This window comes from Ascidiella aspersa, chromosome 3 (genome assembly GCF_963924565.1).
Source record: "Ascidiella aspersa chromosome 3, kaAscAspe10.2, whole genome shotgun sequence".
Lineage (NCBI taxonomy): Eukaryota > Metazoa > Chordata > Ascidiacea > Phlebobranchia > Ascidiidae > Ascidiella > Ascidiella aspersa.
This window is the reverse complement of record NC_139449.1, coordinates 24,163,104-24,305,466: the sequence shown is the minus strand read 5'-3', so window position 1 is coordinate 24,305,466 and position 142,363 is coordinate 24,163,104. Positions and strand designations below refer to the sequence as shown.

The 142,363-nt window shown below is 36.8% G+C and overlaps 13 protein-coding genes across 18 annotated transcripts; 7 read left to right on the top strand and 6 right to left on the bottom strand.

Moving 5' to 3' along the window:
* The first annotated feature begins 7,286 nt into the window (after positions 1-7,286).
* On the top strand, positions 7,287-8,327 carry LOC146161046 (cell division cycle-associated protein 7-like). Its single transcript, XM_083385509.1, has one exon. The coding sequence runs from the start codon at positions 7,304-7,306 to the stop codon at positions 8,228-8,230; it is 927 nt and encodes a 308-aa protein (XP_083241635.1). The 5' UTR covers positions 7,287-7,303; the 3' UTR covers positions 8,231-8,327.
* A 9,974-nt stretch (positions 8,328-18,301) lies between these two features.
* LOC146161045 (uncharacterized) lies at positions 18,302-21,366 on the bottom strand. The gene is made up of 6 exons (XM_083385459.1): positions 21,211-21,366; positions 20,940-21,063; positions 19,473-20,103; positions 19,230-19,346; positions 18,964-19,111; positions 18,302-18,836 (listed from the first exon to the last, which is right to left on the bottom strand). Exons 1-6 carry the CDS (start codon positions 21,353-21,355, stop codon positions 18,517-18,519), a joined length of 1,485 nt encoding a protein of 494 aa, XP_083241585.1. The 5' UTR covers positions 21,356-21,366; the 3' UTR covers positions 18,302-18,516.
* Positions 21,367-27,608: 6,242 nt separating this feature from the next.
* On the top strand, positions 27,609-36,714 carry LOC146161044 (uncharacterized). The gene is made up of 9 exons (XM_083384622.1): positions 27,609-28,139; positions 28,772-28,858; positions 29,563-29,673; positions 31,950-32,130; positions 32,732-32,858; positions 34,410-34,555; positions 34,873-35,022; positions 35,339-35,483; positions 35,755-36,714. The coding sequence occupies exons 1-9, from the start codon at positions 28,037-28,039 to the stop codon at positions 36,265-36,267; spliced, it is 1,563 nt and encodes a 520-aa protein (XP_083240748.1). The 5' UTR covers positions 27,609-28,036; the 3' UTR covers positions 36,268-36,714.
* A 3,814-nt stretch (positions 36,715-40,528) lies between these two features.
* LOC146161043 (N-acylethanolamine-hydrolyzing acid amidase-like) lies at positions 40,529-45,326 on the bottom strand. 2 transcript variants are annotated; one of them, XM_083384166.1, is made up of 8 exons: positions 45,174-45,326; positions 44,375-44,440; positions 43,931-44,119; positions 43,471-43,597; positions 43,137-43,301; positions 42,759-42,934; positions 42,119-42,248; positions 40,529-41,012 (listed from the first exon to the last, which is right to left on the bottom strand). In XM_083384166.1, exons 1-8 carry the CDS (start codon positions 45,308-45,310, stop codon positions 40,905-40,907), a joined length of 1,098 nt encoding a protein of 365 aa, XP_083240292.1. In that variant the 5' UTR covers positions 45,311-45,326; the 3' UTR covers positions 40,529-40,904. The 2 variants fall into 2 exon arrangements, with proteins under 2 accessions (XP_083240292.1, XP_083240293.1); XM_083384167.1 differs by lacking the exon at positions 45,174-45,326 and adding an exon at positions 44,970-45,071.
* Positions 45,327-58,615: 13,289 nt separating this feature from the next.
* LOC146161042 (plasmanylethanolamine desaturase 1-like) lies at positions 58,616-64,836 on the top strand. The gene is made up of 5 exons (XM_083383999.1): positions 58,616-58,797; positions 59,581-59,700; positions 60,259-60,495; positions 62,448-62,640; positions 63,634-64,836. The coding sequence occupies exons 1-5, from the start codon at positions 58,659-58,661 to the stop codon at positions 63,767-63,769; spliced, it is 825 nt and encodes a 274-aa protein (XP_083240125.1). The 5' UTR covers positions 58,616-58,658; the 3' UTR covers positions 63,770-64,836.
* Positions 64,837-69,916: 5,080 nt separating this feature from the next.
* On the top strand, positions 69,917-79,796 carry LOC146161041 (uncharacterized). Its single transcript, XM_083385446.1, has 15 exons — positions 69,917-70,310; positions 72,636-72,806; positions 72,873-72,978; positions 73,065-73,168; positions 73,437-73,531; positions 73,655-73,883; positions 74,111-74,232; positions 74,552-74,696; positions 76,013-76,217; positions 76,690-76,822; positions 77,118-77,310; positions 77,646-77,836; positions 78,400-78,466; positions 78,863-78,965; positions 79,422-79,796. The coding sequence occupies exons 1-15, from the start codon at positions 69,992-69,994 to the stop codon at positions 79,504-79,506; spliced, it is 2,268 nt and encodes a 755-aa protein (XP_083241572.1). The 5' UTR covers positions 69,917-69,991; the 3' UTR covers positions 79,507-79,796.
* A 122-nt stretch (positions 79,797-79,918) lies between these two features.
* On the bottom strand, positions 79,919-88,895 carry LOC146161040 (coiled-coil domain-containing protein 148-like). The gene is made up of 14 exons (XM_083385367.1): positions 88,572-88,895; positions 87,204-87,272; positions 87,054-87,119; positions 86,373-86,500; positions 86,055-86,144; positions 85,806-85,974; positions 85,199-85,314; positions 84,478-84,735; positions 83,376-83,556; positions 82,748-82,870; positions 82,145-82,275; positions 81,521-81,638; positions 81,176-81,316; positions 79,919-80,684 (listed from the first exon to the last, which is right to left on the bottom strand). The coding sequence occupies exons 1-14, from the start codon at positions 88,692-88,694 to the stop codon at positions 80,511-80,513; spliced, it is 1,887 nt and encodes a 628-aa protein (XP_083241493.1). The 5' UTR covers positions 88,695-88,895; the 3' UTR covers positions 79,919-80,510.
* Positions 88,896-89,270: 375 nt separating this feature from the next.
* On the top strand, positions 89,271-90,375 carry LOC146161039 (actin-related protein 2/3 complex subunit 3-like). Its single transcript, XM_083385764.1, has one exon. The coding sequence runs from the start codon at positions 89,324-89,326 to the stop codon at positions 89,864-89,866; it is 543 nt and encodes a 180-aa protein (XP_083241890.1). The 5' UTR covers positions 89,271-89,323; the 3' UTR covers positions 89,867-90,375.
* Positions 90,376-90,424: 49 nt separating this feature from the next.
* Positions 90,425-96,926, top strand: LOC146161038 (ras-related protein O-RAL-like). 2 transcript variants are annotated; one of them, XM_083385763.1, is made up of 5 exons: positions 90,425-90,593; positions 91,171-91,379; positions 91,717-91,816; positions 91,931-92,020; positions 95,687-96,926. In XM_083385763.1, the coding sequence occupies exons 1-5, from the start codon at positions 90,480-90,482 to the stop codon at positions 95,792-95,794; spliced, it is 621 nt and encodes a 206-aa protein (XP_083241889.1). In that variant the 5' UTR covers positions 90,425-90,479; the 3' UTR covers positions 95,795-96,926. The 2 variants fall into 2 exon arrangements, with proteins under 2 accessions (XP_083241889.1, XP_083241888.1); XM_083385762.1 differs by lacking the exon at positions 95,687-96,926 and adding an exon at positions 92,420-93,592.
* A 222-nt stretch (positions 96,927-97,148) lies between these two features.
* On the bottom strand, positions 97,149-101,169 carry LOC146161037 (uncharacterized). The gene is made up of 7 exons (XM_083385761.1): positions 101,057-101,169; positions 100,373-100,530; positions 99,919-100,137; positions 99,494-99,620; positions 98,861-99,051; positions 98,440-98,586; positions 97,149-97,536 (listed from the first exon to the last, which is right to left on the bottom strand). Exons 1-7 carry the CDS (start codon positions 101,153-101,155, stop codon positions 97,284-97,286), a joined length of 1,194 nt encoding a protein of 397 aa, XP_083241887.1. The 5' UTR covers positions 101,156-101,169; the 3' UTR covers positions 97,149-97,283.
* Positions 101,170-104,786: 3,617 nt separating this feature from the next.
* Positions 104,787-106,644, top strand: LOC146161036 (uncharacterized). The gene is made up of 2 exons (XM_083384267.1): positions 104,787-105,392; positions 106,117-106,644. Exons 1-2 carry the CDS (start codon positions 105,315-105,317, stop codon positions 106,330-106,332), a joined length of 294 nt encoding a protein of 97 aa, XP_083240393.1. The 5' UTR covers positions 104,787-105,314; the 3' UTR covers positions 106,333-106,644.
* A 284-nt stretch (positions 106,645-106,928) lies between these two features.
* LOC146161035 (uncharacterized) lies at positions 106,929-110,230 on the bottom strand. Its single transcript, XM_083384266.1, has 3 exons — positions 110,116-110,230; positions 109,282-109,828; positions 106,929-108,782 (listed from the first exon to the last, which is right to left on the bottom strand). The coding sequence occupies exons 1-3, from the start codon at positions 110,201-110,203 to the stop codon at positions 107,705-107,707; spliced, it is 1,713 nt and encodes a 570-aa protein (XP_083240392.1). The 5' UTR covers positions 110,204-110,230; the 3' UTR covers positions 106,929-107,704.
* A 375-nt stretch (positions 110,231-110,605) lies between these two features.
* Positions 110,606-139,696, bottom strand: LOC146161034 (hepatocyte nuclear factor 4-gamma-like). 4 transcript variants are annotated; one of them, XM_083385910.1, is made up of 11 exons: positions 139,629-139,696; positions 125,865-126,089; positions 125,095-125,212; positions 124,832-124,926; positions 122,403-122,509; positions 119,145-119,306; positions 118,437-118,546; positions 117,713-117,843; positions 115,155-115,260; positions 114,583-114,713; positions 110,606-113,746 (listed from the first exon to the last, which is right to left on the bottom strand). In XM_083385910.1, exons 1-11 carry the CDS (start codon positions 139,645-139,647, stop codon positions 113,430-113,432), a joined length of 1,521 nt encoding a protein of 506 aa, XP_083242036.1. In that variant the 5' UTR covers positions 139,648-139,696; the 3' UTR covers positions 110,606-113,429. The 4 variants fall into 4 exon arrangements, with proteins under 4 accessions (XP_083242036.1, XP_083242033.1, XP_083242034.1 ...); XM_083385907.1 differs by lacking the exon at positions 139,629-139,696 and adding an exon at positions 130,835-130,990; XM_083385908.1 differs by lacking the exon at positions 139,629-139,696 and adding an exon at positions 130,835-130,990 and having other exon boundaries at positions 125,095-125,209.
* Positions 139,697-142,363: the final 2,667 nt, after the last annotated feature.

Sequence of the window (142,363 nt, the reverse complement as noted above, 5' to 3'; positions counted from 1 at the left end):
GTGAAACAAGGATATGGCCTGTTTAAAAAAGAATATTTTTTACCGATACGACGTACATGCAAAATATATTTCACTGAAACGCCATTACGGCACCAATTCTTTTACCGGAACACAACACTGTCCTAGTGCTATGTCATTATATATAATTACGTTTTAGACAATGTTGCTTTATAGGTAGGGCTTCCATGTTTTTTTAGCACCCAAAAAGGGGATATTTTTGACCGGCAAGTAAAACGGAAGTAGAATTGTTACGCTTGAGTTTAATGACGATTAATTTTCGATAGGAAATTTGGTGTTGCTGGTCGACTTAAGCGCAAATATGGATCTATTTGTTGCGAGCGCGATGTTTTGCTGTTGGCAACTATGAACAGAGTTACAAGTGACGATTTAAAATCCTACGTTTTAAAGTGAATAATCACACACATTTTTTCTTAATTAATGGGCCTTTTTACATGTGTGGGCAATTTGTTAGAAAACCTTTTTTAAACAAGCAATTCAGCATGTTTCAAGGCTACAGTATTTTTTGGAAATTAAACAACGCCTCGCCTAGTCTTTTCGAAATTATAAGCAGCTAACTCGAAATGCAAAAAAGGGGACACTTGGGCATTTTTGAGCGTCCTCTAGGAAGACTATTTATTTTTCTTTAGAAAAGAGGAAAAATCCTCGTAAAAGAGAACATATGGTAGGCAGGGGCGGATCTAGAGGGGGGCGATATGGCAATGCCAACCCCCCCAAAAAAACTAAAAAATGAACACTTCTTTTACCCGAAAAGCAGCTTATTTTCGCGCTTCTCTGGGTAGTATGGCCTATTTTAGCCAAAATAGGACATATTTTTTTTTTTTTTTTTTTTTTATGAATAAAATAGATAGCGAAAAAAACGAACAAGAAAAACAAATCAAAATAGTGAAGCTCTCAAGCAGCTAACGACCATCTACTTTTGTGTTTTGTCATACTTCCTCTTTTTAAAGCCGAATATCGCTCGGAAGTTCGCACAGAAGATAGCAACAGTAAAAAGCGTAACATAGTCGGGACAGTGTCGGCATATTTACAATGATAAATAACATATCGCGCGCATAAAAGGACACAATTCACAACTGTTTTGCACGGTTCGTTTTTGTGCACTCCAAAGAGTAATTGCTCGCGGGAAAACACACACGATATTCGTAGTTTAGTATTTAACCACGCACTCACGTTTTCCCAGTATAGACACGTAACAGGACACAAATAAAACAAGTGGTACAGGGTTTCCGTGGCCTTTTTGCAAAAAATACATTGGTTAGATTCGGTTTTACCAAACGAATAAAGGGAGTCATTTGTAACAATTGCGCCCAAGTTAAGCTTTATCTAAAAGCTTCTTAGTTTGTTTTCGATTGTTGAATTGTAGAGGTTGCGGTAAATTTTCTCCCATGGCAGACGTGCACTCCCGCAATTTAAGGTCCAGTGTCATTTTAATTGAGCTTTTGGAGGAAAGAGAATTGTTGTTTGTATTTTTTCGTAAACCGATTTGGTGGAGTTATACTGCTGGATAAATAATTTTAATGTTTGGGTTCTATACGATCGGAACGTTGTTGCGCTACCAGAATCCCACTCTTCTGGGAGACTCGAATTAATTTTATGAATTAGACAAAATCTGTGTTGTTAGGTGTAAAGTTAAATTTATTTACTAATGTGTCATATTTTAGATACTCGCCGTTTCTATTCAATAAATCCTGGTGAAAAATTATATTGGAATCTATAAGTGATGGCGTAAAAAAAAACATTTGAGCGGAATTTCACTTTTTTGTTTAGCCAAAGCGGACGGCTGTTTGACTTTGGATTTATAATTTCCAAAAGTTGTTTGCACGCCGTTATTGCGCAACGTAACGTTCGCATAGGAAGTATACGCCTTGTGATTGCATTGTTTGTTCCTATGTTCCCATTAAGAAGCGCTTCTAATCTGTTACCTTGGATAAAGGAGCCTTCGATTCGTTTCCAATCAGCTTCCGCGTTTTCGTCAAGTAGTTTAGAGATCCATTTCGTATGTAAGGCTAACAAGTAATTATCTATATTGATATCATTCCTGCCCCCCTGCAAATGTGTATCAGAACCAGCCCGCCAACATAATTCATCCGGCCCGTCGCTTCTTTGACAAATTAGACACGAGTCCATTTGAAATACTTTTTTGACTATTTTAACGGTGCAAATGCGAAAAATTCGAATCATCTTTAAACATCCAGTGTGTTTACATTTTGATGCTCTTTTTGAACTAGATCAGCGCTTCTTTACCGTTGCGCAGTGGAATGCTGCCAAGTGCATCGCGGACAAACGAAAAACGTATTCAAAACTAATGGACAAATATTTTTTAACCATTTTTTCGAAAATGTAACAAAAACTCGAAAGTTAAAAAATTTAAAAGACGCTCGCCAGGTGTGCCCGAAATAGTTAACAAACACTGAAATAGGTTAACTATTAAACTTATCGCCTTTCCTCAAGGTAGTTTTATCACACTTTTTCAATAGTAGTATGGATGACGACGTGTGAACTCGAATTTTAAACCAAGTAAACGCTTTGTTTAGCGCTTTGTGCAATGAGTTTACTGCCTCCTTAAAAGTAATTAAAAACACGTTTTAAAGTGCAAAAAATATCCTAGGCCCACCTGATTCACAGTTGTTCTTAAGTTGAAATAACACAAAATCTCAGTTTACATATGTTGTGCGGCCCGCAAAGACCTCTCTGCGTTTGGCTGTGGCCCGCGACTACAAAAAATGTTACCCCTGTGTAGGCCTTTTTAAAATCTTCACAAGGTTACCCCTGTGAAGGATTTTAATAATATATGCAATGTTAGAATTAACTCTGCATAGAGCTTTTCTCATTTCAGCAACCTTATTTGGCAAAAACAGTTACAGTAACTTAAAAATTGAGATAAGTGCCACGAAAGAAGCACAGCCGACCGCAGCAGACAACGCTATGGTTTTATTGCGACGTGGCCTCGGCGCTTTCTTGGAGGGCATGTGAGGTTGCTTTCGCGTTTTCGGGAAAAAGCAAGATGTGTGGACAATAGACATGGTAGCGTCTTTCAGCAATATTCTTCATACAAGGTCAAACTGGGAAACCGGCCAACTGTAGAAGCTAACCTTATTCCTTTTTCGTGCTTTCAAATGGTTTGTTTTTTGCGCTACGCGGAATGATTTGTTTAAAAACCTAAATAATATTATTTTGCACGAGGTCGTCTGTTCGGACAGCCGATGTTATTTTTACCTGAATTATGACGTCACGCAACGACATACATTTGTAACGTCATATCTGAAAAAATTGTAACGTTATATCATAAAAAAATTCATGGCCATCCCCAAATAAAAATCCTAGAACTGCGCCTAATGGTAGGCCAATTTATAGGTCTTATTGTGTGTTCCCATCTGAAAAACATTTTATAACTATTTGGAAATAGGGGCTTACCCCAAATGTAATATCATTTCATCCTCTCCACGAGCAATCACTGCAAAAAGTTTTATCTTCTTTAATATACAATTATGAATGTGAGTTGATAAATTTCTCACTTAATCAAAAAATAGCTTTTAATAAATGACATCGGTATTTTATAGTTTTACTTTGCTAGTAAAGTAAAATTAGCCCGTTACATCTCGTTTGTTTAGCTCTCCAGTCTGACGTAATATCACACATCATTATAAACACGCCTTTCGCGCGTTTAAAGCCCAGACAAGGCCAAGGGTTGTTGTTGTTGTCCTTTTAACAGTTTTTTTTAGTATTAAAAACGTATCTAAAATTACAGGGCACTGGTCTGGAATCCTACCACATTTTCGTGAGGGGTTTTATATTAATAACTAATTATGTTAGGTTGTTTCAACGCTGTGGTAAGATTCTAGACCAGCACCTTATTTCTTTCTGGCAATTTTAATTTTTGACAACTCGTTTTGCTACTGTATAAACAAAATAAAACAAGTGTTAGGAATTGAGCCTAAGGTGTTGGTCTATAATTCTACAGCGTGAAAACAATTGTTAAATCAAAGTACAATATTTGGGTTCGGGAGCTCTTCTAGAATCCTACCACAGTCCACATTTTCTGGGTTAAGGTGCGGGTTAGCGTTTTGGGTTAGGGTGGGTCAAGTATTGTTATTAAATAATAATACTTGTGGCACACCCAAACGCTAACTCACACCCTAACCCAAATGTTATGCGTTGATTTAATACTTTTCTAGACCAGCGCAAGGTTAGGGTGCTGTTTGGGTGTGGGAGGGTCAGTTATTATTTTATTTATTATTTAATAATAATACTTGACCTACCCCACCTCCAACACTAACTCGCACCCTAACCCAAAAAATAATGTTCATTGTCATAGCGCCTGCAAATCTTGTGGGGTATGCTGAAGTACAGTCTGGGGGACTGGGGGTGAACATGTCTGCTTTTCTTACTCTAACACTGTTACATAGAGTAGCTGTTTTGAAGCAAACTCATGTGCACACATGCAGCTCAAAATCAAATTGAAAATTGAGAAAAAACTTCTTAAAATTGGGTGAAAAATTGTTATTTTTGAACTGGGGGAAATTTTTATAAATAAAAAGGTGTGTTATAATAAAGTTAATAGAAATTGTTTGCCGAAATTAGAGTCACACAATGAAGTGCAACATGCCATAGTACCTTATGGCTGAATAGATGTGCTTCAGAGACACAACAATGGGTAAACAAGGGCCATGTTAATTTTTGCGTTTACGTAATTAAAACAGCCAAAAATATAATTTAGGCCTTAGATGGAACAGCATGGCCTGGTTCCTCCTTAATATGCCCATGTGAATGTCATACCTGTCTATTGAACAGGAATGGCGACTATCATGATTGCTTTTCAACTCAATAAAGAAGTATTTGCCAAATCAAGTAAAACTGTAAATACACAACAGTTCTATCAAAACTTAGCACTTTTTAAACTAACAAACAATCTATATCAGTGGTTCTCAACCTGGGGGTCGCAAGAGGTTGTCTGGGGGGGTCGCCGTGTAGTGTTTGATAAAGAAAAACTTCATAAGAAACAAGCACTATGAACCAAAAGTTTAGCAGTATAGAATGCACAAAAGCAAGTCTAACATTTGTCTTTGTGTGACTTTTGCTGCAGTGAACCTGTAGCGTTTATGACGTCACAATTACAAAATTCGGGCCAAAAACGATAAATTGTCTTAATTTTAACTGCTGTGCCCGGCGGTTTTTAAATTATTAGGACAGTAAGCTTTCTGTTCTATTTGGCCGAATTTATTTGAAACTTTGTGGGATGAAGTAAATCCACAGGCTCAAGAGGCCTCCAAAATTGTTTATACCAACTTTACCAGCGAAAAATCAAAAAAATTTCGCTTCGCACGATTATGTGGCATATTTCGACAATTTTTCTGTGCAGCATAAAAGCGTCAGGTAAAGTATAGGGCACTTTAGTATCAAAATTAAATTTAGGCCAACTTACAATAAAATTTGTGCTAGGTTTACAATAGGTGACAGGCAAAGTATTTCTACTTGTCAGCGGTATCATAACTTTTACATAGCCTTTTCTAAAACATCAACAGAATTCCGGTAATAACATTTTGGTGTTGTCGTTTTAGCAAAAGGAACAAGAATTTACAAAAAGCTTTATTATTGGACTACCGTTAACGACTAACCGTTTTTTTGTAAATTTGTGAGGAATTTTGGCTGCTCACCAAGAACAGTTACCTCCATTAATTCTTTTTAGTCTCGCACTAGGTACATGCTTAGTATTATTTGACCTAAAATATCTAAATTTCACACCAACAGTGTCCTAATATTTAATCCATCATCTGACAACCCTGCTGGCTCAAACCGTAACTTTAGCTTGTTGTGCAATGTGCATAGCACATTTTAGCCAAATTTTGATGCAATCCTAGTCTAGATTTTTTTCCTATTCGAATTTTGCCAATTTTAAAATGTGTTTTTTATTTACTCAGGTTTATGTATCACACACTATAATTGGGGGATCGCGAAAGTTATTGAAAACTCAAAAGGGGTCGCGAGAACAAAAAAGTTGAGAACCACTGATCTATATGTTAAACACTGGCTTTTCCCTGCTAAACAACGTGCTTCGTACTTTTTTCAGGATGGTCCTGCCAATTTTAGTGCACAATGATCCTACATATTCATCATCTTAAAAATATATAGGATTGAATATGAGTAGAACGTGCATAAACGTTTTTTTGCAAATTAATCTTTTAAAAAAAAAATTTTTTTTTGGACCAATTTCTTCGGTTTTATGTCTGATTCTTTGGCAGACATAGTCGCCAAGTCGCCAGCTTTCTGCGATACTGGTTGTTACAGCCAAGGTTCTTTCATGTAGCTTTTCACCAAGCCAGAAGGCTATTTAAATGGATTGGAGAATAAATCATAAAAATAAATTATAATTCTTAAATTTAACTATATTACGAAAATTAATTTAATGTTACCACAACCTAAACCCAAATCAATTTATAATCATTAATGGGTGTATGTATGTTATTTAGAAACTTTCAATGTTTTCCAGACCGGGACATGTTTATGCATTCTAAAATTGTGCGACTGTTATGAAGTTAACCACTGTGGAACATAAGGCAAGTGCACCCACGAGTTTTCTCAACCTTTCAAAATGCACCCGAAAATAAATTGCCGAACTGCCAAAAAAAAAAAAAAAACGCTTGCACCCTTATTTTTTGCTCTGGCATATGTTTATAGTGCAATGTGTATACACACATAGTGCATCAGAAAATTATTAAGTGCACCCGAGGCCTCTTTTCACCTTTGTTGCACCTGGATTTTTTCGGCCGTGCACCTGTGAGATCTCATACTTTCCAGACAGGAAGTTAAATGCTAAAATTTGGGAATTGTAAATGCATTTTAATGACTATTCCATGCTGAATGCGTTGCACAGAGATTTTCCAAAAAATGCATGACTGCAGCCACAGTCAAGAGTGCAACTGCATCGGGGATTTATACAAGCCAAACTTTTAAACCTGATATGTGGGGTTAAACATGCAATCTGGCTAAAAAGCCATTTCAATGTAGCTAAGAAAAGGCTATTTACCGGCTAATAATATATTTTAAATGAATGCATAATCACTTTAAATGAATGTATAATCAAATGGTGTATGTAAACGCGACCTAAATAAGTTATATTGCAAATGACCTGACTGGGATTTTTTTTTTTTTTTTAGAATACTTCACAACAATCCTTATCACGACAGAAACAATTTGATTGTTTAATAGCAGGTAGAATTTAGAGCGGCATTACAATATTTTTTTGTCTTTCTGTTCATTTAGAAATATTGTACATAGTTTAACGATGACCAGCACTGAAGTGGATTTGTTGGATGTTTTTAATGACACTGAAGATACGTCTGATTTTTTGGGATTTGACTCTGACACGTCTAGTTCCTTGGAAATTAATTCAAGTAACCAATCTGATGTTTCGTCAAGTGTTGAATCAAGTGATGATAGTGGCAGCGATAGTGAGACTGAGTATGCAGATATTGCACGAAAGCAAAAACAGCAAATGAATAAGAAAAAACAAATTTTAAATAAGCTAATGGAGGAACTAAATGAAGATCCACTGTTTTGCAAGATGAAGACTTCAACACCAGAAAGAAGAAAAACACTAGCAAGATCAAATAGAGTATTTTCAAATTTCAACTATCGATTTGATAGGCCTGTTACCCGGTCTAGAAATTCAAGCCTTGAAGGAGGCAGCATTCCAATGCACCAGCAGTTGACTGTTAAAATGTTTGCTCAGAAGCGAAAGTTTACTAGGAATGACAACCATGATGATAATCATCCAAAACGTCATCGTTCATCACAGGCTGCACCGCACATCATCCTACCTGTGGAAGATGTCACTGCTCATATGCTTAGCAATATTGCACAACATTCAGCGGGTAAAAATTATGATCCTTGTAATGGCACAAGCTGCCACCAGTGCAGACAAAAAACTACAGACACCAAATCTTGTTGTCGCTACGAAAAATGTGTCGGCATTAGAGGTCAGTTTTGTGGACCATGCTTGTTAAACAGGTATGGAGAGTCAGTGCATGAAGCACTGTTGGATCCAGATTGGAAATGTCCAGTATGCAGAGGATTCTGCAACTGCAGTATTTGCCGAAATCGCAAAGGAAAATGTCCAACAGGAATTCTAATTGGATTAGCTAGGCAAAGTGGCCATAACAATGTGAAAGACTATCTAAAAAAGTTAGAAAATTCTGATGTTGAAGAATAAAATAAAAAAAATATACATGGAAAGACTCTTTAGTTTTTGGATTATGTACAGAATGTATTTTTTGCTGTTTATTTTTTTTCAATGAATAAAAAGTGGTTTTACCCAACTCATCTGTTTTGTAAAGCACAAACAAAGCAGTCTTAACAAATGACCAGAAATCATTTCTATCTATGAAGATTATCCTTATTTTAACATAAATTATTTTGTAGGTGTAGATTGTCACCAAATTAAGAGCAGATAAACATCTAACACCATTTTTTTATTATTATTGGCTTCCTGACTAACAAAAGCTTGTAACTTTTAAATAAATGTTAAAAAAGAAGATCTTTTATTCAGTGTTAAAATAATAGCAATAAGTAAAAGAACAAAAAAAATTACCTTTTATTTAGTGTTACAATAATAGCAATAAGAGAAAGAACAAAAAAATAAGAACAATGGAAATCTAACTAAAGCTTTAACTTTTAAATAATCAATTCTTATTGGTTGAATCTTGGTTCAAATAAATGAAGGAAAACTTTTTTCACCATCATAGAAAAGGTACAAAGAACACAAAATTTACAGCATATAAAAAGACGATAACAAATGTAACTGAAGTTTGTAACTTTAAATAATGAATTCTTATTGTTAAATTTAAAAAAAAATATTTGGTAAAAAAGCAAAACATTTATTTAGTTAAACAATAATAGAAAAGGCAGAAAGAACAAAAAAATACAAATGTTACAGAGCAGTCACAATTCAGCTTATTTTTGAAGCACTCTATGGTGGGTTTTACGATTCGACCTTCTCAAAGGAGTTTCAATTGAGTTCAGTTTCTCACCAGAAATGTTTAGTTGTTGCAATTTAATTTCAGGTTCAACTTGGGAAAACTGTTGCCTTTTTAATTTCTCTGCTGAATTTGTCTTAAGTGAGATTCGCAGACTTTGTCGTTTCGGTGACTTATCTTTATTTATTTTTGATCTTTTTTTATATACTTTTTTAGTTAAACATGAAGTTTTTGAGTTGCAGTTCTCTACATTTTTTGGTGACTTATGCTTTTGTGGCGAATATGTCAAAATGTCTTCATGCTCAAATTTTGATATAGTTTCCGATTCAAAATTTTTTTCACTGTACTCATAAAATAGTGGATCCAATGGTGCCCTTAATGTTGTGATAGGGTTGACCTCTTCTACAAACGAATCGTTATCAGAACTATATTCACCAAAGAGGGGATCCAACAAACAATCTTTTACAAATGATTGCTGTCTACTTAGCATCATTGTTTGTCGTGATTGCTTGTACCGCTTTGTTTTTGCCAAATCTTTGCTAATTGCAGCTACAGCATTAAAATGTGAAATTGAAAGAACACTTCTATTATCCCATCCATCAGCATCATAGAAACTTTCAGAGCAATCTCGACTTTTACCAAATATATCTGAATCTTCAAATGTATCCCATTCCGGTTGATAGTCAGGGTTCATTGAAGTTTCAAAATTATGAACTGTTCCTTCGAATACCACTTTTCCTGTCACACTACTGATGACAGTTTCTTTATGTTTACTTGTCATATGCTTCGCAAATATGCGATCCAAATCATCTTTAAAGTTCTGTGACTTAAAATCCATCCTAAGCTACCAATTAAATACAATTCTTTTCATGCAAACATATAAGCCAAAAAGGGATTTGAATTTGCTGCAGTAAAGTTACAATGGATGTTTAAAGTGTCACTTTTCGCGCCAACACGGGGCTTTCCCAATATTGAAACTCTATTTAATTATTTAAGTGGGTACTTTTGATTCATAGATGGAGAATTGGCCCATTGGGCTTATTAAAAGATTGGCAATATTGACTCTACAGCTAAATGACTACACCGAACCACCAAAATATATTTCGCACAAGGCACAACAATTTATATTGAATTTTTACTTTCTAAAAATATGATATTGCGCAAACAGTCACAATTAGCGTTAACTACACAATTTGTCGCTAGTCCACACAGCCGCAACGTCGTGTCTCTGTGGATGGAAACTGTAAAAATACTGCACGACACTGAAAAATTTCCTTTTATTAGGCAAACAATTACATAATAAAAGAAGGTTTGTTTAGCGCAAATAATTTCTGCACTTATTCTATAGTTAAAGCAAACATACTATATTCAGTGACGTGCTGTAGGTTCCTATAGATGGTGAGGCACACATTTTTTCGAGTCACGTTTTTCTTTTTTCTTTTTTAACAACCACAACACAAGCACGGTTTAGTACCGTACTAATAAAAAAAAGGTTGAATTTTTTTTGTTTAGCTTTTGCCATTGTATGAACTGCCTATCGAACACAAATCAAAATGCTAGCAAACCGTTTCGAGAAGCAACTGACTGAGTTTTAGCGCAATACTCCAAAACCATTCAGAGAGCAAAAACAAAATGACTTGAAAGTAGTAAAACTACAGTAATATAGAAAACGTAATAATGACAAAATCGTTTATGACGTAACAGTGCATGACAATTGAAGGTGTGGCATGCCTCTGATCAAAGAGATTATAACCATGAGGACAAACTCTCACTTTTGCCTTTTTTCTTTTGCCTTTAAGCAATGCATTCTACTTTCGACAGCCGTTACGGTCTGATTCACAATAAGAAAAACATCATCTTTCCCATTTAAGCCTGTTATAAAAATGTACGCTTATGGCGTAATTTGTTGTTTAATGACCCCTAGTCCTAATTTAAACCGTTTTCTGTTTACAAAATTGACTTGGTAGGACAGGCAAGGTTATCACAAGTTGCGTGACACTTTCTTAGGACCCTACTGTACTTTTTTGAAAGGCGTGTTACTGTTAAAATGTACGCGATTGAGCTATGTCGTTGATTTCGGGGTTCTTTCCATTTGGTACGTAAAAAGTAACGCAAAAAACGGTCTACAAATGCCGCATAACGCAACGCACATCATTATTTTATTATTAATAATTATGCTCTACCAACCCAAACTTAAACCCGCACCGTACCCGTTGCGGTATGCGGTATTTGTTGACCGTTTTTTGCGTTACTTTCTACGTTAACATTTATGTGAGGAATTGGCGTATAAATTAAATTAATATCACTTAGTTTGTTGTTAATCTCAAGGTGCCGAACTCATTAAACTACAGAGCCTATTACAGAAAAAGAAACTTTTGGTAAACCAAACCCATAAATGAATTGGCTTTAGTGTAAAATTTTAGTAAAAATTTGTAGAATTCCAAATTTGACAAGTGTGCCGCATAAATTAAAAATAAATAAATTAAAATTATTTTTTTAAATAAATTAAAATTATTTTTTAAGGGCGTCGCAAAAAAAGTTTGCGAACCACTGCCTTACATTACTATTGGAATGCAAATGTATCTATTTCTATACTACTGTTTAAGATCCCAAATTTTGCAGTGGGGCGCAGTAGTGCTATGCAGCTTGCGAACAATTTTTTGAAGTGCAAATTTTGTCTGCCCCTTGGTGGTAATTCCAGCTTTTCTTACATAAAGTAAGTTGGAGTAATATTTGGTTGTATACCAATTTAATTTAAATAAAAAAAATTGCTGTGCTTGGTAAATGGTAACAGCCATTGCTCATTTAGGAAATGTTGTTTACGCAAATATATCCTTATCTTAAAAAATACTTTCCCTACAGTAATTTTTCTTTAGTATGCCAGTGTTCAGTGCGCAAAATAAATTTATGCTGTACTGCTGCTCTAAATAGTCTTCTATATACTTGTTCCAGTGTTACAAATTAAGACACATAGAAATTGATACCATAAACTGAAAATTAATACCAAATTCTTTGAAAACATCGTTCAAACAAAAAGTTTTTGCACCTCAGTTTGCTGTGTGTAATATTTAACAAGCAAATATTATTGGTGGTGTGCTGTTTGTGCGAGTGAAGCAAGCAATTAGCATTTGTAGTTACATTTAAAAAAGGTAGTTACATTTGAAATCAGTAGTTACCAAATGTCACTGAATTCAGTTAATAATTTTGCAAATTATATTATATTTGATTGCTCAGTATTGGAGTATGTTATTATAATGTTAAACTTTTCCACTTGGTATTTTTTATAGAACTTGCTGGTATTTACTAGTTAAACTATAATAAACACATATTCGTCTATAACTGTGATTCAGCCATTCTGGGATTATGTTGGACATTGCTTAAAGGCATATCAGCAGTACACTGGGAAAATAAAAAAATAGTCCTCTATTCCTCAAAGATACAACAAATCTCTGTTAAGATTATTGTGACAATGAGATCATAGTGTAATGCAAACCATTATAGAGTATTTATTTTACTTATAAACAAAACTTTAAACTGCCATTTGTCCATGGGTAAAGTTTAGGGCTACCCAAACTTTTCAGTCTGTGACTGCTTTTATTGTATTAAACTTTTTGACCCACTAGGTTTAACATTTTAAAACATAACATTTCTCGATGTCTGCTTTGGCATGTATTTATTGAAGTAATGTGCATTACATAATTTGCCATTAACATACCAAACAAAAAAATTAACAATTTTATAAATTTAGCACTTTGTATAAAATTTAACTCCATGAGCAACCCCCAGTTTGGAAAGCCCTGGTCTAGTTATACAAAACATCCGAGTACTTTTACCAATGTTTTGTTTGTGACTTACTGGCATATTTTAAGTATTTTTAAAATATTTTTTATTTTAGTATGTTACACTATTTTTCTATTATACAGGTTGGAAAACTGATTGGGAATCTCCATTTAAAAAGTTCTGGTCACAGAATGAGCAGATTATTTAAAGAGTAAAATTCCTTCAAATTTTCCACCATTTTACCATTTGTTGTGCTGCAAGAAGCCTATTAATTAATGTGAAACTTTATTCTCTTGTGGATAACATATGACACTGCTTTACACAAATTCCTACTGGCAATTGTTTTGGGCTTGTGATTTTGATTTCTTAAGTCAGGGTGGTCCAAGGTTGCACAATATTTCTTACATATTCTTTACGGGCCACAAAGCAGGCTACATGCATGCCAGGAGCGGATAAACGATTTTCGTTAGGTCAGAGCATGAAGGGGTTTACAGATGACGGCACAAAGCATTGTCAAAAAGTAACTGTCGAAAGATATATAAACTGCACAAACTTTCTGCTATCACCAAATTGTGCACAAATAAAATCGAGCGATAATAATCAGACTGGCAGAATGGTGCGCTCCAAACACGCAAAATTGCATATTTGACAACACTTAATTTCGAAAAAGACTGCATTGATAAGTGAACACAAATATAACTTGCATTGCAAAACAGCCATTTTAGAAAGTTCCATATAGGACGCAGTGCGACTTTCAATCCTGTCTGACACATACAAAAAATTAGGCTTTTTTTGCCAAGTTATAGTAAACTGGTTTATTTAATAGTGTAATCGGAAAAATGTAACCCTAACCAAACCATTGCAGTATGCTCACTGATTGTTGGTCACTTATATTTCTTTAAAATAAACCCTGGACGCATTACAATAGTTCAACAGTGCTTCGCGGGCCACAAACAATGATGTCGGGCCTGGGTTTTGGACCACCCTGTCTTAAGTAATCAATTCTTGTTAAAAGTGTCATTATTTTCCTACTTCCTGGTATACCTAATATGCAAACTCAGGCAAGCAAAACAAAATAATGTTTATTTAAAATTTATTTGGTTAAACATGGCAGGAATCAATCAATTTAAGGAATGAATAAAGTTCTTTATTGACACCAGATTCCAGAGGCCATTTCAGTATTGTACTCTTTTGTGTAGTACCTGGTCAACACCATCTGTAAGAACACAATTTATCGATCAATATATTACAAATGTTTTTTTATAATTTTATTAAATTATCTCTCTTTGCACTGATTTATTAAATTTATATTTCCAAGTGTGTATTACATAGTAAACGTTTTGTTTTATATGAATAAAATATTTATAAATTTTTACTTTGTCGTCAAAAGAGTTGTTGAGTTATTACTTATTCTGAATAAATTTCAGGAAATAAATTATAGACTGTAAAAGTATAGTGGCTTAATTTAGAGTAAATAAAAAAAACACACAGAACTAGGTAGCATATTGTACAGGTTTGAAATCAGGACTGCGGGTCTGCCTCGAGGAGTCGGTTTGTTTTGCTGGAGTCAGGCTCGGGACTCGAGTAAGACCATGTAAAACTACCCGACTCCCAAGTCTGACAAGCGCAGCAAACTAATATGATCGCCAACTGAAAATTGTAAAGGTGGAATATTTTTCAACCATGTATTTAGAGTGAATGAATTATATGACACCCCTATTAGTGTATAGCTGAATATCCATTGTTAAACAGGCTGTTTAGTCAGGGCCAGACTGGGGACTCAATGAAATGCCACATTTAACTGGATTCGGACTCGGGTTATTTTTAACCGACTCCGCAGCCCTGTTTGAAATAGATATTTTTTGTCATTTTCAATGTAAGTTTGCGAAAAGTATTTTTTACCTTGAGTGCTTCTCATCTCTTTTCTCCCAAATAGCTGATAACAAAAGTTTGGAGCTTAACTGCTGGAGAATGTAGTTGAATGAATATCAAAGCCCATGTATAGAAGTAGGTGACATCTTGTAAACAGCTTAAATATATATATCTTTATTCAGTTTAAACTTGATTGGATAAATGGTAGTAAAAGAATAAAGGTTATTATTACATTTAATTTCAACACATTACAAAGCTGCATAATCTGGTGCTTTCCTTTTTCAAATGAACAATATTACACACTAAGTTTGTGTTCACCGAACCCTATCCAGTACCAAAATGTGTAATGTTAATATTCCTTAACACCAAAAATTAATTTTCTTTCAAGTTTTTTACTGCAATGCTAAAATAAACGAAACTGGGGCAATAAAAATAACTTTAAACAATATTGTAATATTTTGTTTATTGTACTATATAAGCAAACACAAAAAGTTGTACCAAAAGGCTTACTAGTAATAATAAAAAATGTAAATTCCTCTCCAGCACCCCGGTTTTCGAACCACTGGTCTACTCTACAGCAACGCGTTGTACGCTTCCGCAGTCATTAATTGGACGACGTTGGCGCGCCAACGAGTGTGTTAACCATATTATATAGTACTTATGGTTAACTGATATTGTATGCCCTACGGACATTTTTAAGTGTGTTTACACGAAACTCGGCAATGAAAGTTTGACACCTAATTAAAACATAACTTTTAACCTGTCAGAAATGTCGAACCTTAATATATATAAGCCGGTTGCTCCAAAATTTTAGCTCACCAACATACAAGTCAAGCCCAGTTGTTTACGTTTTACTATTATGCACTAGAGCGGAACGCTGTCGAAAGTAGAACAATGGGCTACGTCACAGTTTGTCCTCATGGTTATAATCTCTTTGCTCTGATCGACTGTTGTGGTAGGCTGCTCATAAAAGCTACAAAACAAATTAATTTTATTTTAGCTTTTTAAAATTAGATTAGAATTGAAATTAGAGCATTTTAGTTTTTCTAAATTAGATTAGAATTAGAATTACCGAATTCATAAAAAAACAAATTTCAACTGGAATCACATTGAATTATTTATAACCAATTTAATTTAATCGCAAGTATTCTTATAAGAATGCGAATGGTAAATATGTGTGTGCTAATTTTTAAGCCTTTTTATGCTTTTTAGACTGTAAAAATTACATACAAGTCGTTCGAACCAAAGAGTTTTAATTAAAATTCTGTGTTTTAACTGAGTCACTAAAAATGCTGTTGGACAAAGTAGCATTTTTGGAAAAATCCGAATTAGATTCGAACTAGAATTAGAGCACACAGGCAATTCATAAATTAGATTAGAATTAAAATTAGCCACATTTTGCTCTAATTCAATGAATTGGAAAGCTAGAATTATCTAGTTGTCCAAGTCTGGTGGACGAAAAGAGGTTTCATGGCTGGAACGGAACCTCACAATTGAGGCATGCCCTCAAATCATATAAAATTTTATCATGTTTTCCGAGAGAATTCGCAAAAGAAAAAGGCACACATAATGCAGTGTATGGAAGTTTTGCGAGAGACACGGCTTGGCGCTGCCTCACTTTGCGTATTTCAACGATTTTGACCGCGTAAACCAGTGATTCTCAACCGCGGCTCTCTGAGCCGCATGCGGCTCTCAACTGTACATTTTGCGGCTCTCACTAACGGAGTGAAAAATTAGTTAGTAGTAGCAGAATTGCAACAAAGGAAGTAAAAGAAATTAAAAGTGAATGAATTTGATCAGCAAGGATCCCGAGTACGAAGTACTAATGTTCCCGGGCTTTTTCCGTCCGGCTCTTTAAAATAATTTTGTGGTTTGTGACGTCATAATATATTTAGTCTTGATCGACAAGCTATGGCAATAAAAAATAGCTGTTTCAACAGTGCTAATTAGTTAGCCTAGGCTAGCGTAATGTATATTTGTTGTTTTCTTGTTGCTTTCTTAATGTTTTTTAATTACACGCCTACTGTTGTTTTTTATGCGGCTCCTCGCGAACTTAAGTTTTGAAATGCGGCTCTGGCTCTAAAAAAGGTTGAGAATCACTGGCGTAAACGCTTGATATGAATAACGCAACTAGAAGAAAAAATTAAGCACGCTTTAGGTATAAAAACATAGAATTTGCGGTAGAGATATAACTGATATATCTTTTGCTTTGCCAGATGTTGCCAGTTGAGGCACCTCACCTACCTCCCCTGACTATATTATATATATAGTTATTGCTTAAGTTAACAAGATATATACTTAGGATGACATGGTCCCGTTGTTGTGGATTACGACATACTTACCACACACCGCAAGTATCTTTCGAGACAACCGTGTTTTAGAGATATGATATAACTATATATATATAGCGTCTGTAAACGTAACTTAATAAGTAAAACTCATAGTTAAAAACATGAGTAAAAACAGTATCAGACGTTTTGTTTGGAAGGAAAATATATTTTGCCGCAGCCATCAACAAACCAATAAAATATTAAAACATGACAATATACCTGGGGTTCTTAAACTGGGGCCCTTGGACCCCTTGGGGCCCGTGAACTAGTTTTAGGGGGTCCATGAAGGCCAAATTGAAATATTAGTGTAAATATATTTAGGAAGTAATCATTTTTTTAAAGAAAACAGTTTGAAAAAAAAACGGTTTTGCACTGAATTTTCTCCAGGGGGTAAATTTTCTCGTTTTAAGGGGTAAATGAGCTATCAATCAAAATATCAGCTGACAGGACAGAAAAAGTGTGCCAGCCATAGGTATTGGTGGCCTACTTTCCTAGTTCAGATTAACTGCTAATTCGAAGTTAGCCTATATATATAGCCTATTAAGTCTTTATCATCTAGTGTCGGTAACATTCTTTTTCACGATGATAGCTATTTTAGTTGATTGGCAACAACCTTATCTTTTAGTAACTTCATTGTTACATCATAACTGATATAATTTGCTACTCGTTTTTAAAAAAAATAGAACCATTTTATATATTGGGGGTAAATCTGATATTTATCTTTGTTAAAAGGGTAAAATATACAAAAAAGGTTAAGAAACCCTGATTTAGACTTTATTCCACGTTCACATTTTTGGACCGAAATTAGCAGATTAAGAAGTTTATTTGTACTATGGTTTACACAATGCAAGCTTGTTTTGCACAGCTATGTGTATTGTGCACATTCTGATGACATGTGCAAAAACACCGCGTTCAATTGCTAGGGCTGCCATATTTGCAGAGCGTCCGACCAGGACCAAGCAGCTCTGGGATTTTAGGAGTTTGTGAGACCTGACGAAATATGCGCTTGTATTTGTTTGTGTAACTTGCTAAATTAATATCAAAGTAAGGTAGGGCAATTTTTGCGGCGCATTTTTTTACGTATTTTCAACCCTTTTAAGCTATCAAAACTAATGACCTATATAAAAAAGTGTGTTTATAGATTTTGGAAATTTAATTGATTAAAAATTGTTCGACAAGTTCAGGTTGTAAAAAACAATTTTAATGACGGTATTATGCTCCTGATCTTCTTATACGAAAGCTTGTCGAGAATCAAATACAATTTGTCTTTATACAGTGCCACCTGATTTCTCTATTTAGAATTAGGACAAATACGGCCATATACAAAGATTAAGGTAAATACGTATGCCTTGGCTGGCTAAAACATGAAAAACAACCTGCAGTAGCAAGCATATGAATTCAGTATATTGACAATATACTAAAGTGCAGCGTGATAAAACCATTCGTATTATGGATTACAAAACGAAATATTGTTTAACGTATAAAAACGTATACGATTGAGACGGATCGACCGTTTTGGGAAAAAAACTGCAGGAATGCTATCATCTCAATATAAGCTTCTTTAATTTGTGAGCTATTCTACTTGCCCCGCCTCTAGCACCAGCTACATTGAGGGCATCAGGTCCTAACTGAAGTGCAGCATAAGCACCCATGATAAAAATTCCACTGTTTCCACCACACTCCAAGTCTTCAGTCAAAGCAGGAAGTCCATTTACTATTGGTACAGAGGTCAGATTACCAACTCTTTGCAGAAGAGGTTCACTTTCCATATCTATCAAACTTCCAGTTGCCAGAATAATTTGATCTGTTGATATCGTTAAACCATCGCTCAACTCTAAGACGTGTCCTAAGACATTACCGTCTGAAAAAACACTGTAGTTTTAGACCAATCAAAATGAAATGCAGTTAGTAGTATTTTAGTGCTATCAAGTATATGTCATCAACATAATTATGCCCATGTAAACGTGTAACTGTAGAATAGATCATACCAGAATCCTTTTTAATTTTTTGTGACCACACTTCTGCAGATTCATGTATTTGTAGTATGCCGGCGGATTTAAGTTCAAGTAGTTTTTTGTAAACCAATGGAGTGATGCTGCCACCATTTCTAGCAGCACGTAAAACTCTGTGACGATCCTAATCATGTTTAATTGGTATCAAATACCACAAAACATCATTAGTTTGAAGTCTGTAAATGGAACTTTACTTACTACAAATCTTACTAAAGGAAATAAAAAACAAAATATTAGATCACCTCATGACAATCCATTGAAAAAAACTCTGCCAACTTTTTAAATCTACTTCTGCCAATCCATTCAAGATCCAGGTCAAATTGACGGACTTTAATCATTGAGCGACAAATCAGATGAACCTTAAGGTAAAGTGTAAAACATTAGCATACAGCAAAATTTTACTTTTCCACATCACAAAAAACAAGTGGTAAGTTAATGTATTTATACTTGTTACAATAATTTTCAAACTTTTTAATGAATCTTACCGTTCGGTAGTCTTGAGCAGCTCTTATCGCTAAGTGTCCAGATGTTAACCCACCCCCAATAATAACAGTTGTCTTGCCTTTTTCACAAGGCAGGTAATCAGAAAGACAAGGACTATGTAATGTGTCTCCAATGCCCGTGGCTGCACTGTACTCAATAATATCACTGGAGTGAAAAACATTTATATAATTTTCATTATACAATTCTTCAGCCCATTGTGGTATGCGCTTTACTGATGTGTTTCCTGTGCAAAATACAACATTTTTGCAATATACAGATTTGTCAGTACTGAGTGTTAGTTTGTAAAGATTTGATTCATCAATATTGGAACACTTTTCAATGTCTTGAACATTGGCCTTTTGGACTTTATTAGCCAGACCATACTTATTGATAATATGTTCACAGAAATCAAAAAAGAGGGATGCAGATGGGATTACAAATGGTCCATTAAATTTGGAACCTCGAATTTCTCTTGAAATATCAATGAGTTCATTTTCCCGTTTTTTCATGGTTGCAAATGCATTCAGGCTGTTAAGATCAAAAGCTTCAGGGTGAACAGAGAGTGTTGACCGCAGTGAAGAAATTTCCAAAATATCAAATTGTTTCGCCCATTGTTTTAACCAACAGCCATGTCTAAAAAAAGATACTTTAGAAGCATACACACTTATGTAATGTTAACATGACTATTATTCACGTTTAAAATATACTTCCTTATTTAAAAAATTTTAAATAAAAAACATATCTTTATCATTTTATAACTGTTGATGTGCTCATCACATCAACCATTACGCAGGCCAGCAAATTAATATTGGTCCTTTTTCAAAACTTTATTAGGCATGTATAATTAAACTATTTTGAGTTAGTAAATATTTGACATGAAAAGACACCATGTCTTTAAAAAACACTTTTGAAATTGATCATTGAAAAACCTATTACCCCAATAAAAGGAAAAGGCATGTAACCTTAATAGTAAATATTAGACTTCTAAATTTCTCAAGTTATTTTAGTAATTTAAATACATTCTTTGATGCCAGATTGAAAAGTTTGGTCTGCCACACATAGTGAAAAATTGCTGTGAAAAGCAGTCAGCACTAAAACTAATCAAACTTGCAAAACTTCAGTCGCATTTATTGTTTTCTGTAGAAATTCATTCATTAGCATGTACTGAAAGTTTTTTGTAAAGAAATGCATTATGACCGCACAAATTCGACCATTAGCTTCATTACAGCTGCATGAAAACCATGCTAGATGCAATATCCAAAGTTTTCAATCTGGATTTCATGTTTATGCTCAGAACAACCAAGTACACAGTGGTAATTTCATGAAGTACTACCACTTTTTTCAACACAGTGTGGCCAAACAAAATCTCCTAACAATTGCAAGTACAGTCCTCATAGACAGCAATTTTGTTAAGCCTAATACTGTAATACAGGACTATTTTCATTTATTTCGATTATAATTACTCTTACCTATCAATAACACAGATCTTGTTTAAAGTGATACTATGGTTTGATTTAGAATTAAGATAAGAATAAATTTGGCGATGTGTTCTTTGAATTCGGGGGTTATCCTTGATTTTCGCATGCAACTTTCCTGAAAATATATAAAAAGACAACACATGTAATTCAATAAAACACTTGATGTGAGCACCAGCAGAACATATCATGTAACATCTGGATGGTTCTAACAGCTAGTTTAACTTTGTGAATGACAAATATAATATAATGATGTTTCACCCACCAGGGCTTTTGAATGAAAAAAGAGCTTCATTGCTTGGCCTTTCCTCGTACTTGTCTGGTACTGTATTAAAGAGTCGACTTAACAATGACAAAGCATGTGGCCCAGCACCAATAACAACGACTTCGAATGGATTACCATCATCCATTTAAAATACAATACCCTTTAAACAATATGAAAACAGTAAATATTAAAATTAGTGGCGTGTGTAGTGGGGGGTGGGGGTTCGGACTCCCCGCCTTTTTGTAAGTGATATTAGATTTTTGTACGTTTTTTTTAAGGTTAAACTCACTGTCTGACGCCGCAATGTTTTAACGTAATTAGGTCACGCGTTCTACTTTTAAGCTGATACGAAACAAAATTAAAGGCAAATCCACGTTTTTCGTATCTTGTTTGCGCAAGGGTGCCGTAAACGCAGGATATGTTTTCTCTTTTCCTTTCGTTATTCGTTCAGGATATACTGATAAGCATGAGCAAGTGTGTTGGACAAATGGCCATTTTTATGTAATGATTGTTACAGCAAAATTATTCTCTATAACTGTATATATTACAAGCTAAGACCACGTGTTTAGTGTGCAACTTATTTTCCCTCGACATTTACACACGATCCGTTAAAAATTAGTGCATTTCTAAGCAAAAAGGTTTGCGACAATTAGGGCATCTAATGGCAGAAAAGTCGGCACTGGTCTAGAATCCTACCACATTATTAAAACAACGCACAATATTTGGGTTAGGGTGTCGGTTAGTGTTTGGGTGAGGGTTGGTCAAGTATTGTTATATTCATTATTTTATAATAACACTTGACCCATCCTAACCCAAACGCTAACCCCACATCCTAATCCAAATAATGTGCATTGTGGTGGATTCTAGACCAGTCCAGAAAAGTCTATCTAGACCCCAGCGTCTATCTAGACTTTTAGACCTTGAGGTCGTGGCAATGCACTAATTTGGACCTTTAGGTAAACTCCCGGAGTAGATAAATTGAAAACATTCGCTGAAAATTTACAAAAGATTACAAATAGTATGAGATAACATTAATAACACTTGGCGCGTAGCGTGACCGTTTCAAAGGGGGGGTGTCCCGAATTTTCAACTTAGGGAATTCCCCTCTTTTCCGTCTGACGTTAATGAATAATGACGTCATTAAAAAATAGATGTTGGAAGAATCATAATTCGACTATCAGCAGCGCATCTGCAAATTAAACGAAGATCGTTTTTTCCGGGTGTTATTATGCGGCGATTAACGCAGCATCTGCGCTATCTGTGTGTCAAGTCAGCTAAAATACAAGCTGCGGTTGAGGTAAAATATGTTGTGTCCATTCAACACTAAACACGTGGTCTTAGAATATGCTTATAGAGAATAATTTTGCGTTCACTCTCATTACATAAAAATGGCGACTTTAAAACGCGCACGATAGTCATCATTATACAACCTTTTGAGAATCTGCTTCAGTTAAAAAAAAATCCGTTATTGGCCAATATCGAATAATAGAGCAGACAGCGAACGGCGAGAAACATTAGCTGCGCTCAACTTTGACTTTTTTAGCATGAAAAAAGGAAAGACGGTTTGACTTTTTAATTGTCGAATTCACACTTGATTTAATCAACCAACCTCAACAAATAACGAAAGAAAAAAATATACTGCGTTTTTCGGTCGACAAAAAAAAAGACAAAAAAGGAGTTTTCCGTTAGATTTTGGCTACAATAGTTTTTTTTTAAACCCTATCCCCCCTGGATACGCCACTGTGTCACATGATCAGTAACCCAACTCACCTAGGGGGTCTGGGGTATGGTGTGAATAACCCCCAGCGAGTACCGGCGAAGACCGAAAAAATTTACGTTTCGTGTATTCTAAACACTAAAATAGTCGATTATTGGGAGCTTACGGCTGTTTAAAGTCGTCTATTTGACGTTAGAAAAATTGCAACACATTGTTGACTTATTCACGTCCGATTGTCCAGTGATTTCAATTGCGCGCGAAACGCTATAAAATTGCGGTGTCAGAACAGCCTATGTGACGTAACAATCACAAACTGTTGCACTTCGTTATCTGCAAACTAAACGATGCTTATCAACAAATTTGGTGATATTTGGAGTTTAATTTCGCCGATGGTATGAAGCGTGACTTCAAACTAGCCCATTTAAAACTCTGTATAAGCAGTAAATTATTTAGTTGAAACTGTGCAAGAAAACCTCAAAAACATGGCTTATTACTAAAGTTACGGTAAGACGGCCATTTAGGATCAGTTTAGCGGAAAACTATAGTTCGCTGATGTTTTAATCTATGTTTCAAAATGCGTTGTTTTTCTACGTTGTTGAGAATGTTTCGTTTAACAATTAAAATATATTTTCGTTATCAGGCTTGTTTAAGACTACAATACTTCAGTTGGTGACAGACGAAATGCTAAATGAAACAACGATAACAAGCGGTGATTAGGCGTTGGCGTCGATAAGCACCGACGTGTTTTCAACGCCAGGTGCAATATTGCCGATGTAACATCGCACACATTTTAATTCACGGCCCCCGTCCAACCTTATTTCCCTTTTTCTCGCTAAATACGCAGTATGTTCCTCGCTGTTCGGTCTCTGCGCTAATATCCGATGTTGGTGTAACATCGACATTTTTTTAACTAAAGCAGATTCTTAAAAGGAGGTATAATGGTGACTGTCGTGCGCGTTAGTCTCCATTTTTAAGTAATGACAGTTAACGCAAAATTATGCTCTTTGAGCATACTCTATTAGCACGTGACGTGCTAAGTGTGCAATGCACACAACTTATCGCAGCTTGTAATTTAGCTGAGTTGGCACATAGCTCGTCGCAGATATTGCGCTAATCCTGGTATAATAACACCTGGTAAAAACGATCTTCGCTTAGTATTGCACGTGGTGAAGGGCGTGCTTGTAATGTAGCGCTAGTTCCGTTCATGGAACTTGAAAACTGCGCTGCTGATAGTCGAATTATGTATGATTCTACCACAATTAATCACACATACTCGCCGAATCTGTCGATCTATGATACAAGCAGAGCAAGCCAGAAAAACAACTGGCCTGCAGTGAGGTTCGAACTCACGACCTCCGGTCAAGCCGGGACCGTCGCTCTACCAACTGAGCTATGATCACAGATGTTATTAAACACATATGTTTGTGTGTCTTTCATTGATTGATAGGGACTGATGACCCCCTAGTGTGAAGTTGCTTGTACTAACAAAATGTGCAAGTATTGGCGCATGGTTGTTTCTCGACTCGCTCCTCTCTGAGCCTGCATAGCTCAGTTGGTAGAGCGACGGCCCCGACTTGACCGGAGGTCGTGAGTTCAAACCTCACTGCAGGCCAGTTGTTTTTCTGGCTTGCTCTGCTTGTATCATAGATCGACAGATTCGGCGAGTCTGCGATGGCTTTTCGGTATCCCTGTTTTATGACGTCATTATTCATTAACGTCCGACGAAAACCAGGGGAATTCCCTAAGTTGAAAATTCAGCCCCGCCCCCCCTTTTTTGATTTTCTGGTTACGCCCCTGTATGCCCCTTCCCCCCCCTGAAAAATTTTCTGTGGGCGCCCCTGTCACGAGGCCATTTGATCATATATATTATTGGCCAAATACGAAAACTTTTCGCGCTTTCCGCAAATCATGTTCTTGTATGCAATATTTTTGCTTTTAGGAAATGTAGTTACGGTACGCTATTTGCATTTTCTAACCCCTGATTAGATAACGGAATTTTTTACCTTTTCTGTAAAAAGCGTCGAGCAAATCAATCATTGAGTGTAGGTTTTCACTTATTTCGGAAATTGCGGCTGTTTTTTTATTTTTATTTAGTTAACGAATTTTAGACAAAATCAGCTAAAAACAAGCGTACGGCCCTCTTTGCTTTTTTGTCACGCATTCCGATAACCGCGAAATGCAAAAAACACATCGTCGTGTTTTCATATTGTTTCAATCTATACCTAACGTGTAGCGTCACGTAGCCTAATGCAAAGTTTAGAAATAAGTAAAAATGGCATTATTTATGAAAATATTTTTTTGCTTATTGTGCCTGAAATGGGTTGACTAAATGCTTCCCTACAAATGGAGTCACATTTTTACCTGTGTGGAAGCAGCATTTAATCGGATGGCGCGTTATAAATTAACGCATTTATCTGCGTGACTGTGAAACATACAATTATTCGTCTTCGCAAACTAACATTATACATTTTGTTGAAACAAAATTGCAAATAATGTGTGCCTATTTGAAATGAAACGACCCAACGGTTAAGCACGTCAAACATCTCACTAACGTAAAACCTTACGTTGTATAGTAGCCATGGTTCGCATTACGTGGTATTTAAGCAAATACGTAATCCTGGTGTCATACTGCCTCCAACGTAAGTAAAATCTCGTTTGAAACTGAAAATTGGTGACGATTAAAATCGCAGTATTAAAAGCGAAATTTTGCGAACTCTACCTAAATTTTGCGCGGTAACATACTTCAAGAAGTCTTAAACCTAAAAGTATTTAATTTTAATTAAGGCAACATACGTAATTTAATTTAATTTCCACGCAGTATAATTGCTATTAAAGTTTTTTATACGAAGCAACAAAGTATGTAGCCAAAAGCAAGTTTAAGTTAAACCACTTGCAAACATAAAACCTTCAAGCAGATACGTAATCCCTGTACCATATTGCGTCAAACGTAAGTAAAATCTCGTTTGAAACTAAAAATTGGTTACTATTAAAACCGCCGCATTAAATGCGAAATTTTGCGCGGTAACAAACATCAAAAAGTTTTTAAACATATGTCTTAAGTTGGAAACATAAAACCTATTTCTATTAAGGCAATCAGTATGATATGACTTTAATTTGATTTGTAATGCTGAAAACCCACGATCTTAACGATCCAGAATTACTAACGTTAAACTTTAAGTCGTAACAGCAATTGTTTAGACTTGCGTAATATTCAAGCAAATAATGGGAACCAAACTGCGGCATACGTGCAAACAATCCTTGAAATAAAAATTTGCTTATCCGGTTTGCGACGGCGCTCGCTCACCTTCCTCAAAAAGATATCTGCCAGCACCCGCCGGATAATATCCATTTAATTTTTTTTACTCACCACACACAAAAAAGAAACTAGCCCCAGCAACCTCACCCCCAGAAAAATATTTCTTGACACCCGCTGCAAAATTAATTAAGTTATGTTAAAAAAAAAAGTTTTCTTGACAGCCTTACCAACCAAAATGAAAAGTAAAAAGTATTACTTAGTTTTGAGAAAGAGTTGCTAATTGGCAAACTTAAGAGTTTTTAAATTTTATTTAATTTTTTTTTTGTTGATCTTAAACTGAAAAATCCGGGACAAATTGGTTAACCAGGCGGGACACCGGGACAAGGCCTTAAAACCGGGACTGTCCCGGCTAAACCGGGACGTATGGCAAGCCTACCTATAACTCAAACCACCTCACTAGCGTCAATTTGTACAGGCCGCCTCAAACAGGTTATTTTAGTAAGTGCCAAGTTAGTTGGGAGTTCTATAAAATAATTAATTATCTGCTGTTGTGAATCAATAGTTTCATTATATTCTCCATCAAAATGCGCCGAAAGTAATATTTGAACAGTGTTTTACTTTAACTGCACTAACCAGGTCTTTGTTATGCTATATATAGTTTCTGTTTGCTGAATATCTGAGTTTATTAGAATATGTGACATTTTGTTGAATTCGGAACCAATTGTTTTATAAAAACAGTTGTGGTGTGTGTTTGTATAATTTGAAATCAACAAGGTAAATGCTTTAGTTTTTGTAATTACTATCAGGACTATCAATGGTCCGGATAGTAATGGCTTTACGAAGGGAACTTTTTCTTCGATCACAAAATTTCAAGCAATTTGTTTAACATTAATTGACGTCAAGGGCTTGCTGTAATGTACGTAGTTAGTCTAAAAGTTGGACTTTTGTATTTGTTTAGACAGTTGTGAGCCCAAGGCGAATAAAGACATGAAAATGTATAAATTAAAGTAATCGCAAAATCAGATCACACTAACCTAAATGAAAAAAACGGTTCTTATCTGTAAACAACAGCTTGTCAAACATTTCAGCAGTTTGTTGTTGGTTTATCGTTCTAGCGTTGCAACAGAGTTTTGTCACTTTTAATTGGTATTGACATATTTTAGCCTTGAGGGCGTAACCATATATATTATATCCCTAATTGTTCTTTATTGGGAAATGCTTTTTTTCGTTTAGGTTGAAACTTGATCCTATGCGAAAGATGCCAAACGCTTAAGTATTGTATTACAAACAGCAGCCAGATGTTATTGTCAACATGTGCTTTTATTCTGTCAAATTACAACAAATATCCCTTTTGTGAGTTGTACAAGTACAAACTTAACTCGGGTTTGCCCTGTTATAGTTATATCGCGCTGTTGTCCTGGCGTATGTTGTCGTAGAGTGTTTGAAATGCTTTATCACATCTAGTTAAATTGCTACAATTTAGGGATGAAAGAAAAAGCAAAACTTACAAGTCAAGATTTGCGAACTGCGGACTTTAGAACAAGCGAGTTGCATTTTCGGGGAATTAGCAAGCAATGATTTTGAAAGTTCTATTCTTTTATGGCAATGCGGCATGTGTGTTATGCAGTTAAATACGCGTTCTTTGACAAACGTTGTAATGTAATTTTTTTTTCTTCATACTTGTATCCAGAAAAATACCGCCGATATACATTTAGAGAAGCGTAATCAGTTAAATCAATTAAAAGGTAAAAAAATGGACATTTCACCCATTCTTACTGTTTGAGATGGAAAATCGTTATCGTGATATTTTTATAATGACTGAATTCTGCAGGCAGTAAACGGGATCAGTGAGAATGTCGGTTTGTTCAAGTTCCGGCAGTAGCTGCGGAGAACAGACGTTGGACGCTGAAGACCATCAGAAAATAAAGAAAAATCAGTCACCTCATATAAGTGCCAGTTCGTGCTAAAATAGTATACATTTAAGTTATTTTATGCCTATTTGATACCATTTTAAAAAAAATAATATTGCTTGCATTAAGGAAGTCTGTTTAAAAGTTACTTTTCAGCTGGTAAAATGACAGTTTAATACTCGGGCGCAGGGCTACTCAAAAATGCTCAGATACAAAAGTTAAAAAATGTTGTTTTTTGGTCACTTCGGATTCGTACTAACAATATTAAAAACGTCTTGAACCCAAGTCATATGCTAACCTGCTAGTGGAAGAAATTTTCAACATATCTTAGCCATTTTGTAAAAATTTGCCAGTTTGCTGTCGTTAGGCCTATCAATAAATTACGTACGTGTTAAACGTTTAAACAGTTCAATATTTTGGATGCGGACCGCGGTCCTCCAGTTGACCAAAAAGGGTTTCAAAGGCCGCGAGTATTGTATACATTAATTTCACATAAAGCGATAAATTAAATTGATTTAAAATGTAATTCGAGTGTGAAGCTAAGTAAAAAACAAAAACGTTGAGATAAACACCGCTTCAAAACAAATTGCGGAAAATGTTATGATATTCAAGGGATCGCATACTTAAGATTTGCCAGTGTTGACGCAAATTCACTTAATTATGTATTATTGTTTATAGCCGGCTCTCCTGTGCGTCAAGATGTCATCGTCTGGTTGTTTTCGCTTATCGTCGTCGCTGGATTGCTTATTGCGATTTGGGCTTGCGGTTCGTACAGTTTCCGTACCAAAGCGTAAATCAATGATTTTAAGATTTGGTCATAGTTAGCAATAGCATCTAAACCAGTGTTTTTCAACCTTTTTGTTCCCTTTCAGTTTTCGAAAACCTACGCGCCCCTTAATTTAGGTGTATTTCAAAAACCGTAGTCAATTACGATCGCATTCAAATTGGTAAAATGTTCACACGTCGATACCGACTGTTTTAAAATTTGAATAAAATGTCCGAATTTACGCAAAAAGAAAAAATCAAAAACTAGATAAAAAAATGGGTTTAAAGCCTTCGTCCCATTACGAGTGTTACTAGACAACGCTATTTGACTGAAAATATGCATGATTCTTTAGTTAGAAACGATTAATGGTGTCATCATAAACACAACTGGTTCACTGCGGCCATATTTTTTTAGTCTGGCGGTGCTGTTGACCACTAAACTTCCGGTTCATATTGTGCTTCGTCGTCAATTTTGGCTTGATAAAATTGTACAAGGCGATCCCCAGGTTGGATGCCACATATATTAAGCAAATTAATTGTAGGGTTTCTAACCTGTTTTAAGTTTAAAGTTATTTTTTAGTTGCTAAACTGTTGGTGCTTTTTTATTTATACAATGACAAACTCTTTTATTGGCAACTCCTTTCTTGAAGTTGCATGTAAGCGCCACAATTCAACAAGAAGTATATGCGTTTAAATTGTTGCAGGAATTCGCAAGGGCTGGTCCGCACAATCGGGTTTTCAGCATTACGAAGGTAACAGCACTTTACATCGTCTTCTACCAGAGCCAACGCATTGTAACGAAACGTCAATACCGGGTACGTCCTATCAACACAAGACAATGATATCATTTGACTTTCATTTAATACTATAGTGCTACATGTTGGGATGGTGAACGCTTTTAGATGTAGTCTACAGCGTAGTGGTTCCCAACCTGGGTCAACAGGCTACTGATGGATCCGTAAGAAGGTTGCAGGAGTGCATGTGTGGACTGGAATGTGACACATTATTTAAATAGGCAACAAGGCAACATTTCTTAAATGCAAAAGAAAATTCACTTTTGCGATTTTAAAAACTCACAGGAAATGGTAAATAACACGTGCCAAAAGATGCCATGGTTTCGCAATAAAATGTCATCTTATCGATATATTCAAGCAGTGTATTTTTGTCTTACAAGTTATTTTTATACGATCTTATAACCTGTAAAGCACTGCCGATTTCATGCCCTTTGTTTTGCAAAACAATATGGGTAAAATATTTTTCAGCATATGCGCAGCTGTGAAGGTAATTAATCCCTCTTCTTTTGGTGCAGCGGTTCTCAACCAGTGGGCCATGGCTCACTAGTGGGACATAAGAACATTTGAGGTGGGCCACAGACCAATTTACAAAAGCTAGATTTAGTTTCATTTCTGCCACTATATTTTATTTTACAGGAATAATGGCTTGGGGAGGAAATAAAAAGGAATGTAAATTTATTGTACAGCCCCAATCTTGCTGCACGGTTGAATAAATAATCTGTTTCGAAATATATTCTGCTGCGTTTTGTTCTAAACCAGCGGTTCTTAACCGGGGCGCCAACCAATTCTAAGGGGGCGCAAGCTCGACTTCAATATTTTAACTTTTTGCAGTGATTTTAATGGTTTCGTTTGGGTTAGGCATAATTCCTACATACAAACTCTGTTTTTTGCCAACTTTAACATTAAAACCGCAAAAATTTTTCGCGCTGTGCGCGCTTCTTATAATTCCCTTTTAGAAAATCCACGGTATCACCGCCCTATTAAGTTAACGTATAGATAAACGATAAAAGCTATCGCCCTTTCGGACTATTTTTTATCCATATTTTATATATGATAACAGGCTATAGCAACAGGGGAGTAGAACTTTTTTTGCGCGAAACTATATTGTTTTTGCAATATTGCCGTTGTATTGTGTGTCGTTACATCTTTTGAAACACGATAACGCAATGTTTAATATTTGCGCTTGACAGTTTATGCGCTCGACATCATACAACTCTTACAACTGTGGAGTCAATGCCCTCGCAACACGTTTGTCAAAATCAGCTCGATAAAATCAATGTGTCGAGCTCGCGCAATTTGTTGTGTGCAAAATGCGAAACGCCTCTTCGATTGCAGTTTAGCCAATTCGACCAAATAAAACTCAAATTTTTCGCGTTTCACGCGACCAACAACACCCTTCACTATTTTTCTGTTTTTTAGTGATATTTAATTGCAAAATGTCGAAATATTTTTATAGGGGGCGCAAGGTATGAGAAAATTACGAAAGGGGGGCGCGGCTGAAAAAAGGTTAACAACCACTGTTCTAAACCTATTTTACAGTTTTTTCTTTCATAAAAATTTATTGGGCCACAGAATTTTTTTGCAACGTAAGTGGGCCACGAAAGAAAAAAACACTGTTTTAGTAGAAAATCACTCTCCCGAAAAGAGAAATCACTCTCCCGAAAGACACAAAACTAGACGAAACTTAGGCTATTACTAAAACTATGCAGAACACTTGTCGTTAAATATGTTAACATTTCTAAAATTAATCAAAAAGGTTGGCATGTCGTGTTGACATTGCCCTTAAAATTATTCAAATGTACCAAAGAACGTAAAAAACCTTTTATCATTCCGCTAAAAGCTTCTCGTCTGTTACATATAGGCTACCACGACAGCGGAATGTTAAATAAACAGGTTGTCTCCTAAGTGGCAGCAAAAACAAACTTTCAACCTAATGCCTTATCCTGACACGATTTAGATATAAAGCTCGGTGTTTGCAGGTGGGATGCTTAGTTGACGTCAGTCGACGCAAATATATCGCACTTTGGCAAAAATCGATCGTAAACAAACTCCGGATGTTTAGGTAATTGGATTTTTGGCGTTAAAAGGATCTATTCAAGATTGTTTTAGTATAAAAGAAAGAAAATGTTAAAAAATTGTATTTTTTAATAGCTATAAGTTTTGCAATCTTGCTAGTAAATGGGTCTCGATTTGTAACAATCTTTTAATGGGTAAAACACTTAAATAATGACTCATGTCTTTTATAAGCGTTTTATTCGTAGCCAGCCGGAAAAGGTAAACACTAAATTTCTCAACAGGGAGATATGGAGTTAATTGCGTGGCCCACTGGTATTACTGGAAGTTGCCCCCAAGTGACGTCACAAACCTTACCCGCGCTACCCCTTGGTTGTTCTACACTTGCCACCAACTGCTGATATGGTGGCTTATCTACAGGGCACAACTAAGCTCAACCACGACAACACAAAGCAATCGATACAGGTAGGTGTTTGAACAATTGTTGCTATAAAAGTAAATATACGCTCAAGATTCGAACTAAATTAAGACACCGGGGTGTCATTCTATCACAACGCTTTTAACCCAGCGCCACCAATATAGGGTACACCAGGACTGTAATGAGTTTGTCGTAATACTTTTCAGTATCGACTTCATTATTTTGCAGCAAAGGGTTTCATATAATCACGTTTAGGTATGTCCAATACTTGATTTTTTATTCCGATACTTGATATTTTGAACAAAATCTACCACGATCCGATACCAAATTACGTTATTACTATGCCAAACTTTGTTTTTTTCTGATTATTAGCAAAAAATAAGAAGGTTAGTTACCTCCAGTTATTAACTATTTTTTTAAAAAATTACGTTACAAGGCAATTACCACTCCGCTGTATCGCTCTTCATGGCAAAAAAGCCTAAACCAGTTTGTTGGTATCGGATGAGTTGCGATATCACGACTTGGCATCGGGTATCGGTACCTATCTGGTATTAACGGAGATTTCTAATTACTTATACCAAAACTCACATTCACTCAGCAACAAAGATTGATTTAGAAAATTAATGCTTTGTTATGCCCTTTTTATAGCACCAAGTTGCGATGGTTCAACTGGGCGATGCTGGGCGTCAACGGATTCTTCAGCGTCCTGCATTTGGTGCAAACTCACTGGACATACGACGGCTTGTCGCAGGATCTGTCAGCGATGTCATCTCAAGTAACTCTAACCGAGAACTGTTACTGTAATCTGTAACCCAAAGTTTCTCAACCCATCCGTCTCGGCCAAAAATGGCTCTCCGTTTGAGTTTGTTGGTTCGCCGACAGCAGTAGTTTTACATGGTTAGATTTATTAGGTTTGGTTCTGAGCAACATTTCTGAAATACTTAAGAAAATTGCAGAAGCAATACAAAGACATGGCTTGTATTAATACAATTCGAACTTATTTATGCTAATGTTATATGCTCTGTTAGCTTTAATAACGTTCAGTGTGGAAACTTGGGTCGCCAAAGCTTCATCGTTATATTTAGGCTTAGTATTTGGGTCGCCGCGAAAAAAAGTTGAGAAACACTTCTGTAACCAGAACGAAATGCTAAGCGAGCAAATAAATAATTGGCACAAGACAAAAAGATTACGTTCGGTTTAATAAAATCGTTAGATAAGTTCAGTCGGCCTATTTAGGCTATGTACATTTCACGTGCGCCGAGGGTTAAGGGATAAGCATAAGTTAACAAGCAATATATTTGTGCTAACTGCATTAAAATATTAAATTTATTTAGTTTAACAATCCAAGGTCTTTAGTTTTACTCTAAAAAGAGTCATGCGACCCGCAAAGTTAAATTGTGTAATAATCGTATATGGAAATGTCAGTGCCTACATATAGTCAATTTATAGGCACTGGTCAGATTATTTTGGAAGACATTTTATTTTAAAAATAATATAAAATCCATCGTGGTTCATTGCTTTTATAGCCATGCAATAAAAACAAAAGTTGGTAAAATAAAATTCAAGCAAAACCACAAAGGTTGTAAAAGAGATCCAAAAACAACTTTATTCAACAAAAGCAGAATACTATAGAATGATTCATTCGAATTAAGTATATTAGCAGAACTGACGATGCTTTTTGCGTAACTATAGTATTCTGCTTTTGTTGAATAAAGTTGTTTTTGGATCTCTTTTACAACCTTTGTGGTTTTGCTTGAATCTTACGATATGGAGAAGAGATCAACAACTAGCAATGTTGGAGCAGGCTTAGATCCCAAAATTAACAAAAATAGTAATAATATTATTATTATTTCATCAATTGGTAAAATAAAAGTATAGATCAGTGCTCTTCAACAGTTTTTGGTTTGGTGAACCCTTAAAGTTGTTCTGAAGAACTCATGCACCCTGTTTGCTTAAAAAGTAAACTGAGGTCAAAAAAAGCGATATGAAAAATTACTATGCATATAATATCATCATGTCAATTAAACCAAACGGAGCTGCCGAAGTTTTACACACTGTCGGTGAGAGTGTATGACTGCAGGCTGCTTGCGAATACTATTGCATGCCATAAAACACCATTCAAACATACTTGATAATATAGCAAAGAGACTATTTAATGACTGTTTTGTCATTAAAAATCCTAAATATTAATGGTTCATTAAAAGTTTGTGATGTACCCTTGTATACCTTTACGTACTGCACTCCATGCATATTTTGGTGCACCGTGCACACCGGTTGAAGAGCACTGGTATAGATTACTAAGCTTGTGAATGTTTTTTTATCAAAGGGTGCGGTGATTATGATGATCTGCTTTATTATTCTTATGGAGTACAAGGATCGAGGATTTATGTTCATGTGGCCGAATCCCAAATCGTCGGACGGCATATCAACATACTTGAGACTCAACAGCGAACCAATTAAACTCGTCAGAAAGTATGGCATACTGACACTAATTTGGTTCTAGAGCATAAATATCGATTTGTAGTGAGAATTGAAATGAGTGTGTATGGATGTCAGGGTGGTACAAAATAATTCCAAGAGGTACGAAAGATATACTGGGTAACCTTTTCTAATGTAAGATAAACGCTTTGCAGCATATACTTTTTGGTTTTCGACGCATATAACTTAGGCATGGTAATTATAGCACCAATTGTTGCTATAATTTGATGCTGTGACATTATTACGTGACATTATTCTGGGCGATAATTTTTGGTTGTATATTACAAAACATTGGTCAATTGTTCTACTAGATACCACGGTTTTGCTTTCTCCTGGGCAGTCATCTATACTTTCTGGTATCATCCCATGGAAAACACAATCGGGCACGTTCTGGGCTTTCTTCACACCGCAATTGTAATGCTCCAGGGTTCATTTGCGTATACCGACATCCATTTAAACAGGTTAGCATCAAGCAGCACCAGCAGTTAATAGCCTTTTTTCAATTGCCTTATATTTTTTCAATTTGCCTTATATTTCAAACCTGAAACGGACTTTGCTCAGTGAATTACCCAACATCGAAATTTTTTCAGCAAATATTTAAAAAACAGTCAGCAAATAATTAAAATCAGGAAATAGTTTTCGTTATAGGATATAGCGCTAATAATCCAGCTATTTAAACTTATAGTGAATTTTCCAGTTTAATTAGTCAGAAATATATGAACCGAAGTCTAAACAGCAAGATCAACTATCCAGCTATAGCGTATAGTTTTCTTTCAGATATTGGCGATTGCTTAACGAGACATGGGTGCTGGTTCACGCCACTGTTGTTGCATTTCAAACCAGCGACCCCAGCATTGGCGAGGGAACGGCGTTTTGGCCGATTTTTGCTTTTGGATTTGGTTTTGTTTTTGCATTCACTCAGGTAAGAACAATAGTGATAATAGGCTTTCTAAAAAAAACAGTGTTTTTTCTTGGCATATGTTGTTTCAACTTAGTTATCCAATTCCTTTTTCGTTTGTCTTAAAATATACTTAACGCATGAGATTATATATTTTAAGGGCGGGTAAAAAATAAATGCCTGACGTTTTATTTTAAATTAAAGATTTGTTCGTTGTTCGTTATGAAATTTGAAGACTTAAAACCATATTGTTTGTCAGGTTTTTGGCTTAAGTAAGCAGTGCATTTACATTCAGGTGTTCAGTCTCCCCTTCTGGAAGAGGATTTCTCCTCTACTCCGGGTTACTCCGGCCCTGTTGTTCGTGGCAGTCGTGATCGCACTGAGCGCCACAGTGATAAAAGGCCGCAAACCGGACGAAACCGGCTTCAGCCACTTGTACGAGGCGCTTTTCATTCCGGCTCATCTCTACGCGGTCGCCTTCATCGCCTGGCTTTGCATTCATCTCTTACTTAAACTCGACTCGCCGTTTCCGGTATTAAAGTCATCGTCATTTCGCCGCGCTTTCACCCTCGGCGTTGTCGTGCTGCTGTACGCCGCCCTGCTGGTCGTCTCGCACCTAGCGCTCCACGCGAGCTTCAGCGCTGTCCTGACCATGGTTTTATTTTCGATCCTTTTTACCGTCGTCGTCTGCATCACCGTACTACTTTTTAGGCGCGCTTTTGGGCCTTTTCGAAAGCTACTGCGCGAAACGGAAAACGCCGAACACGGTGATCAAGAAGAGAAGGACAAGAACAAAATTGTGCCTTAGCCCGTTTTATTTTTCACGTAGGGTTTTTGATTGGCAGGACGTTAGGAGGAGATTTTCGCTACACTTGAAAAAAATTACCAAGCACTGACAGTTCTTAAGATCGAAATTGCCCAGTAACGTTAAAACAATAATTTTTAACCTGTTTAATACATTGTTGATTATTTTCTTTAAACAAAATATTTAAATAGTTTTTCGATTTAATTACTCATGGAATAGTGCATTTTAAGCTGGCGCTTACGTAAAATTATCTCTTGTAAGAATATAAAAACTATTTTAAAGCTTTTCCTAACACAATATGGAAATAATTTCGGCTAACGTACTAACAAGCCAGGTATTTTCATTTACAATAAATAGGCCATACCTTGCTACACAGTATTTATTATTTTAATAAGTAAATCCATTGAATAAAAAGTATATTATTGACATATTTTTTACTTGTTGGAGAACACCATTTAGTATCCCTATTTTTCACTTTCTCTTGGAAAAAATTAGAAACAAGTGTTTTCAATGGATTTGCAACCAGGGCTTTGGAGCCGGAGCCGGAGCGTGGAGCTGAGAGCTGGAAGCCGGAGCTCTACGTAAAATTTAAATGGAGCTGGAGCAGGAGCTGGAGCCAGTTGTTTAAAAAATAGCTCCGGCTCCGATGTATTTCATAAGATGCAATGCTTCCAGCCTTCCACTAAAAGCTGAATTCACATAATTTAACAGCAACTCTTCACAAAATTAGGAATTGTTGCCTCTTTGGCGCACCTTTTCTAATTAACCAGTGTGGTGTTCCGTTTGTGAATATTTTTTTTTTGGTATTGCCTAACAAAGTGATATCGTTTCGTAATATCAATCCCAGAGCTTTGATGAAAATGGCGCGATTTTGAATATGCAGCTCCCTTTAAAATATGAGTGACGTTATGCGGGCCATATAAAAGGCCAAGTACATCTTACAAACCTGAACCCGACATTATAAGTCCAACACAATTCAAAAGCTCTTCAGGAGATGAAATCCTCCGAGGGTGACGACAACTGGCACTTGCCATTCTTTAACTATCTCGATTGCTTTAATCCACAATGGCTGATCGATGTTTATTATTACGCGAATATCATGTGAACAGCTAGATATACATTTTCTGGGTGTAGTATCAAAACTGTTGACATCATTTGGGGTTCATTTGGATCATTAAGAATGATCGGCAGAAACTCGATCGTCGACTTCTCCACCAAACCGCTATGATACTTGTGCACAAATCCAGACCAGTTAGGATGACTGATGCTAGTCTCAAGTGCATTAGGTAATCATACATTCAGCCATATAAGATCTGTTGTTTTAAATGAAATCTCCGTTTTCATATCTATAAGTTGTTTGATTGGAATATACCTCCTAACTGAAAGTAGTCCCTGTTTCGCAGCCATATTTAAAGCATAATAAGGGTCAAGCGAAACAACACGTGCATAAAAATACATACTTCTACTGACAATAGTAAATTGAAAACAAATTTGGCCTAAATAGCTAGTTTTAAATACAAATATTACAAACACTGACGATCTGAAATCTAAATAAATAAATAAATATGGAATTCCACCTGGTGGGAAATTCCCGCACACCCACACTCGTCTATAGTCTTCACGACTAACTAAGGCTTAAAATGCTCTGCTTGGTTCCTTAACCCTCAAACCATTCACTTTAACACCATAATCTCTTTCATAAATGATGTGGAAGCTGGGATATGAGCAAAAACCTGTATTTTATGTCGGCCATTTGCCAAAATCCAAAATGGGGACTTTCCCCAGGCCGGATGAGCTGGAACGTTTTTTTGGTTGATATGTGGACCATAAAAGATACAAATCCGTTGAGAAACACTTGTTTCTAATTTTTTCCGAGATTGGTCCTTTTTTGCTCGAAAATAAGCATACTAATTGTCTGGAGCGCTACGTGTAGTTTTAAAGCAGGTGAGGACTGACGACGTATTGTTACAGTTTGTGGCGAGCAAACGTTCTCAACAATTGGCGTACCGAAGACCGGCGGTCGGCGGTAAGTACGGCGGTCGGCGGTATTACCAATTTCGTTTTCTTGGCTAGCATTTTAACGTATGCTATTATAGAGGTGAATTTTTTAAACAATCGATGTACTTTTTAGCAAAATTTTATCAATCTAATGAAATTGCAAAATTAAAGATATTTGCCTTATTGGTCAATTATAAAACTATAATTCTTATTATTTAAATGCAAACAACAAAATTTTAGGGATTCTTAATAAGCGCTGTTCCGTCATTGTTAGAGAAAGGCCGAAGTGAGTGAAGTTACATAACTTCGGAAAAATAGCGGAAAATAAATACATCATTTTTTTTGTTCGTTAACATTACACTTTTTATTCGTTAACATTAACACGACGACTGCCCTAAATATATGCCGAAGTTTCAGTTGTTCTTCTAGGCCAGAGGTTCGTAAACATTTTTAAACGCAAAACCCTAATATAAATTATCAGTTTTTGAATTCCAGGATGGGCAACAATTTTTTCAGAGATGGCGTCATACTAAAAAACCTGATGTTTCCATGTGAACTTTATTTGCAAAAACATACATAATAACGAGACTCAGTGCATAGAAGAAAATGCTTTTTTTTTAATTTGTTTTTGTTTTGAACTTTGTTAGTGTGAAATGAGACGAAGTTTGTTTAGTACACCAAACAATCCAAACATACTTTTAATCAACTGTTTACCGTCGTCACCAAACAGTCTTTGTTACTAAACAAACGAAATTAAACAATGGACTTTTACAATCTTATGTTTTTTTGGACATTTTTCGCTAAATAACAGCAGGCAAGAAGAGAAAAGTGTTGACTTGAATAAAAAAATTACGTTTTTTCGAAAAAAAAATTCAGGGATTTAGCTTGTTATCAAAGAAGAATGAAAAAGAAATACTGGAATATTCGACGTCTCAGTTTGCCCTGATTTGTAGAAAAGCCTCATTCAGCAAATTGTCGCAATTTATTGTGTGGCCTTTTCTGATGAACTATTTGGAAACTTTTTGTAGAAGGTAACACTAGCAAATAAATTTTATGTATAAAAAGGGTAGCCGAAAATTATTTTTTGGTGGAAATCCCAATAAAAGAATTAACCTTTATATTCAAATCGATGTTTTTGTTTTTAAATGTAAACAGATGATTTGTGATATATTTGCATCAAACAATATTATAGCATAAGAACAGAACAGTAAATTGCGGCAGGACTAAGTATTGCAAATACTGTAGTGTAACACGACAACCGGCCAACACATTAACCATAACCTCACCATACAAGATGTCCGATTTAGACAAGTTATAAAACTAAGGCGAATATTTTTTTAGCTAAAATTTAAATTTTTACCTAAAATTTTTTTTGGAGAAATTTTGACATGTAAGAAAGATTATTTAAAGTTAAACGACATATATTGTTGTATGAAGTACCGCAGTAGTGTCTTGGCGTTGTCAACCACACGTTTTTTGTTTTTTTTTCTACTGACTACCTGTCGAACACAAATCAGTTATTTTTTTTGGATTTAAGCAAAACTTATACTATCAGAAAAGTAAGATGCTGGTCATATTTTTAATTCAAAACAAACTAAATGACAATTTTAAAAAGCTGACTATACTTTTTTTAATTTTGTAAACGAATTATTTTGACAAATTTATATTTTTTTTTTGAAAGGCCAGTGGTTCCCAACCTTTTTATTTCGTAGCCTAATTATGTGCCGTTACCGTTTTGTAATCCCAAATTTACGCCTACATAGTCGGACAACTTCCCAATAAATACATTGATTCTAACAACATCCAAATAATCCTTTTTTAGTTCGGGCTCATTTTTGAATTGGAATAAAATATCTTGATGACAACAAACTGAATTAAAACTGACGTGCTAACTGCGTAGCGAAACACACGTATCTGGTGAGATTTTGCCTTCAGGTATATACTTTACAAATAACCATAAATGGCCTCGTTCCTATTATAGTTTTAAATATGCTAAAATATATTTTCGTAAAACAAAACATATTTAGTTGCAATATTTTTTTAAGCTTTATGGCCCACTGAAAATAGTCTTGTGGCTCACTCCTGGGCAAAGGCCCACCGTTTGGGAACCACTGCCCTAGGCATTGGAATGGGAAAGACCAAACTACCCTGACGGACTGTTACATTTTAAAACAAATCTGGATATTGATTTTACACATATATTATATCAGAAATATTTTTTATTAAGCTAGCTGAAAATTGTTTTAAAAGTTTTTAAACTGTTGCTTTTATTTTTTATAATATAATGTATTGAAATAGCGATGAACTTTAAAGATTAAAACAATTTCACAAAATCATTGAAACCTACGAAAAAGTTCCGATTCGTAGACACATAAGTGCACTAAAAATAAGTTGTACGACGATTAGTTAACACTTAAAAAAATATCGTTAAAACAAGTAGATACCGCCGAGCTTTAATAAAAAATTACTACTAAAAAACAAACTTTTTTAGAAAACAAATCAACAAAAACAAACACACAAAAAAACTAGGCTTTGCAAAACTAAATTAAAATTAAAATTAAAAAAAAATAAGAAGAATAAGAATGTTATCTTTAGTAGTGATGCATAGAATTGCCTTCATGAGGTTGATGGCCATATTTTAACTATGGCCAATCGAACCGTATCATGGTGTTATAGACTGAAGCATCCGCTGCACTCATTATGGTGGTGTACGTCGTGTGGGCATTGAATACCAAGGGCGATGAGAGAACCTAGGAAGAAAACAATTAACCAACGAGTTTGGCACATGTATAAAGTTAAGAACAACAAGCTTTTTTTCGCGAGTATAAGCCTTAAAACACCAAAGTCAGTGTGCCCAAACTTTTTGGCCTCAAAACATTTTTTAGATTGAATTGAAATCGGGTTTTGGGAACAGATTTAATATTTTACCACAAATCTACGGGCAGATATGATCTAAAACAAAACTCGACAATATGTGAAGTGACAATTTTTTCTTGGGGTGGCATAAATGCAATCTTTGGTTAGCAACAGAGCACAAAGAATATGCTCAAACTAGAGACGATTGGCATTAGTTGGTCTGATTAAACTTCACTTTTAACAGTTGCGAAGTTTTTATTCAAAATGCTACGTGTGCTTTCAGGCAGATTTGTTCGCAAATGACAATTCCACTTAATAGTTATGTGGCCAACCGTTGAGTGGTGCTACACAATATAAAAACACCGACTTAGATTGACCCAAGAAAAGCACGCAGCTCGAAATTCATCGTGTAATATCTCCGAAAGTAAACAAGATATAGACCAGAAAGTTTTACACATTACACAAAGCAATCTAACTCCGACAGCTATTCGACTTTATCAAACAAATATTAAAATATCATTATTCAGTCATATTCGGCCTTAAAATTGTGCCGTGCCAAAAATGACATAAGTCAAGCATGCCAAAAGGACTTAGATTGGATGGTTTAACCAATCTTGGGCCGGATAAGCGTCACAAAACGTGACACATCATGATGTGTAGGTCTTGAGATATGATGACCAAAATAGCCCACGCATTTTATTGGATGACCAGCAACTTTTGGAAGATAGTTTTTCAACGTTTTGGAAAAGTATTGAAAGCATTAAAACGCGGTTATTACATGCACCAAGCGTATGCACATTATTTAAATAAATTAGCCAAGGAGGTCAAGCACTTCTAATCAAATAAACAAGAAATAAGGCCCTTGAAGTGAACGACATTATGCACTATTTAAAAATCTTTCGGCTTTTATTCAGCTTTTGATGTAAAGCGATCTCTACTGAGGTGCAAAACCTTAAAATACTTGCATTCATGAGCATTGAAGCAGTAAACAAATCTGTACCTTGTACAAGCCAGCAGCGCTAAATTGATCCTGACCGAGGGTGTTCATGGCTTTAATAGCAGCATCTCGTCTGTCGTCCGATGCCGGTGCAGGTTCCCATGGGTCGTAGTTTGTTTCAACTAAATACCACCTATACAAAAAATAGTTTCTTCTTTATGGAATGACTAACGGTTAAGCGTTAGCCACCTGAGGTACACATAACCACAAGCAGCAATCTAATTTTAATATGTTATGGAAATCTACTAGAGTATTTTCTTCTAACAAATAGAACTTTGTTTGAGGGTAGTAATAAATCGTAGGATTTTTGCACAATTTAGGATTACATACATAGGGATTTATGTTTGCAATTCAATAAAACACACCATGCAGTTTTGCAAAAAGACTGGTCTAGTGCATGTGAACTACTTACATACAATCATGTGAACAAACATTTACTTTTCATCGGGAAAACAACAAAGCACTCATATGTTTAAGTTTATCTCAAGTAAACAATACAATGTGTTCAATGCACATTTGTCAAAATATAAAGTAAAATGACGAAAATCAAGCAAGGAATTAAAGTGTATGTAGTTGCAATTGTGGCACATAACTTATAAAGGACATACAAATCAAGAAGGCATGGCTATTAGAATTAACTCACGGGTGTGTCTTGTCTTGTCCAAGAAATGTGACATTTGCCAATGTGTGTGCATTCCGTACTATAATGGCCCCTTCGTTTGGCTTTATGCCACCAACAATAAAGTATACTGGTGCAATGGTTGACCTGTCCTTCAACATTTTAAATGCCTCATCATAAGTTGTGGCCTCCTCTAAAACCTGCAAAAATGACGTTTTCATGTACCATTTTTACTGTTTTTAAAATGAGGCATTGTAAAACCATCATTATACAAAAAAAAGAAATAAAACACTTTGTAATTCATAATCCTACACAAGGTAAATTTATTGGTTTGTGCACAAAAAAAGCACAAATTATTAAGACCCAAACCAAATTATCAAAATTTCAAGCAAGCAGAATTACCCTTCTCTCATGAAAGAAAGTTGCTTCTGAATTCTCCAGAATAGCTAGTAGATTGTCCCAAATATGCCCTTGGTCTCTTTCATCCCCAGTAATGGAAAACCCACCAGGCCTACATCCAGTTATCAGTCCAATGTAACCAATGTAGGTTGTGCCCATGTATAACGTCTAAGAAAATAAATAGAAGCAAACATATAAAACCAAGTTGTTTAAACTAAAATACAGTTGAACACTAATGAAAAGTACAAGTAGAGTATATACCGAATACTGATTTACCATGTATTTCCAATTATACAAACTATATGTTAAGGGTAGCTTGGCATTATTATTTATGCACCTTTCCATTTTTGGTGAAGTCCACCTGTATAGTAAGGTTTTTTAAGAATTCAGGTTCATTGTAATCAAGATTGCGACCATGAAAAATTTTTCCCTTTTTGTCTGTTGCCACAATGCTAGTACATGCTCTAGAGAAAAATACAAATTAATAAAATTGAATATTGATCAACTTTTAATTCCAATTTAGATAGAAAAAATTAACTGAAATCACATTTACTCTAAGAGTAAGTTAATAGAGTGAATTAATTTTTAAAAGCTGTTTAGTAAAAGTACACCGAAAGCTATCGCAGACTCACCGATTTAGTAAAAGTTACTTTATTAGTTGTCAGTTTAGTGAGAACTACCATAAATCTAGGGTCCACCTAACTTAGGAAGTTATATATATCATATAAACATATCTCAAAGTCACAACACACAGTCAAGGATAGACCTTTATTCAATATTGTTTAAATAATACACACCGACTGTCACTGGAGTCAAAAGCGGAAACATCATAAATAATGTTGCACAATACCACATCCCCGAGAGGAACTGTACTGGCTTCACTAAGGCCTCTTATTTCATCAGCAAATGGCTGTGGAAGATAGCGATCCAAATCAGCAGCCACAGTTTCCACAACTTTTATAAGAGCATCAGACGGAATCACAGACCTACATTTAAAGTAGACTCTTGTTAACAAGTGATCTGATATAATCCAATTTTAGCAACGTATAAAAGTCAGGGAAAGATATTACTCAGGTTGACATTAATTTATTTTGTACACTGTTATGGAAGGTAATAATGTGATTACCTGTTGCTATTTTTTTGGGAAAACAATGTTCCAAAAATAAATATTTTCAAAAAAAATTAAAAAAATGTAACAAGTTTGGAAAAATAAAAGAAGACCATAATGAGCATATTCTTACTGAAGTAATTGCTGTAAACCTTTTTCCAAAACCGCAGCATCAGACATGTTTGCTAGAAACTGCCATCTGTAAAACAATTTTTTTTATTCAAAATAGTTTCCAAAAAAATCACAACCCTGTTTCCAGAACTCTTGTGCAAGTATATATTATACAACAATACTACAAAGTTAATGTTGCCAAAATCTATTCACCCTTGACCCAAGCAAAAGTGGTATACAAACATGCAAAACTCCAGTTGTGCCTAAAATTTTCCATAGTAATTTATTTACTGCAGTTGTAGGTTTCATATAATTAATGGTACAGCTTAAAAATAAATGTAAAAGCCCAAAAGGTGGAGTAAATCAACATAAACTTAATGAAGACGTTTTTATGCAGTTCCATATTATCATCAGGTTATGTGACTGAAATATACTCATACCTTACTTATCAAAAGTGTAATACAATTCTTATCATTTCTATTTGTTGAGGACCACATTAATCATTTTATTAGCTCCAGGTGTTGGTAAGGCAGTGTTAATACGATGTCAACATGCAGGTTTAAATATAGTTATGGATGACAAAATGTCTCTATTAAGATGATGTTAATTTACTCTACCTTTTTGGCTTTGGCATTCCTTTTCAAGCAACATTGTAATCTGTGCACAATTTACCCAAAATCATTATATCCACAAATTTTAGCATTAACTTGATACCAGCTGCACAAATTTAAGCTGCGTTTAACATCTCATTCAGCACTATGCAAAGTTACCAATCTGACCTTAATACTCACTAAACTAATAAAAAATAGGAAAACAAACACCTTTGAATTGGTGGTAGATCCAAGTTTACAACGTATGTTTTTGCTGGAACTGCTGCCTGTCCATGTTCCATTGTTAAAACAACATGGCCACTGGCTAACATGGCAAAAAAATTAACTAAGGTCAACCAGTAAAGCATCTTATCTATGTTTTTATTCAACCTAAACAAAAATATAATTTGTCAATTTTTAGTTTTTTTAGCAAATTATGTTTGTATATTATTTTTTGGGTAATGCATAGAACAACCAAAAAATATATTAAGGTAAGCATGACAGAGAGACTTGCATAATATATTACATATCATGCAATAGCCTTATCAATAAATAAAACACAAAATATACACATTAAGACAATAAAAACTGTTAATTAAAACAAAAGAAGAACTGGCTACTGGCTAGCCTTATCACTTTATCAAGCATTAGTCAACTACTTAAGCCAGTATGACATCACAAAACAGGTAACCGGGTCCACTGACGTGTGACCAACACTCAGTCGAGAGGTTTCGGAACTTCACAGGGATTCTACTGGATACAGCTTTATCTAAGGGCTTGAATCACCGCGTTACGTTATCGACTATGGGGGAAGGTAGCCAAGTGCTGATACCCGCTGATGAATTTTAGCCGAAAGTAACAATTTCAAACACTTTAACATTGGTACAGCTATGTGAAATACCTGCCCAAAATCGAAATGTTCCAACAAACAATCCGTTTTTTTGATTGACATGTTTTTTTTTGTTAGACATGCTGTTGTAAGATTTGTCTGACTATCGATGTAGCGCTCCATAAAGGAATTTTGCAATACGGTCATCGGTACGGCATATTAATTTTTATAGAACCGTAGACAGAAGTGCAAAATAACTTGTGTACCCCTGATTGGGAAACCCTGGTTGAGAAGAATGCTAAACACAATATTTTTAACACAACTGCAATTTATCGCCCATGAACACAGCATCCATTTCAAATGGGCCCTATTCAAGTTACAAATTTTGCCAAATTAAACTAGATAAACCATAAAAATTAAGGCGGCTTACAGAAAGGATGTTTATTATTCATTTTCTTTGAGTAGGCTAGCGCAGCGTGGAATCGGTTCTCCATAAATGCAATTTCTGTTAATTATGTCAAGTTAAAGTATTTTCGCGGTTTGCACTAAACCTCTTTACAATATCGCCATTGTAGGTATCATATGTCTCCATCTTGAAGTTTATCAGGATAAAAATGCACTGTATTTTTTTGCTTAGCGCGAATTTTGTACGTGTTTTCTGTCAGATAAAGCTGGTGGGGTCAACGGCTCTAATAAGTTGGCAAGATCATCTTGATAAATGCCAATAAGCGAGTAGTTGACAAATGTTTATTGTGTGCTTAAGGCAGGGGTGGACAAATGCCAGATTGGAAACTTTGGATATTGCGCGGGGGAGATGTTTTGCAGCTGAAAAAATGCGCGGCTGAAAATAAACTTTGACTTGAACTTGCGCGGCTGAAAATAAACCACCAGGCTACCGAACGTTGTAAGTTGCGATACTATAATAAACTTACAGGTTTACAGTGTTCATGGAATGCTTGAAGCACTGAGCAATTTTTGGTTGGTGTGCGGGCGCAGCTAAATATTTAAAAAGCTGGATTGTGTAGCATTTGTAGCGTCATAAGTAATAATTAGTGGATAATTTGGAATTTATAGTATTGTGTATTTATCAAATATGTTACGATTTACGATTTGTCACTTTTTCACGCCTTTTACCAAACACTCGCTGTTACACTGAGAACAAAGCATTCGGCTGTTTCACACATGAATAATGTTATATCGTGACACATATATTTCCGTTATAGATAAAAGTATTTCACCTGTGTGAACGTTATTGTTAAAGTTCCCGGCTGCCAAAAAGGCGCTGAATTATAAATCATTTCCGCTTTTTGGTGTCGCCTTTCCTCTTTTATGCAAACTTTCAACTTATATATGCGAAACCTTATATCAATATATCCAGTCTTGTCTAGTCAATACAGTGAGTGGTTGTGCTTTCCGGCATTAGCCGGTTTGCCCATAATAGCCACAAACTTTGTGGATTTGTAATCAGACAACAGCAATACTTATTGAAGCAATAGTGAGGTTGATTGCCGAGGCAAATTAGTTTAATGAGACTTGTAATCAACACGCAGCTTCACATTTAATGTGCAATATTACTCGAATATTGCCTAATTTGACGTCACTATACACGTGACCGTTGTCCACTGATGCGTGACCAAAACGCCGAACTGTGCGTTTTTAGCGTTTCACAGGGTATTCTATATGATGCATTATATTATATACGTCTCATAGACTAGCGTTTAAAAATGTTATGTAACTTCAGTATGCGGCCCGCCAATTTTTATTGTGCTTGTTGTGGCCCTTGTACCATTTTAGTTGTGCAGGCCTGATTTAAGGTGACACATTTTCGGTAATACACGAGTGATGAGTGAATAAATGTGACGTCAGTATTACAGGAGCCATACTGACGTTTCTATTATGTTGATATACTTCTCGTAAACAGTAAAGTTTGTTAAAGCCCGTATTTATATTTTAGTAGTATTACTCGTAATTTAGTTCCATAACAGAAGTTTGCGCGGCTGAAGTTTTGCGCGTTTGCTTGAGTCAGGTTTGCGCGGCTGAACACATTTTCTATAAAATGCGCGGCTGTGACCGCGGCTGAAGGTGCTGCTGCGCGGGGGATAAGGGATAAATCCCCCGCGCAGGCCAAACTTTCCAACCTGGGGCAAATGTATTCAATGGAAGCGCTATTTGCAGATTAGAAATACCAGAGAGCCTCAAAATTATTTCAATACAAAAACGGTAAATAATGCAAGGTCAGCCGCAATAATAACAGAATTGTAATATAACAAAATGGTTATAACCAACACAATAATAATAACGTAAATAGCAAAATAAGACGCACAAATCACAATATTTATTAATATTAGTATTTTGTTAACTATCTCTTCGGACTCTATGTCTAGTGTTACGTCATAAACGAAATGCTGGTCCAAATAAAGAAAAGAAAAAGAGAGAAACGTTTATAAATGGAACTCTTGGTAAAACCTTTACAATTTTTTTGAATTTTACGATTCAACTAGAAGAGCCACAAAAAAAAGAAAACAAAATGCCGAAGAGCCGCACGCGGCTCGCGAGCCGCAGTTTGTCTACCCCTGGCTTAAGGCATCGCCTATCAGTCCTATCCTGTCTTTCGAAATTATACGTTTTGTCAATTTAACCAAATATTTGGATATTTTTGCACAACCGCTTTGCTGCAAATATCTGAAAATATCTGTTTCATGACGCCACGCTTTGTATTTTTTATGCCATTTTTTTAATTTTCGCGGCTCGCCCCTATACAAAAAATTGATCTGCCCCGGGCCCCTACTAACTAAGCGTTAAAATTTACTGTACGGTATGTGTTACCCAAAGAGATTCTTTGGTGTTACCAATTAAGTGCTGCTTTCCAAACTAATTTGAGCCCCACCCTAACCCAAACGCTAACCGCACCCTAACCCAAATAATGTTTCTTGTGGTAGGATTCTAAACCAGGGAGTCGAACCGGAACCGAACCGGAACTTTATGAACCGGTTTGGTCCAATTTTTTCCTAACCGTAACCGAACCTGAACCGTTTTATGAAAAATTCTGAGGAGCCGAACCGGAACTGAACCCAATATTTTGAATAAATCTGAACCTTAACCGAACCCGAACCTGTCAACAAAAGCGGTTTACTCCAGCATGAGGTGACAACCTCTATTTTACAGTGTTTATCTATGCTAATAGTCAGGTCAATATATGGTTTCACTTCAAAAAAATTCCTACAAAAGGTTTTCCAACGGTTATGTGTAGTATTTAACATCAAGAATAACATATCAAAAATCTAGGAGGATCGGGGTACCGGAAAGTTGTCATTTTTAAGATGGCTGCCAAAACAGTAGAATGACAATAATTCTCATAATTTTCATGCTATAGCTCTAATTTTGACGTCTGTTTCTAGGTTTTAGATGATAAGGAGGAATTCATTAAAATAATTCAAAATAAAATTAACTTGTTAGTTTAATGGAAACACTTATATCAAACAAAAATAATAGTGAAACATTGTCAGTGTAATAATCACACACCACTTATTAAGTTATTTGCATTCAGTTGCTTAATAAATCCTGGTCATCATCTTTATCCAGTAAGGACTGATTGTACGTATTGTCACAGGCATCAAGTTGGCACTGTCCACATGCTGAGCTACAAGGTAGATTATTCTGCCTACAGCTGCACCTGGCAGTGGTACAGGCAGTTGTGCAGTTGCAGTGGATGATTTTCAAGAGGGAATCTGGGGCCGCATTCATGTCCGACTCTGTTGGCACAAACTGACTACCTTCCAGTTTCCAAACCCACCCGCAAGTTTCCATATCACTCTCCTGTCCTAGCCAGACCATTATTTGGTAGTAAACCCTTAGACAGTGAAATTTTGTTGATGACCCAGTAGGTGGTAGGCATTCTGGTGTCACAAATAGTTGGGAAGAGACTACTTTTTTTCTTAGTACTCTATAGCGCAACGAGAAGGGAATCCGTCCGCGTGCCCTCAAAAATCACAGCCATTGCTTGACAACCTTTGTTTGCAATGGATGCTGCTGTCTGCTTTGGAAGAAGGAAGTAATTGGCACAATCTTTCAGAGTAGCATCACCCTTCACCAGCTTGTGAAAGACAGATTTCTTACCGACACCAAAGATCCTTGATGTGGTGTCACATCCAGTGTAGGCATGTAGAAAAAGTAACTGGGAACACATTTCTTCACCTAACACCATTTTCAGTTCGTTTCTATGATACACTTTGTCAGCATTTGCATGGTCAGAACGAAAATATAGATCTTTGTTTGCCTGTTGCGCAAAATGAAGAAGAAGGACCAACAGATCTGTGTCTTTTCCAATCAACGTTGTCGCGTGTGACACTGCACTAAGAACAGCAGCCTTCACAATCAGAACATCAGCATTCCCCGCGGCATTGATCACTTCGCAGCCTTTACCCCGAAGTGTTTCACCAATCGGGTCGATCATTTCGTGTTTGTTCATGTTCCTTGAGAGAAACTCATCCTTCTTTCCATCAAACACTGTCTCTTTCGTAAAGCTGATGACTGCATGCACATTCTTTCCACGCCTTTGGTGTGTGTTGTCATGGATTGTCGGTCCTCCTAGGTATCTGTCAAAAACAACCGTTGCCCTTTGATAACGCCGAGTCGTGAATTCAGCATACGATTGTGCAATGGCGCCGTAGGTTTCTCCCCCTTTCCATGGTAGCCGCAAACCAGGGGTTCTTTCAGTTGTCACCTTTACTGATGAGATGTTTCCAAATGTCTTTGCTTTATCCTTTCGCCTAAAAGATATTGAGAAAACAGACTGTCCAATCATTTTGTTCATAATACTCCTTCCGACTGATTCAAACTCATGTACATTAACGTCATCCTCGGCCACAACACCATTCACAATGTTCCTCAGGGACATAACCAGCCAGTGATGTCTTCAATTTTGCAAGATCAGAATTGAACACACTCTAACGTGGACAAATTGCACGTTTTATCTCCAGAATACATGTCTATCATTGGCAAAAACACTATCGATGACCGGCCAGGATGATCGTTCCTCTGGTGAAGGATGTGCATCATACCTTGCCAATTGGGCATGGTTTGCTTAAAATTGAATGAAAGCTCCCATAAAATGTCAATCCTGTAATCACAATCAAGAAATCTAGCGAGATCTTGAAACAAGATGGCACGACGCGCTTTATTGGCAAAGTGGAGTTGTTTGATCTCAGATGTTGAGTTGTGATATGTTGTGCCTTGGAATCATACGGTTTGCTTTCTGACCCGGTGTCAAGGCTGCAATCATTCCCATCCCGTGGAAAGTCCTCTTCGCATCAACATTCAACATTGTCAGCTGCAAATAAAAGTGTACTTTCGAGTGGGTCTATGTTCTCTGGAACAATGGAATTTGACGCTACACAATCAGCTGCATTATTTTCAAATCTCTGGACTTCTGCGTAACAAGAACAATATCCCATATTGTGTAACGTGTCAACAAGAAATCTCGACCTGTACAAATAATGTCCTTGAACAGCAATACTTACTTCGAGGCTAATAACTTGTTTTAGGCTATTTTGTACGTTAGAGCGAACGTTTTGCTAACATTATTTCTAAACTTTGTGACCACCATTGATGTAACTAATTTACAACGTGATACGTGACGTACAATCAACATTAAATTCTGACATCAAAGCTAATTTCTTGGAGACCAGGACGCCATTTTAAGCGTTATAATAACGTAAATTTACCGTTTTGACTAACTACAATGTTATATAATTAAAACGTAAAACGTGACGTAACAACAACGTTACCTTTTGTAACAAGGATAATTTTTTTATGACTATTTTATACATCATTTCTAACGTTTTAATAACGTAATTTCTCAACTTTATTACAAACCTTAATGTAACCAATTTAGAACATCATAGGTGACGTACATGCAACGTTAATTACTCACGTCAAAGTAAACTTGATTTCATTTCATACGTTGTCGTGAGAAACCACAATGGACCCAATTTATTAAATCATACGTTACGTACAATCAACGGTGATTTCTGACGTCAAAGCTAACTTATTTAAGACCGTTTTGGATGTAATTTTAAACGTTTTAATAACGTTATTTCTTGACGTTGCGACAAACTAAGATCCAACTAACTGACAACGTCACGCGTGAAGTATAAATGACGTTAAATTCTAAGGTCAAAGCTAACTTCTTCGACAGCTTTTTGGACGTGATTTTAAGCGTTTTAACAACGTTATTTTTTGGTTTGTAACTAACAACAATGCAATCTAATTAGAACTTCACGTGACGTAAAAACTACGGTAAATACTGACATCGAAGCTTACTTGTGTTTAGAATTAGACTATTTTATACGTCATTTTTAACGTTAATATAGCGTTATTTTTCAACGTTATTACAATCTTCAATATAACCAATTCAAAACATCATACGTGGCGTATATGCAAAAAGCAATGATAACTGTCGCTGAAGATAACTTATTTGAAACCATTTTAAATGCTATTTTCAAAAGTTCCAATAACTTTATTTCTTGACATTACGAAAAACTAAAACGCGACCAAATTTGCAACATCTTAAATGATCGTAGTCATTTCGAAGGTTACGGCAAACCACAATGCAACCGGATTAAAACGTTAAACGTGACGTATACAACAAGGTATATACCTGACATCGAGGTCAACTTGTTTTAGACTATTTTATACATAAATTAAAACATTTCATTAATATTGTTTAGCGTTGATACAAACGTCAAAGGAACCCTATTAAAACGTTAAACGTGAGGTAGAAACAACATCAATTAGCCTACTTACGTTGAAGGCAACTGATTTTAGACGAATTTGCGTGTCATATACAGTTTTTTCGACTGAGCTGAAGTACAATCGAACCAAAATGTCATATGTGTCGTATAAAAAACGTTGTTTACCGACGTCAAAACTAACTTACCAAGTTTTAATTTTCGTTAAATAGAAATGCTCTCTTTTAAGGAATGCGTCGGGATTATGTAGCCTATGTACAAAATATTTGTTTTTTTCTGTAATGTGTTTTGATTAACTTTTTTAGAAAATGTAAAGAAATATACTTAGTTATGCTTACATAAAATAGAGATGTGACTTAATTTAAGATAGCATTTTAGTAAGGGTAACATTGTCTTTACATGACACAAATCGCATAAAAAAGTACCTAGCGCAGCGACCGCTATAGACGCAGTTTTCTGGATAGACAAGAATGTCGCTCCCTGCTGCTTTTTTTTCGCGGTTTTCGAACGGCGCGTAAACTCGTGATTGGCCAATATGCGGATGACATCACAGTCCAGTTTGAACATTTGCTATCAGGAGTCAGGACATTGGAATTCAAAATAAGTTTGGCAGCTAAGCGCTAGAGTGCTTGTTAGATATTTAGGTTGTTAGTCTAAGCTGTATTTGTAGTTTTATTTATAACTTTTATTTTAAGTAGGAAAAAAAATAATTTACTGAATAAATGACTTTAAAGCCTCCACTAATTTTCATCTAACATAGAAAAACAAGCTCTATTACCTCTGTGGGCAATTGCATTCTACGGCGAGTGAACACCCAAATTTTTTAGACAATTTTAATGCAAATCTTGATCTTTGTATCATGCCAGCGTAAATACCTTGGGTGTGCATAAAACCCCAAATGAACACTTGAAAATTCATTACTGAAGATCTCGACTAAAGGCTTGATTAAAAGTTCAAGGTGGGATTTGAAAAAAGGTACACGTTAAAGATATTCCTCATGAACTTGGCTGCTCATCAATATTTGGGGTAAATTAGTGATTAATATTTTCAAGATTTTTGTTAATTATTATATTTATTTGACTCTTACTGTTTTGTTTTATGCTTGCAATTGCCCTAGATGCTAACAACAAAGACTTTAAAATGTATCCTGGCTGCGTTTAAATTTCTTTATTTGGGCAGCAATTTTTTTCAAAACCTACCAGTGATAGTTATATAATGTCACCAGAATTTTAATTTTATATATTTCTGACCAGTCTGCATTCTGTGGACCAGAAGCTACACAGCACAAAACGCTATCACACAATAAGTAAAGGCAAAATAAACATAATATGACAGAATTATTGGGAAAAAATTATACCATAGACTGGTACTAAGAATGGTCTATATTTTTTTAATATAAAAACAAAGTTTAAAACTTGTAAAAAATACTAATATTCATTATTAAATGTTATTATTGGCAAAAAAATGAGATAAAAATTCTTGATACTAAATTTTACCAAACAAATTCAGGTTGCACAAGAAAATACATTAACAGTGATATAAAATTTCTGTGCTTGGCTAAATTAGTAAATGGCACATCTAAATTTTGTAACTATGGTTGAATTGTGTTAGGATTCCAAACGTCTGAATCATAATATTACCAATAGTGAGAACAATTAATCACAAAACACTTTGCTGACAAAATAAAAAAATAAAAAACATTAAATAACTATCAGGTTATTTTAAATTTTTTGTTTAAGGCAACCAGTTGGGCATTTATTGTACCATGTAGAAGCACGTGCATCATTGCAATTAGTTTTTTTGGCTTTGCTCATTTCGATTTGGTTTCATAAGGTAAATGAAGTTAAAAGTTATGTTTGTAGTCATTAATCACATTTCCCAGTTAATGCAGCTTAAACAGATGAAAGTTGGATGGGGTTTTCCTTAGCTTGACAAACACATGAGCCATTTTTATAAGGTATATATTCCCCTGTTCGACCATATAGCCCTAGCAGTCACTTCCCTATTCCCTAATTTTTATATTATTTGCCAACAGCTCTCTCGATGTATCACACACGCATTTAGATTCGGATTAAACTGATGGATTTTCGTTTTACACCGCTGGATTTGTATTGTTCTTATTTTTTCAATACGTTGTTGTTGTTAACGTTACTTTCCTGTTTTAATGTGCATTGTTTTACACATAGTCTGTGAAATGCAAAACTTTTTAAATTTTGTCTTTTAGACTGTGTTGGTGTAATAGAGCAATTTAAGTAACACTATAAAATTTGTGTGTTTTGCAGGTCCACAGACCAATTTTCTCAGTTTTCTTGTCTTTTTTACAGTTCTTTATTGTCAACATTTTTATACTGCCGTGTTTGTTTTACTTAATACTATATTATTTCTATATTTTCCTGGATGGTAATTGTTTAGAAGATTTAGTAAGAATTTGCAAGTGTAAATAATTACAGTCAGATATGTCACAACAAGTATAAGTGTTTTAAAAGTTCAAAAAAATCATTATTATGTTTCTTTTTTGCGCATTATACCGTAGTTGCGAACGTAATTTGTAACTTCATTGCAAACGTAATTTGTAGGGCATGGAGTCCAAACTATTACGCAAACATAACGATGTGAACGCTTTCAATAACCTAGTTTTACAACGTAGTTTCCAATGTCGCATGAACTTTGTCCGGATCACACATTTTTACCTAAAAATAACGTCTGTGATATCGTAATTTGCAACGTCTAATCTACGTCGTCTGGAATAGACACTTCTACGTAAAAACAACGTTCATGATAAACGTATAAATAACGTAGTTGCACAACGTCGCATCTAGGTCGTAAAGTGTCGACGCTTTTACGTGAAAATAACGTTCGCGATAAACGTCTAAATAACGTAGTTGCACAACGTCGCATCTAGGTCGCAAAGTGTCGACGCTTTTACGTGAAAATAACGTTCACGATAAATGTCTAAATAACGTAGTTGCACAACGTCGCATCTACATCGTTTGGTGTCGACGCTTTTACGTGAAAATAACGTTCACGATAAACGTATAAATAACGTCGCTGAACATCGTAATTTGCAACGTCTAATCTACGTCGTCTGGAGTAGACACTTCTACGTAAAAATAACGTTTATGATAAACGTATAAATAACGTAGTTGCACAACGTCGCATCTAGGTCGTAAAGTGTCGACGCTTTTACGTAGAAATAACGTTGGTTGCAACGTCTTATCGACCAAACTTAAACCAAAAATCTACGTCGCTGCGACGTCAAATTGTAAGCTGGGAAGACCAATTTGCAATGGTGCAATCACCGCTCGTGGTCTAACAGCTTGGACAATAGCTTGGCCAATACATGCAACCTTTTGCTTTGTGTTTTCCTACAAATAAGGAACTCAACAGTGTTCGCAAAGTTTCAGGCAAGTACATTAGAGCAGGACCGAGATTGAGTGCGTCTGCGCTTGGGTAGTGATCATTCACAGATGGTACATCATTTTTGATCTCACTTTTGATGAGCCTTGTGGCAGTTTTAATTATTTATCTCTTTTGTGACTCTTCATCATTCTCATGCCTTGTTTTTAGGTAATTAGATCAGAGGATTTCTGATGTTTTCTCTCTCATAGTAACAATGCCATGAAGGCCCTGACCTTTAGCTATATAAACAGATTCACCGTATTGTTTCTGTAATTGGGTTTTCAGATATTCTGATCCATAAGAGGAAGGCAATCATCATTTGCTAAAAATTCATTCATTTTATATCTAAGGTCTGATATCGTTAACTGTTCTTCATCATTCTGTTCAAGATAGGAACAAATCTTTAGAAATGCCTGTTCCTGTTCCTCATCCTTCGGTCGCCCAGATTTTCGACGTTTTGCCTTGCAGGTACTTTGCCGTGTTGCAAGGGTACGTTAAATCCATATCTAAAATTAACACTACAAGAATGGTGGTATAAACAGTCTGCATCATGCAAATCGCCACCGTAATATTCAATACGACCTTTCACGGCGAATGACCAATCATCAGAACGTCTCTCACAACACTCTAATATAGTCCTTGCAAAAACATCTGTTTTAACAAAACTAAAGCCAGGTCTGTCCGTGAGAACTCGAGCCCCATAAAATAAACAATCAGTCTTACTATTAAAATTGCCATCAAGACTTCGAACACTTCGTTTCCTCGTGACGCAGGACCCACTTTCCTCTCTGTTCTTCTTAAGCTGTATATCGATGGGGTTGGTGTAACGTTTACGACAGTCTACTTTTCGACCAGCTGTCACAACAATGTTGTCCCCTCTATTAGTACTCCACACAGCACACGCACAAAACAGTTTTAAACTAAGAACATCACTCATAAATTAACAACTAGCTGCTAATCTAAGATAACACTTGTAATGCGACAGGCCGAACTTAAAAATTTCCATTGTGACATAGGCTGTTTAGCAATCTAAAGCCTGATGCGCACCTGTATCGTACGGCAGCTACGACACTGCGGGCGAGAAATTGAAAATGTTTTACTTGACCGCGAAGCCGGCAGGGCTGTAATGAATGTAATTAAACTATTTAGGCCATTTTATTATTATTTTTTTAATTATTGCTTCAGATTCCCGCGGGACGCACAGAAAATTGTCGGGGCCGTAAGCGGCTCGCGGGCCGTAGTTTGCCCACCTCTGTCCTAGATTTTTAATATGATATTGTTGATCATAAATACTACCCAAAACCGTCGAAAAACCTTTTGTAGGAATTTTTTTGATGTTCAGGCTATATATTTCATATTTTGACCCGCCTATAAGTTCAAAATTTTATTAAAAATACTGACTAGTGATTACATAAAATTTTATTTTTTTGTTTTTTAGATATTTCAATAACGAAGAGCTAGCTTGTTTACGCCGCGTAACTCTACATTTATTGACCCACATTTTCATCTCATATTGCATCCGAACCGGAACTTAATAACCAGCGCCGAAAATTCTCCTACAGTTGGTTATAAAACAACGCCCTTTATTGCTGCAACAATTTTGTCTCCGTTGATAGCTATAGCTGATTTCTTAAGGCCAGTCTGGTAGCGTACGAATTCATTAAATGCTAGGTGGCGTGTGCCGATCGTTCAGCACCAGGCAACGTGCAGTTAAGCACGAACAGAACGTCATTAAATATTTACTAAACGCCTTTATCGTTAGAAAATCTTATTCGTACGGATGTGTTTGTTTGTTGTTGCTAAAAGCTACGCGAACAGTTTCACACTATTTAGGACATCAGTATTTAAGGTCAAAAAAAAACATGGCAAGGTTTTAAGACACAACCAACTTTCACACTCGTGTTTCGTCAATTCGTGAAACAGTTAAATTGTCTAGATGTGTTAGGCGCTAAATTGTTCAAGTAAACTGCAACTCTTGGCAAGCACTATTGGTGCCGCCTTTGGGATGCTATACAGGTTGACTATCGACTGAATTCTTAGTTTAAGTGGCACAATTTACGGCGCTCTTTCACTATTGTACGTAAAAATTAATAAAAAAAAAATTTCTTCAAATGCCGCATACCACAACGCATATTGTTTGGGTTAGGCTGCGGGTTAGCGTTTGGTTGAGGGTGGGTCAAGTTATTATTAATAACAAACATAATATTACTTGACCCACCCTCACCCAAACGCTAACCCGCATCCTAACCCAAACAATATGCGTTGTGGTATGCGGTATTATTATTTTTTTTTTGCATAACTTTTCACGTACAATAGTGAAAGAGCGCCCAATTTACTATACCTGTGCTATAGCTATGAATCTTTTAAGGAATGACTGCTAGCTTTATACAAATGAAACGTTTACTGTTTGGGTTAATTTAATTAGGTTGTTATGCCTTGGTATAAACTTTGTAAAGAATAACCTGTATTAGCACTGGTCTCGAATCCTAAACAAATGAAGAAATATAAAATAGTTCAACTTTACAAAATAAAACTTTTTTAGGAAAAAAAGAAAGCATATATATCTTATATCATCTTACTTACTACAACCTCCAACCATTATGCTTCAAACAATATATATCTTAATATGTGAAACTGAGGATGCAGTTTGGTCTGAATGAACTTGTATTGCTACTGAGTTAATCTGTTTCAGGGCAAGTAGAATGTTATTTGCTAAAGTATCTAAAAACTGACACTGAAATGGAAGTGAAAGAAAGAAAAATGTCCCCAGCTCAACAAATAAATAATAACTTTTATGACAAAACAACTAAAGAATTATCAAAAAACGTTTCCAAATCAAAGACTGGGGCAAAACAACTATCTCAGCTTTATTCACCAGGTTTGTAGTAAATTTATATTAGTATGCCGCTTTACACCGATCTTGAAAGTATGATGAGCCAGTTTGAAAAGTATGGCAGTTTTCGACAAGATCTTCCGGGTGCCTGGCTAAAAAAATCTGGGGACCGGGTGCAACAAAGGTAAAAAAGTGCACCTACAGCTGTGGGTCAATTGATATTCCTATTGCTGGAAAGCGTTTTACATATTTGGGGTGCAGTACTTTTGTTTGGTGCACCTGTCATACTTTCCATAGTGGGTGACGATATCTCGTGGCTGCACTGCTGAAAAAATCGCTGTGACTGGGAGAGTGAACCTTTATTTTTATTTATTGGGGATGCATCTTTAGTCTGTTAAAAACATTGCATGTGCACTTGTCATACTTTCCATCGTTGTACATAGCCCAAATGCATTCCGGTGCCTTCCTGCCAAATCTTATCTTTGGTATGAAATCTCTTACCCAAAACCACACCAGTTACTTTATTTGGCTTAATGTATTGCTGTGTTACAATGAAAAATAGTTCTGATGTATATTTCGCAGAATTTTTGGCAGAAGATTTTGGTAAAAAAAAATTTGGCAGGAATGTTTGGCATCCATAAATTATAGAATGCAGTCTGGGTGCACAGTTTTTATCAGTGGTTGACTGGTTGGTGCATTTTTTTAATAATAAATTTAATTATGTACTGGTATACAAAATTTTATAGAAATGAACTTTCAAGGTTTATATTGGGCCCAAGTATATATATATATATATGAAAAACATAAATTCTACATATATATTTTCAGAAAAACGTCTACAAGAACAAATTTGCGTTTTTCTCTGTTTTGTTTTGATGACCCTAGAGAGCATCTTTCTGGTTTACAATTTTAGGTTGTCAAATTTCCTTTACATATTCCCTGCTGCAGGTAAGAGTTTCTTAATTTTTATGAATATATATATAAATTATACGTTATTATTTGTGTTGTAAGACTGGGAGCTTGGTTTTGGCAAGAAAGTTTGATCTATGAAATTATTTTCATAACGTACAAAAAGACCATATGTTATTACTTTATTGTGGGTAAATAAACAGGTCATACTGTAAAGTTTTCCGTATGTCAAAAAAGAGTTTCATTTTTGTTAATGACATACAGAGTAATACCTTTAAAAACATAGAATCTTCAGGTGGTGTCCATCCAAAACCAAATTATAATAAGACTTTCAGTCCTAAATTGTCATACAATGCAGCAATTTTTACCTTGAGGGTAAATTCATTAAAAAAATTGTCTTTAAATGTTTTAATTTAATCTATTTTTTATTTGTTTGAGCCTAGAAGTGACTTCACTGGTATTGCATCGTGTTGCAATACTTCTTGTCTAAATTATTGGTTATAATTAAATGTTAGGTATTGGACATCTTATATTGGTACCATTAAAAAACTAAAATATAAACCACTCTGTTAATGTTTTTCTCTCTAACTGTTTTAGTTGGTGGCATCGTTTTGGCTGATTTCTTTTCTGGATTTGTTCATTGGGCCGCTGACAGCTGGGGGTCTATTGATATTCCTGTTGTTGGAAAGGCATTTATCCGACCCTTTAGAGAACATCATATTGACCCAACAGCCATTACCAGACATGATTTAGTGGAAACAAATGGTGACAATTTCATGCTAGTCATTATACCTATTGCAATCAGTGTTTGGAAGTTTTCTACCATGTCCCCTGGTAAGATTAATATGCAATAAAACTGATATGTACACTTTATATGTAGTATCTACAACCCTCTCGAAGTTAGTATTCCAATACTCTTTGCTACTAAAAATTACAAAGTTTTTGTTCTCTCTAGTTTTTATGATGTGCGCAGGAAAAAAAAAGTGTTGCCAAATTTTTAAACTTTAAAGTTCCCAAGATACGTTTTAATAACAGTAGACATGATATATGTTTTTCCTTTGATCACAGAAATTTTGGAAATTCACTAAATTTAAAATAATTTTGAAGTTACCAGACAAAAGTATAGATATGTATTTTGGATGTATTCTTCTGTTTTTAGTAACACAAAATATAAAAAAGTAGCCTATATATGCATGTAAGTACAAACAAAAAAATTAGACTAGTTTTTTTTGCACAAAACTGCATTAAAAATGTTTTATAACTAATTTTCACAAGTAGCTTAACTAAAATTAATTTGTGTTTTTTTTATTTGTATGTGGTTCAAATAAAACTGAATTAGGCACTTTTTTAATTGAACATTGCTGGAAGATCCAAATTTGGCACTTTTTTATTTGCGTGTATCTTACCAATTGTGGTACTTTAAAGTTTGTACTTGACAGGGCATTTTTTATTAACATGTAGCTCAATTAAAACTAATTTTAGCACTTATTTGTTCACATGTAGCTCAAATAAATTAATTTGGGCAGTTTTTTATTCACACATAGCTGAAATAAACTAATTTACACATTTTCTTAGAGTAAAACACAATTTGGAAACTTTGAAGTAAAAATTGGCACCTGAGGTATATATCAGGGATACTGAACTATTTTTAGCAAAAGTCCAGTTATGAAAGTTAAAAATTTGCTTAGGTCCATTATAACTTTTATGTAATAATTTACAGTCATACAAATGTAGTATGGTATAACTATATACAAAATACGATAAAGCGGTATTGGTGAAATGTTTTTTAAAATCAAAATGTATTTATGGTTCTGTTAGTCACAGCTAGTGGGAGAATTGGCATTTTTTATTTCTTGCTAGTTTTTTAAACCTTGGTTCTAAAGTGATGAGAGCGAGTCGGAGGTCCTCACACTTTTGGTTTTTCCGTGGTTGCATTGTGACATAAACAAGGCTTGTTTGAAATTGTGCTATTGTCTGCTGTTTTTTTGTTTTTGCAAATCAATAATAGTTGGTTTTGGTTTTGTTAAAAGAACTAGTAAATACTGCGACAGATAAGGTCCGGATTCAACACTGAAAAAGTCTGCATTTAAAACGCGTTCCGCCAGTTGAGTAGCCCTGGTGTATGTATAAATATACTTGCAAAAAGTGATTGTATGGGAGACAATTGGCTTTGAAACCACAAAATTGTGCTCAGTGGTAACACTGCTCATAGGTCCTAAAAATGTTAATATGTAAACAGTCACAGAACTGTGAATCATGTTGTTTACTGAGAAAAGAGGCAGCGCTAGGCATATAGATTGTTTTATGATTTCAAAAAGTACTTAAATTTCAGTTCCACACCCACTTTAAACCAGTTTTACTATGTTAGATCTCTGTTGTAGGCAAATCTTACAATTTTTGTTAAATTAGACTATAATTTTTACCTTTTTCGATTTTCAAGCATTATGCAAATCTATGTTATGTGCCTAATACATCACTTACTTTAGTTGAATTGTTTTTTAATTTAACCAAATAACTGTTATTCACGCTGAGTGCAATTAAACTAACTGGATTTAAGCTTTTCTTTCATTAGGGCTTTTTGCTCTGTATAAAAGCAGAAATATCCAAAATAACTATTATGTTTTGTTTGCTAGAGTGTTTCCTAAAAGAGTAACCAAATTAGTAATTGGTCTATTGGAACACCACAAATGCCACCCTGTTGGTATTTTAGATAGTTTTTGTAAGCTGGATACGTCTAACGCTTACCATTAGATGCTTATTTTACATTTTTATTTTTTAACTTAAAGATGAAGTCCAGCAGAATTATCCATTCCAAGCCTTCATGTTTTCACTGGCCCTTTTTGTGTGCTTGACAAACCAAATCCACAAGTGGTCACACACATACTCCGGCCTTCCACGGCTTGTTTCAATGCTGCAAGACTATCACATTATTTTGCCCAAGCAGCACCACAGGATACATCACATCGCCCCTCACGAAACGTAAGCTTGATCAGCTTTAGTGACTTAAAATTGTGTAATGTTTATGTTAAGAAGTAGTTAGATTAGGTATAAACCAATATATATGCTTTCGATTTCTAGTTTTGGATTATGTTTTTCTTTACTTCTAGCTTATTGTATACTTCTGCTAGGTTAGGTTATGAAAGAAAAAAAGTGGACAATCAATCAAGGGTAGAATAGTTTTTTTTTAGAATATGTTTTTCCATTTTATCCTACCTTTATGTCTATATATTGTAGTTACTAAAATAAATTAAAAAGTATATTTCTAATAATTATACAAAATTCATCATCAAAATCAAAACACTAAGGTTATTTCTGAATGTAATCCCTACAAAGTGCTGATTGGTTTATGATGAAATAGTTGTTTGAACTAACATCACCTTATAGGTGTTATCAATCGACTGCTCATGTTGTATTTGCTCAAGAGTGCAAAGTACCACTTTGAGTTAATGTGGACTTTGGAAACATGATCTTACTGCTAGTGTTATTTTTGTCTCTAAAATGTTAAACATTATATTTCTCAGTAGTTAGCAAACAACTTAGTGTTAAACTACTATTTTTTTTAATTTTATCTCTTGCTAAATTGCTGTATTATTGTAGTTTTAGACTACTTCAAGGGTAAATAATGTCAACATAAGGTGAATAAAGGAATCGATTGTAATCTTTTTAAAAAAACTAACAATGTTTTAAACCTATAAATACATCTAGTAAATTTGATTGACTGTTTTTTTTTATTTGCTATTTATTTTAAGTGTTGTAATGACTGTAAGTCACTGTTTTGAATGACTTGACTTAACTTACATAATATTTAAGGCAAGGAATTGCCTGAAGTTGTTGACTTGCTCTAATTATGACTTAAACTTGACTTGTTATTTATTCTAAAATACTTGGCGTGATCATAAATTATTACAAATGACTTGACTGGGACAAAACTTTTACAAAATTGCTCGTTTACAACACTGTTATTTTTCTCAGGTATTTTTGTATTACTACTGGGTGGCTGAACTACCCTCTTGAAGTATTGCGATTCTGGACGACTCTAGAATGGTTAATTGAAAAGGCTACTGGTGTTAAACCAAGAACCGATGACCTAAAATGGGCAAATAAATAATTCATTTTATTGTTACTTTTATAATAGTTTTTTGTTAATATTTTTGTATTGCATTATATATTATACAAGATATTTTTAATATATAATGTGGTCAAGTGTATAATAATTATTAGCAAGTTTAGCGTTTATGGGCCTGCAACAAAAACACTATTTTTTAATTTTCCGTTTTGAGATGTAGCTTTACATTTTAGTAAGATTTTGTAACACTGTTAATTGTATCGTGAAAGTAACAGTTAAATATTTTGTTTTTTGCAAAACCAAAACTGACACTGAAATTGCCTACAAGGACTTAAAACATTTACACTGATATTTTTTATGAGAGTATTAGGAGGCCTAATTGTTGCTGGCCTCACAGTATTTCATATTTTTGCGATTACTTTTTATAGTAACGTTTTGATTTTGGATGAATATTGTGGTAGTTTATTAGAATGCACATGCAAATAGGTAAATATAAAAATGTTTAATTTATTAGGTTATTTTTTTTTCAGTATTGTTAAGAAAATTTTATCTGTGCTTTTCGTACATCTATAAATGTTTCAAAATAAATTTTGTTTACTTTGAAACATTCTTCCTGATTTTCTCTGTTGCCAATAGCAACGGCAGCTGTAATTACATATTAGCTTGAAAAACCTTTTAAAGCATATAATAACAAAATATGGATATAAAAACACATACCTGACTTGCGTACCCTAGTCGTATTGCTGTTATGTAACTTTTGCATAAATATATGTTATATAATAATAATTTAGTTTGGGCCAGTCGCTTTTATTGTGGTTTTTCGACAAACGTTATACAAACTTGTTTTGCAACATTTGCTTATTGTTTTTTTATTTTATTTTAAATTGACATCGCCTGTACCTGGTGAACACATAAAAATACATTTTATTCTTCCTAAAACAATTAAATTGTTAAATTATGTCGATTTTTGTTTATTATGGCCGTCTATCTACAATTATACCATACTTTGTTTCGAAAATTGGTTACTTTTTACGTATAGTATTACGTCCTTGGCGTGCTTTTGCCCACGAAATAAAGCGACGTACTCGCAAAACCTCGTGATTTCTCGTCCTGCTTATTTGGGGAATATAAAATAAATACAGTGATTTGTTGCAATTACCAAATTCTCACTTTGTGTCTAATTAGAAGCCATCGCCCCCGTAAGCCGTTAGTCAGTTTATCATTAAAAGCAATTTATCACTCATCTTATAAGCAGGTATACTTCTCTCAATCGAATTCATGTGTTGTCTTCCATTGTTTTGTTCTGCATTGATTTAACGACAATCAGGTGGCAGTCTTACGACTGAAGAAAACCTTTCGTCGTGACACCAATAACAACGAGTAACAAACGATTTTAAGAAACAACACGTAGGTAACTCAATATTGGACACTGGAAAGAATATACATACGCGAAGCTAACAAAAAGTCATGAACAGCGTTGAATAAAATGAGAGATTCCGAGAAAATTAAATCAGGATGTCCGAACAGAATATAATTCAATAAAGTAGTATGAGACAAAGAATACAACGTAATCGGTGACATTACAGAATTATTGACAAACCGAGAACAAATTGCGCTCATCAAAACAGACCTTTCGGTGGTTAAAAGTGGACCCTCAAAAAAATGCATTGGAGTTTCAGAAGCTCCGCAACAAAAGTACGAAACGTATAAGTTATATTTAGTGGACTGTGGCTTAATCTCAACATACAAAGAACAGCAGTAATTTTAGGATTCTTTCCGTATAGGTGGTACGTATTGGCCGATTTATACAAAAAATGACGTTAAATATTATTTTAAAATATCAATATTGAAACTGATGATACAGCCCGTAATTTCGCCGGGAGACTATTTCACGGTCGAATTGACTTGCAAACAAACGAGTTATGCATCATTTGGGTTTACGAGTGGTTTAAAGAACTTATGCCCGTGTTCATCAGCCGCTCACTGTATGGTAGTGCCTGTAGCCACATCGTGCATGCAGTAGCTAATACAATGACATTTCCTGTTAGCACCAGTTGAGTGATTCTGTAGTAAATAGTCATATGACTAATTAGGGCAGCCGGTTCTTACATTTACTTTATTCAGCATTGTCAGTCGTAAATCTAATAATTCTTTGCCAGCATGGGTGACTAAGACTTCGGAGTCGGACTCTCGGTGGGCACAATATTTTTTGCTGGCTACATACAGGGATTTGTTTATTTTAAAGGAGGTATAATGGTGAAAAGGAGGTATAATGGTGAAGTATAAATTTTTAAGTAATGATAGTTAACGCAAATATATGCTCTTTAAGCATACTCTAAGACCACGTGCTAAGTGTGCAATGGACACGACTTATTTGCCCTCAACCACAGCTTGTAATTTAGCTGACTTGGCACACAGCTCGGCGCAGATGTTGCACCAATCGTGGCATAATAACACCCGGTAAAAACGATCTTCGTTTCGTATTGCACGTGGTGAAAGGCTTGCTTCTAATTTAGCGCTAGTTCCGTTCATGGAACTTGAAAACTGCGCTGCTGATAGTTGAATTATGTATGAATCCACCACAATTAAACACACAAGTTTTAAGGTCTTGGTTTGTTTTTTTGCCTAAAGTTAACAATTGCAAACTGTGGTTTCGCAGCTGGCGCCTGACAGGATTGTCGACGACGCACGTGCTCGCTTTTGCTGGACGTATTTTAATGCTTCAGGGTTTTTTCTATCACGTCTTTCAATAACCATTCTATGACGTCATACTGTCACTAACATCAGGCGAAAAATAGGGGAATTCCCTAAGTTGAAAATTCAGGACACCTTTTTTGATTTTCTGGTTACGTTCCTGATTGCCCCCCCCTGGAAAATTTTCTGCGAGCGCCCCTGATTAAAAGGTCAAATTGCAAAGCTTCTTTAAAATCAAATTACAACCTTTCAGGAGACGTTGACTAATGAACGGAGCAGAAAGACCGGGCAGGGAAGTGCAGCGCAGTCCTTCGCAAGAAGTTGGACTTGCAGTAGGCAACTCAGCGAGGGACCCGTCGGGTTTTTGATCACGGCTCACATAAAAAGCAGATGCATTGTTTATTCCTTGTTACAGTATGACGTATACCCGCCTGCCCAATGGTTTCCTTCTTTTTCAGCCTTTCTTGGGACCCAATTAGCCATACCATTATAGGCACTGACCACACAACTATTTTTTTACCAAATTTCACTACGTAAATCAAACAATTTTGGCACGATGAACGTCTGTTTTTTTTGCATTTTTAACCAATGATCTTTGTACCGGTAAGTCACGTTTTAAAAGCCAATAAACCGAACAAACACATTTTCGCGTCAGTTGCATTTGTAACGAGTTCGCTCGATAACAGCATGTTCCTTTAGCTTGCTTGTATTGTGACGTTATCTCTAAAAAAATTCGCCACCCTCCCTTAATAAAAGTCCAAGGTAGGTCTTAATAAAAGTCCGGGGCCTAACCCTGCCTGAGATCCTGAAAAAGAACTCCGAAACTGATGTCATGTTTATGTGCATTATTTTTTTATATCATAATTCGCTATTTTACTATCGTGTACCGGTATTAGTATTGAAGTGACTATTTTCCCTGCAACCCGTTACCGAACTTCAAAATACATTAACCGATCCATTTATCACATATGGAAAAGTATGCCGGGCCCGAAATTTGAAGTTCGGTAAACAGCTATAGAATTAGTTTGCAACTATAATAAGTAGGCCTACCTTCTTTTGCACATTATTTGGGTTAGGATTTTCGTTAGTGTTTGTATGAGGGTGGGTCAAGTATTAAGCGCTCCATCGAATTTGAAAGTAGAAAGTAGCCCAAAAAATTGCTCCACAAATACCGCAACGCATTTTATTTGGGCTAGGGTGCGGGTTTGGGTTGGTCAGGCATTATTATTATGACCGGTAATAAAATTAATTAAAAGCATACTTAACCCACCCACAGCCAAACGCTAACCAACACCGCAACTCAAATTATATATGTTGCGGAATGCGGTATTTGTAGACTACTCTTTGCATTGCTTTCTGCGTACCATCATAGAGCATTAATAGGTCTAGAATTTCGAAGTATTAGTGCTCTATTGTATCATATAGAAACAAACCAAGTATAATTATATTTATTATTTAATAATATTGCTTAACCCACCCAAATGCTAACCCACAGTCCCGCACCCTAACCCAAATAATGTTCGTTGTGATTCTAGACCAGCGCCGAAGTTACCCACACATTTACCGAACTTCCAAATTTGCATTAGTGTAAACGCCTAAACGGGTTTAGCCATAAATCGCATTTGTAATTTTGCAGATCCGGTTACAGTAGATGCGAATTTCGTAGTTCAGTAAACGGGCAAATCGCCTCTGCCATTAGTATGCATTTAATTTCTAAAAAAAAAAAAAACGAGTTGTCTTGAGAAAGGGTGTGATACAAAATGGAGACAAATTGAACGAATAAAATTTACTATTGGTTACACTTAACATCAATTTTAGCCTTTTTAGGCTGAAATGTCAGTGCAGTTCTAAGCTAAAATGTCTGTGACAATCTGACTTTTAGACTTTGAGATCTTGGATAGTACATTAACTTGACTTAACAAATCTGCATAGGAAGATTAAATTTAATAATACTTGGACCATCCGAACCTATACAAATAAAATGCGTTAATTTAACAATTATTTTTGCATAAACTGCCGCTGACCTTTTTGCTTAAAACTGCACTTCTGACAAATCAGGTGATTTTTTGGCAAATTCTAAATATCTGTTTGCAATGACGATTGCCATAAGTATATTTTAGTAGCAAATTTTAGGCCGCTGATCTAGAATTTTAGTTGTCAAAATTTAAATTCCACAGGTCACAGTAAAGTTTGTTAAGCTGGCCACATTTTCCCCATAACTGAAAGCATCCTATATTCCTATCTATAAATTTGCACAGAGGAATATTATTTTGCAAGTGGCGACAGCACCTGGCGTTTTTTTACTGTACAGGGTAATGGTCGTTAGCTTTACTTTTGCATTTAACCTGAATTTAAACTGATGTAGTTGCCCTTGTGCCAGGTCTACCATAATGATAAACCCATCACCAGAAAGAGCCGACTCTCAAGTGATAAGATTATAGACCAGCGCCACCTGATTTTATATGATCTAATTAGGGTTCCTCTTTTTCCCGGATTTTTTCACTCCAGGGAAACGGGATTGAAAAATAAAACTTCCAATCCCGATGAAAAAATTATACATAAAATTACGTCATTATGACGTTTGTCAAAAACGACCATATTTTTCAAGTTTTGCTATGTTGCCGAATACCCGGAATTATCAAAAAAAATCCCGGGTTTGTTAATTCGCAGGAAATCCCAGGAATTTCCCGTCGAAACATTCCCAGAGAGGAACTCTAGATCTAATGCTAGTAGCGTGGCTATGACAACCACAAATAAAAAGCATACTGCAGGGTAACATATATATGCTATAACAGTTTCAAATGTTAATATGATATACTCAGTACTAGTGCAGGCAATTACACCACCTGATCGCTTGCAATTACAACAGCATATATTACACACCAATGATGGCAATTGAATAGGTTAACATGGTAACAGTTCAGTCTGCATTTTGGGTTAGTCTGCAAGGGCAGATCTGACATTTTTTAGCAATTGTGCCAATACACATTAGTGAATGTCATACCCCCATTTCACTAAAGTTTGAGTTATCACCTCCAAATTCTTGACATTTAAAGTACCTTAAAATCAATGTCCATGCTGGTTATCTATTGAGCTACTAATGGGAAAGGTGTAACAATCAATAAGATTATATATTTAGGATCATAATAGCTAATGCAATACAAAGTGACCAAGTTATATCAATTCATTTTTGGCAAGTGCTGATTGACATCCACTCGTAGGGCTGTATTCTGTAACAGGTGCACACCAATTTTTGTGCACACTTGTAAACTTGCTCCTAAATTCAAGAAAATAGGTTGATTTGAGCTATATTTCAAACACTTTAAGGTGTACATAAAACCTTGATTACACACCTACACATTTTAAAATTTGGCATTGCACACTCAAGATTTTGGTGTGACGTGCCATGAAATGAGTGCAAATTTTATATTCATTGCCAACCCTGACATGTATGTAATGTTGCATGTAACATCTTGTTGCTCCTTTTCAGAAACTTAAAAAGTACCTGTCTTTTCGTCTTTGGTGCTAGGTATTTACTCAATACAATTTAATTGTTTGACCCAGCCAAACATGAATGAAAGAGATGTGGCAATGCAGTCTTACATGCGCTTTGATGAAGCAAACCCCTTGCCAGACTTGTCGGATATACTTCTTTCCAATGACAACTTTTGTTCACTTGATGTCAGCAAAAAAGAGGGTCAATATGGTGACTTGACTTCAAAGGGTGCAGTTTGCCAAATAGTAACCTGTGGCGATGAAGCTTACACCGCTCTGCTTGATAATGCTGTACAAAGTCAACATTTTAATGCCAACACTCCCAATTACTTGTTTTCCACTCAAGCACTCTGCTCAGACAGACAATCTAACAATCCTCCATTGACTTCGTCAGGTAATTCTAATTTTATGCCAACCTAAAAATTAAATTCTTAATGTAATGACATGTTACCGTGGAGTGTGGTCTAATTTCCTTAAATTTTTTTAGCTTGGCTAACACCAGGCTGGCAGAATGTTGCCAGCCTTCTGGTGACAAGCATTTTTGGCGAAAATTCTTCGGTTTTTCGTCGCCCCCTTCTTTCGGTTTTTCGGCCTAAGGAATGTTTGAACCTTGCCATGTTTTGGCGATAAACAGGGCTAATAATAAGTAAATTGGAAAATTTTTGGACATTAAGTCATTAACTAATACATAAGGGACATGTGAAGGTACAACCTTGGGCCTAGGGGTGTACGTACATGTCTGCTTTTCTTGCTTTAAAAGTGGTATATAGATAATCTGTTTTCAGTCAAATTTGTGTGAAAACGTGCTGCTCAAAACCAGATTGAAAAGCAGGAAAAAATATTTCTTTAAATTTTTAATCTATATTGCTCGAAGTAATGATATTTTTAATAAAATTTAATATAAATTGTCACGGTCACATTGCAACATGCCCCATAGTATGCATATTACCTTTGGGATAGATTTGTTGAAAACAAAGACACATAAACCTTGCAAAACCAGGCTCTTCGCGCGAAATTTTTTTGCATTAGCGTAATTAAACAACCAAAAATATACTTTAGGGCTAGGCCTTAGGTGGAGAAGCATAGCCTGGTACATCCTTAATATGCTGATGCAAATGTTATCAGTAAAATTAACAGGAATTGGGAATTCAACTCAATATAAAAGTACTTGCCAATTCAAAGCAAAACTGCCAACACGTAACAATTGTATGATCAAAAGTGTGTACTTTTTAAAATAATAAACAATCTATATGCCTTACAATGGCTTTTTCTCACCAAACAATGTGCTTCACACTACCGTAACTTTTTTTTAAAAATAACACAACAAAATGAATTTCTGTCAATTGTAGTGTGGTATGTTATTACATACTTCCGCTGTTTAAAAATAGATGTGATTAAATATGTTTGGAAACAACCACAATGTATTTTGTAATTTGGATGTTGGAAAAAAACTTTTTAAAAAAAAATTTTAAAAAATAAAGAAAAAAAAAATTTGTTTTCAATTTTTTTTTTTTACTTAAATTTTTTTTACACCAATTTCTTCGGTTTTCTGGCTGATTCTTCGGCCGACATAGTCGCCAAGTCGCCAGCATTCTGCCATACTGGCTAACACTAGGGATGTTCAAAGTAGAATATTGAATCCTTTGATTCGAATCCAGATGGGATTCAAATCCAATTCTGCCGTTTATTCCAGTTAATTGGAACCGATATAATTTATATTTTACCGCCGATGGTTGCGCCTAATTGTATAAACGCGTGTGGTAAGTTGGCCTGTCACTGCGGCGACCAATTTATAGTGCTTTCTTTAAATGTAACCTGGTAGTGCAGTGGCAGCGTTTTTTCGGGCGACCAATTACTTCGCTTCTCGCGATAACGTCGTCTAATAATTAAGTGTTAATCAAGCATTATTGGGCGAGCGACTAACGTGTAATGTCAGGTGCGAAGTTCGCAATTTCCCTTAATGCGTTAAGTTGCAAAAGTTATATTACATTGTAAAACGTGCTGGCCGTCCACAAAATGCGCATAGGGTTACTTAAGGTAAACTTTAGGCCAATATTCAGCAAGGTTGTGCAGTTATGCACAGCGTAATTGACAAGTATTAGTTATGTCAATAGTAACTTTGTATTCTTTGCAGTACATTATTTGACTGCATAACATTTTTGCCGAAAGTGAGTACAATGCTGTTAACAGACCATGTTAGTCAAAAAAACAGCAGTTAGACCCAACAATGGTTTAAAAACAGGACCGAATTGCTAAATAGTTCTGTGTGCAGTGTTGCATTGTACTCACTTTCGGCAAAAATATAAGTTTTGGCAACAAACTGGACAGTTGACATATTACAGTTTACAGAACTGCTTCAAATGACAGTTGTTAAGAATGTTAAACATATGCGAGATTTTTTTATTATAATGTACCCATGTTAGCAAATTGTTTGGCCGATTTATTGCTGTAATTGTGGGCCCTGTAGGGTAGATTAAGATTAAACCCTTCCCCAAGCAAAATCAAGGTTAAATAACTTAATAAAAATATACCAGGATTCGCTATTCTGGATTCGTTATTCTAGATTTGAAACCTATTATTCTAGAATACCTTGGGATTCTACTTTAAACATCCCTAGCTAACACACAATTTACTTGAAATGGGAATTATAATAATAATAGTACATCGTTATAAAAATAATATTTAATCACCATAATTTGAAAAATGAATTTATGTTTAGATTCTGTTTCTGATTCTGTTGCTGAGGAAGAATTTTTACAACAATTTAATCTTTCTAAATGTGACAGATTTTCTGTGGTTGCTAAGAATAATGTCACTAAGAAGCCAGTAACAAGAAGCATTGCAAAGCTTAAGGTTTCCAGAAACTACCACAAGATTAGTACACAATCTGGTAAATGTCCTATAATTGTAGCTGATTGGTTTATGTTTTATAGTGAAATTAGGTTTGTTACCTTAGGTTGCGGCAAAACCAGACACAGTACACTTGAAACAAAGATTGACCAGCTGAAAAAAGGAAAAGCGTTGCATCTAAAATCATTGGCACCAATAAAGATCAAGTCTAGGTAAGTTATGAAAATCTAAATTTTATCATATTATGTGTGGAATTCTCACACATGACACCAAAGTTATTTTATCCATATTTGTTTAGGGATAAACTTAGGACAACCACCGCCGAAAAGTCCAATAAAGATAATAGTCATCAAGATAAAGTTGTAGTATTGGATAAAGAGTTGAAAAGGGACAAGGAAACAGGTTTTAACAATTTTAACGATTTACAATTAAAAAGACAAATGATTAAAAAATCTTATGTAAATACAAGCATTTGATCAGGCTTTTTTTATTTAACCTATATATATTTCTGACTATTGATGCCTAGAACTCAAATGGATATTGTTTGAGTGATCAACTTTAGCTTTTATTTGCTTTTTTTTCTGAGCAAAACATAATTATTAAATAAATCAGTTTAAGATTGCTTGACAAGGCGGCATGTTAACAACAGCTAATTAAATATTGTTTGTAGTTGGTGGGTTGTGCAAAGTTTGCAAGTTTTCCTACACTTCATCGGAGCAGCGGAAATCACACATGCTTAATCCTGAACACATTGTAAAAGCAGAGGTAAACCTACAGCTGTTGATATATTTTTCAATATGACAATGAGAAAATGTTTGTGATTCTATATTATTGATCAGATAAATTGCCTCAAGAAGTGAAATTTAATAGTTGCCTGTGGATTTACAGACTTTTTGTGGAACCAATAATTCTGCTATCGCTGAAGAAACGCGCCTCCTTCAGTGTGTCAAACTGCCTGGCAAGTGTCCCAACTGTGCAGATTACTTTGCCAACCGTCGGGACATGGTGACCCACTACAGGAGAAAGCATTCTGGCCTCAAGCCGTACAAATGTGGCAGATGTTCAGCGAACTTTTTCCGCAGCTGTGACTTTATAACACACCTTAGAAAACATTTGGGTTAGTTAGTATAATATTAAATGCTTTCCACGGTATTCCACCAATTATAACAATATCTGACAGTATATAAAATGTTCTTTATAATGCTCAGATGAAAGTAAAAATTAGTAATGCTTCTAAATATACCTTTTAACGTGATTTTGCTTTGCTGTTTATGTTTACATTATTTAAGATTGCAAAAAACGTTTGTAAGTGTATTTCCAATAAATCTATTTTAACTTCTGTAGGTACGGGCAATTTTAAATGCCAACACTGCGCTATGACTTTTCGCCAAAAAGATAAACTTACCTCACACCTAATATCGAAGCATGACAAGCATGACAACAGGCCGAGGAACTACAGATGCACAGTAGGGTTTTTGTACATGTCTTTTCAGTTTACTAAACAGAACAAACTTTATTAACTTAGATTTAAAGAAATATGTTGACAAATAATCAAAAGATTGTGACTTATCTCAATGCCTTGTAATTTTGTATGTTATGCAGGTTTTTTAACAATTTGTTTTTTTGGTTATATGTACAACTTTTGTCAAATTTTGCATTCTATTGTACTTAATTTTTTACTGACCTGTTAGTGTTCAAAATGAGTGAAATTTTACAAATCGTTCTTTTCAGCAAAATGCATTTTCATCCTAAACGAAGGGCTCAATGTAATACAAATTTCTGTAGGAATGCGACGAAACCTTTATTACCAAGACGGCAGTGAATTACCACATTAACACCCACACCGGCTACAGGCCTCTGTCGTGCCAGGTGTGTGGCCAAAGCTTCAGGGACACGTTCGCGCTAGCCAATCACAGCCGCATACATTCTGGTAAGCCTACACTTATTGCCTTTTCTCGGCGTAACACACAGTCAAACATATAAACAAAACAGCAATGGCTGTGGACCGTGGTACGTTATTAGGAGGGGATTGGTATTAAGAACAGATGCCACGCCCAAACGTTAAGAACGGATGTCACACCCAAACGTTAGCGCGAATAAACGACGACAATTGCTATTACAACACTAGCTTAATGCCCCCCAAACGATCTTCTTGGTTAAGACTTTTGTAACGAAAACAGAACAACATTGTAAACAGTCAAAAAATTCACACATTCGCTGTATCACGAAGAACAAACACTCGTGCTACGTATGTTTGTAATCGCTTTGGTCAAAGTCTGCGCATATATGTTAATGTACGCACACATTATATAACAATTAAAAAAAGATGATTACAGAATTGACGATCACACTTATTTATTTTTTTTGCTTTGCTTGACATCTGCTGGAGTGAGTCCAGTGAGCATTTATTGTACTTTATTAAAATTCTCACCCAATTCAATTTTCATGGACAATATTATAGGAATAAATTAGACCGTTATTAAGTTGTCTTCACTCAAATGTAGAACTGATAATTTGTTGTTTTTAGAGAGAATTTAATCCTGCACTTTTCTAGCAAAGAGTGTACTTTCACTTGAAAATAATACCAACTCTGTAAGACGAAACAAACATTTAGGAAAAACTATTTTTATAGCTTACTGGAATACAGCAGAGGTTCTCACACTTTATATAGCTGCGCAACCTTCCGATTTATCTGAATGTATAACACACCCCTAAAAATAATGAAATGTAAAGACCAAAAAGTGTTGTTAGGTTTCGTAGACATATTTGTTGTCCATCTGCAAAACAATTATAAAATAATTGAAGCTAAAATCGATTTTGTGCCCATTAGCTCACCACTGCGTATAGACTGAAACTCACTACAGCTACTGTTGTTGTGGCCAATAGCGTAGCGTCAAGGCAATGCATAATGGCATTTCATCAACTGCGATTTGTTTATCTACAGCCAGAACTTGTAAGCATGTGCATCACGGTGGTTTAGCTTAAACGCTGCACTTGCTTATATCTCGCCGGGTACATAAACGTTTAACGATTTCTTTAAATCACTGTTACGAAAAATCGTTACAGTGCCAGTAATATGAACTTGCTCGCGTATCCTCGAAACTACTTTGGCGTACCCCAATTAAAGAACCCTTGGCTTAGTGCCTAAATTACCAACTTTTCGGCTTTCGGCCAGATTATTACTGGGTAGCACTACACAAGCAAGTGGTCAAAAAAGTCAGACAAAACATCATGTTTGCTCGACAGGCGAAAGGCCCTTCAAGTGTGAACAGTGTGAGTTTGCGACCGGTACCAAACAGCAGCTGGAGCGGCACAAGCTCAAGCATACGAACATAAAGCAGCACAAGTGCTCCCACTGCTCGTACACCACCAGGAACGTGACCGGCCTTAAACGTCACCTGCTGCAACACACCGGCCTCAAACCCTTCAAATGCCCCTACTGCCAGTATCGGTAAGGCCCTTTAGCGTGTTTCTTGTGTGTGGCGCCTCTTTTTACGCCTTTGGCACTTTTAAACCAAAGTTACTATCGACCTAAAAATAAGTTTGACAGACGAATCGATATTCAAATGAAAATTCTATATTAATAATTAACTCGAGGATAAGTCTCCCCATTTTCCCTACGGTACTGTTTTTGCATGTATGAGTGAAATAACTTTTTAAGTGCGTATTTAACTAAGATTTCATCCATTTTTTTGGTTTTAAATTATGATTGCTAGCAAGACTATGTAAGGAAGGCCGTCAAAATGAATGACTTTGTTTATAAGGAATGACTACAATTTCGTAAGAAAAAAATAAAAGGACCTATACTCTTTTAAAAAGATTGCTAGGTATGCGTTGTGTATGTTGGTATGCGTTTTTGCTCTATACATGTAATCGACTTTAGAGCCAGTTTGCTCGCTTATCAATTGCTCCCACTATCGTAGTTGCAGCAACATCGAGAATTTACGCAAACACATCAAAAAGACGAAGAAGCACATCGGTCTTAAGATCTACCCATGTCCGCAATGTCAGTTTTCTTCTGACGAGGGAAGCCAACTGTTGTCACATGTTAAGCAGGCGAGCCGAATGGTTGTTATTTTACGGTTAACCGCATGTGTGAATGTGACTAAAATTGCTAGTTGTCAAACACAACTGTGCGACAAGACTACACTGTAAGACAGTGTTTGGCACCCTACAGAAATTATAAATAGTTCGGCACCCTCGCTCGTATTTTGCTGAATGGTTAACTGTACCGTTACAATAAACGAGATAAACGAGTAAAAAACCTTTTTAATTTTTGGCATGAAATAGTAACATTTAAAGGCGCGAAAGTTTTGAGCGTTGCAGACGAACGCTGTGTGCGCGTTTGCAGATGCACTACATGTTCTCGCAAGAAGAGTCGGCCGCCAAAGTGGCCGGGATTCTCTCCTCAGGAGACGGGTCGTTTGACGCGCAGATCGGGGAAGAAGCGGATGAAGTGCATCCGAACAGCGAGCGACTTTCCGAAGAAGATTCCAAAGACAAGATGTTGCCCAGGATTGACTCCCCCGTTCCCATGGCCGACAGTAAGCCTGTTTTTTTTGTTTTTGTTTTTAGGAAATTAAAAACGATATAATTTAAATCTTTACCAATGACAACTCGTTCATGTTTATAGTCACTAGGAATACTTAATACTTTTTTTTCCCGATTTGATATTGTCGGACATTCAAATAGTCACAGGTTCATAGCAAAATGCTTTGTTAAGCTTAAGATGTTGTGGCTGCTAAAAATTTTAAGAAACCGTAATATTTTACCTTTGACATTCAACTGTTAGCTCTTGCTGTAATAACAGAAGGCTATATTTTGAAAAACCGTTGAGGAATACAAATTTTAAGTTCGTAATCAAAACATTGTCGCACAGTGTCGGACCTCAACGCACCGTCCACCATTGAAATGTTGATGACCGACGGTGACCTCTTCTCCGGTCAAGCGGGGGTCAAGGGTCACATCGACAGCGATGAGGATCCGGAGTCGATGAACGCTTTGGATTCCGACTTTCTCAATGCTCTCATAAAGATCCCGAATCTGCAGAAAGTCATCCTGCCACAAGCGGTAACTCACTGCATCTTTTTGGTTTAAATGTTTCTCTTAACCTTCATCGTCTTGTTGGTCCTATTAACATTTACCTTGAAATAAAACCATTCTTTTGAAATTATTGTTACAGATCTTATTACAGATCGTACACTACGAAGATATTTTATGTGCTATAGTTTTTTTTTAGCTTTTTGCCTATATTAATAACTATTCGCCTAAAAAAATAATAAATACAAAGTTTCTCCTTGCAAAACCAAAAAATATTTTAGCTGAGGTGCAATATATAAACGGATTTGGATTCCAAACCAATGTAGCAAGGCTGACTCGCAATCCCAACCTCAAGAAAAAAGGAAAGAGAAATCGCGGCAAGATAGCTCCCCTTCTTGCGCTATGACCTCCGGCACGAGTAGGAAAAGTGGCATTTTACCGATTAACTTTAGCGCATGGTAAAATTCATACGTTATCGTCATGTAACCAATGGTTTACCGTTGGTTGAACTCACCTCTGTAACGTATTGAATCCCACAAACACCAATCGGGTAGCAACACACTATTTCCTTCAATGCGGTCTTTTTCGTTCAGGGAGATGGAAATGGTCCGGTGACGCTCGTCATAGGAAACGGACGCGTCGGCGAGCAGCAAAACAGCGGTAAAATGTTGACCTGTTTGTAATACTTTATACATTCATTTGTAGGTATTACTATTTGTTTTGGATTTGATCATTTTTACATAAAATAAACAAAACAAAACAGAGGTTAAATCTTGGCCTGTTTTAAATACTTTATACATCGCTTGGTGATTATTACTATTTATTTTGGATTTGTACAGTTTTACATAAAATGTCTTAAGTTTAAACAAATGTCCATTCACTCTAGCCATTAGCAAAACATCTAATTACGTGCAATTTATAGGAAAAATGTAAGCCAACGTTTATTTTGTTTTCATCATAGTTGATCATTTTGCATTCAAGCTATCAGGGTGTTTTCGCACTTGAGCCCTACTGTGTGTTTCCATTCGATTAAATGGTATACTGATTTGTTACCAGAAGAAATTGTGGAGAAACAAAACGAACAGTCTCCACAGTACGACGGCTCCCAGCCTGCCGATTCACCTGCACAGGCCGCTCTTGCCATTTCAATACAGTCCAGGTAAAAATCAATACCAGCTGATGATTTTCAGTACAGCAGCTTTAAATAGACATCCCCGCTGGGAAAATTAATAAAGTTATTTTAACCTAATGATGTACCTAATACAGTGGTTCTTAATTGTTGTTTTAATCAAAAATATTCGCAAGACACACTTTCTGCAAAACAAAGAACTTCACAATCACCTCCAATATTGGATAGGTAAAATTTTTAGTATTAACAGTTTTCGACTGGACAGTGTGCACTGAAGTCCCACATTGGAAAGTACCTACCTAATGTATTCGATATATCTGTACGTATTCTGATGTCGATTTTCATTAAAAAGTCAAAAATCATATATCCCCCCTCAGTATACAAAATGTATTTAAATCATTCGACTTTTGTCACGCGTACTAATTTTATATAAATCTGGCTAAACACCAGGCAAGTTCAATTATTTGTTATTTTTTTCCCCTCCAGCAATCAAGACAGCGAAGTGAGTCCTTGCGGCGGCCACCAGCGCTACATCATATCCGCTTCCGGAATTCGATCTTTTAGCAACTAAATAACGTAAATAAAAACGCAGATATTCGTTTCTCAATTGCAAATCGAAATAAGCGTAAACGATGTTCTTTCTTTTTTCTGTGATGTGCAATTTTTTCCTATTTTTGACGTGGCAAATCGTTCTACCCTTGCATTTATTTCATGTTGTATTGTGCAGTAGGAGTCATTTGACATCTTTTCCTTAAGTGTATTGGTCGTCGGATATCTGTAGCTGTTTTGTAGCATTTTCTACGCGGACATGTCTTGCCAACAAAGTTTTTTTTTAGCGCAGAATACAATTTCAGTCGTGCAGCCTCGCGTTTAAGTATCGGTAGAAAAATGTGTATGTAGTATTACATTCTTGTTTTTTTAGAAATTTGAAAAACTATTCTTCACATTTATTATCTGTTCTCGCATAACTACGTACTTACAAAAATACACCAAGGAACCGATAAATCAGCCAGAAAAACAGCCAAACAAATCCGCTCATACTGTGTCAAAGCAAAAGTTGGTTTTGTGAAACAGAATGGGGTATGACAGTAGGACAAAACCGGGATTTTAAAAACAAGTTGATTTATATTATATTATTGCCTCGATTCGAAATTAAAACTGTAGTGCTTCACTGGTTAAGTCGAATTAGCAGTGTTGTAAAAAAGGCATTTTGATTTTGACTTATTTTCAAGTAAAGTTATTTTGCCCGAAAGTCGAGTCACGTCATTTTAAAACAGTTACATAAGTGCACTAAAGTCAAGTAGGCCTACTTTTGTTAAGAGTTTTACGGCCTTCTAAATAGAAAAAGATTAAAAAGTCCGTTCACACTTCAAGTGTCACATGTAATTTAGGCATTTCACAGGGAATATATTTCGTGTAGAGCGGCGTCACTAACTCGCATTCCAAAAAACGCGACAGGCAGAACTGTGCAAAAACAAATAACAACTATACACAAAGTGCACGAAGCGTGCTTGCTTCGTATGCTGTGCGATTTACCGACGCGATCCGAACAACCGGCAATCAGGTACAGAATTATCACGACACAGCGTTATTGTTGTTTAAAATCGCTTGCAATGCGCTCGAATTTGCGTCGCGGCGCGGTTGTGTGGGTGGGGCAAGGCTGGACAGGATCTTCCTGGCGTACTCGGTTGTATGCAGGCCTGCCGTCCGAAGGGCAGCTTCGGCACGTAATCGCACGTCCTGGCCAATCTGCGAGGAAGCAAAGGTGTAATATTGGGCACTCACTGACTTTGCCTGTTTTTTTTTAGCACCGAATGTAACGGGGCGTGACGTTATACTCTTTGTGCTAAAAAATATTTAACTGCGTTTGCAAATAGACTAGATTTGCAAAGAGTATTGATTTGAAACACCTTAGGACTGTAGTCAAACTAGCTTTTGGGCAGGTTTACTGGTATACCTACATTATTACCCAATTAATTTTCCTATCGACAAGATCAAGTTTGGTGAACAGTGATAACATTAGATCGGGATCGATGCGAATACAACTTCCTGGTTTCGGCTTGTTTGGTACAGGGGAAATACCGCCATAAGTGTAAAAGCAAGCTTTTTACGTCGGATGTACAGGCAATCGTAAAAGTGGTCGAATGTAGTAAAAAATCAACGTAACTGAATAACAGAAATGTAAAGAAGAAGTATGGCCAACCCCACTGTAGCCGGATAAAAGAGGATTTAGTGATCACCTGATTTTCACTGTATCCATGTACGCTGAACAGAGGCGCTTGTATGTTGACGTCTTGGTTGGTTCCCACGCCTAACCTCGCCCTACTTGCTGTCGTGTCTTGCACCAAACGCTGTGGGTCTGCTTCTGCAGTGATGGCCACCTGGAAATACGCTACAGGTGGTTAAACGTTATTTGGTAAGGCTGTTCGTCCAGGTTTATTAAATAAAAGAATTAAAATGAAAACTATATGCTTGGAAAAGCTTTAAAACAAATCGCACCATCCACAGCTTTAGCACTGTTCTTCGGAAATGATTTATATTTTTAAACCCTGGTTTTCGGTAGGATGCATTCTAGCCACATTTACCGTAGAGCGAATTGCTTCCATTCTTTCCAATCTCCTATATTCTATCATCTGTCTGGCCCATTCCGCCATTGCCACTTCTTTCAACCGCTTTTGGGTTTTGGCCTCGCGTATCTTGAGCCTATATGACAAAAATATAAATGTTATTGCGATGAATATAGGTCTTAGTTTGTAACCTTTTTTTACATCGCAGCTCATATGTACTAACTGTTTTTACCTTGCGGCCCAATTTTGTTATAATATTTCAGGGTACACAACCGTCTATGACGGAAAAACAACAAGTCATTTTTTCCAGTTTTCAGAGTAAGTCACTCTCATTTTTAGGACATTTCGCACGCGCATGTGCAAAAAAATGACCTAGGCACTTTTTATATGGATGGGGATGGGGAAGGTAACAAGAAGTGATTTAAGCAAAAAATATAAAAATCAGGAAAATGACACTTTAGTTATGAGCAGGACGAAATGAATTGTATAGCAAGGTTAAAATGTTGTGCCTGCGATCTTGGAATTGTATTTTATTCCCATGTGGTAGTTTACTTTTTTTTGCCAAAAGTAATTTTAAATTATAATTAATTGCTACATTGGCGATACCATTTAAACCCCAAGTGACACAGTGATGTGACCAACCGTTGCTTGTCGTGCTTTCTCTGCTTTGCCATGTATTCTTTAAGTTCCTCGAGCCTTTGTTCGTTTAATCTCTTTTTGTTTTCTGCTTCTGTGCGTTTGCGCTGCTTGTATTCTGTAACTTTCGTGTGGATCTATAAATAGTATCAAAAATAGAGGCCAAGGGTTATTAAAATTCATCAGCAACTGGATTCGGAACGTATATTAACCAAACGCATGGCAATTAATCATTTAAAAGCTAGGTTAACAATCGAAATAAAAGGACAGAAAATGAATCACTAGCTAAAAATAGGGCGACAATTGCGAGTGTTATTTGGTCAAGATAGGCTAGTGTAATGGTTCCAGCCTTTTTTGGCTTGAGTGGTTAACTGTAACGTCACAGTAAACGAGATTGAAACAGCACATTAACTGTGCAACAAGGTTAAAAAAACTTTTTGATTTTTGGCGCTATTATCGTACACAAATCAAGAAGCTTGGAATACCTCTCGGCACCCTTGAGCGTTAGAAATGGCACTCTAGAGTGTTGAGAACCACTAGGATAGTGTCTACCAAATCAGCACACGTCCGACTTGCGAGTGCAAGTTTCAATGCAATATCAACCCTGACCTTTTTTCGTTTAATTGCTATGCGCTGCTTCTCCCTCTCCCGCTGCTCCTCTTCTCTGACTCTCCTCTCATCCTCCAAGAAGGCTTCAATAGCCATCATCTCCTCTTGCACATCCCGCATCTCCTGCACAGAGAAGGACAAAATGTCAGTTCGTAATAAATTGACTTAAACGACATTAGAAACCCGCACTCCATTAAAAAAGGAATTGAAAATAAATTAGTGTGCAGTATGTTGACTGTAAAGATTTTTTTTCATCTGGACGATTTATTGCTTTTATGCTTTACAATCGAAATATATATTTAATCAGCATACCAAAGCAAGTCCCGTAAAAACATGATCCAATTGTTTAAAACAGTTATAATTATAAATCCAATTTTGGCGAAATCAAGATCTAAAACATGTAATCCACGATAGATATGATTCAAATAAAAAAAATGGAAATCCCTTAAACTGAATGATTAAGTGCTTAAAATACTGATGTGGCACTAAAAAACATTTACACGTACGGCCCTCCCGGTGTAATACACCCTACCAAATTTGAATCGACAAAACGCAATAATGCCATACGAACGATATGCGTTAAACACACGCGAGATCAAACAAACACAAAGCGACCGGGAGTTGTTACCATCAGCTCGCGGTGAAGTCTGTCGCACGTCTTCCTCTGGTGGTTCTTGACCGCTTCCTTGTTGATCGCTTGACTGTAGGCGAGCGTCGCATCGCCGAACACCGCCAGGGACTTTACGTGCAACGCCTCTCGATCCCTCCCGTAACACGCCACTATTTCCACGCGCCGGTTCTTTGCAAATCTGAATGAAGTGAACGAACGGCAAACTGAATGTGTAAAACGCCCTCACACGTAAATGACGACAATGACTTTAAATGGGGGCATTCTTTATTTGAATGACAGATTGATGGTAACTTGAAATATATTTCTCTTTTAAACAACTAGAACTTATTAATGACAGACTTTGACTAAGACAGGAGGACAATAATACGAAGTGAATGAACAGCTAGAAGCCACCATGTTAAAGTAATGTTTGAAACATAAAGTTGTTAGAGAATTAAATAAGAGCTTAAATCAGTGGTTTTAACTGTTTTCCATGCTGCATCCCTTTTAAAACACCAACAAAACCATAACAAAACCATTGTAACAAACGATAACAAAATCATTGTAATTTAATTTTGATTCAAGTAATTGATAACCCAGTAACACAATTCCAAAATGGAAGTTGGCTTGACATTTAACTGAGAAATGTAATAAATTATGGTAATACATTTTCTGTGTCTGATTCAGCATCCCCACGCCCCCGGGAACAGTTTTTATAAACGAAGTGCCACCAGTTTTCCGATACATATAGGCAAAAGTAGAAAAAATATTTTTAAAGTGACTAGTAACATGTTTTTTTTTTTTTGAAAATGTCCCCTTTGTTATCCTATATTTAGTAAATGTAGAATTTGGCACAAATTGGTTTTAAATTAAAAATGCACGTTTTTCATCGCGCCATTTACGTTGGTCGTTTATTCAAAATCGTACGGAAATGTGCGGCGGCACACTTTTTAATAGACAACCGCAAAATCTATTTTTTACAAAATCCATAATCTTGCGCAGCGCTCTGTAAATATCAAAGTTGTCATAAAAACCTTATTTTAACAGTTCTGTTTTATTACAGTAGTAATCCAGTGGTGCTGGCGCCGCCTAAACGCGAGCTAAACGCAAGAAAACTTACTTTATTCGCATGCTCAACGCGTCCATCTCGAAGACCTCCCATCTTGTCCGGCGCGGCAACAGTCGCATGAGCATGTCGGGAAGAAGTACGTTCTCCTTCGACTGCAAATGAGGTGGCGCATGTCGCCGGTAAACTTCGCCGACGGTGTTGAAAAGCCAGGTCTCCGTTTCGTCCCAAGGTCTGGCGACCGCCTGCGAGGCGGCCGTGATCTCCTGCAAGCGCCTACTTTCCTGTTCGAACTTCCGCTGGTACCTGGCGCTGCAACAAATCGCGTTTCTAGTTTATGCCCTTTTGATACGTAATTTAGTGTTTCTCAAGCTTTGAGTCGCGACCTAATATTGGACCGCCGTTTAATTGGGCTTGGTCGCCAAAAGCAGTAGTTTATATGTTTGTTTTTAAAGATTTGTTCTAATTCTAAGATTGCAACAAAATTTGAGAAAACGGCGCAAGAAAAGGTCGCGATATCTTCGCTGTTATTCTTTTGCTAAGTATTTCTGTCGCCCAAAAAAGTTAGGAACCACCATTGTAGTTAAACAGCAGCTGTATCATGCCTATTGTCAGTATTTTTTAATATGTTTAACAGTCATGCAATCTGGTCAGCTATGAAATGCATATTCGTGTCGTCAAAATATGTTTGGATTATGTTTGATTAATTATCATAAATGCGTAATGTCTACTGACACAACATATCGGTTATTACTTTTGGCAGTCCTACACTTACTGCAAGCGAACGAACTGGTGCAGAATTGAGTTGCGAACATCTTCAACTGGACATTCCGCAAAGTAAACATCCACAGGAATTGCCTGGTCCAATAGGGGCATGGCGACATCTGCTGGCTTAAATGTAAAGAATATGTAGTAACATAAAAAGAGTTAAATTCCAATAGAGTTGATTCAACATATAAAATTGGCATACCTTTCATATATTTTGTTGATTAAAAGGGTCCTTCTAACATTCCTAATCATTTTTGTGATGGGTACAATATGTACTATGTTTTACAAATATGAATGAAAGATACGCACACATTCGTGTTTGATAACTGTGATCTAACCCTGTTCTGAAACTATTTTTTACCAACAACTACAGCTTACCTATCATTAGTACACGGAAAGCCCGCGCAAATTACTTAACTCAAGCGATCAGAGATGCAAACAAGGCAGGCTAGAAAAAACAACTAGCCTGCAGTGAGGTTGGAACTCACAACCTCCAGACATATTGCGACCGTCGCTCTACTAACTGAGCTGGCTCAGAAAGAGAGCGAGTCGAGAAACAACCATATGCCAATGCTTCCTACATTTTGTTTTTTGCAAACATTATAGACAAGGACCTGTAGTTCTGGAACCTTTGACAAGTCTTCAGATAGAGTCAATCTCTGCTGTTGAAGCCACTTGTAAACTGAGGCGCTTTGTTCTTTAACAGACGCCAGCTGGTCTTCAACCTCGTATATTTCTGACATGTCTTCAGGCAGGCCTTCGTTATGTTCAAGTTGTTTTACTCTGCATAACAATGAAAAACTTTATTGGAAGTTCTGTATTTTTAGTTAGCATTTCATTTAAAATGGCTAGTTGTCAAATACCTGTACTGCAAATCACTTCTGAAATTAGTTAAAGGATAAAAAATGGCTGTTTGAAATTTTTCCACCTCAGCATCAGTTTCTCTACAGCAGCTGCAATAGCGAATTGATAATCAAAGTAATAAAATTAATATTTTTCTAATATATATGTACGTATATATACTAATTTACAGTCGATAGTCATGTCTTATTTTATTAATTATACTGGGTTTAGGATTTGATTATTCGAAAAACTTAGCAGTTGTAAATATTCAGATTGATACCTTTAAATAACATTTAATAATAAAACTTAAAGTAACATTTGGTCAATCTAGTACTTACTACTCTATTTCATCTGCATATTCTTTATCAAATATTTTGGCTGTTTTAAGAAATTCATTCAAATGTTCATTGTACTCATCCTCCATTTCATCAAGGTTTGGAAGCCCAGAAAAAGAATCTTGCCACACCTAAAACCAAGCTATTTGACCACAACTATTTAATAAAGGGTGCATAATCTGCTTACAGTAGTCTGTTAATAGTTTAAATGAGGTTGATCAATGATTGGTAAAAAGAAAAAAAATATATTATTATTTATATTTTTTCGTAGTGCTCACAAGGTAGATTATGAACATTTTTAATATTTTTAAGCTTTTACTTTAATTTTTGGATATTGGTTTTAGTTGAACAATGATCAATGTATAAAACCTTTTGGTAAATAATGCAAATGGAAAAAACATGGGAATGATGATATAAAACCATTCTTTAGGCTACAGATAATGATTTTAAGGACCAAAGTGCATTATATTGCAGGTGCACTACTAAAAATTTTTATAGCAATTTGTTTGCACAACTTAATTTAAAAAAAAGTTAATATGTGGTAGGATACTCAAAGTCAGGTGTGGTATTTAATATGATTGTACACCTGAGATTTCAGTGAAAATGCCATGAAATGCAAACTGACATGTATCTGGGTTCGGACCAGCCTGTTTAAACTATTTCTACACATTAAACATAAATTACCAGATTTTGCTGTTTATTTAAGGTTTGTTTGTGTGACAGAGTTGCACGATTTTCGATTTCTTCAACCTGAATAAAAAAACAATAACATTTGTAAATTTGAAAAGGCTTCCTCCCTTTTTACGTAGAATATACACAATGTATTTTACACACCTTGAATTGGGATTTGTTGGATTTCTGTTTATAGTTTTCTGCTGCTCTTTTTGCAACTTCATAATCCAGCTATATAAAATATATATATATATATATATATAAATAAAAAATAATATATATATATATATAATTCATTCACCTAAACTTTAACTCGCTCCCTAACCCAAATAATGTTAGAAATGTAAACCCCCAGATAAAAAAGTGGTAGGATTGTAGACCAGAAACAAACACTACACTATGGTTTAACTTATTATATATATATAGACCATTAAGTTTGGGTCGCAAAAGCCTTAATATATTTTAATAGCGGCCTATCTTTGGTAAGTTTTTAATTGTTTTTATTAGTACACTAAGTTATATACAAGAGAGCCGTCTTACTTGAGCGCGACTAGCATTGTCACGCGGAATGTATACAGTACACTAAGGCCCGTAAAATGTCGTGAGACTATCGTTTGATCTAGGTGAGGAAAAAAGGCAGTGGCAACACTAAACGAATCTGCTTAGCCGGAATCTGGGTTTACTTCCTAGTATGCCTTTCCAAAAACACATTTATCTCATTATCTTACTTTTTTTGCACTTCATAATTTTTTTTGCTTAACGCGATAGGTAATAAGCACTATTGTCTCTGATAATAATATTTTTTTGGCAAACATAAACTGCCTCACCAGGTTATGTAGTTTTTCACAAACTTAAATGATATAAACAAGCTAATATAAAACGCTTTACACGAATCTTTATCTGGTTAATTGCAGTTTTTATACAGTCGTTGGACACTAACGTGATGTGGAAATATATTTTTTGTGTGGTCAAGTGCGTTGACCATCCTTTTAGATGAAAAGTTTTGCTAACTAAAAACAGAAGCAGGCAATCTGGTTGTGCTTGACGCATTGAGACTTTTTTAGTGAGTCGCGCCCAAAAGCATTACACACCAGTAATAATAATACATTTTACACCAGTAATTATTTAGGTAAGCTAAGTAGCAAACGGGGTTTGAAGGGGTTATGGCGGGGAGTTAATGGGGCTGCAACCCAAGGAACACATATTGCTTGCTAAATTATATTTGTTATAGGAATAAGACATCATACGTAGTAAAACTCAAGGCTTATATTCAGTTGTGTTACAGAACCCTTTCACTTTTAAAATAAACAAAACGCATAACACAGACTTGTTCTAATAAATAGAGACACAATAAGTTGCTGTGTTGCTATTTATTAAAAAACGCATCTCAAGAAGTATTTGGGTCGCGAGACCTTGGTACTGGTAATTTTGGGTTGCGCCAAAAGTATTTGTGGGCCCCTGTTCTAGACCACCGCCTAATATTTTTTAAACTAATCGTTTTATTAGCTCTAAAACAAAATTAAAACATACCCTTCTGTATCTGTCACTGGCTAAGCCACCCATTGCTCTTGTGACCAAGTGATTTTGTTCTTCATTATCTTGAAATCGAGTTCTATGACTGACAAGAAAACTTTTCATATCTCGGCCACTCATTTTTACGTACTGTGGGTTAACAGTTTGTTTTTAGCTGTCCCTGTCTGTACCATGAGGAAAACTAAAAATGTTGAGCAGATCTTAAACCAGAAGGGTAACGTCCACTATAATAACAGATTGTCATATTAATAGTAGAGCAATTGACAAGTATTATCAACACGAAGTAAATGTTTATGTGTAACGGTATATTCTTTCGTTAAGAAATACTTGAGCAAAACAACGACTTGTATGTTTGAAAACTACACATAAACAGGGATTTTCCCGTTTAGATTTTCTTAGCAACGGCGCACTTGCGCCACCAAACAGTCAGATTTAGTCGCTCTAGCGAAAATAAAGTGACGTAATCTTAGCTGGTTTAGTGACTTTTCCGATAGTGTTCAAGCCCCGCCCGTTCTGTATTAAGCTTTGCTGTCAAATGACATGTGACGTGATTTACGCAGAATAGTTTACAAATACCCAAGAATTTAAGTCTAACACTTCAATATATGTTAAAAGTAGTTGAAATGATTACCAATATACAGCTCAGAGTAAATGTCTAAGTTTTAAAAATTATTAGAAAATCTTAATTTATAGTAAACTGTTTCTTGAAAAAAGTGTGCTCTGTTTCTCTAGGTTAATATATAAAAAAAATGCCTGCCTACCATTCAAATCAGGCCTTTAGTAAGTCTGTGGGCAACCTTGCTGTGGCTCCCTTGCGTTGCTTGTCAAAGTACAAGGGCCCAGCCCCGCGTTTACCCCCTACAGAAAACCAGGACATAATCGACGAGACCATTGGCTTTTTTCGGGCCAACATCTTCTTCCGCAACTTTGAGATCAAAAGCGATGCTGACCGCACCCTGATCTACATCACCCTCTACATTCAGGAGTGTCTTAAGAAGTTGACCAAATGTGCAAGCAGAGAACAAGGAAGAAAGGAGCTTTACACCCTGGCAGTGTCTTCATTTGATGTTCCCGGTGACCCAGGATTTCCACTTAACAACATGTATGCAAAGCCTACATCAAGGAGTGATGCTGATCAAATGAAGGCCTACATTCAGCAGCTCCGTCATGAAACTGGTGAGAGGCTTTTGGATCGGGTTTATGACAACGAGTCTGGAAAGCCGAGCAAGTGGTGGACGTGCTTCTCCAAGAGAAAGTTCATGGAGAAGAGCCTTTCCCAGCCTGGACGTTAATACTGTTATCCAACATTTCGTTTTCCAACACATGCATTAAGCCAGGTGATTCGAGCAAACATTTACAATACCACCAATCATTATATACGCTTTGTTTTGTGATTAATTTTGTGTATTTTTCTTTACTTGCATATTTGGCTTATAAATTTGTTTTTATATGGTCCTAATTGATGGTAGTTTGTTCAAACTTTCTGCAGCTTGTTGTAACTTTTATGAACAACATGCAGTATGTGGAGAACGCTAAAAGTTTGACTTAACCAAACTCTTGTGTTTAACTATTGTTTAATTAAATCTTTGTTCATGTTCCACTGATTAACTGTATTTATGTGTATCTTGATGTGGTGCAATTTACAATTCACACAATGATTGTTAAATTTAGGATACAAATTTAAATCTAAACTTGCCCAAAGCAAAATTATATTATTTTCTTGTATATCTCTGTATGATATTCAATCTAAGGCACATTTGCTGTGTGATACTTTTCGTAACATTTGTGATGTGTATGCAGACTTCAACCAAGCCTTTTTAGAGTATTTAAGTGAAACTGACTAAAGACTTTTCCGCCAAAATATTTGGTGAATGCAAGTAAGCCTTATAGGCTCTGAATTGCTCCATGGCTGCCAACCGAGGGCAGAAAGCTGGCCAGACTGGCTTGCACAAAGTAATTATGGTGGGAAGTGGAGGAGTGGGCAAGTCCGCTCTCACCTTACAGTTCATGTATGATGAGGTAAGTTCAGGATTCTTTAGACACATTGGTTTGTCTCATCATATTAAACTATGTGTATTGGTGTGGGATACTATATTGTTTTGCTTTTTTCTGTTATTTAGTTGTAGGATTTGTTTTGGGATTATAGACTGACTATAGTAAACTTACCATGTATTCCACCACTAACATATTTTCAGTTGTCCTGATTTGGGATAGTTAGTTATATTATGCTGTATATATATCAGGCCTGTACAACTCATATTTACTATTTGCAGAAAATATTTTTTTGGCTGGTTTCCCTTCATTTGTTTGTGCATTAGTCCACTGCGGTACTAAGATATCAGACTGATAGAAAAAGTATGACCCACATAAAAAGTCACTTTTCTATTCTTTTAATACTATATTGTTGTTGGGATTAGCTATAGCAAAAAAAGTAATGCCATACATACTTATTTAAATCAAAGTCGTTATTAAATTTGGATACTTTTTCGCCACATTAAATTGTTACTTACGGGCTTTATGTTGTTCAGACCTCCTCTATGTGTGCAGACCTCCTCTAAGTGTTAGCACATTTACATGTTCAATTTTTTATTTTCAGTTTGTAGAAGATTATGAACCCACAAAGGCTGACAGTTATAGAAAGAAGGTGGTTCTGGATGGAGAAGATGCCCAGATTGACATTCTTGACACTGCTGGGCAAGAAGACTATGCAGCAATCAGAGACAACTACTTTAGAAGTGGCGAAGGCTTTCTCTGTGTTTTTTCGATTACCGATAGTTCTTCTTTTGATGAAACACAAGAGTTCAGGTAAATATTTAAAGCTTGATGCTACTTGCTGATTGTTTTACTTAATTTAGCCAAATTTTAAGTATTACTCATTTTATGCTTGCAGCAATAAAACAAATAATTTTTCACATTTAAAGGTAGATGAACTTGAACTTTTTTCTCTAAAACATTTTAATTTTTGTAACTTTTGAAACAGAACATTTTTTGTTGTATGTTGTTGTGCACATTTGTTAGGACGCTATAATCTGAAGTGTCAACCAAAGATGTTATTTATGGCACTCTGATATCTCCCAATATATGTGTACACTTTAAAAAAATAAGATATAGATGCAGTGTTTAATGCCCAGTAATATTTTAGGGACCAAATCCTTCGAGTAAAAGCGGTTGAATCAAGTGCGGCTAGCAGTATACCCTTTCTTCTTGTTGGAAACAAGTCCGACCTGGAATCAAACAGACAAGTAAGCTGTTTTGAATATTTTTGCTTTTTGCTTTCCCTTTGATATTTGTGCTCACTAGTCACTACTTTACATCTCTAATTTAGTCATATCACTTTTATGTTGTATATTGTGAAGGTAAGTCAAGCGGATGCTCAAGCACTGGCAGACAAAATGGGAGTTCAGTATGTTGAAACCTCCGCTAAAACAAGAAATAATGTTGACAAGGTTTGTTGTCAAATTTTTTATCTTAATAGATTACCCTTCAACTTGCAGTTTAACTGCACTATGAAAATCATTTCTATTGCATGTCAGCTGCTTTTAGATGCCCCCAATTTAAAGCTGCCTGCTCAAAAATCTAATTAAAAATGGTGACATCTTTCTCATTTATATTTTCTCCCAGATTAAAAATAAATTAAAAAAAACATTTTATTGTTTTTTGTGTTTATCATTTTTTTGTTTGTCATTTTTTTTTCTTTTTTATTGTTTACCAATATAAAACATTCCTGCATGTTTTTTGTTTGATTTTCCATTGTTTGTTTAGTTTACGGAAAGGTTTCTGTTGTTTTTTGTTTTCGTTCTGCATGCGTTCATCTCATCGTTTTGTTCCCCTTTTGTTTTCTCCAGGCTTTTTTTGATTTGCTCAAATTAATCAAAGTCGAAAAGAACAAAACGGTCGAGCAGCGTCCCAGCGACGGCGGCGGAGAAAAGCCGGGCTGCTTCGCCCAGTGCAAAAAGCGCTGTGTTATTTCCTAAACTATCACCTATGCTCACCAGCACTTAAATGTTACGCACGCCAGTCGTTCGTTACAGATTGATCCAAACCCTTGTGGATCAATGCGGATTGAAGCTCTAGAAATCATTCAAAATTATTTGCTATTATGTTTTTTTATCAATCGCTGTTAATAGGATAAGTGAACGTTTTTTTTATAATAATTATTTGTGTGTTTGCCTATCTCTCGTTGTTCAAGTACTAAAGCCATTAAGGTTACTTTTTGTCGCTTTTATTTAAAAAAAAAACGATTTAGCAACGATGTGTTTATGTGCGTTTGCATTACCTTTAAAACGCCACTGCTATTCTGTGACTTGCTGCAAGAAGGCATTGGTATAATTATTTGGCTTGTAATCCGCGCCTAAATAAAATGCACGTGCTTTAGATGAGCTTTAATAAGAGCGCGTGCAACAAATTACTTCGAAACACGGAAATGGTTTTAGCCTTTAAATACAAACAAGCACGAAATCTGTAATAGAGTCATGCAGTGGTTTATATATATATATATATATTACGTTATATATAATCACCTTTTACTAATCCGATATTGTTGTAGCACGTTGGGTAGGTTGATTGTAACGTATTAATATACTAAAAACTAATGATATCATGATAATAAGCTGTGTGCGCCATAGTTTTATACTTTACATGCCACTAAAATTTGTATACTTATTTTGTATTTTAATTGCCTTCAGTAGTTTTGCGATAAAGCCTAATCACTCAAAACTGCATGGAGTCGCTGTCTGCCTTCCATTCTTTTGAGCTGCGCATGTCTATCATTTACTTCATGATGCTTGCTATTCCTTTTTCTGGTTGCTTTTAGTCAAGAGCCCGCGCATTTGCGCTTTGCATTTCGATCCTTGCAATTCGTCTCTCTGCGTTTCCACCTTGTAATTTACCCGTGTTCATTTGCGTTGTTTTTATCCCTTCCCGCCCTCACCTCCATGTACTTACGAAGTTGATGACCTATGACCGTGGAACTGTAATTCCACCCTTTAACCTTACTATTAAAGAAACGATTTTACCAACCCTGTCAAGACCAAATTTAGGAAGGCCGTATGGAACCTTTCGCTGCATAGAAAAAAAACAGGTGGTTTAAGCTTGTTAGTGTCGGATCACCTATTTGTAGAATTTAGGATCACTTCAAGCTTAATTTTAACTCAAAATCGTATTTGCTAGATAAGGGTTGGCATTGCATTGCTTGTAACGGTATACATATTTACTGGAGGGAGTGTATTTAAAGTTAATAGTAAATCACCGAAAAAAAGTTGTAAAAGATTTGCACTCTGAGCGCCATTAAAGTTAGTAGGCTAATTTAGGGAAAGTTAATCGGTCTTGGTCTTTCTAAATTTAGTAGTCTACAGGTTTTGCCGTATGTTAACATGAAGAATTACATGTTTGTTGGCCACTTAGGAAGCTGCGGTTGCGGAAGATATGTTGGGTACTGGAAATGTTGGAAACGGAAAACAAACCGTTTGTATTGTGACGTTTACGGCGCGAATTTTCATCACCGATATATTTGTCGCCAACCTTATTGATCGCTCGCCCTTTTGCTTAAGTTTTCGAATGAATTACGTAACACGTTTTAGACCTGGGCTGTAGTGCATTGCGTATGGTAAAAATAAACTGGGCAACTGTTTTCTAACTTCACTGCGCGAACTGCGAAGTAAATTGCGCAACTCCGTTGGGTGTTGAGTTTTGTTTTTTTATATAAATTCCAAACACCGAAATCGAGGGCGACAAGTCCACTGGCAAACCTCATGTCTTTTGGGTAATTATCAAGAAGGCAATTAGTTTACCTTCGCCTAAAGTTCGAGCATTATAGGCCATCTGGAAAAGGTTATACATGCTGGGGAACATTGCACACTGAAAAAAGTGCAAAATAATAATAATTTATGTCCATTACGTCCAAATTTGCAAGCAAACGTTTCGAAAAAGGTAAAACACACATCGCGAATGGTTACTGTTTGATAATCACTGCACTACAAGACGATTTTGATAAAAGGGTAGCGATCCCGTTCAGAATCCACAGAAGGAAATACTGTTAATAAGTTCTTCCTTGTTTCGCCCAGTCGTCCAACAGCTGCTATTTATCATTACAACCCGTTTTAGAATGCCACGTTTTGAATTAATCCCATATATCTGTAACGATAACAAAAACACAAGGCAGTTATGGAATACATTTACATAATTATAGGCTGACCTGCGAAAGTGAAACTCTTGGACTACGTATACAACAAAAGCTTTCTAAAACCAGTCAGGTGTTCGATTATTGATTTACGACGGTTTTCTGTTGCGTCAATCTTGATTTGAAAAGGCGTTTAATTGCGACACTGCTTTCCCCAGACTGTGCTGTCATTGCTTTGCTGATTGGAAAGTCAGATGTGATTCATTCGCATCTGTGTTTTTTTCATTCGTACACCCCTAATTATTTTAGGTCTTTGCTCGCGTTGATATTAGGAAGTTTATTGAAAAGCTAGTGATGCACGACAAAGTTCACGTTTTTTTATGAGTAAAGTGATGTTGTCTGTATGTTTTCACTACAATTGAATTCCCTGAATTTCAAGCGTTGGAAAGTCTGTCAACGGTACATTCGCGACTTCTTACGAAGGTGACACTGAAAAAGTAATAAACTTCAGTTAACTTGACAGCATTTCCCTAACAAAAATTGTTATTCGAAAAAATATTATACAAAGCATAAATATTATTTTACAAAGTTGAATAAGATCTTGCCTGAAAAACCAAACACCCCGACCAAATTCAAACAAACCAACAAAGGTGAGCATGCCAACGGTCACCACCCCTAATAATTTTTCCGCATATTTTAGGCTTTATTGTCATGTGCTTTTCGACTGGCAAAATATATTTTTAAGGTTTGATCGAATATTTTTTGGTAACTTGTTTTTTTTTGTAGTTATATTTTCCCGATATTACCTGTACTGATAAATAATAGAAGTTATTGATCTATGGTCGACAATGCCTGCAACCCATTCGAGTACAAGATAAATATGCGCTGGGAATCTTGTATTAAAGCGCTGCCCCGTTTTTTTGTTTTTATTCTGTTTTTAGTGGTCTCAAAGTCTTACGGCGCTGCCCCGTTTTTAAAATAATTTTATATTTAGGTGTTTTACGACCTCATGCGGATGATCGAGCAGGAAAAAGCCAAGCAGGAAGAAAATCCGGTCAAAGAGGGCAAAACAAAAACCGGTTGTTCCTGTGCGATCTTGTAAAGACAACGCAATTGCCAACTTCCGCTCAGTTACCAAGAGTCTTCCAAACAGCCCAAGTCAAGTAAAACAAGCGCGTTACAAAATACGCACCTCAATAAACAGCCGAGCATTTCCACGACCAAAAGTAATGCTTTTAAGATGCCATTGGTTCACATTGGAGTTATTTGGTCGCTTTCATTATGTCTAATGCATTGCCGTTTATTGTAAAACGTACATTTTTTTATCCTGGACTAAAAAACTTGATCTGTTTACGGATTGGCGCCAGGGCAACAGTATGCAGGTGGTGGCTTATTCTTTTTAAATCCTAAAAACGTCTACCAACCCGATTTTGTGTTTTACGTCGATGTCATATCACGATTAGGCTCACGGAAGCTTTTTCGCTTCTAATGAATAGGCGAAATGATGTGAGTATCGTGTCCGCTGGCCCAAGGCCGTATTCACCTTTTATGAAACGTGACGTCGGGTCTGCCGATCAAAGAATTACCTTGCAGTTGATCTTTACGCAATTGTTGTTGGCAGATGGTTTTACGAACGCTTGGTGGCGCACCCATGCGAACTAACTGAAAAACAATACGACAGCATCGTGTTAGTGCCGGTACCAAGAATAGATATTAATTTGAAATCGCACGGGGAAAGTTAAAACAAACCCAAATAAAATATTTCTGTACCGTATAGAACTGACGGTGTTCGCTTTTCGTAGAAAACCGATATCCATGTATGCGATTAATAATGTTGGGTATGAAAAGGTTTTTAGGCATAGTCTTTTTCACATAGGTCAACGCAATTTTCGGGCCAAATTGTGGACTGCCGCTTGTTGCACACTCAAGTTTTAGTACATTTATATTTTTTAACTTGTAGTGGCAACTTTGTTTCAAAAAACTAAACATTTTGACTTTTTCCGTTTAAAATATGAAATGTTCTTCTTTCGTCAGTTAGATCTGTGCGCTACAACAAATGCTAAAAAGCGTTCTCAAACAAAATTTTAAGAAGCTTTCACCTTCCGTAAGCCATTTTATTTTTGACCTATACCTTTTCACCGTTGTTTGCTGCAGTGAACTTTTAAGCGTTTCAGTGTAATTTTGCCTGCGTTTTATTGTATTGCATTTTAAGTAAATACACGTTAACCCTTTAATGATTGCGTCGGGTGCTGTTTATTATTAACGCAAAAACAAAGGTTTTAGTAAAAAATCGTTTTGTTTTAGGATGTTAAACTCAAGTTTGGAAGTACTGTAATAATTCGTGGGAGAAATAAATGCAGTCGATAGGCCTATATTTGACAAAATTTACCAAAAAATATTAGATCTTATCAAACAAAAAACAAATGCTGAAATAAAATAGCATGCACGCAGTCGACTATAAATAAACCAGTATTTTATTTGATTTGCGCTTCATAAAGCGTGGCATAAAACAGTTTGTTAAGTAGGGACAGCAGCACTTCTGTCACATATCAGCATGTATTTGAGCCAATTGGCAATAAATATAGGGCATCTCAAAGCTCGTCCCACATCTTGCTCTTTTTCTTGATCTTGCCTTTTTTGCTATTTTTCTCTTCCTGAGCCTTTTTATTTTTTTCTTGTCTGGCCTTTCGATCCATGGCCGCCTTCTGCGCCGCATCTAGCTGATCCAGTGCATTGCAGTTCACGTCCTCGCCCGTGCAGTCGCACGACGAGACGTCCATCTGCTCTACTTCTTCGCACTTGTCCAGCAGCAGCTGTGGCATGCGCTTGTCGTACTTGCACACGCTGGAATAAAAATGTCAAATTAACTAACAAAACTGACTTTTTAAGCATTGTTTTCAAACCCTTGTTCACAACTTGGCGTTAACCAAAGAATTCATTTCTTTTCAAGGTAATAAAAACAGACACATCAGAGGTTGATCGTGTTGTGGCAAAAATATACCCAAACCAGTTAACATATCAGTTATGGTCCGAGGTATGTAGCATACAGTAGTTGCCAGAGTCTGACCAGAGGAACCTTATTTTGTGACCCACACAACGTTCGACAAATAGTTAATTTAATCGTTATATCGTATGTTGGTGTTTCTGGCGCGATTACTGGCATTTTGACCTCGCGTTACGTCAAAGGCCTACTCAACTATATCAACATAATAACAATATTGCGACTACCCGGTTGTGAGTCATAGCGTGTGTTTAGCTCTTTGTAATAAAATGGTTTATTAATTACTTCCAAATGCGAAGCTGACAGTTGCATAACATGTAAAATGCATTTTTGTTTGACTGACATCACTCGTAATATATATATATACAGACTTTGCATGTTTGTTGTGTGCAATTAAGGATAGGTACTAGACATACAATATTTTTGCAATTTTATATTCGAATTTTTTATCACACATTGATTAGGTATTTACAATTATTTTGTTTTGTCTTCACAGGTCTTTGGCCAATTATGACCACAAATAATTAATTATCTATGTTAGGGCACGGTAACACGTTACAACAAAAACTGTTTGTAGGCACTGGGGATCGGCTTTTGCAACTTAGGGTTGTTAGCCGGTGTTTCAACCCTGGGTTTTGGTTTTCACATAGTGTGGATAAACGATACGAAGGATGCCAGCCAAGTAGTTTTTCAACTAGCCCGTCGTTCTACTCTGGGTTTTGTTTTTTATCGACGAACAAACTTACTTGCAAAAACAGAACATCTTGCATGCGGCGTCCTCGTTTTCTCCGGGACATGTCAGATCATCGGGGCACGGGGGACAAAACTGCTCTGGATCCTTGATGATGTTCTTACAATTCTTCTCCATCATTGGCGATTCAGCGCTGCACTTGCTAGAGTAACAAACTTAAAATTAGTAATAAGCTAAAGAAAGGACAGGTCTGCTAATATTTGTCTGCTTGATTTGTAAAAAAGAAAGGGGAAAAATCCCAAAAAAGCTTAAGAGCGTTTGATTACACGCAAATGATAACTTCTTTGAGCGAAAATCGAGTATAAACACAGCAATATTTTATTGCTTTATTTTGAGAATAATGCAGCTGTCACCAGGGCATCTAAATCTAGATCTTAATATATAATATGACTATAAGCTTGGCCGCTAACTCTTACTCGCAAAGACACTGGATTCTGCATTTAGTTTTCCTGAAATCGGCGGCGTTTACAGGCTTGGCAGTTCCGGCGTCGATCGCAGGTTTGAGCTTCTCGTTTATTTCTTTTGTTTCCGCCTGGATTCTCTTGGCGTATTCTTTGTAAGCTTCCCGATTTTCTTCGTCGGTCATCATGTTGGCCTCTTTGACTATCTTTCAGATGCAAGTACATAGGTGTTACGATTGCTACTACAGCCAAAATCAATATTATAAACACGTTTAAATATAAAATACAAATATTTTTTTTAAATATGCATGTATGTAAAGTTTGTATGTTTTATACAATGCATAGGTTTGTATCTAACCCTCAGGAAAGCATGTAAGTTAGTGCTGACTTACACATTTACAATTATGCTGATTTTACAAATTTCCTAATGCTGATTTACTATATCTATTTGAAATTCGATATGGATATATTGGTGTCTTTTGTAGATTAATTGAACTAAAAACTCAACGTAGACAGAACATCATATAAAACTCAAAACCGTGATTATCGTAGCAGTGTGTTTATATCATATTTTCCAGTCACTGTTTATTAAATAGTCCTAAAACAATCCAGACATGGTCGTATTTTCAATGGCCACAAGAGTCTAACCTCTTTCAGTTTGCTCAGCTCCTGTTGAGTGGGGCAAGTGGTGGTTTCGCAACCGCAGTCATCCTTGGGTTCACCCGCTTTTTGGCATTCCTCAGCATAGTCAGCGGGAATGCTGTCCTTGCATTTTCTAAGTAAAGATTTTAATTTTAGAAAAATATTTTAAATAATTTTCATACCGACACAAATTCTGGCTCTTATGTAAGGTCGAAAATCTCTAGTACCTAAACCATTAGACATGCGAACACCATTGGCCGAAAGTTGTTTATCTGGTATAAAAATGCTTCAAATAACTCACAAGTCGACCAACAGTTAACAATCTAAGTAATTACAGTAAATTATAAACTTTTAGTTTTAAATATTTCCATTGACCAGCCTAGAAGATCTGGAGAGCTGGATTACCTTATCACCAGGTTATTCAAACACACCTGCAAAAACACGGGACGATGCAGTGAGCATTTTCCTTGTACTGATTCACCGCCTTCCTAGCCTTAGCAATTTCTGCGTCGTCTTCAAACTCCTGCTGCTCATCTTCTGGTTTTGGGCACTCTATACTCTCCGACTCGGAACACTGGCAATGCTTCGGCACTCCTTTGTATGTGCCGCACTTGTATTTGTTGTGCTCGGTCAGTTCGTCTTTGCATTTTCTGCGCAAAAGTCTGGAGTTAGGGTCGCACATCAAACAGTTTTTTTTTGTTTTAATGAAATCGACAAGTGAACACTTCCATTGTTACAGTAAAGTGTGCTCATAGGGGATTTTTTCTTATCGTTTAAAAACAACCCTTTTTGCACTTTCTTTACGTTTAAGGTTTTACGTTTTATCATTAGCTGTTAAGTCGACGTTCGTATAACTGTATTGTCACACACATAATAGCGACTTACTGGCAGAAACAACTGGTGTGGCACTGAGCGGTTTTCCACTGAGTGCAGAAGGCTGGCGTACAGAGTTCTTGGGCGCACTCCAGGTTTTTGATGGCATCGGGCATGTGACACAACTCAGGTTTCTCGTCGCAACATCTGCAGGCGCAGTAGGCGCGGTTCTAAAAAAACAAACAACGCTTAACAATCGGCTCAACAAAGCCCTTGTACACCGGTTATAACGTCAACGCCCTTTCTTCTAGAAAAAGGGTGACCAACCAGTCAAAGACCAAACCCATTTCTTACTTGGTTAACTGCAAAAACCACACCTTGCACAAAGGCGGAAATAAATATTACCTGGCTTCTTCCTCGCTTGCGCACATACTTTACCCACCAGATTAACACTATTGCGTAAATACATTTAGCGGTTTTTCATTCAAACTGCGGGACTTCATTGCCATCACGCTATCAAAGTTTCTAAAATCTTTTTTACGATTTTACATAAAACAAATAGGATCTCAGCAAGGATGTATCTCGCAGTTTGGTTTTAGGGGGCTTGGTAAAACGTGACGCCATAAAACAAGCTTTGTGCGCAAACATGCAACGCAAATGCAGCATTAGCACATTCAAAGGTAAGGCGGAGAAGCTAAAAACCTTTTGTAACAATTCACATAGGCTATTTTGTAGGAATTAAACAAATTAACTTACCAATAATAGGGGCGATGGAGCAAATCCATCCGGGGTAGCGGTTGAGGTATGGTACACAGTAAATAAAACAAAGAGTGATGTAAACAATTTTAAATACATAGTGTCCTGGATAAGTACCTATAAAGAAACATGGAAAATGATAAACAACTATAAATAAGCTGCTATCTTGCCAGAATTTTTTTCTAAAGCTGCCTTCGTTGATTTATAACTGCTTATTATAGTTAGTAGCTAAGTGTCAACCTGTTAAAATGATATAATCAAACTAAAATTGGGAAACGAAACCTTCAACACTTCAGTTACGAATGCATTTATTACTGACAGCTATGGAATGCAGGGTTGACTTTATACCGTGGCGGTGTACATGTGTAAGGACCTGAATGAATGGCTATGTAGCCGGGGGCTAAAATACTATGCAACGTGGCTTTCAGGTGCTAGCCGGATAGTGACGCGGGATTGTTTCGAGATAGCACCGGCAATTACGGATACTGTTGACCAGCCTATTACCGATTGAGCATTGGACTCTTTCTAATGTCCCTGGGTCTTTGTTTTTGTAACGCACTATTGTTGTAATTTATCAATTACCGTTTCTTAAAAGTTGTTTAGAGCCCCGACAACATTAGTGACCTGTAGCGAAATGAATCACATTTTTAGTTTTGTTTTCATCAGTCGCCATAAATTCTAATACTTTTGTGATAATTACATAAGCTGGCTAAACGTATATAAAAAGTGACCGAAATGGTAGAATAAGAAGAACTGCCAAGGAGGAGATGGAGGCTTTAAAATATAATTTAGAAAAGCTATTTAAGCTTAGTTAATAATTTTTGTGATAATTTGTACACAGTTTGCGGAAAGTGGGCTGTAATGGACCGTCGAATATTTAACCCTTATTAGCACTTTTACAAAGTTTTTATTATTTTGACATGAGCGTACCTTTTAAAAAAAAACCTTTTACTGAAGTTCAAAGGTTCACATAAAGGTCACCGTACTCCCGAATGTTGCCTTTAATGACTTACGTATAGGTTTATCGTCAACAGATGCATTTTTACATCTATATTGCGTTTTATTTTCACATACTATACCGTAAATGTATATATATCTACACCAGTGGTTCTCAACCGCCGGTCCGCGTTAACTTTCCTGCCGGTCCGCCAAATATATTACAATCTTAAATCTCAACTACAAAATGCAAGATGCTGAAGGCTTGTCCATCAAATTTTGAACTTCGCCAGCTTCGTAATTTGCAACATTGTGACGTAACATAGAGTTAATGTTCTACTTTGGACTTGATCGTATTCAGGCTACAGATCGTTAAGTCTTAAATTTTAGGACCAGTTGTATGTGAAAAACTTTAATAGAACCATGTATAACACGTATGATAGCAAAAAGACAGCAGCAAATTGCTCATTGAATTTAAGTTTCCATTCTTTGCTTTTAAGCTGCTATAGTCCAAGTTTAATTTAACTGCCGGGAAATAAAAAAATAAAACCAAGTACATTTCCTTCATAAAGTAAAATTTTAGTGTTTCCAACTAAGACTATTATGTTTAGGAACTTATTGATGCCTGTTTACGCGTAAAATTTAGGTAGAGTTCGCAAATTTACGAAAAATTGAATTTTTATTTTTAAGCCGTTTGTTAGCGATAGTAATTGAGGCCAAAGCCTAATGACTTCTTACAATGTGTTTACCCACGCAATACTTAGCAGAGTTCGCGAAATATTGCGGTTATTGCAGTAATTAACGGTAAGCATTTGTGTTTTCAATATGGATTTTTCTCACGTTTGACGCAGTCTAGCACCGGGATTACGTATTTGCTTAAACATGACGCTATCAAGCAAGTTTAAGCAATTGCTGCTGCAACCTAAAGTTTTACGTTTGGAAGTTATTCTCAATTGACAAACGTCACGGGTTTTCGTTACTTAAAATATGTATTGCATGCTTAGCCAAGTGTTGTGCGCTATAGTTAACCGACTTCACATCACATGATTTGAAATTTCTATTTAGTGAGACTCAGTTCAAACGTTTAGGCATGAGCAAATTTGTTATGACATTTAAAAAAATATGTTTGCATTATTTATGTCTTTTACGACGATTTTACGAATAACCGGTAAATATTCTATTTAACCTGGGCAACGCCGGGTATTTCATCTAGTATTTATATATTTGCGCTATTATGTTTCGCCATTCAACAACGTATGCCTGGGATCTTGCTGAATGATGTTTTATAGTTATGATACAATAATCACAAACAGGTTACAAATGCTAAATAAAGTCAAACAGCTGATATACCCGGCGTTGCCTAGGTTAAATAGAGTGTTTACCAGTTTAGTTCTGGTAAAGGACTACTGGCGTTATACGGGTGATGTAATGAAATACAACTGCAAGCGCTAAGATTTCCAAAATCTATCTTAAATAACCCGAAAAAATTCTAATGACAAAAGATGGCATTGTCTACTTATTTTATTAAGCGATGTATATTTTGGCTATAGCGGTGATCGAAAAATATGTAACTTACATTGTGAAACATCAAAGGCGCTGGTCGTCCTTGACTGTTTGTGACTGATTGGGTCTGTAAAACACACTGTCAAAATCCATAAAGTCGAGAAAATAACTGCGGCCAGAAAGTCAGTCGGGAAAATAACTTCTGCCAGAACGGCGTTTCGGTTAAATGATTTCTGCATGTACGCCGAACAGACAAAAAAAATGTTCTCTTTTCAGCAGGCACGATCTTCTTGAATGCTATTAAATTAAGATTTCCGTTGCTCAGTTGTGCCCTACATCTAACGATAACATCACATTTCCGAAGGTTATACTTGTTTAATACGTTCCATTACATGAAGTAACTTTGTCACGTCATCTCTAAAATTTTTCATGCATTGAGATAAGAAATGCAATTACTTTATTTTACCCCTGATCTTAACATGAAAATATTGGAATCTCATATTGGCCGCTTGTATGGAAAACAAAACTAACAAAGAAGCAGTGTACATCTTCTATTAGTTGTTTTCAAGCGCAAAGAAGTACGCCGCTGCCAGCCCATTTAACAAGGGGGACAGAACGCTGCTTCTAGTGTAAAAGTGGCACAAACGTAACACAGAAGTCTGGCTTTGCTTAAAGGAATCGCAGCAACGATCGACTGTTGGTGATATCAAACACGCCACATCTGTTGGGCGACAGTCGCAGTGACGAATTTCGGAATAATCAATTCACCGTTTAGTCAACACGACCTAATTGATAATTCCCGACAGGACTAACAAGGCGCAAACGTTTACTTTTGTAAATGCAGCGAGAAAGTCGTATGCTTTTATGCCTGTGCTAAATTCGAAATGGTTCATCATTTTGAAATAATTTGAACGTCTTATTAAAATTTAGGTTCTTAAAAATAGGTTTTACAAGCAAATTTAGTTGGTCCGTAAACTGTTACGTGGCCACAGCACTAGGGATGGGCCAGGGCGTCAAGAATAATTTTCCATACTGTGTTTTAGCATTGTGTGGTGAATGTTGACAGCTTGTTACTTTCGTATTCCGTACTTGTTCTACTTGTCGTTGTAAGCACGAGACGGACTGGCCAATATCCAGCGCGGTTTTCGTTCGTTAAGTTCCGAAACTGCACAACGTCTAAATTGACGTCATCGGGAATCAGTTGGTTGCTGCTTAGTATCTTTCCATTCTCATCCTGCACCGGCGTGACTCAGCTCCAGAGAATAACAAGGTTCCATAAGCTGAAACCAAAACAGAGTTAAAGCCAAAACTGTTAAGAAGGAAGGAAGCTAAGCTTAAAATGACGAGTTTCGGCTACATTAATATACCTAAACCTACCGAAGATTGGTAAACAATGTATAATATATACTATGTTAATATACAGTGTTTTGTTATGTAACCCAAGTTTAGGTCAAGGCAAGAAAGCTTTTCATTGCAAGTGAGAACGGTTTTAATTGGTCACAAAAAATCTGCTAGTGACAGGGGATAGCTGACAGAGACAACAGTAAAACATTCTAATCTAATGAATGTCAGTGATATAAAGGCGGTAGAAGTACTATTCTTATGGATTTGTATTTTTGAATACGAATTTGCTTCTGAATTTGCCTATAAAAATAAGGATTTTGTATAAATTTGTATAAAAACAACACTCATTTTCATTGTATTTAAAAAGATTAAAAACCTTAGATGTTTTTTTGTTTTGTTATATTGGTGCTTTTTGTATCTAGTTTTTGATAACATTAAATACGTTTTATGCAATTTTTATTATTTCACCGTTATTATGCGAAACCATTCCTTTTTTAACGACCTAAAAGAAAGCAAAGAAGAATATGTGCAAGAGATCATGTTCGACAATTCGGTAAGTATTTCTGTACATTTAAACAACAACGTTTTTAATAAGGTAATAATAACGTGTCGTCAGCAGAGTAAAATAACTGCACAAACTACGCCCAGATATCTGCGTGATACAAGTTCTGCTAAATTTTAATTACCAAAACAAAACAAAGGAGAATAAGGCCAAAAGTGAAGTATTAAAATGTTTATGTATCGCTGCCTTGGCCTACAGCATTTATATCGGTGCGATCCTAAACACCAATGTAACCATGGTGCCACGTTTGTTTACTATTCTGATTGTGTGTATTTTGGTCTTAGCATAAACGTGTCTGTTATCTGTCATACATCGTGTTTCATGGTTTATATTTATATTTTGAAATCATATGGATGGTATTAAAGTGAATTTTAAATCCAATTAAATCTCATAAATTTACACCAACGCGTGCGGTTAGTTGCATATGAGTTGACGAGAATTAAATAGTTAAATAGGCAATTTAGGCATGATTAAACTTAATTCCTGCGCTAAAGAGACAAAAACATTTCCTCATTAATATTTAATACCAACAGAGCATAGCATAAATTTTTTATGCTAAACTTTGTTGAGGAACGACTTTGGAAATTGTAACTATGGACGCGCGATGCTGCGCAACTGTTCAATTATGTAGAACAAGACAGATCACAGGAGTTCGCAAGGATTTAATTTGAATATGGTTTGGTAAATCAACTCAAACGTTTTCGTGCTTTCTCAGTCCTGGGACACCACCGGTCACGAGACCTACTTGGCGCGAAATACGTCATTCAACGCGATCCTGGTGGCGACATTTTCCCTTTGCGTATTCGCCACATTTTCTTTCGTCATGTTCCGGCTCTTCGGTCAACTTGAAGCGCTGAAGTCTTTCTGGACCAAGGGAACTTGGACCAAGTATCTTGAAACACACTCCGAGAACAACAGCACAATCGTGTAGCTATGTATGCTGTGCTGCGAACGCAATGCAAGTTGAGGCGAATATTCGTTGTCAATTCGCACGTTATCGGACGATATAGATAGAAAACGTTTTCGCTGAATACTTTTTTTGTATTGTGTTTGTTGTGGAAACACAATCGTTCTGCTTTCGTCTTTTTTGTTTTGTTTTTCTTACAACGCGAAACAGCATTCCACTTGTTCTAACCAGTGACATTTTTCAACTATTTTTTTACGAAGCTCTGCGTAAACGTAGCGTATCCTATAAGTCAATAAGCGTTGACTGGAGAGATTAAGTGTAAATATGTTACCCTTTGGGACTTTTTTTTTTTTAAAAGGGACGTTTGTTATTTGTTGAAAGTAGGTGCGCTGTCGATCAATTAAATTACGGCCAATTAGCAGCGGTAATACCCATGAGCAGTTTAAAAAATATAAGTCGGCCGTACACAAGTTTGGTACATGCTTTTGCTTTACTGTTACGTTGTTTTTTACGACATTTTTGCCTACTTTGAACATTTTTACGCTAAGACAAATATTTTACGCGCATGAGTTGTTGTTTAAACTGTTTTCTATTACAAAAAACACAAATTGCTCACGATTTTTCGATTGTGATATTTCGTAAACTACAGTTGTGGGCTATCGCAAAAGAACCTGCTTTTGCTCACTGATAACATTGCAGAATATTTTTAATTAAAGTAGGTAAAACGATAAAAAATGGTCAGACCATCATATCGAAATGAATTCGTACTTTAAACTGCATGACATGTATGCAAATAAAAATGTCTCAGTTGGAGTGTAAATCAATAATGTTATTGCAGACCGCTCCAAAATATTATGCTTTAAGCGCAAAACAGCCTTTTATCCAGTTCTTGTTGGCCAAACTTTGTGACAAACAAATAAAAAAAATTATCCAGTTTACGTTGTCGAAGATTTTATATTGTTCCATACAGCGCTACGGCTACAAATAAAGCACGTATAAGAATTTTGCCAATGTGTAGTCGAAGTGTGATAATGTATCGTCAGAACCCTATGTATTTTAAAGAGTTAAGATGTAGAAGAAATGTGGCTCCAAGCAGAATAAAACATATAGGAAAAGTCAACGAATATTCACACAAATTAACAAAATTGTTTGCATTCCTAACACCAAAGTTAAAAAATATGTTCCTAGCCGCATAGCACTTACGACCTTACAATAGGTATTATGACCTCACAATGATATATACAAGTATAAACAGAAATTTTTTCGCCTAATTCCAATGGCACCAAAATGTTGTCAAATATTTACAAATTTTATAAGTGCATCTTTTTTATGAAGGAAACGCACAGGCCATTTTGTTTGAATGGTGTATTTTGCACTAGAAATAGAAGTTACAACTTCAAATAGGCGACGTTGAGCAACTTTCCTGGCTAGTGGTTCGCTGCGACCCATCGAGCTTGTCCATTTGCGCGTAAGTTCGGCGACGTGCGTTCGGTTGCGACTGGTCGGCGTGGCGACGACAGAAGATGGCAGATCTAAACGCAACGTCCCTTCCTAGGTAGGTCAGAAAATTCCACAGGCAGTTGCTCACCAGGAACATGATGGCCACGAGCTCCATAGACGCCAGCCCCGTCCCCTCGCCTTCGACGAAAGAAGCAATGGCGGAGATGCTGCCGAGTATAACGGTTGCTGAAAAGGTGGCGACGACAATGTTGAGGGTCCTGGACGCATAAACCTCCTGCGAGATGTCATTCTGCAGCTCGTTGCTGATCCGTACACAGGCGTTGTTGTGCGGCCGACGATCAATCTTCGCGCTGAGGCAGAGCGAAGTCAAGGAAAGCGCCCACATCAAGATCAGAGGGATCAGGTACGCGATCACGTAAAGGTAAAGCGCGGTCTCGCCCGACGAAAGCACCATGACGGAGGCAATCAGCGAGTAACGGTTCACAAACAGCGACGGCAACGCAACCACGATAGAGGCAAGCCAAACCGCTGCCACTGACTTAACGGCAAACGCTTTAGCGTCTCCCTTTGAATAGGCCAGGTACTGCCTCGAGAAGCGAATCCTCTCGAGACTGGCTACCAAAAGGGTATAAATTGTGATTGTGATGTAGATGGAAGTGAAAAATCCGACGAAGTAAAGGTAGGGTTGATCAAGGTGAGCCCACGCATCGCCACCTGGCCGACGAGCGATCGAATCGTACCTACCGTTAGGTGGCAACAAGCTGCTGCCTCCAATCGGCGGACCCATCTCCTCTCTGCTGGTTGACACGCGGTACAGACTGTTGGCAAAAGTGGGAAATACGATGGCGGCGCACAGGAAATCGGAAACGGCCAGGGACAGTCGAAAGACGCCCTGGCTATCTCGCAGCTTTGCGTTTCTGACAAACACGGCGATAGAGATGGCGTTTTCTATAAAACCGACCAGCGCCAGCAGCGAACATACGACCACGATTGCAATAACATTGTTCTGGCATCTGGAAAATATTTGTGAAAAAAACGAAGAATGATCACTTGTCAGCACATATAATAAATTCCTTAAAATCACTTGAAAAAATAGGTAGGCTACTGAAATTTCCTGATAAAAATGAATGCTGGAAAACTAATTTTGGTCTTTAAAGTTATACAAACTTGTGCCATAAAATATGTTAAAACACATTACTTCGGTAGACAAATTTAGAACCTATGGGACTATATGATAATTTGGCGTATAGGAGAACATGTTATTAGTCTATTTACGTATATACCATCAAGAACTACGGCAACTGATATTTTTTCCGACATGTCTTTTGTACAGCTATGGTTCAATTAGCCGCTTTTGTAAAATGGTAGTTGATGATGATGTTAAAAATAATTTGTTTATGCGAAAAAAGCACAGTCTGTAAAAAAGGAACAAAGCGACGTTGTGCAAAGAGTTGCGATTTGTAACACTAAGTTTTTCTGTCAATAGAAGCTATAAAAATAACAAGAACTTACTCGGGTGACATGCACAGCCAAGCAGTAATCCAGCGATCGTGCATATGCTGGGAGTCGACGCCACACCAGGACACGCCACAAAACGGAAGAAAGTCCCGCTTTATTTCGTGGTAATATCCGTAGCTGCTGTTTCGAGCCTCACTGACAGCCGAATAGAGAGCAACTTCAACGCACGGGTCGCGTAACTGACCGACTGTCAGCGACATTTTACGTAAGTCGGACAAAGTATCGCCCCAACTGGATTTTTTCGTGTCTGGTTGATTCGTTACACGGAGGACGCTAGATTTGCAAGTCGAGACAAATTGACTTTGATTGCAGGACTGCTTGTAAACCAGCCTTGTAAACTTTGTAAAATTAAACGAAGGTCTTTGACATTCGCTTTTGTATTGAGGACAGCCCCACGCTTTGATTGTCGCCAAGTATTCCGTCAAATAATGACCTTCCTTGGCCCAATTCTGAGAAAAGTTTTCTGCATAGATTTTGCAACATCTTGTGCCAACTTTGAAACCGACGTCACGATTAAGTTTGCAGAAGTCAAGATCTTTATCTAAAAGGGAAAACCCAACGTTACATCACTTAATGTTGACAAGGTTTAATGTTTTTTGTGGTAAAAAAAAGGAGGCGACTTCTTTAAAATGCCACGCAAACTCGCTAGGGTAAAGTCTGTAGAATAAACTAGTAATATAAAAGTTATATAAGAAAAAGACCATGATAACAAAAATGTATACACTAGAGTAGTCTATGTCGTATTCTTAGACTTATTCTATCGGTATACCGAAAGAACTAAAATAAATTGCAAGAAAATAATCCTACTAAAACGATAAGACTACATACCTGTATAATCAGCTATAGTTGAATTCGTGTAGCAAGATTTTACCAAAAGTAATATAAGCCAGAAGCGAACTAAATTTAAACTTTCCATTTCCAGTTAAATGCTTAAAAAAACAAAATTCTGTTATAAAATGCAGAAAAAACACGATTACTAGCCAAGTCACTATTCCGTGCTTTCAGTTATATGGGGCGATTTTAGAGTCTGACTTGAGGTATCGTCTTGTCATCTATTGTAAAGTTAATAGTTTTCAGTCGTTGAAAAAGTCAATTCGGCTTACAAGGCTGTGACTGCGGCTACAGCTCGTCTGAAATACAACCGCGTTCGCTAGACTGCCGGCGGCTAAGCGCAAGAACCAATTTAGCAGTAACGCTTTTCGTACAAGTGGCTGAATGGAAAAACGCTGCTTTAAACCGCTATTTACAGCAACGACTGGTGACTGTTCTCACGCTTCGCTGCCCTGTTGCATGCATTCAAACACTTCGATTTTTTCTGTTTAAGAATTTAATTGGGAGCGAATCCACACTTGGGAAACGACGGAAACAGGGGACGTGGGACTGACGCGAGCGGGATTTTCCGCGAGGCGGGAAAATCTGCGTCGCAAAAGCGCGAAATGTACAAGCGACCGGCGCCGTTAAAACTAGCGACAGTTTGTGCTGGTATCACTATTAAGCAAGCTGTCGCGGTGCCAGCACAAAGAGAGGAAACTTCCAAAGCCTGCGGCGTAACCAAATTAAGAATGACTGCCGTTTTTATATCTCTACATTCAGGAAGGAAACGTTTTAGTTGCATAGCAACGATCAACACTAGTGGCGATTTTTTCAGTGTTAAAATGCTACATGGCCACATTATTATTTTTTTTTTGATGCATACGCTGTACGGCTGCCGACGGCTATTTTAGCTGGCGAGAAATTGCAACATTGACATTCGTCGCGAATGGATGCACAAATGCGCTCTGCACGAAGTCAAGGTTACCACACATGCCTTGTAGAAGTGCAACGAACAACAGAAGAAATGGCACAAACGGGAGTAAATGGGTGTTTTTGTACAACGAAACGGCGCTGCAACAAATCAACTTTGCGAGTTCTTTTTTAAGTTCCAGTCGTCAGAGAAATGCCATTAATCAAGTTACACATAGCCAAGGAAACAACACAAGATTAGCAAATGAAAAACAGGTTACGCAATGCGCGATATTTTACAAAGACTGAATCATAATATTTCAATGACAAAGAAAAACGTTGAATATAGCACCAACAAAGACAAAATCTAGGTCATCGTGTGAAACTTGGCTGAAGTAGAGTGTTTTTATCTTTAGAAACGTCGCCGTGGTAAATAAGCGAAACACTGATATACGAAAGGCAAAAACACAAACAACGAACCGTGGTACTGCTAAAGATTTTGCAAGGTATTTTTATTTTACATCAAATGATACGGACAGTTTAGTACCATCATCGTTCGAAACTTACTTGGAATACGGTTTTATCCTGCAGATTTGAAGTACAGACAAAAGCAGATAATTGCAAATTTGCAGTGCCACATATAGTCGTTTGTCTAGCGGCCGCGAATCAACATGAAACTATTAGGAGAGCGACACGAGGCCTTGAAAATTAGCTTTCTAAACTTAGAGACCGGTCGGAGGGGACAACCGCAGACTCATACTGAAGTTAATAAGGAATTAAAATAAGAAAAATGAGAAAAACTGCGAAATCGTAAAAGAATTAATGGACAATAGAAACGCATACAAAAACGAAATTACGGTAAAAATTATCGATAAAAAGAGAGAAAAAAACGGAATAAGAAAACTTTCGGTGGAATCTTCTCTATTGGCAAGGGAGTAATAATGCGATTTCAAGCAAAAGAAGAGAAGTCTTTGCCAAAACATATCAACCGCTGCTAGCCAATAAAAACAACGCTATGTACAAGTTCAGTTTGTACTATATAATAGCAGTAAGGCACTAATCAAGTCGCATAATCGAGCGAAAGGGTACGTGTAAAAGCTAAACGTGAAAAAGAGAGAAAAAAGTAAAAATGATACGAACTTTGGCAACACATATCTGCTTGCTTGTTGTTTTATCCCAGCAAAACAGCTTGGGCAAGTGTGATGTTCGTAATTTATTTTTATAGTTCATTTGTTTTTCTAAACATTAAATCTGGACGAACCACTTAGAAATTAATTATAAAGATTTACAAGTGTAACAATTTATAGTAATGCAATATCCGCAACGTAGTATTTAGCTTTCTATATAAGGAGTTATATTGTTAAACTCATTCGCTTTACAAAATGGTATCATCGAGGCCAAATGTCAGAGTTATATTTTGGAAGTTATTGTGATTCTGTTGGGTTTATATTTTTTTGGTGAAGGATACTTGATGTAAGGTGTGGTCATATTTTCCCCAGTTTAGCGCACTTAACATACAGTTTGCAATATATTATAGAAACTGTACGTTTTTTAAGGTCAAAACAAAGGTGATTGCAATTCCAACATGAACCACGAATCGGTTATAAGGCAAACATTATAATCTCTGTTCCTGAAGCTACGACCACGATCTTAAAAAAAAACGTTATCGTTGATTAAAACAAACCAAAAATAAGACCACTGGACCCATTTTACACAAAACTGTAAACACTTTACATTTGGGAACCACAGTATGCCGTTTTGTGGCCATTAAATTTATAATTTCTTAAGGCGGTCCTACCCGATATTCTATGTTGGACCCCAAAGATATACATTTTGTTGAGATAAATCATGGCCGCTGTTAAACAGTTACAACAACGACCAGGTGAGCCTACGTAACTGCGGCGTCTTGTAAACCATACTTGGCACACGGACCTCGTTATACAGCACGGCCTACCAACGAGAAACGTTAAATTTTTGAACCCCCTGTGTAAAGTGCTTCTAGTTTAGAAGAATAAATCCATCTTTGAATGTTTTGGAGGCTAGCGGGATGCCATTACGTGAACGCAACTGAAAATGTAAACCTCCTAAGGTTCATTGGGTGGAGGTAGCCGCAGTCGTCATAACAATCTGAAGTATAAGAGCTTCGTCTGTTAATGTGAGTTTAGGATGTAACACTAACACATGATCCAAATGTCGTCGAAAGTCCTGCAGGCAACATTGTAAACGTCGTGTTGGTTCTGCAAAGCGCCGATTTTAGTTTCCAGCTTACAAAACGGGCGTTCCAGAGAACAAAACGGGCGACCACTCGACATCGCTTTTATCACTGAAAAGCGGCCAGTTTTCGACGACCGTTATTTTATACCTGTAAAACGCCTCAATCTCAAAATCGTTAGAAAGCGAACGTGCGAAGAGTGCACTTTTCACACAATCTCGGACTTGGTGTGGGTCGCCACCATTGAGCTGTCCACGTCCATTCCCATCGGCGAATCCTGGAGGATCATTGTGCTCTGAAGGATAGGAGGGGAGGAAGGGGACGAGGCTGGGCTCAGGAGGCAGGGCTTGATGTCCAGCGGCTGGCCGTTGATTCCGACCAGACCGTTTTGGCCGGCGGCGGTGCTGGCGACCCCACCGATGATGCCGTTGATGCCGATTGGCGCGTGCACGTGGATTGGACTGGTAGGCATCGCTTGCGTGCCGATTGGCACCGTGGTCGAAATCATGTTGGCCTGGTTGTCGCCTGTAGTTGCGAGAAACGGATTTCGTTAGACGCGACAGGGTAAGTTTCCGCTAGAAGGCGCTACAGAACTGCGTTGTACGAAAGCTAAAATAGACATTGTTTTTTTTTCTGAGACGATTTTAGGAAAGCAAATAGGTTAAAATTCTTAGTCACAATTCAAGCTTCAATTGCGGAAAAAATAAAAAATTATGTGCCTTGTCCACTGCGCTAATGAAATACAAGTTTTACACCAACTTTTAAACAGATAAAATTATTTTTACAACACACAATAGCATCAATTGTACAATTGTTCTTCCGGCAAAAATCATTAAAGTGCCCACGTTTCGACCACCTATTCGGGCAATGTTCTTCAGGGCGATATAATTGCAACTGAAAACATATATATATATATTATATATACCAGGCAAATAATAAAAGAAAAAACAAACAGTTTTCGCCGTTAGTTGCAGTTATACTGCAAGAAGATTGCCTGAAAAGGTGGTCAAAACGTTGGTACTTTAATAATTTTCTGCCGGAAGAACAAATGTACAATTGAAACAATTCCTGGCAGCAACAGCATATTCACACAATAGCATGTCAAAAACAGAACCGATATGTTAACAGTGTTTCAAAGCTGGGGCTTTCACGAGACGAACCCAAATGCGTGTTTACTGTTAATGCTTTCTTAGTCAACCCGCCAGGTTCAATCAAACAAATGTCCAGTGGACAAGGTAGTTGTTTATTATTTTTCCATTTTACGCACGCGAACAGATTTCAGTTTTAAACTTAGACAGCCAAAATGGTCATATAAAATCACTTGGGATAACAGGGAAAAGTGGCGGGGGCTGGCGACTTACTTCCTAACAGCATCTCCTGCAGCAGGTTGTCGACGTGGGCAACGCCAAACAAGCGCACAAACTGAATCTGCTCGATCATTTGCCAGGTGATGCTTTGCAGAGTGGGCAGCAGAAGAAGGATCTCGCCGAACCTGGAGCGAAAATATAGGGTTGGAAAGGTCGACTTCGTGACGCAAATAACGGCACTGCAACGTAAGCAGCGGAAGGCTGGACTTGGACCGTAGAAAAAAGGACAGCGGTTTCTTAACCGGACTTTTGAACAGTATGGCGGAATAGTGATGGCATACAAGGGAAAATGATTCTGTCTTAATGTTTTTATTTCCTTTTTTAAATAATTTTATTCATTTCGTCACGAGTTACTGATTCTGTCAATAACCTTTAGCAACTTTGAGAAACAGTAAACTTAAGTATAAATTACTCGAGATTTTAGATTTGTGGCAAGTCCGGCCGAAGACTTTCAGAAACAATTGTTTACCCACAATATAGCAACCTCAATACTATTAAAACTGCTAAATCTCCAACAACGCCAGCGAAAGTGGTGACAGCTCTGACGTATGAGGTGATGCGCTTACCTGCCCCGCGAGTCGTACTGGCGGTCGTTGATGTAATCTTCCAAATTGCACATCACTTGCGAGCGCATGGCCTTGATCTTCGGCGAACTGCTCAAGCCCCTCGCGTCTAAACAACAACAAGCGAATGTACTGCACTGTCTATAAGCATTCAAAGTTTTTTCAGGTTCGAGCGGCAAAACTTCAACAGCACAACGCCTGGTGCACTCTACTTTCGCAACAAGAGTTGTGGTAAAACAATGGCACTAAAAGAGGATAGACTACTGATTTTAAGTTAGTCAATGAAACATGCATGCAAAGTTATTGAAAAGCTTATAATACAATTTCCTCGGGGTTAACGTAAAGATGGCTGAGCTTATACTTTAAACCGAAAAAAAAATTTTCGTCTAATCGCCAAATTTCAATTTACGAAAGACGCGAGAAAAGCGCAGAAAGCAAAAGAGGAAGTAGAGCAGTTAATCCCCGTAATAGGATTATAAAGACGGTACACAACGGCAATCAAGGCGGGTGCCAATCAGGATCATGAAAAGATTAGATCATTAATTTGCCCCGAAGTAATATATCAGTCTAGCTCGTGTTTTGCTTAGTTTTAGAGCCAAGACAGAAAATTAACAATGAATTCAACCGGTAACACAAATCCACGCCTATTGCTTGCCTACAGTGCACCTTAGAGTTGAACGAAATATCGGTTTATGTTTCGCTCCTACCGATATATCGATATCGGTAATTTTCATCCGATATTTTATTGTAAACTTTTAACATAGTGTTCTTAAAAAAATATTTACAATCGCACGAGTTCGTGATGTTGAAAAAGAATAAAGAGTTATTCAAAACGTACAAAATGATACCTATACTTCTGTATGGGATTCAATATTCTTAATACGTCATATTTAAATTGTTTTTCAAATATTGCCGAATTTATGATTTTTATTCGAGAGGATTATAACTGACATCCAATTATTTAATTTGCAAGCGATGTACATTTTAAACCCTTAATAACTTCCAACCCAGCATTAGCCAAAGAATTATAAATTTCAAACTCCGATTTTGCCAACATTTCCATTCATTTCAAGACCAGCGTTTCATAATATGCAGAAAAGTTTAGCTTTCTGTATAACGAGTTGCCTTTAATTGACTTCAATTGTTGAATAAAAAATGATCAAACCCTCGCTTATTAACCTGAGTTTGGTTTACATTGTTATAAAGAGCCTGGTTGTGTTTAGTATCAGGGTTAACAATGTAATGTAAGAAGTTTTACTTGATTAGAAATTTGTGACATAAAAATGCAAAAAAACGGCTATCGGTATCGTTTGAAAAAGTTGATATTGGTAGATCTCTCGAGTTGACTTAGCCGGTTTATGCGTACGGCCAAGGACTTTTTTTGCAATTCAGTTAAACAATGCGAGGACGTAGAAAAGCGAAATTTGTATTATTTATGTGCTAAAATGTGAACACTGCAAAAATCTGGAACCGGCGTGACTTTTGAACGAAATAAACTCGCCTAAAGGTTTGAATTTTATCAAGATTAGCGAACATACAACACTAGGGTGCCATTAGCAGAGTTTGTTGTAAGCCAACGATAGAAAAGCGCTTTCATTGGCACATCTTTGGCAATCGTAGCCACTTCTGTAGTTCTTGCCGACAATAACTATAGCCGACAACTATAGTTTCGTAAAGGACATTGACGAGATTAGGTGGAAACAACATTACGTTAAGTCGAAATACCGCCATTAAAATGTCATTAAAACAGTTAGGTCGATGTCATCCGAGATAATGTTTTTGATGTTTGTTTTCTCTCTTGCATAAGAGTCTAAACCAGGGGTTCCCAACCTATTTTGCTGCTCGTACCCCTTTGTCAGGTCAGAGCATTCTTCGTACCCCCAAAAAAATTCTGATGAAATTTTTGAGATATATATTGCCACATTACATTGCTTTTATAGCTTATAATTAAAGATTAAACCAGCATTTCACTAAAAAATGCAAAAATCGGAAATAAATTAAATGTCATTTATTTTGTTTGTCACTCCTCCGTGAAATATTTGTTGTTGCTTCATTGATAAAATGCGCTCAAGCGATGGTTAGATTATATAAGGCAACACGTAAATCATCTGCAGGTAAAAAAAAAGCATTGTACAAGCAATGAGGTTTCTTATTTGTAGATAATTGTTTTTCTTTTTTTAAAGCTAAGGCCGTAATGGCATAATATCACTTACAGTTACAAAATAAAACTGTATTGTCAAATCTGCTCGAAAAGCTGCTCTGTGGCCCAAGGATCTTTGTACCCCTTGATGTTCAATCTCGTACCCCCAAGGGGTAAGAGTACCCCCGGTTGGGAATACCTGGTCTAAACGTTTTTACCATACCAATACTATTGCTGAATAACTGTTAAAAAATGATTTAAATACATAGAAATAAAATAAGAGAAATCTAGCAGAAAACACTCAATTTCGGATGCCTGCAACTTAGTTGTCGGTTCTGGAATATGGGTTACTTAAGAAAAGTCCATATGCGACTTCCTTAATAAACTATATGAAAAATGTGACAGTCAATTTGAAACTTACCGGGATCAAAGAACACGATTGCTTTCAGACAGGCGAACTCGGTGTCATCCAATGAGAGGTCAATTAAAGGTCGCACGAGTTCGTCCAGCACGCGAACTGCAACGCGGTTTATTTCAACTTCGGGACAGTGCCTGGAGGTAAAGATAAACGATCTTTTGAAAATAGTTTAATATCGGTACACCGTATACCTTACATAAAAGCACGGCCTGATGGTTTCAAGATTTAAAACCCCAATAAAATTAAAACAATCAAATAATATTATACATTTAAAATTATTACACATTTTTGATGCGGTTATGAAGAGGAAATACTGAAGTGTGAAAATGGGGGTAAAACGTAGCAATCTGTCTAACAAAAGTAACATATTACACATTTACACATGGTATATTTTATATTTGAGGTTAAAAATAGTAACCTTATACCAAAAACAATGTTAAAAAAATATATGTTTTAATTTAATCAAGGTTTTCTTTCGAAAAACAAAATCGGCCTGAATCCGAATGGTGAAAACAAACGATTCTGGTTGCACATCAATGATAAAGATTAAACTAAGTACAGAACTTAGTAAACGGAAAATCAGTTTGTTTGGATGTTATAAAAAGATAAATATATTTCGCTATAAAAGCATCTTCAGTATCCTAATTCGAATGAATCTTTTAATTTAATTATTCAAAATTCTCCATAATATTGCAATGACGTTTGAATCGTTATCGATGGGACTTACCTTGGAATAATGAAGTCGTTGCCAAGGAGAAGGATATCTTGGTAGGGAAGGGATCTTTTGGCGACGCCCATCAGCAAGTTCTCGCCAGCGTGGGCTCGCAGTAAAGCCACCTGTTCAAAAATAGCTTTAAATTACGGTTTAAATGACAAATAAATGTGGGCTTTGTGAAAAATAGTCCAGTATATTTGAACGTTGTTGGACGCAATCAAATAAAGTGCGTATTTAAATATAATGCACGACTACGAATAGGTGTGTAGTACTGTAGTAAGGTTGGTTGTTGGTTTTATTTAGACAGTTGAACAGTATTTGTTTATACTGAGTAATATTTTTACATTCATCGAACACTAAAACGCCCAAAAGGCCAATCCTTATAAACAAACAAATCCACCCAAAAGTTTAACCTTTTTCATAGTTACTTTTGTTTACAAAAAAAGAAAAATATTTCTATGGGATCACCAAAAGTCCGACCGCAGAAATATTTTTAATTAAGCTATACGTGCAAATTGTATATACTTTAACATGGATTGTGTTTTCATTGAAAATTTTAAATACATCGAATTTTGTCAAATAAAACAAATCAGTAAAAAATGGAACTTGAATAAACAACAACTTCTAAATACTATTGGGACGTCAGAAAATACCTTAACGACGTCAGAAACGCTAGTCTAGTACCTGAAGTGAAAACGTGGCAACAGTCCGGTAATTTACCTGGTCGTCGAGAAGCAGTTCGGAGAAGGCGGGAATGTACTTGGCCCACTCCACCAGCACCAGCAGTTGTTGGCGCATCGAGTCACACACGTCGTTCACCGAGGCGATCTTCTTGTTGTCAACCGTGATCTCTTCCGGCTCGTTTGAAGAACTTCCGAGCGGCTAAAACATTTCGATCCTTTTAGTTTGTTTTTACTGTTTCCTTAAAGTGGCCTAAGCTGTAGGTTTTTTGATATTTTTTTCCAGTGGGAGGGCATTTTAACAACAATATGAAGTGCTATTTTTGGGCGCTAAGAAGTAATAATTGCCGTGAAACTATCTTTTATTATTTTAATGGAATTTTACGCCATTATCGCGATTTTTCATTATGTATGGAAATTGCAGGTTTACGTATTTTGTATCTAGATAATTAGGTTTTAAAACCAAAAGTTTAAGAAGCACTTCTAAAATGCAAGGGTAATCGAATATAACCCCAAAACAATCTCATAAATCACCGAAATTCGCAATTTTAACTCGTTACAACCACGCTTGAAAAGGATTTCAGTTGCAGTAAAATTTAAATTCTTATAATAGACTTTTTTCTGATAATATATTTGGTCTTTAGGTTTTTTTCTGTTTGAATTGTCGGTTAATTTTTGTTGCAGAGCTACTACAATAATCAAGCAGTTCAGTTCGTCAAACAAGCCAACCCTTCAATGACAACACAAATATTTGGGACTTCGCAACAATCTTAAGATCATGATTTGCTCTATGGATTGGGTCAAGAAGGTTACAGGCGAGTCACAAGTATTTGTATAATCCTCGAGTAATGGACAGGTGCTGTACCAATTACCCGTGTTACTCGACTCTTGAAAAATTTGAGGACCCTGGTACTTATTAATACAAACAAGCGCTAATCGACAAGGAGACAAGAAATTATACAACAAACTGAGCACAAGGACAACAGCGCTCGATCGGTAAACGATGTTTAGGAAAACTTTTTGGCTTCCAGGTGTGCCGAAACCAGAGAACAAACAAGGTCTTGATTGGCGTCCGGATTTCGTCAGGCCATTAAATTATTACGACACAGAACAAACAGGCTGTGTAAGCAAGATAAAACAAGGGCCTGACAAGCAAACAGACAAGCTGGGTGGCTGCCGACGCCACTTTTGTCTGCTACAAAATGGCAGAGTGGGATATTGCGGGTGTATCAGATCAGCAGAAACAAGACGGACGCTGCAACCTATTTTTGGCCTGAAAAACAAACAGGCCGAACAAACTAAATCACTCATCTCTTTTCAGTTAACGAGAGCGCTGCCTTCCTATTGGACATATGGTCAAACCAACGGCAAAAAGTGTCGTGGCGGAATGTTTTTTACAGTTTTCCTACAGGTTCTGTCCAAGTCAAGTTTTTGCCATTTAGCCTTTGACAATTATCACCCACTTATTTGAAAACTATCGTTTAAGGTTGCAATTTCACCTGCCTATTCATTCCAGCATTAATTTCAGACATCTCCTAAATCGAAAAATATACGTAGAATTTGTGCAGGCTAACTCGTGTAAAACTAAAAGCGTTGCGGTTTGGGTCATCTAAAAAAAATGATCGATGCCTGCAGGTTTCGTTTCCGGCCCCCACCCGACTCAACTATTTCGAAAGCTCCGTGACACAAAAAGAGAGAGAGCAAATAGGAGGGAGCGATTCCCACGGAATAAAAAGTGGCAAGGATCGCGTTTTGCGGCGGAGGAGCTTGTTAGACTTGCGATCGCGGGAAGCATAATGAGCGGCCTTGTTTCAGCTCGAAGTCGGTTTCTTTTCGGGCGAAAACGGGACGCAACCAGCGGCCAGAGTCGCCGTCAATATTTGTCGGAAGCGGCGAGCAAACACCACAGTGGAGAGCTCTTCGCACGCACACCATCGCACCGCCGCAGTAGCAGCATCACAAGCGAAAATTGCTATCACTCCCGACACTGCTATACAATACTGAGCAAAGCGCGGATTTCAAAATAAGGACGTGCCGCGAAAACGTACACGCTTGCGTCATGCGGTGACGGAAAACTTGCGATTTACAATCGCTTTAAACTCAAGTGCTGCGAATTAGCGCCCGGGAATCGAACTGGAGGCCCACAGATTCGTCGGCACCGGGGGCATGAACTGCTGGCGCCCAACCGGTTTTGCGTTTTTTCGTCGCATCACCGCGAGATTTCGCAACACCGATGTTTTTGCCGGCTTCTCGATTACCGAGCAAACAGCGAGGTCACGATGACCTGGACGAGCAAACAGCACGCGTGACGCAGAAGAGCCGCGGTATCGAAGCGGGTATACGTTGGCGTGGTTGGGTCCTGAGCGGCAGTTGCGGCATCACGACAAATATGGCAGGAAAAATCGCTCTTTGAGTGAAACCTGCTGAACGTATTTGATGTTCGACATGTTACGAGGGGGTATAACGTTTTTTACACCGAGTTATATATTATTGACAAACAGTGATTCACCAACTCAATAAACTGGTATTGCAAAGACTGGAATAAAAAAAAACTGGCATTGCAAAGGCAGGCAGGTAAACACTTAAAAAAGTTTAGTATACCTGTCATCCAAATCTTCGTTTACATTCAAGTCAACTTTAAGTATACCTGTCTTCCAAGTCAAAAATGGACCTAAATCAAGGCGTTCGGCCATTTTGTAAAACTATTTAACAGTGGCGAACTTCCTTGAACGTGCTTTGATACAACTTTTGGGGGTGAATTAATGGTCTTGAAACGGTTAAGAAACAGGGTTAGTTTGCGCTTAGATGGTTAATTTACCTCAAAATGCTTAAATTAAATTAAAAGTAGAAGTCATTTCCATTGCTGGCCAGGTAAAGAAGCCTTTTGAAGAGTGACTTACAATAAACTGATTTTAATTCGCTGCCAAGTTCTACGAGGCATTTAGCCCATCTTCCCCAAGGGGCGGGGCGGCAAAACGACTTGCCTTGTAAGATCACGTTGTCAAGCAAAATTGTTGCCGTCATTAAACAAACACTAGCGCCGCGTAGATTAGGCAGACCCAGGCCTAACATAGGGAGAGGCGACTTACAATTGTTCTCGAACAAAACTGACAGCTTTTTACCAATAATTCGCGAAACTAAGCCAGTCGCGCACTTAACATCATAAATTACTCAAAACTGCTACGACAAATATCGTCGAAAAACTTTGGGTTCTTTGACGAGTTTTCGCCGGGCTAAGAATGCCAAAGCCGGCTGTTCGCTAAGTTTTGCTGGTAAAAGGTCCAACTTGGGGGCTCACCTGTCGCGACATGTTGTCGGCGTTAAGCAGGGTTGTGACAGAGAGCGAAGCTGAGTCGTCAGTGGTTGACTTCTTAGTGCTGATGCGGTCGCGCTCGTTTTGCACAGCTGGACAAGTAAAATAAACGGGGTCACTTTGGAAAGCTGACTGGCCACTGTAGGAGCTTTGTACCACAACCAATTAATCATATTATTTTTAATAAAATTAAAATTTTTAATAAAAGTAAAAACCTACATAACTTTGTTTGTTTTGTATCAAATAAAAAAGGCAAGCACACTGATTATCTCGTCAAGCGACCGATCACTTTTGCGTGGTCGATTTAAAATCTAAAAGCGTTAAGGTTTGTAAAAACAGTGAACATAGGCCTGTTTTTTACGGAGAATGAAGCGAACACGGTGGGGGTGTTTCCTATAAAATACAAGACTTCTTCATCATTTTGTTTTTTTAGTCTTAAGTTTTTACTTTTGGCACAAATACTTTCAGTTTAGGCACAATAATAGAGCAGTGTTGTAACGACTTGCCTCATGCCTTTTCGGACCAAAGACTTGACTTAATTGTTTTGGACAAATGCATTTTTTTGTAAAATGAGATGTTTGTCTTAATTTTTGCACATAAAACATTTAACTTGCTATACGATGTGTTTGTGTTATTATTAGTTGTTGCTCATAATCGAACGAGTTTACCAATTTTAATAGTTTAAGGTTTATTATATTATGATAAGGACTTGACTTGGAAGTACCTTGCTCTAATTATGACTTGACGGGGACTTGACTTGGTATTGATATTTAAAAAGACTTTCCTTCGACTTAACGACCAGAAATTTTAAAGTGACTTGGGACTTAAGTCATTTTAAAATAAGTTGTTTACAACACTGAATAGGAATCATGGTCAGAATAGCAAATGTGAACAACAAGTGCTACTATTTGGTTGTCTTAATTACTGTGCTTTTTGTCGCCGTTGATCCGCCTGTAATTAAGTGAGTCGTCGGTCAAGCCCGATAACCAGTTTCGCTGTCCCGTCGGTTTGTGTTGACAAAGCAAAATATTTATGAAAAATATACGGCTGAGAGTCGCCCGCCCGCACGCGCTCGCAGCATTGCTGGGTCTAGGTGTGAACGCAATCGGCAGTTGTTATCGGGAGCGTGCAAACGCCGGTAAATAAACAATACATACGAGGTGCGTGCCAGCGCCGAGAGGACGGGCGACGTCGCCGTTCATTAGTCGAAAGAATTCAAGTCGTCTCGAAAGCAAATTTGTGGACACAGGTAGAGGGCCACATAGGCCCGAGCGAATTTTAAGATTTAACAGCATGGCAACGTTGGGGTGTAGGCTGTGGACGGGTTGCAATTTCCACTGGAAATTTGTAAAAGCAAAAAGTATAATTCCAACGCCAAGAAACCATTGCAGCCATTCAGGCGTGATTTAAGTGTATTCGTCAGATTTTCCATAGCATGTGAAGACCTATTTTCTAAATTTCCGAAAATTTTCATCTTCCCAAACTGCTGGCGAGGCCTTTTAGATTCTCAAATATTCACCTCCGAATAAAAATGCGAAGTTTAGCTTTTGGTTTACAGGGGTTCTTAAACTGGAGTCATGTACCCCTTGGGGTTACGTGGACTACTTTTAGGGGATCCACAAAGGAATGTCTGAAATCTTAATGTGATTTGAATAGGGATAAATTCAAAAACATATTTTAAATAAAAATTAAACGTTTTTTTACTGAATTCCTATCCAGACATCATTTCAATTTAACATTTTTTGGAATGGAGCAGCATATTTCTGAAGCCTATTTTCATTTTACTATTAATTTATGACGTTATCTTTAAAACTTTATGCCGACCCTGGCACACGCAAAACAAAAACTTTTTTAGGGGTTAACGATAAAAAAGTTTAAGAACCACTGGTTTACATGAAGTTCAAAGCCCCCGCCAGGGTTTGGGACAAAAAGGGCGAGAAAGAAAGGGCGCGACAAAAGCAAGGGCGACGTGTCATGTCGACCTTGAACTTGCAACAACGGGTTCATGTTCAATGACTTAGCGTACGCGACCAAACAACTGTGACTGCTGAGTACACATTGCACAAAAGGAAAACGTGCAAGTTGTGTAGATCGGTGATGTAAGCGACCGGTGTCGGTGGGGCTGCACACAGGACACAGGTACCAAATTTACATTGCAAAATAATTTAACAACGGCACATTAGCAGAACGGTTTATACGTTTAATCAATATTGTTTTTCGAACAAACCCATTGAACAAGCTAACATATGCAACCAAAGCACTAAACTATTTTACAAAGTAAAATGCTTTTGATCAACTTAATTTGATCTAATCTCTGCGTAAGACGTTTTAGCGTTTCAAAGGGACCAAAAAAACAGCAAGGCAAAACTGGCCCTACAGGCAGCACATGACATATAAGGTCACATATTACACACCTTCTTTTTTCATTCCGGCTCGGAAGCACTTGCGCAGTCGGCAGTAGCGGCACTGGTTGCGCTTGTCCTTGTCCACTGTGCAGTTCCGACTGAACCTGGGACGCAAAACAAGGGGATTTGACGGATTTTAGTAAAAAAAGGGGTTTGGAAAATTTTTTGGAGGATAACAACTGGCTATACACATATACAGTTAAAATGAAGAGGAGCGTACAAAGAATAAATCTCATTACAGAGTTCAACAAAGAAACTACCCCTTATCTTACCTGCACTGGTATTGGTGATTTTTGCGCACGCTCCGTCTGAAGAATCCCTTGCATCCGTCACAGCTGTTGGCACCGTAATGCTTGCCAGTCGCACGGTCGCCACAGATGGCGCAAACTGCTTGAAAAACAGGAGGGTCCAGACTTAATTTTTAAAGGTTAGGACTTCGCACATAGCGATTATGAGTCTTTGCGTGTTTCGCATGTAGAACTATGCACCAGGCCCAATCAAGAATCGAAATATTATTTAATGTATCAACCGGATTGCGGCGCAAACATGGAATCAACAGGTGCCTTGTCTAAAACGCGCAAGCAACTGTACATTTCGATTTCTTGAACAACAACGTATCTGGATCTTCATACCTTATCATTAAACCTAACTTTTAGACTGATGACGAAACAACTTTAAAATATTCTGTGTGTTTGTTTTAAAACCTATAGGTGCTTGTTTTAAAAACTCTACGCCAAAATAAAATTACTGAGTGAAGCAAAGAAAGTGTATTGAGGATTGACATTAACTAAATATTTTTTTTAATATTGCCGTGTCAGTTAAAAAAAAAATCACAGAGACTCTTGAAATAAATTTGGGCACAACCGGCTTAATGATATAAATAGGGTCCAAACGCAACGGATTTACGTATCGCAGTTGGCTGAGCAAAGCGGACAAGAAACTCAACCCAGGTCTAGACCTAGAAGATCAAGTTACGTCTCCATCTTAAAACAAAGCTACAATCGTCCAATTTAAGTCAACATCAGTTCCAAACTTTACTCACAAGCGCGCATTCCGTCGCCCTCCAGTGGTTGCAGGTGCTGATCCTGCTCGACCACGTGACCATTCATCATCTGGCCTGGAACCAGGCCCCCGTTGGGTTCGGGCGAGATGGGGCTCATCATCGCGTCGCCGTGTACGGTCCCCACCGGGCTGATGGGGTTGGAGTGGCCGATCGAAAAGCCGGCCACTGAGGACACCGGGGCGCCACCTAGGGACGGCGGCGAGTCTGAAACAAAAGGGAATTCTGTAAAATAGAAAATCCCAATAGTTCGTTTTTGAGGGGTTCGAAGGTTGGAGTTAACCTTTGACACAAACCTAATTTGAGCGATTTCGAAGCTGTTGTTCTCAACTTAAGTTGGTGCGCGCGGCTTTATTTCCATGAAAATAGTAAAAAAACATGTTTTTTTAGGTTGTATCTAACCTGATCGACCAGTATTTGTGTTGCAAATACAAAGCACTCGCCATAGAAAGCGAATAGCCTAAAGCCCTAAAAAAAAATACAATTTATGGATCATATTATGTTCGGCATAGGAAATAATTCAATTTCATTGATCCGCTGTTTTGCCAGCTGACTTTCAAACATATAATACAAGTTAAGCAAAGATTTAAATAACAGGCAAGCTCACACACTGTTGTTCAGACTAACCATCAACACAAAATGTGGTAGATGTTGTGTAATTGGGTGTCGACAAAGTGTCGCAACAAACAAGATAGTTTCGTGCACTAGAGAGTAAGAATAACTACGCAAAGCAGGTTTGACAACAGGTAGTATACCGGACGGACTTTGCACCGCAAAATTGTTCCCTTGCTTAGCTGCGTCAACGTTTAGCCTAAAGCGTACGAACATTAATGTATTAGGAATCGTTTGGCCTGAAGGGTATATGCGCTTTATATAATACAGCGCATTTGCAATGCTGGTTTGTTTACGCTGCGCTATGCAACACAACGTGGGTGGGTGGTGGCTGGGGTTTAGCAATACGACAAACGTGCCATAAGAATTTGCTGGTATGCGCCCGCGCGACAGTAATCGGGCGAAATAATCGGGATTGAAACAAACTCGTAGACTTCTCCTCGTCCCGTCACGACTTAAATCTGTTCGTGAATTTGCCGATCAGCGGCTGCTTATTGCTGATTCAGAGCACAGACGCACGATGTGCGTGCAATCCGATCATGCAGGCGCGGACTCAACGTTGAAAATAACATGCCCGGCACGATTTTTCGTCGATAACAATCAGTACAGCTACGAACGAGGAACAACAAGACGGGTTTGTGCAAAGGAAATTTCTCATTAATACAAGAAATAAAAAAATTAAACACTTTAAAAATTCGAAAGTCGCATGATTGAACCTATTTACGAAAGTTTATCAAATGTACAAACAGCTAAAGTCACACCAAATATAAACATGTTAAAACTTGTCTGATCCGAAGACGACTTTTCAATACGCACAGCGCTAAGCCCAAAAGCTAACAAAGAAACCGGAAGCCTGAAAAAGTTCCAGAGATCTTCACTTACCATGTATATCAGGCCAGTAGCCGAACTGCATTCGTCGGTAAACGTGCGGGTTGTATCGGTAGTTCATCATAGTAGCGAGCCAAAGTCCTCGCAGATTTGCGTGTGTCACCACCGCGTTTTACGCCCGAGATTTCGCGTGCGTCAATGCGTAACTAAGGTAGCAGTAGCGAACGATCGCTGCGCATTAGTTGGCTCCAAGGGTCACTCGGTAATCCTTGAAAGGTCGCTTGAGTTGGTAATGTTTTACCAGCAGTATATGAACTTATCTTTCTAAGCAGACAGAATATGGCGGACAAAATGAAAATAATTAGTTTTTTAGTATGTTTAATTAATAGCTCGGAAAACGACGGATCGCTGCAAATTAATTGACTGTTCTTGACAATTAGTCCACGGACTCTACTACAATTTAAAAACTAATCAGAAAACTTACAAACACAATCTATCTGATTTTTTATGCTGAAAACTAGTAAAGCAGAAAAAACCTAATAGGCAAGATTTTGAAAATTTTTTGAAAAATTATTTTTTTGAAAAAAAATGCTGAATGAAAAACAAAAACTAAACAAGTTTTAGCGTGGTATAAAAAAACTTTTTTAAATCGAATTACTACGACTAACCCGCTGCAACATGAACGCTTAGCTGTCACTTCGATCACAAGTCACTGACAGCGCACGCACGAATCTACTTAACTGGCTCAACACCCGATCTTCAGAGGCATTGGACCTGGTCTGATCTTGATCCGAGCGCATATGGTTTTCGGTTAGCCTCTTAAAACAACAATTGCAGAGCGGACTGCAAAAATCGCTTCCAGCTCGAGGGAAATAAAAAAAAATCGGCAATTATAAAACGGAGGAAGGCGAAAAGCTCGAATCGCCGCCGTCCTGAATCATTGGTCGATGATGAATAATTCCGCTCATTGTTGTTTGTTAATTGCGCGCGAAGCTACCAGCTTGCCACGTGCCACCCTGCTATAGCTTCAAAGCTGCGCAATGGAAGTGAATTACGTGGCCGCTGTTTTTAAACTCGGCTGTCAATTCGCGAATATAACAGGCGCTGGTTGTTGAATTCTATAAAAAAAAACTCGACAATCCCGAAGACGTGCTAGTCTGCTACCGCTAAAATGTCGGCGTCATAATAAATTTCACTTGAACCTAACGGTCATTAAACAGATTAAGTACAGTTATGTTCAGTGTTTTTTTAAAGTGTTTTGAAAAAAAAATATAAATAAATTCTCCAGCGGTTTCCCAAATTTTGGACTTGCTACTTTTTGGTATTTAAATGAAACACTTGCGGTCTCTTAAAACTAGCGGTCACCCAAACCAAACCTTAAAAAAAAAACCTGGTTATGTTGGCTAACAATTTTGCAGGCAAAAGGTATCTGGCCGTTTATTGATTTCTAATAGACTAAATTAAAAAATCTACGTTAAACATGATCCAGAAAGCCTCCGACCTTTAAATCTTTTCAAATGCTTGAAAAAATTTGCTAAAGAAAATTGTTTCTAATGCACAACTGCAAAGCTTTTAAGTAGATTTAAAAAAACACACGAAACGTTAATTTCGTCATAATAGTTCTTTATCAAGGAAATTTGCATTTCAAGGGGGATGTTAATAAATTTCTCCAACTAACCTGCCTGTCTGCAGACAAACATCTATCTATCAACCAAGCTTCGGTTAAACTAAACTTATGCAACAAGAATAGGTGTGCACAATCGCTATGCGGTGGATTAAAGCCAACTTTTTGTGGAATCTCGCGATTTACCTGACGCGTAAGTCACCTGAATAAAAGTCTGTTTTGTTATAAAACCTGTGGCCGACACCTGTGAGCTGCTTTCCTCTTGCTGGTCAGTTAAACGAGAGAACTACTTGTCATTCGAAAACTAGCTCATCCTAAAACCAGGAGCTTCAATTTACTTTCGGAAGCGGGGCATTGAAACTATAAAACGAAAGATATTAGAAAATCGAAGCACTCGAATGACGGTTAACATAAAGCACAGTCAATTATTCAACTTTCAAAATATGACGTTTTTAGCGTGTAAAGCGACTCGTCTCGCGAGTTCGTCGGTAACGCAGAGCGAGTTCGTCGGTAACACAGACATCGGCTAAACAAACAACAAGCGATCAAGATGCGATCGGCTACGATACTTGGAAGCGTCGGGCCGAAATGCCAGACGCAAGAGACGCATTACTGTAATCGCACGCGTGAAAAGGGGCGTATCTTATTTCCATCACTTTTGAATTTAAGGTGGAGCTTGGCCTGAGGATGCAGCAAGGCAAACTGGCGAGGCGTACGAACGCCATGCCAATAGGCAGGCCGGTATTGTGAACACTAACTCATGATTTGGAGAAGCAGAAGTGGGCGCCATTTGCGCGCTTTGCAAAAGCAAATCTTAAAACAATTGGAAGTAAAATTTAACCTTCAAACATACTCGCCCGTTGCGACCACCGTCGGTCACCCTATATATTAGCAGCGATGAGATGTTGGGGGACCAACAATTATATAGAGTGCTTTATTTTGTTTTGCTCTTTTTTTTAGCCAAAAGCGGGATGTGACCCCCTTATGCCGATTTAAGCGACATTCAAAGAACAGCCGAAATGCCAGCGACAGTTAAAAATTAACGAGGTCCAAACAGGGAAAGAATAGACGTACGTGACCTCTCGCGCGCGAGGTTGCGCAGGCACAAGCTCGGTAAGACCGTAAAGCTGAATCGATATACACCGGCTCTGTGCGAATTTCGCAGAGACAACATTTGCGTAGGACGTGGCTCAAATCTGTTCGCACTTTCGATCTGCTATTTAATTATCTCTCCTTTGTACGAAATTTTGCAGATCTTCTTCGAAACACGCCGACCGACAAACGGAGACGTAAGGACGTAAATACGAAAAGGGTCAAAATATTTGTATATCGATTTAGGCCTGAACTTAGAATTGGGCATTCGACCTGCGACGGTGGACGGTAAATAAAGCGGGCATTTACGACAATCGTAGACAAACACGGACTTCAAACACATTTTACGCGTACCAGATTCCTATATTGTAATTAATTGTCTAATATTACAGCAATGCCTTTTTTCGAAATTTCGAAAATACGCCAAAAGAAAAGAATAACCCCCTTATCTTTACCTTTAAAAATATCCCAAAGTATTTACAACGCTATGGAATCGTGACAAGAGAACTAGATTAAATCAAACAAAAGCTTTATTCTTTTTATATATATATATATATATATAGTATTCAAACACCTGATGTGACTTTTGGATAAAATACCCTACCATTATTTTGATTTGTGAAGTTCCAGGTCGAAACGCAACCTTGTGGGTTTAATCACAGGATTGTAATCACTCCGTTCCTTTATATTTAGACAAGCTGGTATTTTGCACAAAAACAGTCAATGCAGTCTGCGGGTGTCACAAGTCTGAAGAAAGCTAAATAATACCGTGACCAGGAACCAGTTTTTTACTAACCTGCAATGCCGTTGAGCATATCGCGGTAAGGTGTGTCGTTATTGTAGGCCAGCAGGCCGATATCACAGTACATTGATTGGCGGTCGGCCTCCATCATTTTGGTAAATTTCCAAACACCAAAAAAGTGCTTCCTAAATTTCCTATTTGTATTTTGTGACTAAATAACCCTGCAACGAAACGTTCACTTTAAGTCGACGGTTGTCCTTAAATAATAAATAAACTTTATTTCACTGTCCTCGTAAAGCGAATTCGAAACTATCCTGCCACGCTGCCAGACAAATCTTGAATTACTACAGGCCTCCCTGTTACCCTGGACACACAGAGTCCGATTGTGATCCTCACGATTCCGAGGTCAGCTTTGCAAACTTGCCAGCAACGGCAGCCTGTGTCGCGTTTTGTCTTTGTCCACCTCTGCAGCCAGTTAAAGCGGGATACGAAATGACTTGAGCATTTCGATTAATCATCTACTTGACACAGTAAGGTTGTTTGCGGCGCCTCGTGCCTTGTTTAAAGAGCCCAACACGAACGATTACGGCATATCTGCGGCAAACAACACGCGATACAACGTGGCTCAGACGCAGAGTCCTAAATTGTCGCCTATTTCGCTAAGTGTAGTAAAACTTTGGGACAAACGCTAGCCACTTTAATACTTGCGAAGCTGTCGATTTCGTGTGCTTACGCCTGGAAGAAACATATGTGCGAAAAGAAAACTTTTGTGATTATTAATACCACGTTTTCCGAGAAAAAACCTTGGCTCTTTGGAGATTCAAGTCTGTTCACAAAAGGGGCATTCACTCAAGAATACCTTGCATAAGCGTAATTGAAAACTAACTGAAGTAATGTGTACACAGGCGAACATAACAAGGCTACGACACACGAGGTTCCGTACTGTGTACAATCCACATTCACATTTGTCCCGTATTGAAGCACAATAGATGTGTATTGTGTGGCAGAAGTCTGGCACTCGTACAAAGGCGCGGAGAAGACAATTGATATCGAATTTTAGAAGTGGGCGCGGCCAAACCGACATAAAGGATTACGCCCACCTCTTCGTTTTTAGGATGGCGTTGCGTCAAGTACAAAGGAATACACGGTATTGCATAGGTAATTTTTAGCAGTATGGCGTGATTGTGATCTGTTACTAAAAGGTGTTAAATGCTGCGAGTTTTTGAAAAACTACAAACTTTTGTGCGCGTGGTGCTCATACATTTTCCTTCAACTCCATTACATCATTTGAAGAAGTATTAAAACGTTTTAAGTATTAGTCCACAGGAATAGCTTAACATTTAGCCACCGAGCTTAGTGTGTTATTTGGGTTAAACGCTTTTGACTTGGAAGTGTTGGAAAAAGCATAACATATACATAGTGTTCAAACAAACAAAAACACGCAATCCGAGCAGAAAATTTCCGAGCCTGGAACTAAGCACACAACAGTAAGCGCCGTTTCTCACGAAATGCAGCCCATTGCGCTTTGGCTTGGGAGAGGTGTTCGGCGCGATAAGGACGTCGTTTCTCCCAAGATTTTATTGGTCGTAAAGTATTCATGTAAATGAGAATGTTTTGATGGCCGCTTTGGCTGCACCAGCCACTGTCCACCAGCTTACATGGCCACTTTGCGAACTTTTATTTCCTGGAAAATGCCAGCATACTGCTTTAAAATTGGCTGCGTCGACCAGGCGAACGAAAAAATTGGCTCGAAGGCGAGACCAACAAAGGTCTCAGCATTTAACGAAGGCGCGGGTATATTACTGTGTGCGTTTATCTTGGAATTTCCGCAGTCACAACTAGATCGGATTTGTTTGTTAATCGAATAAGCATTGGACAAAAGTCCAAAAAAATCTAACTTAAATTAACCCTCGAAGCATCTCGCAGATATGAGTAAGTATAGGCAAGTGAGTCAGTTATGACACTTATCATGTCCATTTATAATGGTCTGTCTGTTTTAAATCGGTTCTCAACCTAAAGTACACGTACCACTAGTTGTAAGCGGAAACTGTAGTTTGTAAGTCTTATGTAGAGGTTATGAAAATTAGCGCTTGTAAATTAAGGCAAATTATTTTTACATCAGTTGATAAGCAGCGACAGTTAGAGGTCAACAAACGGTACACGGCCAGAAACGGGTGAGAACAACTGCCTTATATGATGAACACGTTTCTCAAAAAAGGATTGCAAGAGGGCCCAGCAAACGCGAAGTCTACTAAAAGAAAATTTCTACAAGAAATTTCAATTTCCTTGATCAATTTCCTTCGCGAGAAACAAAAGACGGGGGCAGGCGACGCGTCGCGGCGTATGTCGAGTGTACAGGGTCAGCGGAAACAAAGGCAAGATGGGAAGTCATAAGGAAGTCGAATTGATGCTTTTCTCTCGTCCTGTTCTACTAGCGAAAGGTTGAAACACTGCGAAACGAGCAAAGTGGCGCACACAAAATAAAAAAAACGCCAGTTTAAAGGTGAGTAAAGTTTTAATCTTGTTTTTTAAACGATCATTGACAAACATCTTTTTATAATTTCGCGTCTGATTTTCTGTAACTGCGATTACAAGGCTATCCTACGCTCGACCTCGCCTTCCCTTACTCTGTTTGCCGGTCGGCGAACCCAGTTCGGTCGCTTATTAAAGATTAACTGCGCGATTGCAAAAGATTGGAACTGGTGTCGCAAGCGTTCAATTTGCTCGCGCAGCATCGACGGCAACAACAACAATATCTCCGACCGCTCAACACACCAAAACTGGCTGCGCAAACGCTCCACCAGAACGGCAATCGAGAAACAATACTTGACTCATCACAGTCGCTGTCCGTTCGCCTTTGTGCTAACTTGCTGACACGGTCTTCGCTAAGCTTCGGGCCGCTTACGCGAAATGGCGGAGGTAGCAAAAAATATACAGATGGCCACTGGCTACGGGCAGCAATTAAACTCGTGACAGGCTGAGATCATTTCGTTTTATGCTGGTGCTGTCACATGACGACTGGAATAAGTGCCTTCTTGTTTTCGTTTACGCAGCAAAGGCAAAAAAATATTAAAAACGGGTCGCACCATACGCAGCAGCAAATGGGCCTGTGAGCAACTTGCAAATTTGCAAACTGAAACTACGCGTTTGCAGACCATTCCAAATTCCCCACAAAACTGCTCAGGCACTGTTTAACAAACGCACAGCCGCCACGATGGCTAGCGGTGGTGTCTCATGAGGTGAATATATCTAATCGAGGCTACGACGCCTATAAAACCGATAAGCTTTAGTAGTTTCCACGATCCTGGTGCCCTTGACTTGACGTCCACTAAGCAGCAGACCAGTTTGCTTGACAACTCAGATAGCGCCGGACTGCTTTTCGAGCCATGTTTTTGTGACTGTTTCACCCCTTGGTCAGTTTGCAAGTCCACCAAAACTCTAAATATCCACCGCGTAAAAAGTAGGAAAATACCATTTTTTATAAAGTGTATGTGAAAACTAGCCTAGCGGAAAACCAGAAAATCAGAAAACACATAATCGAACCAGAAAACACATAATCGGAAGCAACACGGATAATACAATATCCTTGAATTTATACAAAGCACATCGAGTTAACAGCGACCACCCTACCTGTGTGCTGTCAAATCCTGTGGCAGGAGCGTTCAGTCGTACAAGTTTCGAACAATCATATGACGTTAAAACGCTTGTTGAAACACTAACATGATACCTGCGGGCGGTAGCGCAATTGCGATACTCAGGCGATCAGCTGGGAACAAAGCATCGCTCCTATCAAATCAAACGCATTCTGGCGTTTCGTAGCGTCACAGGAAAACAACCTCGACTGGCGGAACGCTCTGGCCTCCTTTGCAACAAGCGGCCAGCGTGTAATGTTTTTCACCCGCAATATCTTGTAATTTTCCTGGTTCGCAGCAGTCAGCACACGAGACTGACAACAGGCAAGTTACCGCTACTGGTTATGCCTATTTCGGACAGAATGGTCACGCACATTGTACTCGTAAGCAAACCGATAAACTCGTTACTAAAGCTTATCAGTTTCCTGAAAAAAGACAGAAAATTTCTTTACGTTCGATCCTGTTGTCTATCATACGTTAATAATTCCCAACAAATCTGACAATCCCGTAATGACAGGCGTACCAAAACGTTGACTTTAATATTGTTTACTAGCACTTTCTTCAAACACACAATCACACAAATATTGAGTAGCGTGCTTTCTAATACGCTTTGAAAATTAAAAAGTAAACCCGACGAGCGTTGGTCGTGTAAATATCGTAACTTTAGGAAAAACAATTTATAGCAACATTTAGTGTACTTCTTAGTTAATTCAAAGCAATGCTGTAAAAATACGTCTTTCCTTGACGCCAGAAAGCAGCTTATTTAACCATTTTAGAGCGAAGCCCCATTTAGCGACTCCCAAAATCATGTATTCATATAAAAAAGTGAGTTGATGAAGTACCCAATGCCTTAATTGCGGATTCAGGCTGAGTACATAAATAGGAAAAATGCTGAACAAGCAACATTAAAACAAGCAATATTAAAAGCATGACTGAATGCTGGCAGGCCCGTAAATTGCGCGGCCAAGCCAATTAAAAACTTGAAGGAAACTATTTCAATTTACAACATTTAACATTCGCACACTTTCTTTTATATATATTTATCCCAGAACAAACAGCAATAAGCATAAAATATACGGCCAATTGTCGTTAATATCTTTGTTTCATGGAAATGTACAACATATCAGAATAATTTTATCGTGATAAATTTGGAGCAAAACAAGTAATATCTGCTTGGAAAATTTGAAGACAAATATGTGTGATTATTGCGCAGCATAAGGCGATGCAAGGTGTTGATTAAAATGTACACGTCTGGAATACTGCCAATTTACAGAGCACTTTCATATAATTGTTTTAAGAACGCAATCAAGTCAAGGGGAAGCGGCATAATAGTATTTCCTGGAAGCTTGGGTTTTTTAGGAGACAGAATAATTCTGTAAAACAAGCCTTTCGCAGACAAGACTATTATTTTCGTCGTAAAAGTTCGTGAACACAATATTTTTCTATTAGGTTATAGAAGCTGTTTAGGGTAAAGAATACATTACTAAGTGGCTCGTTCCATAAAATTGTATTACATTTACTTAAAATATTAAACTTAACTTTTTTTCCAAGGTCGCTAGTTGGTAAACAAAGTAATAGACTTTCTAAAAACTTTGGCTTTTCAGATAAAAAATATTTTTATAATCGAAACATTCCTTGAGAACATAGTATCTCCATAACTTTACAAACTTACTTGAAAACTTTGGAGTTGAACGAACCGTTGTACGAAAAACTCTTCGCTTCATTTTCAGTGTGATTCTGATTTTATGTTTATGTTTATACTTTCTTAAAGTCTAATACTGATATATTCCAACTCTTATCAGCAGTATAAGTGATCAGTCAGCAAGCATCTAGATTTGTCAAACGAAACCACGTCTTGCCACCCTTATGAAGGAAACCGCAACGCATGTCAAAATTAGGGCACAACGTACGTTGCGTAAACGCCGGGGAAAAGCCCCAACCGGGCAGGTCACGTTTTCTGAAAAAGCGAGATTTTGACGCGTATTTGCGTCGGGGAAATAACTTTTACACTCCATTTGTGTGCGTGTGGTGCTTCCTACGCCATCAAGACTCGTGACTTTACGTAATGAGCAGCTCGACCCAGCCTGCTGGATTCTAGGCACGAATAAGCGATAACGTTTGTCGCGTAATGTCTTCAGATTTTGATACGTAATGGTTCGGTTGCGTCGATGCAAACATGCGCTTAAGACGTGGACGGGGTATTTAGATCCGCACACTACAGGAAGATACATCAAGGGTTATTTTTGGTTCAGACGGATACGTCGAGTTCGGTAACGCCAACACATAAAAGCCAAACTGGAATTTTTTGGAGGCCTTTTAATTAAATATAGAACATTAAACTTTACGCAACAAATTCACGCACCAAATATGGGAATTCGCTTTTTTTCAATTAACGGTGTAACGCTTTTGAGAACAAGAAAAATGCAAAATTAACATTACTCGACAAACGTGAATACAATATATATAAACTGTTGCTACCAGGCATGGTAATATAAATCAAAAACAGCTCCTCTGGTAATTGTAATTGTTAACCAACGTTTCGGCAACCTATACAAGCCGCCTTCGTCAGGGTGAATGACACTGAACGCTCGTACAATAAATGGAAAGCAAAAAAAGGAAAAAGGCAGAAATAATACAATATTACAAGGTGAATACAATATTACAAGCATAAAATTCTAGGCACTGTATTTCCGTTTTCCCAAACGTGCTAAGGTTTCACATCCATGCCGGAGCACGAGTGTCGGTTTGTCGAACACGCAACGACAAAACATAGCTCCTTAGCGCTGCATCAATCATGAGAACATCCTTAAAGCATTAGCATAAGTTCCCTAAAAGTACTGGCCACCGCGACACATGGGCGGTTTTATTTCCAAATAAGGATAGCCGGGATGCTTACGAACAAATTTTAAGTTCGAAAAGTTTTGAGCTTAATTTGAAGACCTTTTGAACGTTAGCTGATTGCGCGTGTAGTCGCTATATTTCATTACGCCACACACAATGCGCGTTTTAGAACGACAAAACTATTATATGATCATTATCCTAGATTCGTGATGATCTAAATTGGGAAGCATACATTTTATACTTTTGCCGAAAGTCAAGCAGCACACCTAAATGCGTTAAGTTTCTATTTTAGCAGATGGAAAATGAGTTTAAATGAGACTTGACATAAAAATATTCCTGCTCTCGCCAGTTCATACGTAAATATCAATTACAACAACAAAAGCGAAACGGGTTTAAACGATCAGTTCACTTTAAAAACTACAATGACGTTTTAGAAGTGCGCAAAAACTGGCCTGGTCGTTTACTTTGAAGTGAGTTTCACCACTGCGCGTGCCATGACGGCTTTCATATTCAATTGAGTCATAAAGCTGAGCCAGGTTGGTTGATTTACAGCGCATGCCGCTTAAGATGTCGCGCACCAATAGAACTGCAACGGCGGTAAGATTGGCAAGCAAACAGTCAAGGAAGTTAATCGGCGAGTTGTTCGCTAAGCTATTCTATGACGGATTTTTAAAGCACCCACCAACCCGGGTACACGCGTTGATGCGAGTAACGGGCCACGGTAGGGATGTGTAAACTGTAAAGCAGTGGTTCCCAATCTGGGCCTCGCAAACCACGAGGGTTGTCGCAAGAGGTTGTCAGGGGTTCGCCGTGTAATATTTTCTACACGAAAAATTGTCAAGAAAAACAGACAAATAAACATAAACCAAAAATTTAGCAGTAGAAGGAGTACGGACAACCGCCAAGCTGACAATTATGTTGATGGGACTTTCCTTAGTGAACCGTTTGACGTCATCATTAGTATTATTTTTAATCAATAGCAAAAGCATAGTTTCAGTCTAATTGCCTTGTCTAATACAAATAGAAACAATAACCACCAAAGAAACTTTTTTATATATCAACACATTAGTTTAAAACTGAAACAAACCAAAGTCGATTTTTATTGCTATGTCATAATTGCACAATATTTTTTTTGTTGGGATAAAAAAGTGTTATGACACAAATAGACCTTGAACCGTGACTTTTAGTCGCTTGTTCATGCTTTTGACGTAAATACGGACTTTTTGCCGAATTTTAAAAGAATTTGTTAGTTTACTTAATTGTATACGATTATAATGTGGTTTATGTGTAACACACAAAAATTGGGAAGTCGCGTAGATTTTTGAAAACTGAAAAGAGGGTCGCGACAACAAAAATGTGGGGAACCACTGGTGTAAAGCTAAACATCCAGCGTCATACAGACATCTTCGATATCAACAACGACCGCTGCGCGCATTCTGGCTTGGATGAATAACAGAAACGGCCAAAGTCGCCGGACCTTAACTTAATAATGGGGCACGTCACGCATCGAAGGTTGGCTTATTGTGGCGCAAGAAAGCCCGGAACAACGCCGAACGTGAAACGCGACAAAAATCATAATCGGCCCAGATCCGGATTCATATCGCTTACATCCTTTTCTAACACATGCATTTGGCGTCGTTAATGTGTGACCAGGGCGAGAGCCTAGCAACGCCGCTATGCCGGTTTGCAATAACCGCTGACGTGGCACTATTTGCCAAGAAGGATAGAGACACGGCCGGGCCGACGCACAGCTAGGAAAACAAGCGGCGTCTGACGAGCGGGTGTGGGTTTTTCGTCGGCGCTGGTCTTGTTGTTGTGCTTCACTGTAACTTGGCTGTTCGAAATCAGGCAGCGTTTCGCTGCAAAGGCAAACATTGCCGATGGTTTGCAGCAAATGCTGCGGCCGGGCGGAGCGTCAGTTGTTGTTTTACTGGGTCTGGTTTGGTGATAGCTTTTTCTTGTTTAAAAAAACAAGTGTGTATACACTTGGCCGAACAAAACTGCTGGATAATCAAGACTCGAATTTTTTAGCCATTAGACATAAATTTCCTAATAATTTGTTGCTTAAAGGTATCATGCCTTTACTTAGTTTGCCTTTCACATATAAAAATGCAAAAAATTGCCCATACTTAGTTGGCCTTTGTTTAATGCTTGACAACTTTTACTTGTGTCTTTAAATTGACAATTTTGAGATAAAAGGCATATGTTTGCAAATAAATTGTGCACTAGATTTAATGATTACTTTTTTTTTGCTGCATAGCACCACCTAGCAGAAAACGAAAAATTGGACAATAATGTTTTTTTTTTATATATTCTTTGTTAAATACTCCCTATATTACAGTACTTGTATAAGTAAAATATCTTACAACACTTACTTTTGCCAGAAGAAGTCATTTTCCTTGAGTTGTATTTTGTTTTAACAGCTTTATGCCAGCATTTTACATATTTCTAACAAAAAAAACGACTTGGTTACATAGAGTTAAGGTTAAGCCTGTTTTAAAACTAAGAAAAATGTATTCCTATAATAAATTTATGAAAAATAAGTTGGTTTTAATGTTTGTAGGTAATTAAAATTTACAAGATAAATAAACTGTGTAAGTGCAAAACTTGACCTATATTATCATTTATCGTTGGTGTCCTAACAATGTGTTATTATTGTCATAACAGAAGAGCACACAAGCACCCAAGGTGCATTAACCGATGAATTAGAGGTTAAATTAATGATATTTAAAAAACATGCAAGTAATAAATAATATTTGGGCTCTCATATAGAAAAACTTTTGTGTTTATAAATTGAAATAATTTCTTGATTTGGATCCACTTTGCAAAAAGTGCTAATTTTAAACAACCCCAGTCAAGAGTGATAAATAAAGACCACTTTTGTTACATAAGTAATCAGTAAATGTGCACTGAATGCATTAATTTACATGTCTTCAAAATATGCTGACTATGAAAATGGTAAAAATAAATTCAATATATTTACATGTCAGTAGAATCCAAATTATTGTCATAGCAAATCAATTCATTTAAATCAAAATAAAATATTAAATTAATAATCCTGGTTATTTTTTCTGATCCTGAGTGATATTGTAATTGGCTTAACAACAAAAAAACATTGCAAAGAAGAAGATTTGGGTAAAAAACTAACCAAATATAGCCTAAATTATTCCCCCAAAAAACATCCCTATTACTTACAGTTAAAACGTTTTCTTTTTGACCTAAAAAATGAGAAATTTTGACCTAAAAAATTAAAACTTTTGACAAATTTTGACCCAAGGTAATAATTTTTTGAGGAAATGTTGACCTATTAAAAATGCATTGATTTAAACACCACATTGTTGTTTGAAGTAGTGTATTAGTGGTTTTGGCGGCGTCCACCACACAATTTTGAAATTGGAAAAGAGATAATTGCAAATCACAAGTGAAACAAAGACTCAGGGATACACAACTATGTAAAGTAAAAACGTTTTGGGAGAACCTAATGCAATAAACTAGGCCTGGGTGGTTAATTCTGCCAGCTCGCGTATGCGGTATATTGCTATGAACCTATGATGAAGATTTTATACATTTAAAATGTCATTGAACATCATTTAAAACTAGTTTTTTTAAGCCTTAAAATAGTTATTTTTTAAGCCTTAAAATAGTGACTTTTTTAAGCCTTAAAAAAGTTAAGTCAATTAATTTTGACCAGGTGCGTAAGTCAGGTAAAGTCATTTAAATATAATGACCTAACAACACTGAAGTCAAGTAAATATAGTGACTTAAGAACAGTAAAGTCAAATCAAGTCATTGTCTTCTGTCATTACAAGACATAATAAAATATTAAAATCATTTTGAAATAGGTCTAGTTAAGATATAACTGAGAATCTAAAGATATAATAGAACTTATCTTTGTAGGTTTCCTGAGTTTGCTTTCAACATATAAATAACACATTTTAAAGAACTCACAATTAATAAATATAATCTGAAATCTGAAATAACAAACCAAGCAATTTCCAATTACATAACACAAAAAACATATTTATAAACTACATAAACATATATAAACTGCTTATCAGGATAAAAATCTACCAAAGATGATTATTTATGTACATCAGCAGTCTATATTTTTAGGTAGTACATTTTTTTTTATGTTTAACATTTGAAAGCAATATGTTGTACTTAAATTGGATGATTATTTTGATATATAAACATCAGATAAATTTAAACTGGGTGTTAAAAACTACAGTTGATAATTAGTAGGGCCCGTTAAAGTCGATAAAGTTAAATTTTTTTAAGGACCTCGTCTGTCCACGAATCAAAGAATAAAGTTGTTTTCAGCACCTAGGGGACTGTTTCTAAGAAGTTTATAGGTTAAAATAAAGTTAAAATTTACAATAAGGTTAAAATTTTTTAATAAAGTCAAAATTTGTCAAATTATGGCTTTTGACAAAGTTTTTGTGTTTCTTGAGAGTAATTTTTGTAAAAATCTTCGTGGAAGCATTGTAAATCAGGAACTGCGACACAAATAAACCATATTAACCCATAAAAGCAAGAAAAATGTCACAATGCCCACTTGGATCAGCAGTAACTTTTTATGCAAATTGTCCAGTGTTTTATTTATTGTTACGTATTTAAATAACTTTTATAAAACACTTCATCTTCATAAATGTGGTCTTTTGGAAGATCAATAGTTTGGATTTTAGGAACAGCCTGCTGAAATTCTGTAATACAAAAATGCCTAAGCAAGCTAAATCTATCGCCAAAAAACCCGACCCCCTTTTTATAATCCATAAAACACCTTGACTTTTGGACAAAATATTACATTTGGATATGAAATCGACAAAATATTATGTTTGGCTAACTGGCATCAATTCAAGGAAGAACTGTGGCCTCTAAAAACAAGCAATTTCGTTAGGTTAAAATAAAGTTAAAATTTGATAAAAATAAAGTTAAAAAAATTTTTTTTTAGGTTAAAATAAAAATGGCCCTAATAATTAGTTCTTACAAACAGAAACTTTTTCATTGCAATATATAGCAGAAGGGGTAATAACTAATCTTCTTTGTTTAACACAAACTAGTGATTTTTCATACGATTTTCATGACTTTTACAAAATCTAGGCACTGGTCT

Coding starts and splice junctions, on each gene's coding strand:
- LOC146161043 (XM_083384166.1), bottom strand. CDS start 45,310: ATGCTTTACTGGTTGACCTTAGTTAATTTTTTTGCCATGTTAGCCAGT. Junction 44,441..45,173: donor GATCTACCACCAATTCAAAG/GTGTTTGTTTTC, acceptor ATTGTTTTACAG/ATGGCAGTTTCTAGCAAACA. Junction 42,935..43,136: donor CTTTCTTTCATGAGAGAAGG/GTAATTCTGCTT, acceptor TCATTTTTGCAG/GTTTTAGAGGAGGCCACAAC.
- LOC146161045 (XM_083385459.1), bottom strand. CDS start 21,355: ATGGATGATGGTAATCCATTCGAAGTCGTTGTTATTGGTGCTGGGCCA. Junction 19,112..19,229: donor TTTCAATGGATTGTCATGAG/GTGATCTAATAT, acceptor AAACATGATTAG/GATCGTCACAGAGTTTTACG. Junction 18,837..18,963: donor AAAAATTAAAAAGGATTCTG/GTATGATCTATT, acceptor GTGTTTTTTCAG/ACGGTAATGTCTTAGGACAC.
- LOC146161040 (XM_083385367.1), bottom strand. CDS start 88,694: ATGAGTGGCCGAGATATGAAAAGTTTTCTTGTCAGTCATAGAACTCGA. Junction 87,120..87,203: donor CCAACAAATCCCAATTCAAG/GTGTGTAAAATA, acceptor TTTTTTATTCAG/GTTGAAGAAATCGAAAATCG. Junction 85,315..85,805: donor CAAAGGTTCCAGAACTACAG/GTCCTTGTCTAT, acceptor TTTACATTTAAG/CCAGCAGATGTCGCCATGCC.
- LOC146161034 (XM_083385907.1), bottom strand. CDS start 130,931: ATGATGGAGGCCGACCGCCAATCAATGTACTGTGATATCGGCCTGCTG. Junction 119,307..122,402: donor CCGACAACATGTCGCGACAG/GTGAGCCCCCAA, acceptor GAAATGTTTTAG/CCGCTCGGAAGTTCTTCAAA. Junction 114,714..115,154: donor CAGTACGACTCGCGGGGCAG/GTAAGCGCATCA, acceptor TTTTCGCTCCAG/GTTCGGCGAGATCCTTCTTC.
- LOC146161044 (XM_083384622.1), top strand. CDS start 28,037: ATGTCGGTTTGTTCAAGTTCCGGCAGTAGCTGCGGAGAACAGACGTTG. Junction 32,131..32,731: donor ACACAAAGCAATCGATACAG/GTAGGTGTTTGA, acceptor CCCTTTTTATAG/CACCAAGTTGCGATGGTTCA. Junction 35,484..35,754: donor TTGTTTTTGCATTCACTCAG/GTAAGAACAATA, acceptor ATTTACATTCAG/GTGTTCAGTCTCCCCTTCTG.
- LOC146161046 (XM_083385509.1), top strand. CDS start 7,304: ATGACCAGCACTGAAGTGGATTTGTTGGATGTTTTTAATGACACTGAA.
- LOC146161042 (XM_083383999.1), top strand. CDS start 58,659: ATGGAAGTGAAAGAAAGAAAAATGTCCCCAGCTCAACAAATAAATAAT. Junction 60,496..62,447: donor GTTTTCTACCATGTCCCCTG/GTAAGATTAATA, acceptor TTTAACTTAAAG/ATGAAGTCCAGCAGAATTAT. Junction 62,641..63,633: donor CACATCGCCCCTCACGAAAC/GTAAGCTTGATC, acceptor TATTTTTCTCAG/GTATTTTTGTATTACTACTG.
- LOC146161038 (XM_083385762.1), top strand. CDS start 90,480: ATGGCTGCCAACCGAGGGCAGAAAGCTGGCCAGACTGGCTTGCACAAA. Junction 91,380..91,716: donor GATGAAACACAAGAGTTCAG/GTAAATATTTAA, acceptor GTAATATTTTAG/GGACCAAATCCTTCGAGTAA. Junction 92,021..92,419: donor CAAGAAATAATGTTGACAAG/GTTTGTTGTCAA, acceptor TGTTTTCTCCAG/GCTTTTTTTGATTTGCTCAA.
- LOC146161041 (XM_083385446.1), top strand. CDS start 69,992: ATGAATGAAAGAGATGTGGCAATGCAGTCTTACATGCGCTTTGATGAA. Junction 70,311..72,635: donor TCCTCCATTGACTTCGTCAG/GTAATTCTAATT, acceptor ATTTATGTTTAG/ATTCTGTTTCTGATTCTGTT. Junction 74,233..74,551: donor CGAGGAACTACAGATGCACA/GTAGGGTTTTTG, acceptor AAATTTCTGTAG/GAATGCGACGAAACCTTTAT.
- LOC146161039 (XM_083385764.1), top strand. CDS start 89,324: ATGCCTGCCTACCATTCAAATCAGGCCTTTAGTAAGTCTGTGGGCAAC.
- LOC146161037 (XM_083385761.1), bottom strand. CDS start 101,155: ATGTATTTAAAATTGTTTACATCACTCTTTGTTTTATTTACTGTGTAC. Junction 99,052..99,493: donor AGCTGAGCAAACTGAAAGAG/GTTAGACTCTTG, acceptor TGCATCTGAAAG/ATAGTCAAAGAGGCCAACAT. Junction 97,537..98,439: donor AAGATGTTCTGTTTTTGCAA/GTAAGTTTGTTC, acceptor TTTTTATTCCAG/CGTGTGCAAGTACGACAAGC.
- LOC146161035 (XM_083384266.1), bottom strand. CDS start 110,203: ATGGAAAGTTTAAATTTAGTTCGCTTCTGGCTTATATTACTTTTGGTA. Junction 109,829..110,115: donor AACTATAGCTGATTATACAG/GTATGTAGTCTT, acceptor TTTCCCTTTTAG/ATAAAGATCTTGACTTCTGC. Junction 108,783..109,281: donor TGGCTGTGCATGTCACCCGA/GTAAGTTCTTGT, acceptor AATATTTTCCAG/ATGCCAGAACAATGTTATTG.
- LOC146161036 (XM_083384267.1), top strand. CDS start 105,315: ATGCGAAACCATTCCTTTTTTAACGACCTAAAAGAAAGCAAAGAAGAA. Junction 105,393..106,116: donor AGATCATGTTCGACAATTCG/GTAAGTATTTCT, acceptor GTGCTTTCTCAG/TCCTGGGACACCACCGGTCA.